Genomic DNA, 144,179 nt, shown 5'->3' with positions numbered 1-144,179 from the left:
CCCCTTTGTGTTCAAAGATCGCCGACGGCCCCGCGTTTGATAGTGTTTACATTGATCGCTAGTTTACAATATCATTTTGTCAATTAATAAGGTCAACCAGTACATTGTTTGAAAGATAAGAGACTGCAGATTCGTATCTGTATAAGCATTATACAATCAAGATAACTTTGCAACGTTTTTTTGTCATTCTGTATGAATCTAAACAATGTGATATGACAACAAAGAGAGGGAGGTCCCTTACCTTTTTGTGCTTTGGAAATTTAATGTTTGGCAGAATAATGGTGACTTCGACCTTTTTTCCATGGGAAGAGTCCAGTGTACGATGTCCATAGTAAATATTTGTCAAAAAACAAGCAAACTGGTAAAAAAAAGCTATAGAACTTCTGTTGTTTACTTCCTGAAGTTTACTAATCACGAGGACGCTGTCCTGTTTATTTGATGAACTGTACGCATGAAGCGCATTATTCAATGAAATATAACGTATCAATGTATTTAGTAGAGTGTCTGGAACTGAATGAGAACCGCCCAGAAGATATCTGATGAAAACTAGCCACGCAATTTTAGAAAAGATTGAAAGATGACAGTCACTTTTGGTGACGCATGATTATCCACATGCAAATGTGTTTGGTAAAAAAAAAAAAAAACAGCAATGGGAAAGTCTTGTGTTGTCATCTAACATGTAGTCTATGCAATAACGAATACGCCGATGTGTTGATTAGCATAAATCTCGCGAGTATCACATTGTATTTTTGTTTGCGTAACCATTTGCATCCTGGAAAATTACTCACGCACGCCCCTCGTGACGCACAGAGGTTCCATTGCTACACTTGCTCACTAGCGCTCGCTCTGTTAGCATTCGCCTGCAATGGATCCACGTCGAGGACAGAAGTTATTTTCTCCTGCTGCTGCATTGGAAGAACTTTTGCGAAGCAGTGATGAAGAAAATGTGGAATATTCAGAAGAGAGTGCTGTATCCAGCGTCGACTCTGAAGAAGAGGAAATGTTTTTGGAAGGTCTCGATCCTGTTTTAGATCGGTAAGTGTCTACATTTAGTACGTTTTTGTTGCTTTGTTTTGTAGTTTTGTGTTTCTACACTATTACGGCTTATTAGTACATTCAAGTACCGCAAAATTCCTTTTTTATTCAAGTTCTGAGTTAGAAGCTAGTGATGTAAGTTGTAACAATGTATCGTGGATAGTGAAAATCTGTATTGTGTATATTTCACCCAAAATAAAAATGACAGTGTGAGGAAAAAGTTAAATTTCACAGTGTTTTAGTGTCAGTACTACATTCAATTACTATAAAATGTTGAATATAATGTATAGTAATGCAATGGGGGAATATTTGTGGGACCTGATAATGACAAAAGTCTTATGTTGCCACTAAAAAGTGACCAGCAATATTTAAATATATCTAGTCAGTGAGTGGGTGAGAGTGTAAGCATATTTGTCCAAAATAATTCAGTCTTTTCGGCTATTATCACCAGAATAGTTTTTACTATGTTGTCACCATTGTCCTGTGCGTTTGGTTATCAGCACCAGGTCCAAGCCTATTCATATCCACCCCTAATGTAATACCAAATTTAGCATTTCGGTATATTTTTTGTTATCCTTTTTACAATATGCCTTGGAGTATCGCAATAATATTGTATTGTGAGTTCAGTATTGTGCTATTTATCGAAATGTGACATGGGAGTATTGGTAAACCTCTAGAAGAAACCCTGTACAACGTACTTGAGCATATAACTTTATGTATGTACAGTTGTGTATGTAGAAAGCAGGACAAAGTTCAGACCAAATGTGTCAGAGGAAAAAATGCAATAATATGTGCTATTTTCTGTGCAAGATAATCTGTTATGTTGGGTTTATTTCTAATCCTTTTTGTGTAATTCAACAGTGAGGAAACTTCAGATGATGAAAGGGTACCAGAGGCCTCTGGAAAACAGACAAAACGTTCCTGCCTGGCTGCAACATCTCTCGCTGCCTCCAGAAATTCCAGGGGAGGAGGAAAGAAAGGAAGACAGAGACAGCGCAGTACTTTGTGGTAAGCAAATAATGTGAAGCAAGTAATGTTTCTTGAGAGAAGAAACTGTTTTGGTGTATGATTATTGTCTGATTACAGTCTGAGTCATTAGCTGGTAGTGTAAATGTTTCAAGAAGGGAAACAACAGAGTGGGTATGGAGGTCGATCACTGTATGTGAAAGATCCTTTGAATTTGTATAGAAAATTTGTAAGCTTGTGTAAATGTGCCATCAGGGCAACAATAGAGTGTGTATGTAGGTAGATCACTGTATGTGAATGATTCTTTGAATTTGAATAGAAAATCAGTAAGCTGATGTAAATGTGCCATCAGGGCAACAATAGAGTGTGTATGGGAGTAAATTGCTGTAGTTTTTTCTATGTGTAAGATAAACAGTTGTGATGGGTTTATTTCTAATCCTTTTTGTGTAATTCAACAGTGAGGAAACTTCAGATGATGACTGGGTACCAGAGGCCTCTGGACAACCGACAAAACGTCCCTGCCTGGCTGCAACATCTCTCGCTGCCTCCAGAAGTTCCAGGGGAGGAGGAAAGAAAGGAAGACCGAGACAAACTCAGTACTTTGTAAATTGTCCTTTTTTGGGTTTTTTTTTTGGGGGGGGGGGGTTATCACTGTGTTGAATAACTAAGGAACAGATGTTTGTTGCTGTATACAATATATACATAAATAAAACTTTTTATTTGCTAAATAATGTATGTCATCATTCTAAACCTTTAAATTAATGGAAGTGAACAAAGACTTTGTTAAACGTCTTATACGTTACCAAGTGTCACTTTGGTGTCCTTTTGGAGCTCTTTCAAAAAAATATTATTTTACAAAAAAATATGCACATACATGCATTTTTATAAACATTTAGGGGTGAAAAATATACCAGAGAAAGTATATAAATTGAGCTTTGTCATGTTGTAATGAGAAAATAGATTGAAATGATCAAACAAACTGGTTATACCTCATGGTAAAAGGTGGTTACCAAGTGTCCCTTTGGAGTCTCCAAGTGGCCTTTTTGGAAAGGTGCCTAGACATACTCAGAACTAAATGCTTGTAAAAAAGTCATTTTGGCTTGTATCAACTTCAAATTTGAAACGTACATTTAAAAGACATGTGGCTTTAGTTTACTTGTGTTTCCAGATCCATATATATTTCTGCCTTATGTATTTTTCTTGTTCATAAACCGTTATAATTTTTTTTTTCAATTGTCCATTGTGTTTGAGCTTATTTATCTCTCTACTAGTAATTTCTAGAGTAATTTTGAGTCTTTCATGGTAAACTGTCAAGTGTCAGCTTTCAAATGATACCTTTGATTTGTGTGTAGTCAGAAGGACTCATTAGCAGCAACAATTTTATTTTGGGTATGTCATTTTGCACTCCTTTGCCAAAAGTGGGGGTGACTGGTAAGGGGTTTATAATGTCTAAATAGAAATTATAGAACATGATAAGTAAATAGTATGACAAAATGACCATTTAAGCCCAGCAGGTGGCAGCAGAGAACCACTCATTGGCTCATTTTCATTTTAAATGTCTGTTTTTCATTTAATGGTTACATTTTCCAAGTTAATGTCTTCAAACGTGCTTAACTCACATGCACATTTTGTTGGAGATATAGATATTTGAAATAAATGATGGGTAACAAATAGCTTATTCCAGGTTTTCCCCTTTAAAACATATTTTCAGGCATTATTTTAATTGTAATTTAATAATTATTGTAAAAACATTAATCAAATGAACAAATTAATTGATAAACATTGACAAAATGTCATTTGCAACATTTATTATAATGATTTTATAAAGTTTAAATATGCTTAGTAAGCAGAATGAACCAATGAGTGGTCTTCTGCTGCCATCTGGTGGCAATTTTAGGTAATACGTTTTTAACATAATTGTGAATAAATAAATAACAATTTGATTGACAGTATTGGTTCTTGAGGCAAAGTTGTTCAGTATGAGGAGATCTATCATAATTTCTGCACATTATGTGGATGTTTTTTACCCCACCTGATTACAGAGATGGAAAATACCATTTACAGCCAATACAGGCAATTCACCATTGGGAATACATGGTTTTCAAAGCTTTTTAACAGTTATAGCGCCACCTATGGTCCGATCTCCATGAAACTTTGCATCCTTCTTCAGCATGTTATGTCACATATACATAACAATTTTCGTGAAGTTTTGAGTTTTCCTTTAGATTTTATAGGCTTTTGAGTGTATTTTGCTACGCCCCTCTTCTAAATGACCCTGTTATGGCCATCTAAATGCAAAAGTTCAACTTTTTTTCGATAATTATTGATCTAGAGAGTCCAGAGAATTGTCCTAGATTGGTTTGATTCTGATCGGGCAAAAATCCAGGGACTAGTTTGAAAAAGTAGTTTTTAAACATAATTGCAAATATTTAATGAACGGTTTGATTGACAGATATGCTTCTAGAGGCAAAGTTGTTCAGCATGAGGAGACCTATCATATGATATGTATATTTGGTTGATGTGTGCAACACCACGTGATTACAGAGCCATAAAACTCGTTAGCGCCAACTAGTGGCCGATTTCTTTCAAAATTCTTACAGACCTCTAGGGCCGTGAGTCAAAGATGCCCACCAAGTTTCATTCCGATCGGCCTCCGTTAACCTTGTCTTAGAGGTGCTCAAATTTCATTAGCCGATAGCAGCCATGTTTTTTGAGATACGCCAATGTCCTCATAGACATATATGGTACCTTGGACCAAGACACTGCATACCAATTTTCAAGTCAATCGGACTAGCGGTCGGGTGGTTATAGCCATTTTCAGGTTTTTTTCGTGTTATAGCGCCACCAAGTGTTCAATCGTCGCGATTTTTTTATCGTGACCAAAAACTCAGCCCATACACATGTGTACCAAGTTTGGTAAAGATATCTAATTTTTTTCTTGAGTTATAGCCATTTTAGTAAAATAGGCTCCTCCCACAACATTCGTTTTCCGCCCCTTTGCGACCGTGAATCGAAATTTCTACTTTTTTTCAATAATTATTGATATTCAGATACCAGAGAACATTTCTGCACTGGTTTGGTTCCGATCGGGCAAAAATCCAGGGACTAGTTCGCAAAAGTAGTTTTTTGACAAAATTCAAAATGGCGGAAAATCTATTATGACGGAAATGAAATCGGAGATATACGTTTTGTTCGTCAGGGACTCACCTTTCCAATGATATAAGACAATTGAGTCTACGACATACGGTTTAGGAGTTATGAGCAGTTTCGCGCAATTGATTGCTATAGCGCCACCTATAGGCCAATCTGGCTCATAATTTGATAACCTCTCCTCGATTTTTGTACTACCATCTGACAAAGTTTCAAAGCTCCAGCACTTACGGTTTGGGCTGCACGATGCGTTTTATGGCAGAATAATAATAATAATAATAATAATAATAATAATAAAAATCAGCACAAATACAATAGGTGTTCAGCACTTCGTGCTTGAACCCCTAAAAATCAATACAATTACAATAGGGTTTCAGCACTTCGTGCTTGAACCCCTAATAAAAATCAATACAATTACAATAGGGTTTCAGCACTTCGTGCTTGAACCCCTAATCAGCACAAATACAATAGGGTTTCAGCACTTCGTGCTTGAACCCCTAATTATAAATGAGAGCATAATAATTATACATATTAACAACAATTCACGCTAAACAATAATAATTTAACGTTCCGTGTTAAACCACTGCCAATTTTTAGTCAGCGGTCAATAAAAGACATCAAAATAATAGTTGTTATAATAAAGAACCTATATAATTTCAGAGACAAACCATAGCAAGTGAGGAAAATCTGTCATGAAACATGTAAACTAAGCTAACGTTACTTGTGATCCACTTTCTCTTGTCTGTCGACGGCTGGGAGTAGATCACAGCAGGGAAGTTATTCGCGATAAAAATTTCTTTTAAAAACAATGTCACTTTTCAAGGAAAAATTTGTGATAATCAAGGAAATGAATACATACATTGTAACATCTAGTAGCTAGCTACAATAACATCCACAGTTCCGCAAAAAAAGCAGATGAGAAGCTCTCCGCCCTGAAATGGTAAATCACCATAGGCTACTATGGCAAGCCGTTTTAACATTTAATCCTTAAAGGGATACTCCACCGTTTTTTCATATTAAACTATGTTATTCCCTTAACTAAGACGAGTTGATATATACCTCTCTCGTCTCAGTGCGTGCAGTTAATCGCTCTGACGCGCTGTGACATTTTGATAGCACAGTTCATTCATTAGGTACCAAACAGAGATCAAGTTAGAAGCGACCAAACACCTCCACGTTTTCCCCATTTAAATACAGTTACTCGAATAGTTAAACGACCAAGTATGGTGACAGAAAATAAAATGTTGCGCTTTTCTAAGCGGGTTAAAAAGGATAACTATAATGTATGGCGGAATAGCACTTTTGAGAGAGTACTTCGTCTCTGCGCAGTAAAAAGTCACGCCGAGAAAAATCCTGTTTATCCTGAGAGGATTTTTCAGGCGTGACTTTTTACTGCGCCGAGTCGGAGTACTCTCTCAAAAGTGCTATTCCGCCATACATTAGTTATCCTTTTTAACCCGCTTAGAAAAGCGTCATGTTTTATTTTCTGTCACCATACTTGGTGTAGTATTGATACAAAAACTTTTGCTAAAATATGTACATTTTTAATAATAAAATAAGAGTTTAAAAAAAATTCTAAGTTAATACTTGTTCAAAACAATCACTTTAGCAAAGTTTGAACCATTTTCTGTTTATTTTGATGAATTAAAGAATTCATTTTTGATCAATAAATATATGCTGTCATTAAAATATGTTAATATAGAAATATATCTGAAAAATATAGAAACCAAATCATTAAAAAAAAAAAAGTAAAGATTCATTAATATCACATTTTTAAATATGACGGTTTCATTATAAATATGGTGATTATCTCTAAGGTGGACACCCGACTTAATATATGATACTTACAATCTGAATCTAACCATGTAAATATGGTGCCTTTCGCCCCAACAGCAGGGGTGCCTTTTACCCCAAATACCATTATTTGACATATTCTTCCGTTATTGAAAAACTGTTTCTTTAATTACCTTGAACAAAACTGACAAACATTAACAAGACCTTTGTTTCAAAATATATTCAATAATTTTAGCGATTCTTATTTGCTGCTTAAATCTACAATATTTTTTAAAAACATCAAATATTAGATCAAATGAGCGCAGAATCAACTTTGCGCTGCTGTCTGTAATCTCGTCAAAGATCAGACACGTTTCCACTTGTATCTTGAAAAGCGGATGTTTTGGAAAGTGCTGAGGCAAGTTTGTGCCGTCTAGTGGTTTAGAGGAAAATAAAATCAAAGGAGCCTTTTATCCCATGGAGCCTTTAGCCCCGTTGTACCCTACTAGTACTTATTCATTGGATACTAGTACTGATTAATTAGATAGTAGCCTACCTATTAAATATATATAAATATATATATATATATATATATATATATATATATAAATATATATATATATATATATTAAATAGATACTAGTACTTATTCAATAGATACTAGTCTTTATTCCAAATGTTACTAGTAAGATTTAATAATCAAAACCCTTCACAGCCTCAGCAGTTTCAGATGTACACTCTCTTATAAACAACGCTCACAGGACCGCGCTCAGAGTAACGGCCAAGCTCAGTGTTTTGACTGAATAATAGGGTTCCTTTCTCGCAAAACCTTATATTATGCCTCCTGAACACTTTCCATATATGGTGTATATATCCATATGTTCCATAAGCGTCTCTCTGTATAATTGCATGATCATTTTGTATCCTTTTTTAAAGTTTTAAAGTTTTAGCCTGGTCGCCAATCACTGCCATTATAGGAGGAGCACATGCAGGACGTTTTTTAAAATGTCTCCTTTTGAGGTCTGAAAACAATAGAAGGACATAGGGCATTGGAACAACAGCAGGGTGAGTAAAAGATGGCTTTATTTTCATTTCAGGGTGAAATATCCCTTTAATAATAGTTGACAAATGTTTATAATACATTATAAGTTGGTACATTTGAAATGTTAAATGTTTTTTTTTTCTAAATTTCTTACTTTTGAAAATATTAAAATGATAAATATTTTAAATATATTGCATTGTACATTATATATTTTGCATAAATATATTGCACATATAAATACATTAAAACTCCACTAAAAGTTTGCTTGTGTTTAGCATATTTCTTAAAAGTGTCATTAAACATATTTATTACCAAAGTACTTTGGTAATAAAGTACTATGCCTATATTAAAATGTAATTCAATATATGTTAATGCCCTTCAAATAAGCTTGTTGGGAATACAAATGTATTATAAACCTACTACTTGAATTTCAAGTATATTTTTTATATATTTAATAGTAGGCCTATGACTTTTTCACCTGGCATAGTACCTAAAGAATAAGCCCTAGCAGCTAATGAATAAGTACTAGTTCTTAATGGAATAGATATTAGCATCTAAAAAATAAGAACTAGGCCTACTAAAATAGATAGTTCGTTTTCAGGATTAAATGTTAAAACAGCGTGCCATTGCCATACGTGACGTCATCCTGTTTGATGATACGCACCTTAAAACCGAACAGGGAGTGTTGGATTATCAGCAGGCACAGCCACACACCGCTCTTTTGACACATAGCCTAGTAGTATTGCGCTTCAGTGATAATTAAATCACAGGTAGCTACTAAAGAAGTGACTAACCGAACTGAGATTATCAAACATGCGTCGCCTCTGCGCGCTCATAACCTGTCTTGCCATCTCCAGTAAGTAAAGCTTTGTAATGTTTGAGATACTTTTTCTCCACGTAATGTTATGTTGCTCTCCGTTAATCGCACATGTTTAAAAAGTCTGACAACAATTTACAGTGCAAATATAACCCTTATCAGGTGCTGCAGTGAGTGAGACAGTGGATGTTAAAAGGGGAGAACGCATCAGCTTACTCGTCGCAACTCCTGGATTGGGGAAAGTGAGGCGAGTGACTGTAGGACACTGCGAAAACGGGACAGGTGACATCTTCCGCTACTGTTCCCCCGAAGAGATGGTTGGTGGCTGCTCCGTGAACATCCCCGAGAGATTCTCGATCCAGTTCGACAATGCGAGTTTATCTGTAATCATTCTTGACGCGAGAGCCAACGATGAGGACTGTTACATTGTAACAGTTATTGGTGAACGGAACGTGACGAAACCCCGGTTTAACGTCAAAGTCAACGGTTAGTAGGTTTCTCTACTATCTACAGTGCTGTAAGCATGTAGGCTACCGATATAGAAACTTAATCTGGACAGTATTAATGGGTGAATCTGTAAATTAAACAAGTAACAATAAAGAATAGGCAGTGGCTATTTACACCAAGTGTTAATAGCAACTAGATTCTATTTACACTCAGTGAAAATAGTGATAGATGCTATTTACTAAGTGAAATAGCATACTTGATATATTCTATTTACACCATATATAAGTTCTTTGCAATATGTGTAAATAGTAATGACATGTAATTTATACTTTATTTATTTTGACAGATACATACTATTTGCACCTCAGTATTGTTGTACATTAACAGGATGCAATAATAACAGTGTAAAGATCATAGGTAAAGATGGGACAAATAAAAGCCCTCCCTACACTACCCCAATAAATGCTTTTATTATTATTATTAAACATTTCGTTAGGCACTTTATTTCCACATTTAGAACATTTTCTTAATTTTTATTTAAAGTAGGCTAAATGCATTTCTGGTGTGATTTGTGATGAGAAAAGAGATAAGAACAAACTCTGAAAAAGGCGAGTTCGAACCCGAGTAAATTGCGGCAAAGTCTAGATACATTTGCCACACACTTAAAGGTGAACTATGTAGGATTTTTGCAGTAAAATATCCAGAAACCACTAGGCCAGTGTTATATATTTTGTTCAGTTGAGTACTCAGAATATCCCAAATGTTTCCAACTATTTGTAAATCGTGAGAAATTGCTATTTTAAGCAAGGAACCGGGACGTGTGAGCTATGCGTGTGAGGGAGTCGCCTGTCGATTGCGTCATATCTGCGTTACCCTCGGTTTCCGGTTTTATTCAGTGAAACGCTTTACTCTCACTGCAGTGTGAACAAGTGTCATAGCAGCCACCGCGCGAACGTCATAACTTCCTTTTCAACACACTCAGATATATCTAATACGATAAACAGAGTTGCGTTACCTCATACTCATGACTGGAAAAGAGGAAGTGGCGTCGGCAACCGTGTCATAATTAAAGTCCCGCCGGCGACTATGCCATAACAGTCCCGCTCTTCAATCGCTCCTGTGGCCTTGCTCAGCTCCACAACACTCGTCCTGCTCTGCTTCAGACTAGTCATGTTAATAATCGCATCCATGAACATGATTTCTGCCCGAGTCCTATCCTGACTGTTTTCCACCGGCTGTGAGGTGAAGACCACATGTCCCAAGATTCTGCGCTCAAACGTGCCGTCATCAAACTACGCCTTTGTTTTGAACAGACGACCTCTAATGGACGGAAAAGTTACATAGTGTAGCTTTAACTGATCGCGCCACTGGACGATGAAGTTAGAGCGCTTTTTTAAATCTCGTTTGGCTCAACCAGGCATTGTTAGGCGAAGCTAGTGCGAATAGCACTTGCTAACAAGGCACGTTATTTGCACTTGGTGTGAATAGACACTCTGTAAAGAATAACTGATTCCCAAATAATAGGGGTGAGTGGGGTTAGTTGTACACTGTTTAAAAAAAAAAAAAAAAAAAAATCAAGGTCTCCAATTGAAAATTTTCTAGTGACCGATCACAAAAATTTTCAGTTGGCCAAATTGAATTTCTGTGAATTGATGCAATTTAATTAACATAAATTCAATTTGGCCAACTAAAAAATTTAGAAAATTTAGAAGAATTCCCGTATGCTATCTGTTCTGTAGAGTGACCATACGTGCCGCTTTTCCCCAAATCCTGGCTAGGATTTCTACGTCTAAAATATCCAGGTTTTGTTTTCCTGTTGCTTACTTTAATGTCATATGCTGATCGGTCTGTGCAGACCTGCTGTGCAGAGACCGATCGCTGTATGATAACGAGTCGAGCGAGAGCATATGACTCCTTATGCTTTTGATTCACTCATGCGTTTTTTTAATATCATTTTTTTTTTTAAAGTTTGGTCTGCGCAGCGCCAATGCATCTCGAACAAGCCTGGTGTGTTTGTGTTTCCCGCTGCCCAGGGTTGCTACAACAAAACCCGCCCAATTGCTACTCAAAACAAGCCCAAGTGCGTTTCAGGGGGGCTTCCTCTGTAAAAATCACATTTGGGGTTAAAATGTGTTTTTTTTTGGCATGGTTGCCCACTAAAATTTGCATTCCCAGGGCTAAATATCACATTATTGGGGGTCGCTTCAACCCGCGGACATGAAAAACAGTCCACGGCAACAGTGATGAAGTAGCCCAATTCCGCGGGAAAACCGTGGACTTGGCAACACTGCCGCTGCCTCGCTAGCGTTGCTGAGAAAGATGAGACGTATACAGTGACGCGACACATGGCTCTGTTGTGGCATGTGGAAAAGCAAACGGTTCTTAGAAGCCTCCTCAGTCGAACCAACTATGAACTGGATTAGCACTGGCTCTGAACTAGCACCCGGTTCATTCTGGTGGAAAAGGGGTATGAAATGTGAAAAGGGTCCATATTTCTTTCCTAAATACAAATTATAAGTTTCATAGTAAAAGTGTCTGAATGCATTGCATTTTATTGCATTTTAAAATTAAGATAACGTACCGAATATTACAATTAAAATATTAAACCACGTCAGTATTTGCTGAGAAAGTCATTTACATAACTGTCATTATGAAAAAGTGGCTCCAGGAGTCAGTACATGTTATATTTCCATGTCTTTGAACAAAACTCTACTTCTCTTAAAATCAGCAGGGAAACCAGACACTGATGAATCCTCAGAGATGGGGGACGAGACAAACCAGCTGAGGGACAACAAGAATCGGCGTTCAAAGAAGGACCTGAACCATGGAGCTTGAAGAAGATGATAGACGAAACTGAGATCAGACATCGTGTACACTCACAAGAGAACCAGAATGGCTGAAGTTGCCATTTGAAGACCATTGTGACGTCTCATGGAAGTACTATCTTAGGAAGAAGCAGCAGCTCTCACAAGCTCAACCAGAAAGAAAACAGCGGCGATTCCCACCAGACCAGACAGAACCAGTCGGATGAGTGACACCACAATGATCCGGACAACCTGAAAGAGAAGAGACTTATTCATAATGTCAAGTTGGCCCTAAATGGCCAACAAGTAGTTAAGAATTCTTCTGATGAATTCCTAAATGGTTTGAATATAACAAGGAAAGTGACAAATAAAACTGAAATGTTTATGGACGATCTTTTAGTGGAACGATACAAGAGAGAGCACAACAGACAAGTCCGGAAAGAAGAGAAGGAGAAGATTCAAAGCAGCGAGCAAAGAGTTATCCTCCCAGTGGATGAAAACAGATAATAAAAGGTTATCAGACAAATTGAAAGACTGAATAAGAATTAATGAATGACGTTAGGAGTTTTATGTCGGAAAATCAATTTGAATGCACCAATTGTGAAATGTTTAGGTTGCAAGAGAAGTTTGATTTACTCGACCCATAAGATAATCTAAACTTTTCTTGCAAAGAAGCTTGCCTTTTTACGTTTATACCTTTAGTTTTCTCTTTTCTAGAAGTGTTAGCTTTGACAAGCTTGATTATTATTAAAGGGTTAGTTCACCCAAAAATGAAAATTCTGTCATTAATTACTCACCCTCATGTCGTTCGACACCCGAAAGACCTCCGTTCATCTTCGGAACAGAAATGAAGATATTTTAGTGTAAATCTGATGGCTCTGAAAGGCCTCCATTGGCACAATGGCACGGTTCACTCTCAAGACCCTTAAAAGGCACTAAAGACGTCGTTACAAAGTCCATCTCACTACAGTGGTTCTAAAATAACTTTATGAATCGGCGACAATAGTTTTTGTGCGCAAAAAAATCCTAAATAACGACTTACATAGTGATGACGATTTCAAAACAAGGCATCATGAAGCTTCGAAGCGTCATGAATCAGTGAGCCGAATGATGATTCGGATCGCGTGTCAAACCGCCAAACTACTGAAATTTGGCGATTCAAACCGCTGAATCGACTCAGTGATTCATAACGCTTCGAAGCTTCATGATTCCGTGTTTTGAAATCGTCATCACTATATAAGTCGTTATTTTGGGTTTTTTTGCGCACAAAAACTATTATCGCCGATTCATAAAGTTATTTTAGACTGTCTTTTAAGGGTCTTGAGAGTGAACCGTGCCATTGTGCCAATGGAGGCCTTCTAGAGCCATCAGATTTCAACTAAAATATCTTCATTTGTGTTCTGAAGATGAACGGAGGTCTTACAGGTGTCGAACGACATGAGGGGGAAGTAATTAATGACAGAATTTTCATTTTCGGGTGAACTAACCCTTTAAATAATCAGTGTCAACTATATTCACAATCATGTGGTTTTGACAGGGGCCCCAAGCCCCAAAGTGTCTGCTGCAAAGAAAGACAAAGTAAATGTGTGTGTGCTTGATGCACAACTTGTAGTAGCCTTGGACAAATGTAAATCTTGCCAAGTCCAAGGCGAGTAGCTTGCCTTATAAGGAACTGCCATATGATAATGACTATCATAACCCCTTAGGGCCGCCCCAAAATATGTCCAAGTATAAACAGCTGTACATTGTTTTTCGGGGCTGCGCTTCGGGTGAAGACTTAAAGCTACACTGTGTGAGATTTTTTCCCCCATCTAGCGGTGAAAAGGTATATGACCATCCAGTGAATATTAGTTTCTGTTCCTCTCAATTCCGATTTCGTTTTAACTCCTACGGTGGCCGATTTAGTCCAAGATTAACATGGCTTCCAGTTCAACCTCGTCCACATTCGACACGGTGCCATCGAGTGTTTAAACGCGAAAGGCGAAGCTTGAATTTACGGATATGTCCCTCTTTGGCTATTGTACTTTCAAGATGGAGGGGCAACATGGCGACCGGCATTCGAACCCCTCACCCGTATGTATTTTCAATGGCATATTATAAACTTACGAGAATACTTTATTACTTGAAAGAAATATACATTAATGAGCACATATATTTTTGAAAGAACTAAGTGTTTTTAGCTAAGAATAAACAAAAAAAAGTTACACAGTGTAGCTTTAAGGCCTTTACACATTGTTATTTTTGCCTTTTTGAATGATTGTACTTTGTATTATTCTGAAACTTCTTTTTAAGTAAACACGGAAACCATTTTGTGTTCAATTAAGTCTCGGAGTGATTTGTTTTCCAAGAAATATCTTTATTGGTTATAGTTTAGATATTTACTTAATTAGCATCCAGACTCAGATTGAGCTGGTTTACGGACACCACCGGGGGCCTTCTAAAGCAACGCTTGACATCTTTAACCTGCAGGTGATACGATTGTACGATTGTTATCGGTTTTGGGGATGTTTAGGATGTTACAGCAGAATATAAAATACAACAATGAGCATCTTCTGTCTCATTAACTCTTTCCCCGCCATTGACAGAATTTTCCGGCTTTCTGTGCTTTCACTGTTGTAAGAGCCAATTCAATATGCTTTCAATTTGTATTATTATTCTTAACTTATTTCTGTTTTATGTACAGTGCTGTATTATTTAAAAATTTACTTGAAGTTGTCCTTGTATATTATACTTGAAATTTTCTTTGTATATTTTACTTGACGTTTGCTTTAAATCCACTCCTTCCGTCTCGCTGTCAAAAATGAGAAAATTCTAAATCAGAATCCAAGGAAAATATTGTATGGATTTAAGAGTGGAATGGAGATGGTGGTCTAGTGGGTTAAATCACTGAACTGATACGCAGAAGTGTTGCTCCAGATTGTCCCTGTAATAAATGCACTGTAAGTCGCTTTGGATAAACGGGTCTGCTAAATGCATAGATGTAAGACATTTAGGCCTGGTTTTACAGACAGGGCTTAGATTAGGCCTCAATTAAGGCATTCAAGTAGCTTTTATAAACGTGCCTTTAAAAAACAAAACAAAAAAAAACATTACTGATGTGCATCTTGAGACAAAACAATGCCACTGACATTTTAAGATCTGTAAGTGCAAGTTGCTTACAGTTTAAACGGCTCAAACATGCATTTTAGTCTGTTAAAGGGTTAGTTCACCCAAAAATGAAAATTCTGTCATTAATTACTCACCCTCATGTCGTTCGAGACCCGTAAGACCTCCGTTCATATTCGGAACACAAATGAAGATATTTTTGTTGAAAGCTGATGGCTGAGAAAGGCTTCAGATAGGCCTCCATTGGCATTCAGTACATTTATACTCCCAAGACCGATAAAAGGCACTTAAAATGTCGTTACGAAGTCCATCTCACCACAGTGACTCTACAATAATCTTACGATGCGACGACAATAGTTTGTGCGCAAAAAAAAATCAAAACACCTTTTTCCAACTTGTTACTGCCTTCCGTGTGTGCCTCCACGACGCATGCGCGAGAATATGACGCAGATCCGGCGTTCGGACAGATGACCCAGAAGCGATTTGTTTACGAGCAGAGGAAGACGTGTAGCGGGTATGGCTAATAGATCAAATGTTATCTGTCTGTTATAGTTGTTTCATAACTGACGTGTTTTGGGTTCCTGAAGTTGTTTGTTGTGGCGCAGTACCGTAAGATTCCAGCAGGGGGTGGTGGGGTGAACATATAGAATAATTACAGCCACACAGGTTCCCTTCCCCCCACTCATAATACAGAGATCGAGGGAAACGCAACAAGTGTTTTGTCTGTTCTTAAACATATCTATGTTACCCTTTCCAGGTAAGCCCCTCAATACCCAAATAGTGATGTTAATATAAGTTGGAGTGTATACAATGTTCGTATATGTGTCATATACCCATATTGTGAGAAAAGGGATGAGTTTGAATCAAATATGACGAACGTGAATTACTGAAAACTATGCTACCATTAGCACATCTCATGCGCTGTTTCGTTAATATATGAAGTTAGTATGACGAAAATACAGTGTTATGTTGTTAAAATGAGTTTGCTGTAATATTGTTATCTTTGTACTCTTACACTTATAGTTTTACTCTTCTTTGAGTTCGTATCGTGTATGAGTGAGTGTTAATGAGTCACGTGCTGTCTCGTCAATCTCCAAGTGAACTCCAGTGTGTTATCACCTCATTAAATTGATAACGTGTTAGTGTTATAATGTGATAACTGACGTTATGAGATTGATATTCACTTTGAGTGCAGAGTATAATGTATAGTATTACATTAATCCTGATGTATAGGTCATATGATTTATCTTGGATTCTTTACTGTATATTAATTATTTTGTCACACATACAGATGCAAGTTATCTTGTTTAATGTGTGTACCAAGATGGATATAGTGTTTTATGCTAATTGATGCTCATCTCTTTATTTGTGTTGTCAGCAGATACAATACGGGTCGCATTGGGTATGAAAGAAATGTAATGTTATACATGTTGATATGCATTTAATGGTTTTTTCCTACTCATAATACAGAGATCGAGGGAAACGCAACAAGTGTTTTGTCTGTTCTTAAACATATCTATGTTACCCTTTCCAGGGAGACTACATTTGGAGGCACCGCTGGGATGGTCGAAGTGAGGTTTGTGTCCTGTAACAGAGGAAGTGACCACACATCAACCATTCTACAAAACCGACCCAGGTGGTAGACAGTGCAGTGTGTTGGCTACGGAAGTGGTGGGAGCCCCGTCCGACCCGAGGTGCATTCTGAGGTGCTTTATTCACTAGGGAGGCAACATTAGGGAGGCAAGGCAAAACATAAACCCATAGTCCAACCCATTACTCATCTGCCAAAATGGAGTCAGAGATTGAGATCTTGCAATTTGAGATTAAAGGATTGTTATTTCAACTTACCATTGAACAGTTGATGAAAGTAAGTGACTTTTTGAAAATATCAGGAGTTGATAGGGAAAAGATTGCTCGTAAAAGCCGAAGTTCCCTTGTTTCGTACATCAGCCAGCATGTCGAACGTGACGAATTAACTGAACTAGAAGATGAGGGCTTGGGAGAACTGTTGAGCTTATTGGACATTATTAAATGCTTGCCTGTTTCTCGTGCAGACGCCAAAGAGAAAGAGGTTAAAGTAGATAATGAACAAGCCAAATTAATGAGAGAATTAGATAGTTTAAGACTGGCAGTCCACCAGAAGGAAATTGAAATGCAAGAATTGACAACAAGGGAAGTGAAAAGCAGAGTTGATGGGGAAATGTTATCAAGAAACTCACCAACAAACCAGGTAAATAACCTCACCTGGCGGAAAGACTATAAAATCTCAGGCCAGATTGGTGAACCAGGCCAAAAGGATCGACTCACATTCTCCAGTTTAGCGCGTCAAATTGAGAATGGCCTTAGCAGAGGGTATTCAGAGACAGAAATAGTGGATGCTGTTATCAGAGCCATTGTACCAGGTCTGCAACTGCGGAGCTACCTTGAAGGTAAAAGTGATCTATCTCTGCCTACGCTTAGGAGGATTCTCCGTTCACACTATCAGGAACGAAGCGCAACAGAGCTCTATAAACAGCTTACCACCGAGGTGCAGAACAATAAGGAAACCCCGCAGAACTTTTTAATTAGAGCGATGGACCTCAGACAAAAAATATTATTTGCATCACAAGAGGCAGAGTCAAATCTGAAGTATGATCCTGTACTCGTACAGAGCATGTTTATGCACACTATTCTCACAGGCCTGCAGAGTGATAACATCAAAAGTGACCTCCAACCCTACCTGTTGCAACCTACCACCTCAGATGAGCTGCTTTTAGAGAGACTTAATATAGCATGTGGGCATGAGAAAGAGAGACAAGATAAAAGGCGGCAGACACCACAGCGGTCAGCAGGTATGCACACTGTACAATTCAATGATAGCAGTGGAGATAGAAAACAGGCAGCTCAGCAGCACACTGTAACCCTGCCCCCAGACGTGTTGTCAGATTTAAAGGGACTAAAAGCAGATATGGTACTGTTAAAAGACCTCAAAACCGAGATGGCGCAGATCCGAGAGACCATCCAAAAGACAAAACATGCTGCCGGAAGGAACTCTCCTGTCAATAGGGAAATGGATAGTGAGGCAGCCCAACAGCCAATTAACTCTCAGTCTCAGTTTGCCCCTTGGAACAGAGAGAGTACTACTGCTCTTCAGCAAAATGGCAGGCTAGTACAGGACTATCGTGGCGATGCATGTCCCCGGCGATTTGTAGCGCCGGCCCAGTTTCAACAGAGATTTGCACCACAGAGATACCCTATGCACCGTCCTAGGCCTAGGTGTGTTGGGTGCCAGCAGCGAGGGGAAGAATACTGCCAGCATTGTTACAGGTGTGGAAGTGGTGAACATTTTCGTGCAGGTTGCAGGAGATACCAGGGACAACCCGACATGGTGAGAGAGGCTCCTTTAAACGGAGAGTGGCTGCCCCCGAGGGACAGGGAGTAGCTGAGTTGGCGAAAATGTCCCATAGAATTGTCGGCTGTGGAAAACATCGGTCAGAACAAAGAAAAACCCAGAGCTTACACACACAACCAAGAATTCAACAAACGTATTCATGCAAAACTATCAATGACAAAAGGAGAAATGTAGTGACAAAAAAGGATTCGACGGTGCCTGAATTGGTTGGGAAGAAGTGTCTTGTAAACTGCTATATACAGGGACAGAAAACTCAGGTGCTTTGGGATACCGGCTCACAGGTATCCGCTATTGATGAGACGTGGAAAGCTGACAACTTACCTGACCTCAGGTTGAGAGACATAGCGGAGATAGTCGACCCAGGTAACCCCTTGCAAATTGAAGCAGCTAATGGCACAGAAATGCCATATGTGGGTTGGATAGAAGTGACCATAAGATTGGTTGGCAGTGCTGTAGAATTGCATGTTCCTATGCTCGTCATGAAGGGAAATCGACAGCCTCGCCCTATCATTGGCTTTAATGTGATTGAGCATGTTGTGACCAACAGTCAAACAAGGGAAGGAAACGTTGAAGATGATAAACTAATTAAAACGGTGACCAAGGCTTTCCCTAACTTGCAGAAAAAAATGGCCAGGGCATTTATCAAGGCAGTGAGTGTTGAGCGGACCAGTGAATATCTAGTGAGAACAGCTTGTCATGGAGTGAATGTACCAAGCCATAGTATTATGCAAGTAGAGTGCAGAGTGCATACTAAGCCACTGAAAGAAGACACAATGCTAATTTTTGAGCCTGATGACAATGGCCAGTGGCCAGAGGGCCTTGAGTTTTGTGATACCTTGGTCCAGGTAAAAAAAGGAGCAACCCCACACATCAACCTCATCGTGCAAAATCCAACCGCCCATGATATCATGTTGACAGGCAAAATAGCTGTTGGCACTGTGCAGCCAGTTGTGTCTGTGTGTCCACTAAGTTCAACCTCGCACACAAACTCACCTGTCGAAGTAAGCAATATCAGGATTGATAATGCTAAAGACCAAGAAGCGAATGCAGACCCCTGGGATCCCCCGATTGATCTCAGCCACCTAGACGAGGATAAGAGACAGATAGTTTGTGAGATGCTGCGGGAAGAGTCAGACTGTTTTTCTCGGTTTGATAGTGATATAGGCTGTATTGAAAAGTTGCAGCTCAAGATCGCCTTAAAAGACCAAGAACCAGTCGCACGAACTTACATGTCAGTCCCCAAGCCCCTATATGAGGAAATGAAAGATTACTTGCTTGATTTAATAGCACAGGGGTGGATCGAGAAATCCCATTCTGCGTATATGCTTCCCCGGTAGTGTGTGTCAGGAAAAAATGTGGTTCTCTCCGCCTGTGCATTGATTATCGGGAGTTAAATCGCAAGACACACCCTGACAGGCAGCCAATCCCTAGAGTCCAAGATGTGATGGATGGTCTTGGAGGTAACACAATGTTCTCGCTATTAGACCAAGGAAAAGCCTATCACCAGGGTTTCATGGCGAAGGACAGCAAGCACTTGACAGCTTTCGTAACCCCCTGGGGATTGTATGAGTGGGCTAGGATACCCTTTGGGCTTATGAATGCACCAGCTGCTTTTCAGCGCTGTATGGAGGAGTGCCTAGAGGGCCTTCGTGACAAGATCTGTGTTCCATACCTAGACGACACTCTGGTATTTAGTGAAACATTTGAGAGCCATGTCGAAGCTGTCAGAAAAGTGCTACAGAGACTGAGGCAGTACGGGATCAAATTAAAACCCAGTAAATGTGAGCTCTTCAGAACTGAGATCCGTTACCTTGGAAGGATAGTTTCTGCCGAAGGAAACAAAATGGACCCCGCCGACACTGCTGCTATCAGGATTCTGAAAGAGAAGAGACCAAGCACAGTCGGTGAGTTGAGACAGGTGATGGGGCTATTAAGTTATTACCGTCACTACGTGAAAGACTTTTCCCGCATTGCTGGTCCCCTGTATGACCTAACTAAAGGACCTGCCGAGGAGAAAGCTTTTGGGAACCTTCACCCAAAAAGGACATCCAATAGGAAAAGAAATGTAAATGTAGTGCCATCACATACACACATTGAATGGACTGATACCCATCAACAGATTCTTGAAAAACTGGTAGATTGCCTGGTTCAACCCCCAGTTCTTGCATTCCCTGATTTTTCTAAGCCATTTGTGTTACACACAGACGCTTCTAACAAGGGACTTGGAGCTGTATTATATCAGCAACAAGATGGGAAGCTCCGTGTGATTGCATATGGATCACGGGCATTGTCAAAATCAGAAAAAAACTATTACCTTCACTCAGGTAAATTGGAATTCCTTGCTCTTAAATGGGCGATAACTGAGAGGTTCCGCGACTACCTTTATTATGCACCTTTCTTCACTGTCTACAGTGACAATAATCCACTAACATATGTCCTGTCCACCGCCAAGTTAAATGCTACAGGAAGCAGATGGGTTGCAGAATTAGCTGACTTTAATTTTACTATCAAGTATCGCCCAGGCAAGGAAAATACAGACGCTGATTTCTTATCTAGAGTGCCGCTACAGGCAGAGACACTGCTGGATGACTTCACAGAGGAAATATCATATGATGCAGTAGGAGCTGCGGTGCAGTCGGTAGGACTACAGTCAGAGATGACTGCAGCGTGGTCAATGGCCATCTCTGCTGAAGACACATTTGAGACTCAGAGTACTGTTGTGGCTTCACTAGCTCCATCCCAGATTCGACAAGATCAGGAAGATGACCCACACATTGGACCTGTTTTGCGGTGTAAGTTGTCAGGAGAAAAGCTGGCACATTGTGGGCTGAAGGACTTCAGTCCACAGAGTCGTTGTTTAGCTAGGGAACTGGACAAACTGGAAGTGGATGAAAATGGAGTCTTATGGAGAAAAACGACACACAGAAAACAGCTGGTAATACCTGACAAACATAAAAGCACAGTGTTGAGAGAGCTGCACGACCGAATGGGACATCAGGGAGCTGACAGAACAATATCCTTGATCCGAGACCGCTTCTTTTGGCCATACATGCAGCGTGAAACAGAACAATATGTGATGAGCTGTATGTGTTTAAAACAAAAGAAACCCAGCCGGGAAACTAGGACACCTCTTGTAAGCATCACTTCAACCCATCCATTTGAACTTGTGTCTGTTGACTTCCTCCACCTTGACAAATGTAAAGGTGGCCATGAATATATTTTAGTGATTGTGGATCACTTTACGCGCTTTGCGCAGGCGTTCCCGACCACATCGAAGTCAGGCAAGGTTGTAGCGGACAAAATATTCAACGATTACGCTCTCAAGTTTGGCTTTCCGATGCGCATTCACCATGATCAAGGAGGTGAGTTCGAAAATCAGCTCTTTTCACAACTCAGCAAATACTGCAGTGTGGCTGGCTCGAGAACAACCCCTTACCACCCACAGGGGAACGGCCAAGTAGAGCGTTTTAATCGAACCTTGTTACAGATGCTTAAGACCCTTACAGACAAAGATAAGACCAATTGGAAGAACTCTCTGAACAAGCTAATATTTGCCTACAACTGTACACGCACCGAAGTGACAGGGTTTTCCCCATTCTACCTTTTGTATGGTCGCTCCCCGAGATTACCTGTCGACATGTTGTTCAATCTTCTGGGTGATGCAGATGGAGGCAGTCACCAGATTTATGTGGAACAATGGAGAAGTGGAATGCAAGAAGCATACAGTATCGCAAGGGAAAATGCTCACAAGGCTGCCCAAAGAAATAAGAGAAACTATTAGGGTAAAGTAAGGAGCACAGTACTGAGTCCTGGTGACCGTGTGTTGGTTCGAAATTTGACTCCACGAGGAGGAACGGGGAAATTGAGAAATCATTGGGAGGACTCAATTCATGTTGTTGTCAAACAAGTGGGGAACAATGTTCCTATCTATGAACTGAGACCTGAACATGGAAAAGGGAGATCGAGAGTCATGCACAGAAACCTCTTATTACCATGTGATCACTTACCTTTGGAAACTGAAGGGCTCCCCCCTGTAAAACCAAATAGAAAAGATGGCAGACCAGCTAAAGTTAGCAGAGAGTTGGATGAAGAGGCAGAAGATGATGAGGATGACTATTATTTCATGGACATCCAGCTACCACAGGAAGTGGTTGAACGTGAAGAAACACCTCAGTTTGGAAGGCATGCAGCAGAAACAACTGAGCTTGAGAAGAATGATAATTGTCTCAGTCAGGATACACCAGCCAGTAACTCACCTGGGGTACGGGAGGATTTAGTTGAAACTGACGTGGTTGAGGAAGTACCACAGTTCTCTGGGAGCAGTGATGGAAGTGAGACAGAGCCTATGCCTAAGCGACCACAGAGGGAACGTAGACCACCAAAGATCTTTAGGTATGATAAAATTGGGTCCCCCTCTTGTTATGGCCTTACTACACCACCGTTCTATACCATGCCTCAAGCATGGGCTTATCAGTTGCAACCATACTATCATCAGCCTGTATGCACTTATGGAATATAAGTTCAATATTCCCTCGGTAGATGAATAGACCCTTGAATGAGTTGAAACAAGACTGAGTGTATTTACAGCTACATTAACTATATTCTAGGACTTGAAATCATACCGAGTTGAGTAATTTAACAGAACTCTTCCTCAGGGACTCAAATACAGTGTGAGTACATTAATATTTGACATTCACCTCTCAGTCTGGGACTAAAAACAGTATTGGTGTTGCTGACATACGAGGTACTGTTTCGTCAGAGACTAAATTAATCCGTTACTTGATGAGCCAGACAAACTGGAACTTATATACTGTACGGATTCTGGGATGAAGAAATAAAACAGAATGTACCAAAAGAGTTCCAGTCTGTAACCAGTATGCATTATATGTTGAATTGCACTGTGAAAACAAAACTGAATGTATCAAAAGAGTTCCAGTCTGTAACCACAAGTATGCTTGAGAAAATAATACTATTTACTGAGGTATTGATGTTGAGGACAACATCTAATTTTGGGGGGGGGAGTATGTAGCGGGTATGGCTAATAGATCAAATGTTATCTGTCTGTTATAGTTGTTTCATAACTGACGTGTTTTGGGTTCCTGAAGTTGTTTGTTGTGGCGCAGTACCGTAAGATTCCAGCAGGGGGTGGTGGGGTGAACATATAGAATAATTACAGCCACACAGGTTCCCTTCCCCCCACTCATAATACAGAGATCGAGGGAAACGCAACAAGTGTTTTGTCTGTTCTTAAACATATCTATGTCACCCTTTCCAGGTAAGCCCCTCAATACCCAAATAGTGATGTCAAATCACTTTATTGTCACACAGCCATGTACACAAGTGCAACAGCAGGTGAAATTCTTGGTGCAGTTCCGAGCAACATAGTAGTCACGACATGACATGTACAACATTTAGAGCAGCATCAGATTACACTGATGCGCCCACAATTACTCACAGCACAGTAAACTCTACAATAAACAATAAATAATTTACACAATGTGAGTGTGGTTCTCACAGCTTTAACCAATATAAAACATACTTACAATATACATATACTTTAAACAATATACTTTAAACAATATACACACTAAAACATACATTAAACAATATACATTACGCTATAATAATAATAATAATAATATACAATGTACAGTATACATTATTATTCACAGTAGAGATCCAATGTGCAATAGGTGCTATATGATAAATAATAAATTATAATAAATGTGTATATAATGTGTGCGTATCTACAGTGGGTTGTGCTGAGTGATATTCTGTCCAGTGTGTGTTATGATCCTGATGGATCAAGAGTTCAGGAGTCTAATTGCTTGTGGGAAGAAGCTGTTCTGGAGTCGGCTGGTGCGTGTTCTGATGCTGCGGTACCGCCTGCCTGATGGCAGCAGTGAGAGCAGCCCATGGCTCGGGTGGCTAGAGTCTCTGATGATCCTCTGAGCTCTCTTCACACACCGCCTGGCGTAAATGTCCTGGAGGGAGGGAAGCTCACCTCCGATGATGCAGCTGGCCGTGCGCACTACCCTTTGCAGGGCTTTGCGGCTGCGGGCGGTACTGTTGCCGTACCAGGTGGTGATGCAGCCAGTCAGCAGGCTCTCTGTAGTGCTGGTGTAAAAGCGTGTGAGGATGTGGCGGTTCATTCCAAACCTCCTCAGCCGTCGCAGGAAGATAAGGCGCTGATGAGCCTTCTTCACAACGGCCTCGGTGTGGACGGACCATGAGAGTTCCTCTGTGATGTGGACACCGAGGAACTTGAAGCTGCTGACTCTCTCCACCGGTGCTCCATCGATGGTGATGGGGCGGTGTTCTCTCTCATTCCTCCTGAAGTCGACCACCAGCTCCTTGGTCTTGCTGACGTTGAGGGAGAGGTTGTGCTCCTGACACCACCGTGTCAGAGTGTGCACCTCCTCTCTGTAGGCCGTTTCATCATTGTCAGTGATGAGACCTACCACCGTCGTATCGTCAGCAAACTTGATGATGGTGTTGGAGCTGTGGGTTGCCACACAGTCATGTGTGTACAAGGAGTACAGGAGTGGGCTGAGAACACAGCCCTGAGGGGCTCCAGTGTTGAGAGTCAGTGGTGAGGAGATGTTACTGCCCATTCTGACCACCTGGCGTCTGTTTGACAGGAAGTCCAGGATCCAGCTGCATAGCAAGCTGTTTAAGCCGAGAGCCCGGAGTTTAATGTCAAGTATGGAGGGCACAATGGTGTTGAATGCTGAGCTGTAGTCTACAAACAGCATTCTCACATATGTGTTCCTCTTTTCCAGGTGGGAGAGAGCAGTGTGAATAGTGGATGAAATGGCATCATCAGTGGAGCGGTTTTTGCGGTATGCAAACTGCAGTGGGTCCAGTGAGGGGGGGGAGAACAGAGCAGATGTGGTTTCTGACTAGTCTCTCAAAGCATTTGCTGATGATGGGGGTCAGAGCAACAGGACGCCAGTCGTTTAAGCAGGTGGTTTTTGCTTGCTTCGGTACAGGAACAATGGTGGACGTTTTGAAGCATGTGGGGACCACAGACAGGGAGAGGGACAGGTTAAAAATGATGATGAATAATGAATGAAGAATAAAAATGATGAATAAAATTATGATGTTAATATAAGTTGGAGTGTATACAATGTTCGTATATGTGTCATATACCCATATTGTGAGAAAAGGGATGAGTTTGAATCAAATATGACGAACGTGAATTACTGAAAACTATGCTACCATTAGCACATCTCATGCGCTGTTTCGTTAATATATGAAGTTAGTATGACGAAAATACAGTGTTATGTTGTTAAAACGAGTTTGCTGTAATATTGTTATCTTTGTACTCTTACACTTATAGTTTTACTCTTCTTTGAGTTCGTATCGTGTATGAGTGAGTGTTAATGAGTCACGTGCTGTCTCGTCAATCTCCAAGTGAACTCCAGTGTGTTATCACCTCATTAAATTGATAACGTGTTAGTGTTATAATGTGATAACTGACGTTATGAGATTGATATTCACTTTGAGTGCAGAGTATAATGTATAGTATTACATTAATCCTGATGTACAGGTCATATGATTTATCTTGGATTCTTTACTGTATATTAATTATTTTGTCACACATACAGATGCAAGTTATCTTGTTTAATGTGTGTACCAAGATGGATATAGTGTTTTATGCTAATTGATGCTCATCTCTTTATTTGTGTTGTCAGCAGATACAATACGGGTCGCATTGGGTATGAAAGAAATGTAATGTTATACATGTTGATATGCATTTAATGGTTTTTTCCTACTCATAATACAGAGATCGAGGGAAACGCAACAAGTGTTTTGTCTGTTCTTAAACATATCTATGTTACCCTTTCCAGGGAGACTACAGACGCGCGTTTCTAAGCTGTTGAATTCTACATTGATCGTGCTTTAGGTCTCGGCGTAGTGCTCAAAATGGGGCTTAAGTGTGCATTTCATGGATTCCCGAACCCCGGCGCTACGTCATATTCTCGCGCATGCGTCGTGGAGGCACACACGGAAGGCAATAACAAGCTGGATAAAGGTTGTTATTTAGATTTTTTTTTGCGCACAAAAACTATTGTCGTCGCATCGTAAGATTATTGTAGAGTCACTGTGGTGAGATGGACTTTGTAACGACACTTTAAGTGCCTTTTATCGGTCTTGGGAGTGTAAATGTACTGAATGCCAATGGGGGCCTATCTGAAGCCTTTCTCAGCCATCAGCTTTCAACAAAAATATCTTCATTTGTGTTCCGAATATGAACGGAGGTCTTACGGGTCTCGAACGACATGAGGGTGAGTAATTAATGACAGAATTTTCATTTTTGGGTGAACTAACCCTTTAAACCTGTTAGTCACTGTTAAACCTTACCAGGCTTTTTAATTTTTTTTATAATAAAATACTGGCAACAGCTAGTTACTGTAATAACCATCCTGCAGAGTTCAACAACCACCCCACACGTAGGGTTGCCACCCGTCCCGTAAAATACGGAATCGTCCCGTATTTACAAGCAAAATGACGCGTCCCGTATCAAACCAATACGGGATGCAAATTGTCCCATATTTTACATAGGTCCACACATAGTTCAATTAACATACAGATTTTGCAGTGTGGAGAATACGTATAGAAAATATAAAGAAATCAATTTCACAATAAGTAGTAGAGAAGCTAATGTGCGTGATTGCGTTTTAGCGGCTTTGTTGCCATAGCGGCGGAGTCTCGAGAACATGCGCTGTAAACTTGCAAGTTTTTTTTAAAACATGTCGAGCTCGCGTCGCGTCCACCGTTTGAACGCAAGATCTCCAGATATAGAACTGAATATCAAAAAGGTATCAATATGTCTGTCCAGTAACTCATGATGAACTTCAGGCCAACTGCACACTTTATGAGAAGCATTTCAGTGTCTCAGACTGACTGACTAAAAAGCAACAGCAGTGACAGACCGATCTATGTGACACACACCTCCGTGCTTCTAAAGGTATAGGCCTATAGTTTTTTTTAATGGATAATATATAATATAATATTCCATACATTATCAGAGCTTGGCAGGCAGAATTATTCATTTTTTAGACAGGGTAATTAATAGATTATAGCCTAATAAATGTTATTATTAATTTATAATTTAGCTAGGCTATATACATGGATTTCTCGGCGACGTCATCACTGCTTGCGCACGCACCCGAGAGGCAGAAAGAAGAAACCTCTCGTGTTGTAGGTTAGTAGCGGCGTGTCTGTAAGTCAAAATGCCAAGTTGCTGCGTGGTTAATTGTACCAACAGAGCCAGTGCTGGGTGCCTGATGTTTAACATACCTAGGGGGAAGCATGCGTTTGCCAAAAAAATATTTTTGTTATTGCAGGTACATTTTGATAGGTAGACGTACCCTGCCATGCATTTGCAGTTAGCTGTGAGGATGTAGGCTACCCAAGGGCCTTGTGGACATACACCCAAGCATCATAAGGCTTGGCTTTAATCCCTTGCCTTTGACTAGGGAGCACACCTGACCTCAACACGCAAAAATCCGGTGCAGCATCAAAGTATTTAACAAGCTGCACATGACCGCATCGAGGGATTTGTACGCTCTGTTTCTCTAGTATACACACTTGGTGTCTGAATTAGATAATTGTATATATCAGGCCATTCAATTGCTGGCCATTTTTTGTCATCCACAATCCACAGATCGTCATGTATAGCGTAAGGATCTGGCAAGATCTCACCATTGCTGAGAGTGGGTTTTTTTTATATAATCGGCACGGTCGGAGGTACTAAGGCTTCCCACGTAATCCATTGTCAAATATTTTATTTACAGTTTAGTATTTTGTGTATATATGTGCAGTCATGAAATGTGGCAGGTCGTAAAGTAACGTAAACAAGCTTAACGTAAATAAAAACAAATTCGCGCTGTATGCGGCTAGTACATTACTAGCCTAACATGATCATTCATACATGTATCACAGCAACACTGCAAAATTAAAGACCGACAAACAGATCCAACTAAAATCACGTTTTATTGAGTCAGCAGTTATATACAAACAATAAGGAAAGCTTCAATACTTAAGGTTGTTGCAGTAGCGGACCAGCTGAGCGATCTGTCTTTCTGCCTCCAGGATGCGCACGCACCCTGTAATGTTTGTAAACAGGAAACCCGTGTATTAATCACACATAATAAATAATCCTGTCATATAAAAGTTTATGACATTTAAAAAATATTTAGATAAAAATGGGACAAATAATTACATGATAATATAGTCATAATTTAAGTAAATTAATAAAAAAATTAAAATTTTTGAAATACAAAAAAGTGATAACTGGTTCAGAATGGCTGCTTAAAGTTCACCCAAAAATGAAAATTCTGTCATCATTTACTCACCCTCAAGTTGTTCCAAACATGTATACATTTCTTTGTTATGTTGAACACACAGGAAGATTACTATGGAAGTCAATGGTGCCCCCAAAGCAGCCCGGGTACAAACTTTCTTCAAAATATCTTCTTTTGTTTTCAGCAGAACAAAGAAACTCATACAGGTTTGGACATCATGAGGGCGAGTAAATGACAGAATTTTCATTTTGGGTGAACTATCCCTTTAAAGTGCACCAAATAGGCTCTAAAGAGTTCTTTAGAAATAAATGAATGGGTGTCCCTTATTTGGCCACACTAAAGTTGGCAACCCTACCCACACGTGAACCAGCTAATCAAGCTGTACTAGGCATACTACTAGACACTAACAACTTGCATGAAAATATCTACACTGACACACAATAAACATAATTTAACTTTTAACAATGTTACATCAGGTGGAGTGACTCAGAGTCACGAGACAAGAACTGTAAAAAAAAAGCGAGAGCACTAACCCACGTGACCTTCGCAAGGGTTGGGATGACAGCGACTTGCTTCAGTTCTTCAGTAAAGAGCAGCACTGAGCGAGGCTTCATGATGACACATTCTTCTTCGTGACACCCATATAACGCATCTTGGGCAACTAAGATGATACAACAAGGTAACGTTATATTTCAGAATTGCATGACAAAGACAAAAACGAAAAATGTTTTTTTTTTCATGACTGACTAGAAGAGATAACGAGGCGATCTAAAGTCATTTATCACGATAACTGTGACTTGGAATATATCGTTGACGAAAAAAGAAGAAAGTAAAATGTAGTGTTTTTGTCGAATAGAAGAGGAGACGAAACATTACGCACTGGTAGAGCTCGCTACGAGCTTTCATGCGTATCATGGCTGCAGACTCTCTCCAAAAGAGTCAGATCTGTATCTCCCCCATGTTAAAAATTCCCAACTTTGCAGCAGAACAAAACACCCTCACTCACACACACAGACCCTCTCCGGACCACGTTGAGTTGTTGACACTGACAGCGGCAACAGCAACGCATGCGCTTTTCACTTGTAAAACTCAAGGGTGTATGGGTAATGTAGTCTCTGCTCGCAAATGAGCGTACCAACGAAAAGCGTAGTTACTTTTTTCGTCTCCAGCTCATCCAGATTTACCATGGGCCTCTTAACTGCTTATCTGATTAATGCTTTCCTTACCCGGCCTGTCAGTTTAGGTGGACGGCCATGTCTTGATAGGTTTGCAGTTGTGCCATACTCTTTCCATTTTCGCATGATGGATTGTACAGTGCTCCGTGAGATGTTCAAAGCTTGGGATGTTGATTTAGAACCTAACCCTGCTTTAAACTTCTCCACAACTTTATCCCTGACCTGTCTGGTGTGTTCTTTTATCTTCATGATGCTGTTTGTTCACTATGCTCTCTAACAAACCTCTGATGGCTTCACAGAACAGCTGTATTTACTGTGATTAAATTACACACAGGTGGACTCTATTTACTAATTAGGTGACTTCTGAAGGCAATTAGCTCCACTGGATTTTAGTTAGGGGTATCAGAGTAAAGGAGGCTGAATATAAATGCACTCCATACTTTTAAGATATTTATTTGTAAAAAATGCTTGGACACCATTTATCATTTTCCTTCCACTTTTCAATTATGTGCCACTTTGTGTTGGTCTATCACATACAATCCCAATGAAATACATTTTTGTTTGTGGTTGTAACGTGTCAAATGTTTCTTGAGCAGCAAATCCTCACATTAGAATGATTTCTGAAGGATCATGTGACACTGAAGACTGGAGTAATGATGCTGAAAAATTAAAAATGTATTATATTGAATTGTAATAATAAGAATAATAATACTATTTTACAATATTTAATATTTTGTAAATATATTTAGTCACAATCTTGACTATATTTAGCCAAGCATATCCCATCATTCATCACCCTCATTGGACTGATTGCGCAACGTGTTAGAAAAAAAAAATCTGGTGTAAGTTAAAGGGTTAGTTCACCCAAAAATTGAAATTCTGTCGTTAATGACTTACCCTCATGTCGTTCGTCACCCGTAAGACCTCCGTAAGATTTTAGTTGAAATCCGATGGCTCAGAAAGGCCTCCATTGGCACAATGCACTTTACACTCTAAAGGTCCATTCACACTGGACACGATTTTGATGGTTTTATTTTTTGATCAGCTGTTTGTGTAATGAGAGGGGAAGTAATTAATGACAGAATTTTCATTTTTGGGTGAACTAACCCTTTTAAAAATAGTGGTGCAGGTGTGACATAAATTTGTAGGCAAAAACGTGTAACGAGTTGCATTTTAGCACCTTGGGTTCCATCGTCCCAGTCAGTGGGTTTTTGGCTAAAAAAAACACAAGCTCAAGACAGTTTCCCGTTTTATTCTACGACATTAAATACATCAGCATTACCCCAATCGTGATTTTTTTTTTTAGCTTTAACGTGTCTTGAAAAAGCCCCCCCCCCCCCCCCCCCAAATGTTCATTAATTTGCCAAAAAAAAAAATCACATTTAAGGGAATTACAGTACAGAAATAGACAATATAGAAAATAAAGGATGAAATCAGGTGAATTCAATAAAATGTATAAAATAATAAAAGGGTTAAGTATAAAGAAGCTCAAAAAGAACACAAGTAGTGAACAAGAATGAGATGTATGCACTTCCCTAGAGTTAAACAGTTGAGTTTTACCGTTTTTTAATTAATTCAGCCGATCTCCGGGTCTGGCGCTAGCACTTTTAGCATAGCTTAGCATAGATCATTGAATCTGATTAGACCGTTAGCATCTCACTCAAAAATGACCAAAGAGTTTCAATATTTTTCCTGTTTAAAACTTGACTCTTTTGTAGAACTACTTTTAACTTTATTTTGTAACTTTACATCGTGTACTAAGTCCGACGGAAAATGAAAAGTTGTGATTTTCTAGGCTGATATGGCTAGGAACTATACTCTCATACCTGCGTAATAATCAAGAGCTTTGAGCCGTACCATTTTTGAGCGAGATGCTAACGGTCTAATCAGATTCAATGATCAATGCCAAGCTATGCTAAAAGTGCTACCGCCAGACCCAGAGATCGGCTGAATTGATTAAAAAACGGTAAAACTCAACTGTTCAACTCTAGGGGAGTCGGAAAATGAGCCTATTTGCAAAAAAAGTGGAGTGTTCCTTTTAAAGTAATATATTTTCTATACCTTTTCAGCTGCACTGTTATTTCTGCTGGCTAGGCTGGCCAGCTGTACAAGCTCTAATGGTCCCACCACTGTAAAGACTGTTCCGCAGGGAGCGACGGTGACTGAACCGGTTTTAAACGTTTCCACACTGGATGTGCATGATCAGCTGATGACATACCATGAAGGAACATTATGTGCTGAATATTTCTGCGATAATGGGACATGCCACAACTACCCAGCGTTGGTGAGCCAGTTTCAAGTATTCTCGGGGGATTTGTGTCTCATCATTCCGAATGTGAACGTCAGTAACTCTGGCCAATACAGAGTTCTCCTCAATGGATATAAGAATGTCAAGACCTTGATTCTTCACGTTGAAGGTCAGTATGTTACAGATTTGATTTCAACCACTGATTTGAGTCATGCCAGCACTTGTAGCATTGTGTCAAGTCAAGTCAAGTCAACTTTATTTATATAGCGCTTTTAACAATGTAGATTGTTTCAAAGCAGCTTTACAGTGTTAAACAGGAAAATAATGCAGCATAATTTTATTCAGCTGTATAGCCATTCTGGAAAAATTTCAAGTATCATACAGTGACAGTGTGGGCTTTAGATCAATAATTTGATCAGTAATTTAGTTTAAATGGTTAATTTAGTTTATTATTTAGATGTATTTCGATGTTTAGTTGAAAAATTTTGTGTCCTTCATTTCTACATTGGGGTTTCAGTGTCAAGAAATGTCACTGTCCTCACTGCAAGCAAAAAAACGCTGCATGACTAAGATAATCAGAGCTAATGGTTTATTCTGATTTGAGCTGACTGAGGTATATCCGCAGTCTGAATATAAAGTTGTGTATTTCTTTCCCTAGAGGTTTCCCCAGAGGTTCCAGAACATTCCATCTTAATGTGGTTAATCCCTGTTATTGCAGTAGCTGTACTAGTCCTCTTCTTGGTCATTCTTTTCACCTACAAGGTACGTCTCATAATATTCATATTGAGACATGTACTTAGAAATTAAAAAAATATATATATATTTTAAAGTGCCCCTATTATGGATTTTTGAAAATAACCTTTCATGTAGTGTGTAACATAGCTCTAAGTGAAGTGTTTTACGTCGACTCAATTAAATAATTTTTTTCAAACAAGTCGCAAGCTGTGACGTCACGACGAAATATTAGCATATTGTCCGTCCACCTATTGCGCGTGCAGACACCAGGGAAAACTTGAACCCCCTCAAACACTTCAGCAGATACTGGATAGCATCATCATGACGGGTACACACTGTGCTCTACAATGTGTTTATTGTTTAATTTTTTGCAGGTCTCTAGCTAATGGGCTAACTCATGTTATTACTGTCTAACTGAAATACTACTGTAAATCAGCTGTGGGCCACTATTACCTAAAACTGTGTCTGTTAATGCAGATTGTCTGTCGTTCTTACTACTTTGAGTAAAGATAAAGGATGGAGCAATATTTGTTTTGCAAACTTTAATATTACATCAGTCGTTCATGTTTAGTGCTGGGCTATCGTATGTGCGGTTATTGATACAGTTCCCACATGGCATCACAATACATTAGAAACACACACACACACACACACACACACACACACACACACACACACACACACACACACACACACACACACACACACACACACACACACACACACACACACACACACACACACACACACACACACACACACACACACACACACACACACACACACACACACACACACTGCACTGCACTTACATTTATTTTTAGCAACAACAAGGTTACAGTTCACTAGGTTAACATTCTGTAATTGTGGTTTTGTTTTACAGAAGTTCGGTTCAGGTTTTCAGAGAGCAGAAACTGCACCGGATGAAGAACTTCACTCTGAGCTTTAAGTGAAATGTTCCACATCCTGTCTCATCAAGGTGCACAATTTCAAAATGGACATGAAATGGAGTAATGGGATATAAGGGATATAAGATGGACTTATATTCATCATCCAGTTTAAGTTCAATCGCACTTAAAGCCATGCAATTGATACAACCACATGGGCCTTATGACCAAAATCTTGTCTACATTAATTTGGATACATTTGAAAACAGCGTTTTCATTTCAAAACGCTCCCCGTCCACACTAGCGTTTTCAAGGGTTTTCCAAAAGTTTCTCATCCACACTGAAAAAGAAAAATTCACCTTACTGCGCATGTGTAAACCCTCACAAGACGATACAGAGAGAGCAGACATAAAGTTCTCATGCTATTCTTTTGGCACGTTGACTTTTAAACCTAAATTTAGCGTCCAACAGCAGATATTTCAGCTAAATTAATGTTTTTGCGCTGAAAATTGTCTCCCTCTCGACTCTGTGCTGCCTCATGCGCATGCTGAAGTTAAGTTGACGTCGAATTGGACGCTTGAACATTTTGAATCCATTCGCGCATCCACAGCGAATTGGACGCGCGTATAAATTGAGCGTTTGAAGCGAAATAGACGAAGTTGGTGGCAGACTCGACTGATCGACAATGAGAATCGTTGTCAATGATTTTCATTATCGATTAGTATCAATTTGATCAACTAGTTGTTGCAGCCCTAAACTTTATGATTTGAAATTATTTGTTTCAGTCTTTTTGAATGGAACTATCCCAAACCTTCATTTATATAGCGCTTTTTATAATATTGATTGTTTTAAAGCAGCTTTACAGTGATAATAGGCTTCAGCTTTAGAAAAAAGTTATTGTCCAGCTGAAGTACGCTTTCATTTCCGTTGTAAAAAATCATCAGTTGAGTCATTCAATATTTAGGGGTACATTTCATGTCAGCCAAAACGTCAGTAAATCAGTATTCTTTTTGATCAATAAACAAGGAGGTTGAATAATATATGCCGTTAATGTGCTAAATGAATTATTTGGCAAGCTTAAGCTCTAATGACTTTTTAAACATGTTAATGAAAATTAACATTTGATTCATTATTTTGTCAACTGTGTTACGGACAAATGCTGTGTCATAAATCCACAGTCTGCTGAATTTACTATTATTCACCATCCTTACCCAAGATTTCCATCTCCAGAGATATCCCTATCTATTTTTCTGACGGTTTAGTTCACATTTAAAAGATTTATGACATAAAATACACACATAACACAGTTGACAGACAAAGTAACATAGCTGACATGACACATTAGAAGTTTCTTTTTATTCAACAAATATAAGTACTGGCAATTAATTTCATTTAAATAGGAATTGCTAGCATTGTCAACCATGTGAATCCTTGTCATTTAGGGCCATTTTAGGGCCTTGTGCAAACTGCTGGCCTTGGACTAGTTAGTAGTTGACCTTTATTAACTTATGTTTTTATATTCTTTCTCTACACATTTATGTGACGCAAGTTCACCAGAACATGTTGATAACACAGTTGAGGTTAAATTCATCTACTCTTTGTGCAGACAATAATATGGGATCATATATTGAAGAGGAGAAGTTATGACTTACCATGCTGTCTTCAAATTTCCCTCAAAAAAAGGAAAGACATCACGTGATGTTGGACATGTGACTTTGGAACAAACCATTGCTGATTTATAGGGGTTTTATAGGGAGTAACACAGTTGACACTGATTTCTTGGACATACACAAAATGGAGGATTTAATGTAGATATGAGCAAAATATTTTAAAAAACACCTTTCTCATAATTTAATGATTATTTTGGACAAATATTTATAAGAAATATATACAGAAACATGCATTTTAGAGCCTATAAAGAGAGCAAAACCTCACATTTACCAAATCCGACAGCACAAAAACAGCAAATTACAGTATAGAATATGCAATTTTTGCAAGATAAAAGATAGGTATCTGTTGGATTTTTGTATTAAATGAATAAAAAATGTCCCCTGATATAAAAGCAATCATTGCTTGGAGTGAAAAGTTAAAGAAAAATTTGTAAAATTGATAATTGAATCGATGGACATGAAAGTTATCAATAATTATAGAAAAATAAAATAAAATAGAAATGTGTTTCGGCCGCTCATCCGCCCGGCGGCTAGAGAACGCAAACCCCAAAACAGGTTTTGAATTAGTTTTGAAACTCTACCGTTGTCATCTTCATGTAAACTTAAAAAAAAAAAGTTAATCTGTGTGAACGGTGACGGCATGCACGAAAGCATTACGCATTTAGTCTATAGGCAAGCGCGTTTTAATCCATACAGCTCTGGAAAAAATTGAGAGATCACTTAACATTGATTTCTCAGTGTTAAATGGTGTGTTAATTTCTTCCAGAGCTGTATGCGCGCAGACGTGTAGTTCTTCTTTACAAAATGACTGCCAAATTACTTGTCTACATTGCACAATACAGCGTTTTTAGTCGTTTCCGATAATTTCGATAACGTTTTTATGTGTACAGAGGGAAAGAGAAGGAAGCCTTCACAGGTGTCTGCTGCGTTGTGGTCGTGTCTAGGCGCAGGCATGGTCTGGATCCGGCAGACTACAAACCTCGGGATAAACAGAGAGACTAATATTAGCGTAGATGCTAAAAGGTGGATAACCATATATATTATGTGTCACATATTATGTGTATCATTGTTTTGAATACCTGTTTTCACAGTCCACACTACAATGTGAAAATGGCATTTTCAAAAAGCTCTGTCTTCATTGACAAAAACACAGGCTGCGTCCGAAACCTGGAAAATGCTGCCTTCGGAGGACACATTTCAAAGCAGGAAGGCATCAAGGCATGTCCGAATCAAATGTTAGCTTCACTTCCTGTCTCCAGAGATACCTTCATCTGATCGAGTTTCGAAGGCAGCATTTATGTATCCTTCGCTGCCTTTGATATCCCACAATCCTGCGCTTTCCATACTGTGACAGTTGAGCTGGAAAAAAAAGATGGCGTCCGAAAGTTGCGTTTGCTGGGCAGTTTGTGTGTAAATGTACGTTTTTTTACCAGCATTTTCTACTTCTGATGTCATTTCTAGCGAGAAATTACTAATGTAGCAATTAAGTATTTGTTTAGTTCTCCCCAAAGCTCTCTCTATTTTGCTGTAGATCATTTAACGGTTACACTGCCTTTAGAAGTCTGTCCGAAATCAGTTTCGTGAGGTGCCTTCATCCACAAACGCTGCCTTAGGTTTTAGTGGTCTAGTGGTCTTAGTGTGGACGGAAGGCCAAAATGTAGAGAAAGAGATTCGTTTTTTAAGATGTAGTACATCGTTGTTGTGTAGCTAAACATGCTCTTAGTGTTGACAAAGCCTTATAACTCTCTCTTTTGGTTGCTCCTGTATGTACACTAACAGTACATGTATAATATTTATTTTTGCTATGAATTCAATTTCAGAGCTTTTACCATTTCATAGCTTTGGGCTTCTGACTTTACAAAATGAAAGGTATTTCATCTCATTTGATTTTCTTTCTTTTTTTGTTGTTGGAACATCCCATTTAAACGATGACATTATTATGTCCATGTTACAGCTTACTATATACACATTATCATTTGAAATACAATCAAAATACTCTTAAAACATTGTTCAGACTCTAAATTCTGGTTGGACTACATTTGAAGTTCTTGTAAAATAGTGGATATGCCACTACATATCAGTTGATTTAATGTGCCAGGTTGCAATAATGCTGCTGAGCAACTATACGCAATCTTTAGTCTACAACAAAGCTGCCTATGAGTGCCTGAATGTAAGCCATTGCACAGTGGTTCTCTAATATTTTGTGGTGATATGACCCTTAGAAAGTCAAATCTACATTGTTCGGTACCTTTTTAGTATTTAAAAAAAAAAAAAAAGTATTTTTTTCACAATTTTTAAATATGACACTTACAATTCCCATTAAGCTGCTTTGTAAAATTTGAGCCATATTTTCCTACCAAACAAAGCATTAAAGTATTGAATGTATTTTATGATATTTTATAGCTTACATTATTATTTATTTTGGGTTTTTAAGCTTATTTCAGAGGAATGCACAATTGTAATAAATGTGAAAATATCAGGATGTATTTTTTTGTATTATATTTATCCAACAAACGTTGTATTAAATTAACTGGACATCATTTTAAACATTTGTATTTTTGTACATGTGTAACAATGGTGGGGAAAATGTTTTTTTTCTTCTTTTCTTCAATTTCTGAGTTAAAATTGTTCACTTTGTTCAGAGCAGTAAACATAATAAACTTTATTCATTCAACCTTTCTTTATTTGTATACTTTGCCTTGCAGTGCACTGTATTTTATAATTTTATATCATAATATTTCATACTTTACATTCAACTAAATGAGGTCAGACTGGAAGAAAAATTTCATTATGATATAGAAGACTGTCTGTGAAAATATGCATAGCTTAAAATAAGAAAACACTGATCACGTGATGCCACAGATTTGTATCATCATCACACGGACGATTGAGCTCCTCTTCGGGCTGAGCAGCATCTTATGTGCTCAACCAGAAACGCAACGGTGGCAATCGCCAGCAGACCAGACAGAACCAGCCGGACCAGAACCTCGACCTCACCGCATCTCTCCACGGATTCTGAAGATTCAAGAGAGATGGAGACAGCCAGGGGGTTATTCATAATCCTAGTCCTACAAACAAGAAGATTAGTCTTTGTGGAAACCCAAGCAAACGCCGATTGTACCTTGATTATTAGGGCAGAACTCTCTTGTTTGTGGATGGGTGGTGCTGTTTCTCGCTTGTGTTCCCTGTGGTGTTCCCTGTGGTGTTCCCTGTGGTGTTCCTGGTGCTGGACAGATATAGTTTGTAAGGTTAAGTTATTTGACTGTTTAAAAAGTAAACACAGTTTGCAGTCTGACTATGGCAAGCCGTTTTAACATTTAATCCTGAAAACGAAGTAGTATGTATTTTCATGCTACTAGTCCTTAATGGAATAGATAATAAGTAGAGACGCAGATGGGTTTTTTAGAAGTCTGATTCTGACGCATGCTTTTGGATAAATAAAGTTACTGTCCATACCTTTAGAATAAATTCGGGTATGCCAATCCATTTATTGTCCATTTGGCATTCAAACAACAAATAAAACGATAACATTTTAAAAATTCCAAACTTTACTTATTTGACTTGCTACTCACAAATCAGTTATTTATTTCAAAACAAACGGTTGGGCATAAGCACTAGGGTTGGGAATCGTGAGAAATTTTCCGGTTCCGGTTCTGGTTGCGGTTCCGCCTAACGATTCCGGTTCCGATTCCGGTTCCATTAAAATTATTAAACAAATAGTGATAAAGGAAAAAGGCACAATACGCGACTCAAACAATCCATTTTGTGTTTATTACTTGCTCAAATTAATTTACAGGTTGGCAATGTCAAAAAAGTCCTGTACTGTACATATATTACAGTATTAATTAAGCCATTCTTGTAACACATTTCTTTTTCAAATGAACACCTCTGAAATTGTCTTGTTACATTTTATCTCTCTGTCTCTGAATAAAACCAAGTTATAAATTATATTTATTAGTTATATTTATTAATTAGTTGTATATTAATTTAATCGTAATTCAGTTATTCAGTGAACTTGTAAATAATAAATTGCAATTCAGCATTACAAAGGTAATTGTGCCTAAACGCTTACCTAAACCATGGTGACTCAACGGTTGACACACATATATATATATATATATATATATATATATATATATATATATATATATATATATATATATATATATATATATATATATATATATATATATATATATATATATATGCCTTATTGCCTTTCACTATAAATCTGGTATAAGCCCTGTGGCTTCATTATCATTCATTCTTTGGAAATGAATCCATACTTGTGACTTTCTCTTCGCCATGCTGGTGGTCAGCGAGAAAATATCTGATGCAAAACCGTAAATGTGTAGCGCGAGGGCTTTCAATGCTGAACTGCGTTGCACTCCTGGAAGCGGCAGGCAACGTAATTAATATTCATGATGAGGTGAGCCAGGGTTGCCAGGTTTTCACAACAAAACCCGCGAAATTGCTACTCAAAACTAGCCCAAAACAAGCCTAATCGCGTGTCAGGGGGGCTTCTCCGGTAAAATTCGCATTTCCGGGGCTAAATATCACATAATTGGGGTCGCTTCAACCCGCGGACATGAAACACAGCCCGCGGCAACAGTGGAAAACGGGAAAGCGGGAAAACCACGGACTTGGCAGCACTCGCTATTAAAGGATACGCTTCCAGCGCTTCGCACACACATTGCACCAGAACCGTTTTCGGAACCGAAACTTAGGAATTTCGCGCGGTTCTGGTATTTTTCAAAAATCAGTTTCGGTTCTGCAAAAGAACCGGTTCTCGGTTCCCAACCCTAATAAGCACAGTCTTGCACAACTTGCACAGTTTGTTTGACCTTCCATATGCGCACATGTAACTCATCATCGCCCTATTTAAATATACTCAAAATCAGGGCTCTGAACCGGTTCAAGGAACGAAAACGAAAACCGGAAACGAACGAAATTTTAAGAGGAACAAAAACGAAAACGAAATCAAAATCAATTGAATCGTTCTGAACAGAAACGTTAATTTGAAATGGCCATTAACCGGTTAATAACGCTATTTTATCGTTCTCTTTAATATTTTAATTTGGCAGTGACCAATCATGAATAGAGTAGTCCAGCATGTGACGTTGACGGATCAAGCGTGAGTGAAATGCCCGCGTACCATCATCTATGAATCTACCGGTACGCAAGTCAGTGTAGAGCGCGCATTTTCATGCCTCAAGTACATTTCTTTCCCCACTGAGGTCATCAATGAATGTGCAGGTATTGGAGGACATTCTTTTCGTACGTTTAAATAAGCAGTACGGACTTTAAGCTCAAATAGACTGATTTAGGCTAGTTTATGGATTTCGTTTAAGCCTGTCCAATTAGGCTATAGCATCTATCAAACATTTTTCCTATAGTCTTTCAGATTGCCAATACAGGACAGCTCTATGTTTTCTATATAGACGGTTGATGCTTCGTATTAAATGGTATGTTATATTGCATTAAATGATCAAGCTTTATTAGCTGACTGAATTTGATTATGGGATGCAAGGACGTGTTGCGCAGTGTTTGCTTTGAAATTACCAGTTGACGGTGCATTAAAAGAGCAATGGTTATCCAGTTTATTTATTCTTTATTCATGCAATTTTTAAAACAAGTCGTGTTGAAAAAAAGTTATGTACAAAGAATGTTATCACTCTTCTGAAAATTATTCGGCATAAGAGGCCACTTTCGATTGTCTAACGCTCCATTAAAACAGGTCCGCTGTTTATGCTTTGTAATTAATGCATGTATTTCTGTTGTGGTTTTAAAAATTTTATGAAATAAATATTCAAGTTTAATTACCATGCGTATTATTATTATTGAGTGAAAAATAAGTATATTTATACATATTTGTATAGGCTAAATTAAAATAACGTTATTAACCGGTATTTTTTCAAATCAAACCGTTTTCGGAACAGTAATGTTTATTGAGGAACGCAAAAACGGAAACGCTATAATATCGATTCTGCTCGGAGTGAACCGATTGATATTTTTTTCCGTTTTTAAGCCCTGCTCAAAATACTTGCCTCTAGTGTCACAAACAAAAATTACAATTCAATTTAATGGCTCCAACAAATAGTATCTCTATACTAGTATATATTCCATTAAGTACTAGTACTTATTCATTAGCTGCTTATTCCTTAGATAGCCTACTAGCATCTTTTTTTAATTGTAACTAGTAACATTTCTTAGCTATATGGATGAAAAAAATGATTGTCATTTACTAAAATAGACACTTGAAAAATTATGCCTGAGGTATTTATTAACATTTGTATGCTTTTCTTTTTAAATGATAAAAGTTGTAATTTATTGAACCATGCTTGAGACAGTCACACCATAGGACAATTTTGAGATTTTGCTAAAAAACAAAACAAACAAATCTAAAGACAAAGCAGTTTTTATATCAACTATTTCTTATAGTTCAATTAAAAATCTTACCAGTAAAATAAAATAATAGAATGGAATAAATTGGAATAAATACTAGTATCTAATGAATAAGTACTAGTGCTTATTGGAATAGACACGAGTAGCTAAAAAAGCAAGTACAAGTAGCATGAAAATTGATACTAGTACGTTTTAAAGATTAAATGTTAAAACGGCTTGCCATAATCTCCTCGTCCTAACAGTGACGGGAGCTTTCGAAAAACACTGCTTCATGAAGCGTCGAAACTGAGCTTTTGTTTTGAATTAGTGGTTCGGAGCTTGTATCAAACTCAACAGTCAGGTGATTTCAACAAACCAGCCTTCGTTGCGTCACCTTTGTTTCGAAGCGTTTTAAAATTCTGAGGGTTTGCCACTAGATGGCGTTGATCTGGTGAACCCATGAATGAGTGTCGGGTTAGTTTTATAATGTAGGTAAAAAAACATTTTAAAAACTTAGAATTTTGATTAATTTTAATACTTAAAAAACAGAAACTGATACTTAATTCTTTCTAATTGACCTAGTTTACCAAGCCCTGTGTAATAACACACAAACCAAGCACTACAAATTAGGCTAATAAAATATACATTTGACAGAACCTTCATATTTAATGTTTATTTGACTCCACTGTCACAAAGAGTGGGTTGTTTTAACCCAGCGATTGGGTTGTTTTAAGCAAACATTTACCCAACGATTGGGTTGGTTTAACCCAGCAATTGGGTTGTTTTAACCCAGCGATTGGGTTGGTTTAACCCAGAGATTGGGTTGTTTTAACCCAGCGATTGGGTTGTTTTAAGCAAACATTTAACCCAATTGCTGGGTTAAACCTACCCAACTGCTGGGTTAAACAACCCAATAGCTGGGTTTGTCCATTTTCAACCCAACTTGGGTTGTTTTTAACCCAGCATTTTTTAGAGTGTAGTAGCCTAATGTGTGCCGATAGGCAGGAGCACAACGTGCATACACAGTTTTCAGTCTTTCCGCTTGCAAATTCCACCATGTAAATAGCGAATCCGCCATGGTGCAAGTACAACTGGCTTTTAAAGGGAAAGGGAGATGAGACTCTAATTGGTTTATTGCACGTTATGCCCAAAACACACCCATGACTCATTAAGAGACGAGCTGTTGGACCATGCGCCAGGCGTTTCCTGTCGTTAAACAAGCAAAAGTGGAACCATCGTTAAAATAGGGCCCTAAATGTTTAATGTTGAAATAATCATGAAAAATACCTTTATTGAAGTCATTTTTTAAACTGTACATATTTAAATGTCCCTGGTCTTATTGTGATTCATCAGTGCAGGATGTTTAAAAAAAATACACTTGGTGCCCTGTACCACACCTGACGACAATTTCAGATGATATTCATTATAAAAAGACAGATATAGACAAAGACGCACCTGTAGATCGGTGCACAGTCACTGCTGAGCTGCTCCTGATGGCCGGTACAGAGACAGGTGCTTTAGGACGAGAGGAAACCAATTTAACAATGAAACATATCATGAGACCATTTGAGATCCTGTCAATTATCCTGAATCTTATTGCTTTGATCCCATATTATAAGTTCCCTTTCAGTCAGTCACGTTCGACGTACGTCGGAACTGACCGACGAATTGGGATCTGTCTTCAGAGACCAGTCTACTTCGAGTGTATAAGAAACGAGCCAATTGTATTGGCATCCACGCACCGCCCCGCACCGCGGGTATAAACACGGAAGTGGAGTACCGCATATTGCTTAAACTTCGGAGCCGAACGGTTTGCTGTATCAAGCTGTTTCTGCGAAGAGTGTTTAAACGAGTCTCGAGGAGGATCGCTCTCTTACCTGGGTGCTGGTGTGACGGCGCGAGTCAGCGAGCGGCCGCTGCAACATACACTTGTTCCTGTGTTGGTTGGCTGGGCGTTTCCGTTCTTGAGTGCTCACATGCAGGCTTGCAATCGGACTGCTGTGAGCCGCGGTCATCTCCCTGAGCGCTTCAGCACTTCTAAAAGAGCATTTCCTTCTAAAAAGAGCAACACGGTTTGACCCTGCGTCTTTTTCAAGATGTCATTCAAACCGTGTGTTTCTGGATGCGGTTGTTTCCTGTCCTCATTTGACGGCCACGATCTCTCTCGCATATAAACATGTGAGATTGCGTTCGTGGGTGATCCGCGTTCTCCCAGGAGAACGTGGTCACGTCGGCGCGTTGTTCGGGCTCGAGCGTTCAGCGCGCCGTGTGCCGTCTGGCACCGGCTGACAGCGGGGGTTGCCACGGCAACCCAGCGCGTCACTCGGTCCTCTGGTGCGCGGTCGAGACTGTGATACCTCAAACGGGGTTGAGTCCCATTGCTTATTCCCCGATCTAGTTCCTTTTCTGGTGCACCGGAAAAGGTCTACTTTGGCTAATAAGTCTTGGTGGCCTGAGGATTATAGTGGGGCTTCCCCGCCGGGTTCATTCCCCGTGGGCCCCCACTCCTCTATCGCATCACAAGCATGCTGAGACTTTGTTCGTGGGTGGTTCATGTTCCCTTATGAGAACATGACCACGTCGGCGCTTTGTTCACCGTGCCTCTTCTTGGAGGCTTGAGTGTTCAGCGCGCCGTGTGCCGTCAAGTCGGACGGCCACGCTCATTGTCTCACATGCCTGCTGGTAGCTTACGGATGGGATTGCTGGTCCTTTTTTGAAAGAAGGGGGGACCTAGCGTTTCATTTGGGGCTCTGGCGGAGGACAGATGTCAATTGCTGCATCGGAGAGAGGGCTGTTATGCGCTGGAAATGATGATGCTGAGTTTCCCACTATAATAGTGTGCTCATGCTGAATCAGATTCAGAGTTGACAGCCATGCTTTCTGGGGTGGCTGCCCGGATGTGCATTGGAAAAACTTAGCAGTGTGGAACTATTTGGTGCCAAAATATGGAACGCCAAAAGGGCCATAATGTTTAAGTTTTTTCCCTCTCTCACTGCCCTCTGTCCTGCATGCACGAGGGTAGTCCCGACCCAGGGGTTATGCAGGAACTGCGTGTTGTGATGGACCTCGCCCTCCGGGTGACGGAAGTCACTGCACGCTCCCTGGGTCAGGCGATGTCCACACTAGTGGTCCAGAAAGCTGGGGCTAACCTGGCAGATGTGCGTGAGCCCGACAAAGTTCGGTTCCTCAACGCCCCTGTCTGTCAGGCTGGCCTCTTCGGCGACGTCATCGAGAACTGTGCCCAGCAGTTCTTGGTGGCCCAGAAGCAGGTGGAGGTAAAAAATAATAATTAAAAAAAAAAAAAAAAACTTCCTGCCACGACGACCAGCTGCTGCCTCCACCCAGTCGTTGTCCGCAGCACCTCCATCTGCTTGTCGCCGAGGGTGTCTCCCTGCGTCCGCCTCCGCCCCTGCTAAGCCAAGCAGCAGCCTCCACCCAGGCAGCAGGTGGCCGGGCGCAAGGGAGGCGCCCAACCCGTCAAGGGTCCCGCAAAGTCCGCTGGCAAGCACAAGGGCAAGCGGCCCTGAAACGGGCAGCCCAGCAAGAGGGGAACTGCTCAGGGAGTCGGTGTCCGCACCCCTCCCTACCCCGGAGGAGGACCGGGGGGAGAATATATTTTTCGGTTTCGGTCCTGCCGCTGGCTCTCCGGAGTCCAGCGGTACCCATGTTCTCAGAGCAGTTTCCTTTGTCCCTGGGCCCAGAGAGGCTCAAGCCGGCTGTGTGCGACGCCCCCGGGCCTTGCCACTCCTGGCTTCCCCTCTCTTCTTTGCCAGGGGGTGGAGTGAGGCTGGAGGACGCCCCCGGGCCTTCTCTCCCACACACTGCCCCACCCTGGAACGATCAGACCCACTCCGGGTCGCCTCCGGGCCGTCCGGGTTGGGTCTGAGCGTTCCACCTCGCTGCCCCACCCCGGGTACGTCTGTGGTGCCATTGGTCCCGCTTGCACGGTTTCTGGGGGCCTGGCTAAGAGAGCCCCCAGACCGTCTCGCTGGCTCATCCGTACTATCAGACTCGGCTACGCGACTCAGTTCGCGTACCGGCCTCCCAAGCACAAGGGCATCCTCTTCACCTCCGTGCGGAGCAGTGATGCCCATGTCTTGCGGTCAGAGATCGATGTCCTACTGGCGAAGGACGCGGTCGAGCCGGTTCCTCCAGCCGATATGAAGTCGGGGTTCTACAGCCCCTACTTCATTGTACCCAAGAAAGGCGGTGGGTTACGGCCAATCTTGGACCTGCGTGTTCTGAAACGGGCCCTGCACAAGCTTCCATTCAGAATGCTAACGCAGAAATTCATTTTCGAATGCATCCGTCCCCAAGATTGGTTTGCAGCGATCGACCTGAAGGACGCGTACTTTCATGTCTCTATTCTCCCTCGACACAGACCGTTCTTATGCTTTGCGTTCGAGGGGAAGGCATATCAGTACAAAGTCTTGCCCTTCGGGCTGTCCCTGTCGCCCCGCGTCTTTACGAAAGTCGTGGAGGCAGCCATTGTTCCACTCCGAGAACGCGGCGTTCGCATTCTCAACTATCTCGACGACTGGCTTATACTCGCCCAGTCTCGGGAGCAGTTGTGCGAACACAGGGACCTGGTGCTCCGTCACCTCAGCCTGTTGGGCCTTCGGGTCAACCGAGAGAAGAGCAAACTCTGTCCCACGCAGAGGATCTCTTATCTCGGCGTGGAGCTGGATTCGGTCAATCGGACTGCGCGCCTCACAGAGGAACGAGTCCAGTCAGTGTTGAACTGCTTGAATACATTCAAGAGCAGGACGGCGGTCCCACTGAAATTCTTTCAGAGGCTCCTGGGGCATATGGCATCTGCAGCCGCGGTAACGCCGCTCGGATTGCTTCATATGAGACCGCTTCAGCGCTGGCTAAACGACCGAGTCCCGAGGTGGGCGTGGCAGAGCGGCCAGTATCGGGTCCCAGTTACCCCGTACTGTCGCCAAACCTTCAAACCCTTGGTCCGACCCCTCGTTCTTACGGGCCGGAGTGCCCTTAAGACAGGTGTCCAGGCATGTTGTGGTATTCACAGATGCCTCAGCCACGGGTTGGGGGGCCACGTACAACGGGCATGCAGTCTCGGGTCTGTGGACAGGGCCCCAGCTGCATTGGCATATTAATTGCCTGGAGTTAATGGCAGTACGTCTTGCGCTAAGTCGCTTCAAGAAGCTGCTTCAGCACAAACACGTACTGGTCCGCACGGACAGCACTCCGGCCGTTGCGTACATCAACCGTCAGGGTGGTCTGCGCTCCCGTCGCATGCTCCAACTCGCCCGCCACCTCCTCCTGTGGAGTCAGAAGCATCTGAGGTCGCTTCGTGCCATTCACATCCCAGGTGTGCTGAACCAGACAGCCGACAAGCTCTCTTGTCAGTGTCCACTTCCGGGAGAGTGGTGACCTTTTCGGAGCCGCACAGGTATACCTGTTTGCCACTTCGGACTCGTCCCATTGCCAGTGGTACTATTCCCTGAACGGGGGTACCCTCGGCACAGATGCACTGGCGCACAGCTGGCCCCGGGACCTACGCAAATATGCGTTTCCCCCAGTGAGCCTTCTAGCACAGACTCTGTGCAAGGTCAGGGAGGACGAGGAACAGGTCTTGCTAGTTGCGCCCTACTGGCCCAACCGGACCTGGTTCCCCGAACTTACACTCCTCGCGACAGCCCCACCCTGGCCGATTCCCCTGAGGAAGGACCTTCTTTCTCAGGGAGGGGGCACTCTATGGCACCTGCGTCCAGACCTCTGGAAACTCCATGTCTGGTCCCTGGACGGGACGCGGAGGTTCTATGTGGCCTGCCACAGGCAGTGGTAGACACCATCGCTTCAGCTAGAGCCCCCTCTACGAGGCGCCTCTATGCCCTGAAGTGGAACCTGTTCGTTGAGTGGTGTTCTTCTCGCCAGAAGACCCCCGGAAGTGTTCGATTAATGTTGTGCTTTCTTTCCTAAAAGATGGGTTGGAGCGAAGGCTGTCTCCCTCCACCCTGAAAGTGTACGTCGTAGCAATAGCGGCGTATCACGATGTAGTTGAAGGTAAAACCTTAGGGAAGCACGACTTAATCGTCAGGTTCCTCAGAGGTGCGAGGAGACTAAATCCTCCTCGTTCTATCTCGCTACCCTCTTGGGACTTAGCCCTGGTGCTCAGAGCACTTCAGGGCCCTCCTTTTGAGCCTTTGCCGTCCGTTGAGTTAAAAATCCTGTCTATGAAGACGGTACTCCTGACTGCATTGGCCTCAATCAAGAGGGTGGGGGACCTGCATGCGCTTCGGTCTACGAATCGTGCCTAGAATTCGGGCCCGGTAACTCTCACGTCATCCTGAGACCCCGGCCCGGATACGCGCCCAAGGTTCCTACCACTCTCTTTCAGGACCAGGTGGTGAACCTGCAAGCGCTGCCCTCGGAGGAGGCAGACCCAGCCCTGGCTTTGTTATGTCCCGTCCGTGCTCTTCGCGCTTACGTTGACCGGACACAAAGCTTTAGGACCTCAGAGCAGCTCTTCGTCTGTTATGGAGGCAGCAGAAGGGAAAGGCTGTCTCCAAGCAGAGGTTAGCCCACTGGATAGTGAATGCTATCGTCTTTAGCGTACCAATCGCAAGACGTGCCTTGCCCGTTCGGGTTGCGAGCGCACTCCACAAGGAGTGTTGCCTCCTCCTGGGCGCTGGCTCAAGGCGCCTCGCTGACAGACATCTGTAGAGCTGCGGGCTGGGCGACACCTAACACGTTCGCTAGATTCTATAGCCTCCGTGTGGAGCCGGTTTCTTCCCGTGTACTCGCCTCCAACGGCCGGTAGACATGAAGTGCCCGTTCCTGTGTCGGCTTGCTACGCCACTCCCGCCTATGGCCGGATTCGTGCGTTTATCTTCTCCAGTTGTGTTCCCCAGAAATGGTGAACCCTGTCGAGCTCCTCCGTCACCCCTTCGGTGTCAGACGTTGCGGCCGTCTGACGCCAGGCCTGCACCCGTATGCTTGTGGAACGTGTGTGTAGGCTGGGTTTCATATGTGTTGGTCCCCTCACGGCGACCCCATATGTGTATTTCCACGGTACCTGCTACCCTACTCGGCTAGCCCGTGTCTTTCCCTTGACAGAGCCCCGCTCTGTCGTCTCTGGGTGTGTTCTTTCCCCCCTGGGACCAGGTTGGATCCACCCCAGAGACTGCCATATGTTGCACTACCCTGATAGGTTAGTCCTTATGAGTATTCCACCTCTCCTCCCTTGGAGGACGTGGCTCCGCAGCGTTCCATCTCCCTGAGACTGGCACGCTTCCCAGCGTTATCCAGTAGTCACGCAGAGTGGGTCTTGCAGGAACAGCAGTGACTGACCTTCCCTGCCGGGAGCCCTGACTCCCACTCCAACATAGGAGTGGTCCAGTGAGCTCAGGCAGGGCGCTGGAAGGGCCAGCATCTCTGGCGTGTTGGTAGGGATCCCAATTCGTCGGTCAGTTCCGACGTACGTCGAACGTGACCGACTGAAAGGGAACGTCTCGGTTACGTATGTAACCCTCGTTCCCTGAAGGAGGGAACGGAGACGTACGTCCCGTCGCCAGGTGCTGTGCTTCCGCTGAAGGGCAGAGTCACTTATTCGGCTCCTCAGTTGGAAAAGCAATATGCGGTACTCCACTTCCGTGTTTATACCCGCGGTGCGGGGCGGTGCGTGGACCGCATGCCAATACAATTGGCTCGTTTCTAATACACTCGAAGTAGACTGGTCTCTGAAGACAGATCCCAATTCGTCGGTCAGTTCCGACGTACGTCTCCGTTCCCTCCTTCAGGGAACGAGGGTTACATACGTAACCGAGACGTTACTTTTCCATATTGACTGCAGCTGTAACTTACCATAAACATCCACTTTGTATTTCTGCGCTGTGACCTTTTTATTGACAATGATTACTGCTTTATACAGTCCAGATTCATTCATCCTGATGGCTGTGATAGTTAAAGTGCCCGTTTCTCTGTCCAGCTGTACTCTGCCTGTGAGTCTCTTGTCATAATGAGTGTAAATTTTCCCTTGATACATCTGTGCCACACGCGTGCTTTGACTGGCACTTTCAAACGTCCACAGTATCTGAACGTCTCCATTTAGATCCCGAAGTCCCAGATCCAGATTGAGGAAACCTCCCTCCTTCACTCTAATGGTTTCAACGTCATCAACCTCTCCACCCACTGAAACAATATGACAACAGGTTAAATATACAGGCCGAGGTCAATGAGACCTGTTACTTCCAACAAATGTCAGTTAACTATATAAGAAAAGTCTTGATCATTTGAATGCCATAACAATATAAAAACAATAACCATTCTGTTTAACTTTAATTTACATGTGTTTAGCAGATGCGTTTAATCAAAGAAAGAAGAATAAAAGTAACTCATAATATACAATGCCAGATTTATTTGACAACTAGAAAGCGACCTAGAGAAGATGAGAAATGCAGAGAAAGATGTTGTTTTGGTGACGGCGTCAGTGCATCGGTTTAAAGGGATAGTTCATCCAAAAATGAAAATTAGCCCATAATTTACTCACCCTCAAGTTATCCGAGGTGTATATGACATTCTTCTTTCAGACGGATAAAATCTGAGTTATATTAAAAAAGTCCAGGCTAACCCAAGCATTAGAATTTGATTCATAGTTGCTGTTTTTGAAGTCCATAAAAAGTGCATCTGTCCGTCATATTACTGCTCCACGCGGCTCTGGGGTGTTAATAAAAGGCCTTCTGAAGCGAATCGACGCGTTTGTGTAAGAAAAATATCCATATTTTTTAAGATGCGTACGTGACGTCATGACAAGCGGACCTGGTCGCGTTAGTCTTTCGATTTTTTAATTTTTCCATAAATTGAACAGGGGGCGGTCGGTCGAAAGTTTACTTTATAACGTTTTAAATATGGATATTTTTCTTACACAACCGCGTCGATTTGCTTCAGAAGGCCTTTATTAACCCCAGAGCCGCGTGGATTTGATGGACAGATGCACTTTTTATGGACTTCAAAAATAGAGCAACTATGAATCCAATTCTAACGCTTGGATTAGCCTGGACTTTTGTAATATAACTCAGATTTTATTCGTCAGAAAGAAGAATGTCATATACACCTAGGAGGATGACTTGAGGGTCAGTAAATTATGGGCTAATTTTCATTTTTGGGTGAACTATCCCTTTAAGGGTGTAAAATACAATAATATATTTATCAGAGAGGCTCAAGAAGATCTAATGCTAAGGATTTAAAACTAAATTTAAAGAAAACATACAATGTGTAATGCTGTGAGTGAGAAATATATTTTCTTTTCTGTAACTTTGCATCCATAATATACGTATCTCGGATAACCTCGGCACTAAACAGCAAGTTTAAGGAACTGTGAATGATCGCTTTACTCGTCTGATGGCTAGTGGGCGGTTCTTGAATTATGGACCAGAACTTCTGCTGTCTATAGTCGTAGACTAGCTGCTGATTTCCCGGAAAGTAAGATCACAATACATATTTCTTGCAGCACTAGCAGCACTAGCAGGCACAGACTGTGGTTTGAATGAAAGCGGTAAGAAGTGTGGAAAAGGAAGTTGGTCATTTTGAGGGTTTAGACAATGATGGTTGGAAATTACCTGCACCAGATGTTTCTTTGAAACAGAATTATCACATGACACATGAAATATTTATATAAATCTGGCATTAAGCTCTATCTGTTAATATCAGCTAAGCTCAATGTCAGATGTTTGCTCGCTTGTGCCCATATGAGATGAACCGCAACCATTAAATGTGAGAATTGTTTGGAGACTGCGCAAGTTGATATATTGAAAACCCTTCACAACATACACCAATATGTTCCAATAACTTACTAGATGAGAGAATACTAAAACAATTTAGAAGATCTTTATGAAATAAAAATACCTTACCCTGCACACTGATGAAAACCAAGACGAGAGCCCGAATGCTGATGGACATTTTTAAGGAGAATCAAATATTCAAAGCTGAGCAGCATAAACTTCAGTCATGAGATGGTATGGGTGTTCATCTGAAACCTTACTTCCAAAATTCTGCACAAATGGACATCAGGCGACCCTTGCCAAGACAGATGGATGTTAAGAGTAAAGATTCATTAGTCCTGATGTCTGTGGGGGTTAAAATGTCCATTTCTTGGTCCAAGTGAATCTCTCGTCATAATGAGTGTAAATATTCCCTCAATGCATCAGTGCGACACGAGTAATCTGTCTGACGCTTTCATCTGAACGTCTCAAGATCAGCGACTGCAGAATACACATGAAGGAAACCTTTCACTTTCACTTTAACTCTTTCAATGCCATCATCCTCTCTGAAACAGGTTACATATGCAGGTAAACAAACACTGGTTATAGCCAGTTACCTCCAGTGTTGGGGAAAGCTACTTTGAAAAGTAATGCATTGGTTAAACCCGCCTCGCCCCAACTTGGTCCCTTTCTGGGACCTTTCCCATGTGCTGAGGACACTCAGGAGCAGCTCACGACAGCCAACCCTCAGCTCTCCGGCTGGCTCTGGCATCGGTAAAGTGAATTGTTTCCCCCATATGCGTCAAAACATTGACGGGGAACTGAGGTTACGTTAGTAACTGGAGCGTTTTCTCTTGTTCAATAAAGTTTTATTTAATTGCAGTCTTTGGTTACACTTTATGTTAAGGTGTCGTTGTAACAGTGTAATTATATATTTAAGTACTGAGTAATTAATAAACAACATGTACTTACTATAGGGTTAGGGTAGGATTATAGGGCTCGGTTGAAGGTTAGTTGCATGTAATTATGTATACGTTACTGTTATTACTATGGTAAGTAACACAGGCCCGTAGCCTATTTAAAAAAAGTGGAGCTTTTTCCATCCCATTTCCATTTTGTATTGAATTATGAGGTTCAAATACTTCATTCTTTTTGCTTATTTATTACAAACAATGTTGTCAAATTGCTAACCAAGAACACCTTTTTCAGTCCAAACACACACTGTGTCGAGTATATATTATTTGGCATGGATAATCAAAACTTGCCCACAATGTTCAAATCACAAATTCACGTGACAGAACTATTAAGCTAACATGTTTTTGTTTCATGTTGTGAAACTTGTTTTCAAGAAGTCACTAAAATAACATTTGTATGATCACTAATTGGTCAGCAAACAAAGGTGCTTTAGGGGTATTTATTAATAAAGCATGCGCGGGCACACACAACACACACACACACACACACTAAATCAGGGGGGTTGTGGGGAATTCTCCCCTGAGAAAATTTAGATTTCTCTGATCTACATATGTGCATTTTAAGACGTTTGAAGGTCAAAAAACAGGATGAGAGTTAGCTTTAAAACCAAGTCAGTGGGCAGTAGATTATTTGTCAATTCCTGCTCTCTCCTCATCTCCATCACTCTTTCTTTTTCTCTCATTCTCCTTATCTTGCCCTGTCTCCCCCTCCTAAAGCAGTCAAGAAAGTAAACATAAGGTCAATTATATTTAGAATATGTTTTTATTAATCACTTTTCTAAGATTATTTTACTAAAGGCTACGAACACTAGTTAAATAAAAAAATAAAAATTCACAATATGTACACATTCATTAATCTTATGCCTTATACGAAGAAAGCTTCATTAATGTTTCTTGTCCTCTCACATTGACAGTTGCTATTTATTACATTACATTAATCACGTAAATTATATAGGCCTATTCTCAATTCAAAATGGCGAAATTAGACAAAAGTTTATTAGTTTGCCTGATAATTTTTGTTGGTAGTTTAACATTTCAATCCTAAAACAGCTGCCAAATATGAAATGTTTAGTTTAGCTACTTACATCTTATCTCGCACTTTATGACGTTTACTGAAGCGTCGCGCTGGAATTCGCACTCAACACCTTATACATCTGTGCTATACGGGTGGTTTGGCTGGATTTTTTTTCTCATTCTGTCTCTCATAGTTGAAGTGTACCTATGATGAAAATTACAGGCCTTTCTCATCTTTTTAAGTGGGAGAACTTGCACAATTGGTGGCTGACTAAATACTTTTTTCCCCCACTGTATATAACACAGAGAAACTATATAACACTAAAATAATTGAATCAGCTAAATTAATTAAGCAGCTCATTCACATTTTTCTTAATGTGACAAATCCGTCACATCAAAATTCCACCTACGGTTTTAAGGTTAACAGCCTGATGTGACACATATGTCACCACAATATTTTTGTAACTTCTTTTATATCAGTTTGTTCTAGAAATATATTAAAATCCAGTTAAAGGGATAGTTCACCCAAAAATGAAAATTCTGTCATCATTTACTCACCCTCAAGTTGTTCCAAACCAGTTTCTTTGTTCTGAAGATTTTTTGAAGAATGTTTGTAACCAAGCAGAGAGAGCAAAAATTAACTACCATAGTAGGGGAAAAAATACTATGATAGTCAATGGTTGCTCTATCTGCTTTGTTACAAACATTCTTCAAAATATCTTCTTATGTGTTCAGCAGAAAAAAGAAACTCATACAGGTTTGGAACAACTTGAGTAAATGATGACAGAATTAAAATTTTTGGGTGAACTATCCCTTTAAGTGTAATCTATGATATGCTATTAAAACATTAGAATTGTTGCATGGGTTGAAACATACCTTTAGTAACAAAAACAAGCGTTTTTAAAAATCGCTGACACTGCAACATGTGCTAACTGCACACATGGTCACATGACTTACTTAACCTGGGTGTTATATGTCACTTCTTAGGGACTTCCTGAGTTGAAATGTAGGGATAAAGACCTTTCCAGATAATCCCCAGTGTTTGTGACACCCGTGTCAGTGCGTGTTCTTTTTTTACGAAAATGTTGTACACATAATATGTAATACATAATATGCATATTTATTTTCATATCTCGCAACTTTTTGTGAAAAATTGAGACTTTTGAGGTCCTAGAGATTTTCAGAAGGAGGGGTTTGTTAACACACCAGCTTCATGATCTTAAACTATCAGCGATAACACACCAAATGAAATGTCGCCACACATAGGACGGATATATTAATCCAGACGTCTCAATCTAAAAAAAGGAAGATGATGCCCGTTCTTGTAGCGTGTTTTATTGGTAAGTCATGTGAGTAATTTGTGAGTTGATCCCCTTTACTTGTAAACAGTTTATATTTACGGTGCGAATATTTTATAGGCATTGCTGCTGTGACTGCTGCTGCATTTGATGACAAGGTCGAGTCGCTAACGGTGTCTGAAGGAGGAAACCTCAACATCTCTATTCATTTTAAGAAGTGGGATGAAGACCCTCAGGTTTTGATTACCCGTGTCTCCTCACGGGAACTGATAGCACAGCTAATCTGCCATAATCAAGTCTGTGAGCACAAGTGCTGGATTTCTGGAGTCTCACTGATCTCTGATGGAGGGAATGTGACACTGATCCTGATGAACGTCAAATTTAGTCAAACAGGACTTTACTCATCCGAGGCAGCTGACACGTACCGGCAGGCTAAGCGGACTGCAGCCCGGTTGGTTGTGGAGGCAAAAACTCGGGCCTGGGAGGAGTTCGGTGAGGCCATGGAAAAGGACTATCGGCTGGCCTCGAAGAGATTCTGGCAAACCGTCCGGCGCCTCAGGAGGGGGAAGCAGTGCCCTACCAACGCTGTTTACAGTGGCGATGGGCGACTGTTGACCTCAACTGGGGATGTCATCGGACGGTGGAAGGAATACTTCGAGGATCTCCTCAATCCCGCCATCACGTCTTCCATTGAGGAAGCAGAGGCTGGATGCTCAGAGGAGGACTCGTCCATCACCCAAGCTGAAGTCACCGAGGTGGTCAAGAAACTCCTCGGTGGCAAGGCACCGGGGGTGGATGAGATCCGCCCTGAGTACCTCAAGTCTCTGGATGTTGTGGGGCTGTCTTGGCTGACACGCCTCTGCAGCATCGCGTGGCGGTCGGGGACAGTGCCTCTGGGATGGCAGACCGGGGTGGTGGTCCCTCTTTTTAAGAAGGGGGACCGGAGAGTGTGTTCCAACTACAGGGGGATCACACTTCTCAGCCTCCCCGGGAAAGTCTATGCCAGGGTACTGGAGAGGAGAATACGGCCGATAGTAGAACCTCGGATTCAGGAGGAACAGTCTGGTTTTCGTCCGGGCCGTGGTACACTGGACCAGCTCTATACCCTCTACAGCAGGGATGGGTAACTCCAGTCCTCGAGGGCCACTGTCCTGCAAAGTTTAGCTCCAACCCTGATAAAACTCACCTGCCTGTAGCCTTCTAGTAATCCTGAAGACATTGATTAGCTGGTTCAGGTGTGTTCGATTAGGGTTGGAGCTAAACTCTGCAGGACAGTGGCCCTCGAGGACTGGAGTTGCCCATCCCTGCTCTACAGGGTGCTGGAGGGTTCATGGGAGTTTGCCCAACCAGTCCACATGTGTTTTGTGGATTTGGAGAAGGCATTCGACTGTGTCCCTCGCGGCATCCTGTGGAGGGTGCTGGGGGAGTATGGGGTCCGGGGTCCTTTGCTAAGGGCTGTCCGGTCCCTGTACGACAGAAGCAGGAGTTTGGCCCGCATTGCCGGCAGTAAGTCAGACTTGTTCCCGGTGCATGTTGGACTCCGGCAGGGCTGCCCTTTGTCGCTGGTTCTGTTCATAATTTTTATGGACAGAATTTCTAGGCGCAGCCAGGGGCCGGAGGGTGTCAGGTTTGGGGACAACGCGGTTTCGTCTCTGCTCTTTGCGGATGACGTTGTCGTGTTGGCCCCTTCTAACCAGGACCTTCAGCATGCACTGGGACGGTTTGCAGCCGAGTGTGAAGCGGCTGGGATGAGGATCAGCACCTCCAAATCCGAGGCCATGGTCCTCAGTCGGAAAAGGGGGGTTTGCCCACTTCAGGTTGGTGGAGAGTTCCTGCCTCAAGTGGAGGAGTTCAAGTATCTAGGGGTCTTGTTCACGAGTGAGGGGAGGATGGAACGGGAGATTGACAGACGGATCGGTGCAGCTTCTGCAGTAATGCGGTCGATGTACCGGTCTGTCGTGGTAAAGAAAGAGCTGAGCTGCAAGGCAAAGCTCTCGATTTACCGGTCAATCTACGTTCCTACCCTCACCTATGGTCATGAGCTTTGGGTCATGACCGAAAGGACAAGATCCCGGATACAGGCGGCTGAAATGAGCTTTCTCCGCAGGGTGGCTGGGCGCTCCCTTAGGGATAGGGTGAGAAGCTCAGCCACTCGGGAGGAACTCGGAGTAGAGCCGCTGCTCCTCCACATCGAGAGGGGTCAGCTGAGGTGGCTCGGGCATCTGTTCCGGATGCCTCCTGTTTCGGGCATGTCCAACCGGGAGGAGGCCCCGGGGAAGACCAAGGACACGCTGGAGGGACTATGTCTTCCGGCTGGCCTGGGAACGCCTCGGTGTACCCCCGGAAGAGCTAGAGGAAGTGTCTAGGGAGAGGGAAGTCTGGGCATCTCTGATTAGACTGCTGCCCCCGCGACCCGGCCCTGGATAAAGCGGAAGAAGATGGATGGATGGATGGATGGAGGACTTTACGAAGTCTGCAAACTGGGCGATACACAGCCGGAAAACAAGATGTACAACATTATCGTCTATCGTAAGTATTACTAGCACATTAGTGTTTTTAATTTTCTGATGAAATGCATTGTGGTATTGCATCACCATAATGTCGAAGTCCTCCGTATATAAAAGGACAGCAGCATAGATTATATGACAGCTATGACAAATACATATTAATTCTGAGGCATTTTAAAACTTTGGGAAAATATGAAATTGTAATTTCATGGCATTTTATACAATCGCAAGAACCTTTTGTGTCCCCTCCGGTGAGCTGAAACGACATGCTATTAAAATGAAGGTTGATATTTGGGTTTATTTACTCGTAGAATAACAAAGAAAGTTATGAATTGACAGAATGTATGACTGAACTCAAGTGACTTATGGGATAAGTTGATGTTGCGTCATGAGATGTGCAGACGTGCCTGAGAGCAAATAATTGTTGTGTTGTTCAGGAATGCTGTACAATATTCCTAAGGTTTATGAGACAATATTAAAGCTATATCTAATTGCAACTATGTCCTGTAAATATAATGTATTCCTGTGATCAAAACTGAATATCATCATTAGGCTACTCCAGTCTTCAGTGTCACATGACCCTTCAGAAATCATTCTAATATGATGGTTTGCTGCTCAAGAAACATTTATGATTATTATCCATGTTGCAAAGAGTTGTGTAATTTTTTTTTTTTTTTTAGGATTCTTTGATAAATAGAAAATTCAAAAGAACAGTATTTATCTGAAATAGAAAGCTTTTGCAACATTGTATTACCATTCAAAAATTTTGGGTCAGTAAGATTTTTTGTTTTTCGGTAAATAACTTAAATAAATTAATACATTTATTCAGCAAGGATGTATTAAATGAATCAAAAGTGACAGTAAGACATTTATAATGTTGCAAAAAAAAAATGCTATTTAAAATAAATGCTGTGAAAAAATGTTTTACACAACTGTTTTCAACATTGATGATAATCATAAAAAAAATCTTACAGATCAAAAACTTTTGAACGGCAGTGTAAATCATGAAAATCCATGGACATTTATTAAAGTTGTTAACGATTGAAAACGTGTTGTCCTTTACAGAGCCTTTACCACCTGCCATCTACAGTAAATCAGTCACTGCGGGCATGACCACAGCTATGGGCATCCCTTTGCTCATCCCTGTGCTCATCACTGTGCTCATCCCTGTGCTCATCCCTGTGCTCATCCCTGTGCTCATCACTGTGCTCATCCCTGTTCTCATCCCTGTGCTCATCCCTGTGCTCATCTCTGTGCTCATCCCTGTGCTCATCACTGTTTTCATCCCTGTGCTCATCCCTGTGCTCATCTCTGTGCTCATCACTGTTCTCATCCCTGTGCTCATCCCTGTGCTCATCACTGTTCTCATCCCTGTGCTCATCCCTGTGCTCATCTCTGTGCTCATCCCTGTGCTCATCACTGTGCTCATCCCTGTGCTCATCACTGTGCTCATCCCTGTGCTCATCCCTGTGCTCATCACTGTTCTCATCCCTGTGCTCATCCCTGTGCTCATCCCTGTGCTCATCACTGTTCTCATCCCTGTGCTCATATCTGTGCTCATCCCTGTGCTCATCACTGTTCTCATCCCTGTGCTCATCCCTGTGCTCATCTCTGTGCTCATCACTGTTCTCATCCCTGTGCTCATCCCTGTGCTCATCACTGTTCTCATCCCTGTGCTCATCTCTGTGCTCATCACTGTTCTCATCCCTGTGCTCATCACTGTTCTCATCCCTGTGCTCATCCCTGTGCTCATCCCTGTGCTCATCACTGTTCTCATCCCTGTTCTCATCCCTGTGCTCATCCCTGTGCTCATCCCTGTGCTCATCACTGTTCTCATCCCTGTGCTCATCCCTGTGCTCATCCCTGTGCTCATCACTGTTCTCATCCCTGTGCTCATCCCTGTGCTCATCCCTGTTCTCATCCCTGTGCTCATCCCTGTGCTCATCACTGTGCTCATCCCTGTGCTCATCCCTGTGCTCCTCACTGTTCTAATCCCTGTGCTCATCCCTGTGCTCATCCCTGTGTTCATCCCTGTTCTCATCCCTGTGCTCATCCCTGTGCTCATCTCTGTTCTCATCCCTGTGCTCATCACTGTTCTCATCCCTGTGCTCATCCCTGTGCTCATCCCTGTGCTCATCACTGTTCTCATCCCTGTGCTCATCACTGTTCTCATCCCTGTGCTCATCACTGTTCTCATCCCTGTGCTCATCCCTGTTCTCATCCCTGTGCTCATCACTGTTCTCATCCCTGTGCTCATCACTGTTCTCATCCCTGTGCTCATCCCGGTGCTCATCACTGCTGTCATCTACTGATAACACAAGAAGGCAAGTATCACCACAGAGCGATTTATCTTTAGTGATGAAGACAATGAAAATGACACACAATTTTGTTTCTCAGATATTATACAATTATACATTATACAGTTATAGTTTATGCTTTTGCAACTACACCAGGGGTCTCAAACTCAATTTACCTGGGGGCCGGTGGAGGTAGACTCTGGGTCAGGCTGGGCCGCATCAAGTATTCCACAAAAATCTTCTCAATCTTTATTATTAACAGTTCTTCAACATGAATGTTTCTTCTGAACATGAACTGTTCCTCTGAATTTGAACTTTCCTTCTGAACATGAATGCTTCATGAAGGCTTCTCTTGCCTACTCTATTTTTTTTTTAAATATAGCCTATAGAAATTAAATCATTATGTAATAATGAATGATTTTAATTTTATTTAAAATAATATACTAATTCAAAGCAAGGCCGTACCCAGGTCAAACAGAACAGTGAATGAAATTCTAGGTCTAATTCTGGCTGGGAAATAATCTATTTGGGACTATTTGCAAACAATATTTGGATTAATTTGCGTCAAATATATTATTAGTCCTGAGATTCTTCACATGAGTGATTAAATACATAGATTTGCTACAAATATTTGAGTTCCCAGGTGGTTTAGTGGTAGAATTTTAGTAAACCGTCTCAAAGGTTCCGAGTTCTAATCCGCTCTCATATAGTTTTTTTTCTTCTTCATTAAAATCTTGTTCTTGTTCAAAAAGATGTTCATCAATGATTGTATATTAAGAGCATGGACATGTTGCATTTTGTGTGCATTTGTGTGTGTGCATTTTGTATTTCGATTTCACTGGAAAGAATATAGTCTCTCCGCAACGGCATGAAGCGATAGATTGACGCGCTCGTCTGTGTGTGTGTGTGTGAAGATTGTGCACGAACCCCGCCTACTTTGATTTGATTGGCCATCTGAGCGCTGTTAGACCACATTGGTTTCGACTGTCTGATCAGCCCGGATCAGCCTCAAATTCTGTTCCTGTCAATCACGCGGTGTCAACCAATTATACTGCACGAGGGAGGGCCGAGCTAACTCTCTCTCTCACACACACACACACACACAAACACACGAAGTGAGGCAAGCACGGGACACGCAACGACTCAGCAAAAAGGTGCTTTTCAGAACAACTAAACACTAAACTTTGATGTCAAGTAGGGGGCCACAAAATATGCGGCCCGCGAGTTTGAGACCCCTGATCTACACCATTATTTTCACCTGATATTCATGGCCTCCTGTAATTGTGTTTTTGTATTGACTTACAGGCGTCACATGAGAGACTCTACGTCCAGTAGAAGTGACCATGGAAGTTTCTGAATGTTTCACACTGAGCCTTACATACAGGTGCTGCGGTTTACAGGGTGTAAGGTTACATTCCTCTAATTAACACTGGAAACCTCAGGACTAAGATAAATGTCCTTTTTTCAATGACTACATTTACATGTGCACCAATAATGTGATTATTTCAAATAACATAATCAGAGTAAGAACTTAATCACAGTAAGATGTTTACATGACACAGGCAAACCTCTTCAATCACGTTTACATGCACTTTTCATGATTCTGCTAAGAGCTGTATTCACACTCCAATGCACAGCCAACGGGTGAACTTAGAGTATAGAGTAGAGTATAAGCCTATCTAGAGTAGAGCCTATAAAATATTATAGAGCAGCAATATTCAAATGGTGGGCCGCACTCTGGTTCTGGACCCTGGCTTGGTTCCATCCCGACCACGGGACATAATTGCACCATTTTACAGTTTGAGCAGTGGGTCAAAACAACGGAGAGTTCACACCACAATCGCAAAGGGTAATTTATTGTAATGATTTTTCGGCTCTACATCCTCTTAATATTTTTATCTAGAGCCAAATGTGCTTCATTCAAGCCCTTTCTGCTCCATGCGCGTTGCTTCTCTCTCTCGCTAAAGATGTAACGCGTCACATTAAGAGCTGCAGATGACGCGGTTATTTTAAAGGGTTAGTTCAGTGATTTAGCATTAAGCTTTGTATCAGGAGAAACCCGGTAGTATATTCAAATTATGGTACTTTCCCCCCTCATATCCCCCTGAGACGAGATAATTATGCATTTTATTTCTGGAAAAAATCCTCCGATGACGCAAAATGACGATATTTGTGTCATCAGAGGATTCTTTGGCCAGAGGCTAGAGACTACAGCCAGTAGAAGGAGCTGTTCCGCATGTTATCAACCCGCCCATAGGGGAGAGATCTCACTCACAGAATGTAAATGTGCACAGCCGCTCGGATCGGGCATTAATAACGGAGCGAGCGGAGTTTTTCAACTTTTCAATGAATTCCTATGAAAGTTTAGCTTCCATAGGCATGATCTCATAACGCGCCCTCATTGTCTTTCATCCACATAAGTCTTTTCTCAGTCTAGAAGGCACCAAATTCTACATAATACTACATAAATGACCCAGTTTAAATACATATTCATCTTCCCAGCGCTGAAGTGCCCCTTAAACAACACTAGCAGAAACACGGTGAGCAGCAAAATAGACACATTTGCTAAAACGCTGCAGAAAACAAGAAAGCAAAAGTGTATATAATCATATAAAGCATAATTATTCAGCATATTAAGAGCATTTCATAACAATGTTATAATTTGGAAACTTATTTAAAGATGGCCAGGGAAGACATAAAACTTTGAAAGTTAACTTTGTTTTGTCCTCATGAGAGTTTTGATTATTAGATTATATACTGTCACGGGGTGAGGAATCACACGACAAGGCAGGTTGAGTGAAAAGGCCCCGGAGGGTGGATTTTAATTACAGTGCTCGTGATAAAGTGAAAACAGTTCGTAAGCCGGTGTGTGATGGCTGGTGAATCCTCGTCCCGTGTGGTGCTCGATCCTGGTGAATGTGGGTGTCCCAAACGTGCTCCAGTGAATTGGGCTGTCGGTCACTCGCTGCTTTCTAGGAGAACAAAGAGAGAGGTTAGTCCAGCAGTACATTCAGCTCGAGACCAGAGTCTGTCTGTCTGCTCATCCGTAGCTGCTTTTATGTCTCCGGGCTGATGAGGTGCAGCTGTGACCGATCAGCCCATGGTGATTGCGTGCAGGTGCGTTGTTGCCAGGGCGACGCTGATTCCTCTGGGTGGACTCGTCACATTCCCCCCCCCCCCTAAGCGTTGTTCTGGTCCTGTGAACATATGGAGACAGTAGGGGTGAAACAAAGGGAGGGTGGGGAATGACCCCTGACAGACCTGCATAAGCTGTCCATATCCTTGAGAGGCCATCGGCGTTCGCGTTGGCGGCCCCGGCCCGATGACGTACCTCAAAGTGGAAGTCCTGGAGCGCTAGGAACCAGCGAGTCACCCTGGCGTTGGTGTCCTTGGCGCGGGCCATCCATTGAAGGGGCGCATGGTCGGTGACCAGGGTGAACTTGCGGCCTAACAGGTAGTAACTTAGCTCCAGGACTGCCCACTTGATGGCCAGGGCCTCCCTCTCGACGGCGGCGTACCTCGTCTCAGCCGGGGACAGCTTCCTCGCCTTCCTGGATTTGCGACAGGACGGCCCCCAGTCCTGTGTCGGAAGCATCCGTCTGCAGCAGGAAGGGGCAACCGAAGTCTGGAGCGCGGAGTACCGGCGACGACGTCAGGGCTGTCTTGACCCGGGCGAAAGCCTCCTCGAGGGCTGGGGTCCAGCAGACTTTCTCCGGCTGCCCCTTCCTGGTCAGGTCTGTCAGGGGGGCGGCTAGAAAGGAGAAGTTGGGGATAAAACATCGGTAGTACCCTGCCAACCCCAAAAAGGCCCGTACCTGGGTCTTCGTCTGCGGTCTTGGGGCGGAGTGGATGGCCTCGACTTTCTTCTCCTGGGGCTGGATGAGGCCCCTTCCGACTCGGAAACCCAGGTACTTGGCCTCGGAGAGGGCGAGGTGACACTTGCGGGGGTTGGCAGTGAGTCCAGCCCGCCGGAGCTCCGAAAGCACCCTCCGCAGACGTTCCAGGTGGTCTCCCCATGCCTCGGAATGGATGACGACATCATCAATGTAGGCCGCCGCGTAGGCCTGGTGGGGCCTTAGGATGATGTCCATCATCCGCTGGAAGGTCGCTGGGGCCCCGTGGAGGCCGAAGGGAAGGGTCCGGTACTGCCAGTGGCCACTGGGGGTTGAGAAAGCAGTCTTGGGTTTAGCGGATTCAGAGAGCGGTACCTGCCAATAGCCTTTGGTGAGGTCCAAGGTGCTGATGTACCGGGCCCTTCCCAGCCGATCCAGGAGCTCATCGACCCGAGGCATGGGGTACCCGTCGAATTCGGAGACTTCGTTCAGGCGTCGGAAGTCGTTGCAAAAGCGGAGGGTGCCATCCGGCTTTGGGACCATCACGATGGGGCTGGACCACGGGCTCCGGGATGGTTCGATTACCCCCAACTTCAGCATTTGTTGGATCTCTTCCTCAAGAGGCTGCCGACGAGCCTCCGGGACACGGTAGGGCCGTTGCCGGACGATGACTCCTGGCGGTGTTCGGACGTCGTGCTGTACCACGTTGGTCTGCCCGGGCTGGGTCGAGAACACATCCTGGAACTGACTGACCAGGTGCTGCAGCTCCGCCTTCTGGGCAGCCGAAAGATGGGGGTTGACGTCTACAACCACGGGGTCGGTGATACTCAAGGCCGCTACTTGGTCCCGGGTCCTCACCCACTTCTTCAGGAGGTTAATGTGGTAGAGTTGCTCTGCCTGCCGTCATCCCGGCTGCCGCAGACGATATGTGACTGGCCCAATCCTCTCGATCACGGTGTAGGGTCCTTTCCAGGTGGCCAGGAACTTACAGGCAGAGCTGGGGACCAGGACCATGACGCGGTCTCCCGGCTGGAACTCCCGTGGTTGGGCTGCCCGGTCGTACCGGCGTTGCTGCGCCTGTTGAGCCTTGCTGAGGTGTTCCCGGACTAATGGCATCACCCGGTCGATCCGTTCCCTCATCTGGCGGACGTGCTCGATGAGGGTGCGATGAGGGGCAGGCTGCTGCTCCCAAGCTTCTCGGGCGATGTCCAGGAGCCCTCGTGGTTGGCGGCCGAAGAGAAGCTCAAAGGGGGTGAAGCCAGTTGAGGCCTGGGGTACTTCGCGGATCCCGAAGAGCACATAAGGAATCATGAGGTTCCAATCCCGCTTATCCTCCGCCGCCACACGTCTCAGCATCTGCTTGAGGGTCTGGTTGAACCTTTCGACCAGCCCGTCCGTCTGTGGGTGGTAGACCGTGGTCCTCAACTGCTTCACCCGCAGCAGCCTGCAGAGATCCGCCATTAGCCGGGACATGAACGGGGTACCCTGGTCAGTCAGTATCTCCGCTGGTATGCCAACCCGGCTGGCCAGCAGGAACAGCTCCTGGGCGATGTTCTTCGCGGTGGCCTTGCGGAGGGGAATCGCTTCGGGGTACCGGGTGGCATAGTCGACGATGACCAGGATGTGTTCGTGGCCACGGGCAGACTTTGGCAACGGCCCCACTATGTCCATCCCAATCCGCTCGAAGGGCACCTCGATGATGGGCAGCGGAATGAGTGGGCTGGGGGGAGGAGTCCTGGGCGACGTCACTTGGCAGGTCGGACAGGCCTGGCAGAACCTCTTCACCTCGGCCTCCAGTCCCGGCCAGTGGAACCGGTCGCGGATACGCTGCGTGGTGTTAGCTGCCCCGAGGTGACCTGCCATCGGATGGGAGTGCGCCAACTCCAGGATGGTTTCGGTCTTGGTCCGAGGAACAACTAGCAATTTTTTCTCCTCCCCCCTATAACAAGCATTTTAGGGGGCCCTTGGCTTTCGGGGGCCCCAGGCGGTCGCCTACCTTTGCCAAATAGTAAGTCCGCCCCTGCCATACAGAGTGCAAAACTTCTCAAGTCAGCCTCTTTGAAAGGGTACAGAGGCTGCACGTCAAGCACAACTTCAGAACCATACCAATCTCAACATCTGTTGCTGCAACAACTAATTATGCTTCCTTAAGGCCCTTTCACACCAGACGCTTAACAAAAAAGCGAAGCAGAAAAACGAATATTTTGTGTGTGAATAGTTTGCGTCAAAACCATTCACATCAACCGCGACGCGAGTTTGCGACGTCTGTGACGTTTCAGAACTCCAACAGCTGAGAAAACACGGACACTTGTGTGCACCTGTAACTACAACTACAGCTGTAATCTTGTGAGAAATGCCATACCTGGCAAAGGTTAATGTTGATTGAATAGCTCATGACATCAACTGGACATTTCATGACGTTTGTTTCCGTGTATGTGATTGGTTTAAGCCTTTTCTGTCGCTGCTAGTGTTTAGTCGAAACGAAAAAAATAAACGTTTTTTTCGCCGCAGCACATTCGCTTTCAGTGTGGAAGAACTCATTACATAAACAGCTGATCAAAAAATAAAACCATAGCGCAAATTATTTGTGCGTCAAAATCGCGTTCAGTGTGAAAGGACCATATGACTAGCCACCCGCACCTGAAACTCATTGCTGGCCAGTCTCCACCCACATTAGGAACATGCGATGGCGTGCAGTGTTTATTTTTATTTTTTATGGTGTTTCAGTGTTTCTCACTGCTTTGTCCTCTTTCTTGTGTAATAATGACAAACAGGCTGTGCCAATGAACACTGGAAAATAGCAATGGGGAGGTTGCTGAATTTTTAAATATGCATTTCATATTTCCTACATGATTAAGTAATGTTTCTCATCTAAACAATTTAATCTTGTACAATTTATTTATTGTTTAAGGATGTTCAACCATATAAATAGGCATGACTCATTTTGAAGTTAAGTTAAGTTATGTTTTCACTGGAAACTCCGCCCCCGGGGAATACATGCTTTGCAAGGGAAAGCCCAACCGTCATTTTGTCTCTTGCTGTGGATGAGATCTGGAGTTTCACACTGTGAAGGTAATTAAAATGTATTGAATATTTTCATGTATATGAATTTTTTTTTAAATATGTGCAATTTTTTCCTGTGTGTGTCGACTAACTAGATTCCCGTACGAAAAAGAAGTTTATTCAAGTGTTCTATTAGTATATTTCTTTTAAACTAAAAAATAAGTATACTTTCAATTTACTTTTTCTCAACTTAAAATTGGTGTCCAAAATGAGAAAAAGTAAACCGATTACTTGTAACAAGTTGAAGTAATTTTTTTACTTTGATCCAACGACTCATTTTTTTCAGTGGGCTTAAATAAAACCTAATTCACGCATGCATACATACATGAAACATTTGCATTCACATATACGAAGTAGTCACACATATGTATACTACTGAATGCTCAAACTAATACATATGAAATGCACAAAGACCTACAGTCACTCACTCACGCGCACACACACACACACACACACACACACACACACACACACACACACACACACACACACACACACACACACACACACACACACACACACACACACACACACACAGACACACACACACACACACACACTTTTTGCACATCACACGAGACGTTCAGTCTCTTCTCCATAATCTGTCTGCCCAACAAACTTTCGATTTTGTTAGGAACATGCAATAGCGTGCAGTTCAGGTAAGAATCAGATCAGTCCAAAAAAATTATTTTAAAGCTAAAACACCATATATATTGAAATCCTAACAGCAAGTAGCCTATTCTTTTGCTTTACTGCAGTAAAGATCGGTCGTGGACATGCAAATAATATCACATGTCATTCTTAATGATTTGTGAATTTGGGTGGCGCGGTTCCCCAGGCCGAAATCAGTGTTTTTTCATAGTGACTCTTAATTTTACAATGCGTATAAAGTTGCACACTTAGAAGACTGAAACCAGTGTCATCTCGACCTGCTGGATTTGTGAATCATTTGGCATCAAAGCACTTGTCCATGAACACCTTTCAGGTCAGGAATGTGAAAAATAGGTGTTCTGTCAGTTTCCAATAAACATGCAGTGTTTAATTTTATTTTTTATTTATTTCAGTGTTTCTCACTGCTTTGTCATCTTTCTTGTGTAATAATGACAAAGGCTGTGCCAATGAACACTGGAAAATAGCAATGAGAAATTATGTTTCTCATCTTAACAGTTTAATCTTGTACAATTTATTTATTGTTTAAGGATGTTCAACCATATAAATGGGCATGACTCATGTGAAAGTTAAGTTAAGTTATGTTTTCTCTGGAAACTCCGCCCCCTGGGAATACATGCTTTGCGAGGAAAAGCCCAACCCCTGCAATTGCCATTTTGTCTCTTGCTGTGGATGGGATCTAGAGTTTTACACTGTGAATATTTACATGTATATGAACAATTAAAAAAGTTTCACTGATATTGTTCTGTTCTGTAGTCTGTCAATTTTACTATTGAAAAAGCCAGTACATATGTGTGTGTTTTTGTAAAAGTAACACATAATATGGTTGCTGTTTAGATATCTGGTGTTTCTCCTTTCAAGACGACACACATTATTCATTCTTTTTTGAATGCTGTTTGGTAGTAGTGGTGAGTATTGTTCAATTCTTTTAACTTATATTTTAAGTGGTTGCATTCACATTCAAATTGCATTGCATGTCTCTAATGATTGCTTTGATAGATATGCATCATCATTTGGTGAGCATAGCCCAAGTCATAATTATAAGTCATAAGTCATAATTATACTAATTGTTAATTGTTTTAAAACTAATGCATAATTTTGATATTTTACAGATATCTGATATTTCTCCAGACAAGTGCACATATTGACATCCACTTTACTGTCAATCCAAAAGCTCTATAGTGGTAAGTATTTATGAAAATGTTGTAATATGTTTAGTTGGTCTGTTTAAATCACATTCTTGCTACTTTTAAAATCCCTGTGTGATGATGATGCAAATGCTAAAAAAAAAGTAAGCGTTCTCAAACCCTTTGACAGACCAGGGGACATTAGGATTGTCATTAAAGGCCAGATAATCTTAGTTATTTGGATAACTTTAGTTCCCTTTCAGTCGGTCACATTCGACGTACGGGGTCACTTCTGAGAGCCCCTATCAGCTTCGAGATATAGAGAACGGGCCAATGGTCATTGGTGTGCAAGATTTGCATCTCTTGCTCCGCCCCGCACCGCGGGTATAAACCGGAAGTGGATGCAGCGCACTATTGTCATTCACTTCGGAGCCGAACACGGTGTCGATGAAGGAGACTGTTCTTGCACGTTGTTCATCTTGTCTTTTTCATAAGGGCTTGAGTGTTCAGCGCGCCGTGTGTGGTCTCACGGCCACACTGACTATCTCGCATGCTTGCTGGTAGCTTACAGATGGGATTGCTGGTCCTTGAAAAAAAAAAAATGTGCTCAGACCTAGCGTATCATTTGGGGCTCTAGCAGAGGACAGATGTCAATTGCTGCATTGGAGAGAGGGCGGTTATTTGTTGAAAATGAAGATGATGCTGAGATTCCCACTATAATAGCGCTCATGCTGAATTAGATTCATACTTGACAGCCATGCTTTCCCCGGTGGCTGGGGCGTAGTGCAACGCGTAAATCGCCTTGCCCGCCCCTTGCCTTTTCCCAGATGTGCATTGGAAGGCTTTGGCATTGTGGAAATATTTGGTGCTAAAATATGGAACACCAAAAGAGCCTTAAGCTGTATAAGGTTTTCCTCTCTCTCACTACCCTCATTGGTGGGGTGGCAGTGCCACTGGCAGGCCACCTCCGCCCTTCGCTCTTAGTGCACGAGGGTAGTTCTGAGCCGGGGTTGAGCTGCGCACAGTGACTGATTATATTTAAAGTCACAGCGCTGGCCCTTGGCCAGACGATGTCCACCCTGGTCCAGAAACACCATTGGCAACCCCTCAGCCTACTTGTCGCCATGGGCATACAGTGGGGCAAAAAGTATTTAGTCAGCCACCAATTGTGCTCCCAAAAAGTTCTCCCACTTAAAACGATGAGAGAGGCCTGGAATTTTCATCATAGGTACACTTCAACTATTAGACAGAATGAGAAAAAAAATCCAGAAAATCACATTGTCTGATTTTTAAATAATTTATTTGCAAATTATGGTGGAAAATAAGTATTTGGTCACCTACAAAAAAGCTAGATTTCTGGCTCTCACAGACCTGTAACTTCTTTAAGAGGCTCCTCTGTCCTCCACTCGTTACCTGTATTAATGGAACCTGTTTGAACTCGTTATCAGTATAAAAGACACCTGTCCACAACCTCAAACAGTCAGACTCCAAACTCCACTATGGCCAAGACCAAAGAGCTGTCAAAGGACACCAGAAACAAAATTGTAGACTGAATCTGCAATAGGTGAGCAGCTTGGTGTAAAGAAATCAACTGTGGGAGCAATTATTAGAAAATGGAAGACATACAAGACATAATCTCCCTCGATCTGGGGCTCCACGCAAGATCTCACCCCGTGGTGTCAAAATGATCACAAGAACGGTGAGCAAAAATCCCAGAACCACACGGGGGGACCTAGTGAATGTCCTGCAGAGAGCTGGGACCAAAGTAACAAAGGACTCAAATCCTGCAGTGCCAGACGTGTACCCCTGCTTAAGCCAGTACATGTCCGGGCCCGTCTGAAGTTTGCTAGAGAGCATTTGGATGATCCAGAAGAGGATTGGGAGAATGTCATATGGTCAGATGAAACCAAAATATAATTTTTTGGTAAAAACTCAACTTGTCGTGTTTGGAGGAGAAAGAATGCTGAGTTGCATCCAAAGAGCACCATACCTACTGTGAAGCACGGGGGTGGAAACATCATGCTTTGGGGCTGTTTTTTTTTTTTTTTTGCAAAGGGACCATGACGACTGATTCCTGTAAAGGAAAGAATGAATGGGGCCATGTATCCTGAGATTTTGAGTAAAAACCTCCTTCCATCAGCAAAGGCATTGAAGATAAAATGTGGCTGGGTCTTTCAGCATTTCAATGATCCCAAACACACTGCCCGGGCAACGAAGGAGTGGCTTCGTAAGAAGCATTTCAAGGTCCTGGAGTGGCCTAGCCAGTCTCCAGATCTCAACCCCATAGAACATCTTTGGAGGGAGTTGAAAATCCGTGTTGCCCAGCGACAGCCCCAAAACATCACTGCTCTAGAGGAGATCTGCATGGAGGAATGGGCCAAACTACCAGCAACAGTGTGTAAAAACCTTGTGGAGACTTACAGAAAACGTTTGACCTCTGTCATTGCCAACAAAGGGTATATAACAAAGTGTTGAGATTAACTTTTGTTATTGACCAAATACTTATTTTCCACCATCATTTGCCAATAAATTCTTTAAAAATCAGACATTGTCATTCTGTCTCTCATAGTTGAAGTGTACCTATTATGAAAATTACAGGCCTCTCTCATCTTTTTAAGTGGGAGAACTTGCACAATTGGTGGCTGACTAAATACTTTTTTGCCCCACTGTATATCTTTGAGGACTAAAATGGTCATGGGCCTTAAAGGATTAGTTCACTTCAAAATTAAAATGTTCTGATAATTTACTCACCCCAATGCTTACCAAGATGTTCATGTCTTTCTTTCTTCAGTGGAAAAGAATTTAAGTTTTTTGAGGAAAACATTTCAGGATTTTTCTCCATATAATGGACTTCAATGGCAACCAAAATGTTAAAGGTCCAATGCACCTGTACTAATACACTTTTCCCATTAATGGTACTTTAATGGCACGTTACATTGTTTATTACAATTATCCTGACCAGTCCTCAAAAATTACACAAAAAGCTAAAAAAAGTTAAAATGTCAAATAAATTCAGAAACGTTAACTGCATGAAAAGTTAATAATTTCAATTAATGCGTAATGCGAGACCGCCAAATCATTTCATTGCATTTTCCATCAGGAGCAGTTGTGCAGTACATTAAGAGTTGAAGCAGCAGAGAAATGTTACAGATGGTTTTATTCCATCCGAATGCACTGAAACACAAGCAGTTCTGCACATTCACATTCTTCCACCAACAAACGGAACTGTCTGTGTTTTAGTGCATGCACAACAATAAAACTAATGTGATGCCAGTTTATGCATAATTTCTGGTAAAAAGCCAAACATTCTGCAGATGATATTTAATGATATTAGGGCTGTAATCTCCCAGTCGATTAGTCGATTGTTAGTCGATACGTTCTGGCTCGACCAAAATTATGATTGGTCGATTTTTTGCAGCGTTCATTTAATCAGTTTTGCCGTGGTCATTTCATCAGTTTGGCCGCGTTCATTTCATCAGTTTGGCCGCGTTCATTTAATCAGGTGGAAAGCACTAATTGCTAATGGGGGTGTTTTCAGAGCACCCCTGTTTCACAGGTAACAGTCTGTCTTCAGAACACCCCCCTTGTTTTCACTTCTTTTGGATTAGCCCAACCCACTGGAGAAGAGAGACAGATTGAAGTACGCTACTTTGCTGTATAGGCCTATTATTTATTTAATTGTGAGAGTGTTTTCCTAGTCAGTCCTCTTCTACCATGTCAACAAAGACATCGGTAGTGTGGCAGCATTTTTTTTTATAGAAAATGGCAAAAAAGTCGAATGCAAATTTTGCAAGTAATAGTTTGCATATCACAGCTCGACGACATACGTCATATCACCTAAAAACGGTAAGTTAACTTGTCTGCGTTAGGTTGCCCCGTCTGTTTTGAGTTGCCCCCTCCCTTTTATTAATGTGCAAACTGCTCATTTATTTCTAGTATTATTTATTGGATTTGGGCACTTTATTATTGTATTTTTTATTTGGAGCCTAATGCGCGATGAGCTGTGCCCACTGCTTGTATTTGTTTTGAGCCCATGCTTTATTTTTCAGTTATGCACTTTATTTCGTTTTTGCTCTTGATCTGGCTTGTTTAATAAATATTCCTTTTTTATTAAAGTGGACGTGCCTTTTGTGTTTAAGAGTAAAAGCTTTAAGTTAATAGTCTATTCGTGTCTCAGCCGCGACGCTGAGCTGATCCTGTGTTCGAGCTGCACAGAGCGGCTGAAATGAATGATCGTGTCTGTCAGTTATTATAATACATATGACAAAAACAATTGTCTAAATTATGTTGCATATTCCTCAAAAATTCTTGTGATGATATCACTAGTTGACAAGACAACATAGTAACAATTACTATATTTTCGGAAATCACAGGCTATGATATTGCGCAGGTGCACGTGATGCAACGCTGTCAGAGCCGACAGATTCAGACTCATTTCAGTCCAAAATAAAAATGTCTAAAACGATTTAATATACTGCAAATAGCCTACTAGTTTTTAATGTTTATTTATAATTCATTTAGGCAGACAACAAGGCCACCAAGTACTGTGCACAGTGCACAGCTAATTCATTTAACTTTTTTTTTTCCTAACGTCATTTTTAGTCGAAAATTTCAGGACCTCAGTCGACCAAGATTTTCTTTGTTTGATTACAGCCCTAAATGATATATCTGCTGGCTTTATTTCTTCAACACACTTTTATGTTCGATACAGTCCATTTGTGTTAATTCTTAAGCTGTAACTGTTATTTATAAAGATAACTTTATTGTAACCCATTTGAAGCACACTATAATGTCATTAGCACACTTCAAGGTTACTTAGAATTCAATTGCAATGTGTTTCAAAATCACTAAAAGTTTTTATTAGTATAATATTAAAATGTATGTTCAACACTCTTACCGTGTAATTGAATTGCAGTTGTAATGTCACCAAAATACATTTGAAATTTATGCTGAGTGAATTTTGCATTTCAAAACTTAAATATATTGAATATATACAAGAGTATATATATATACTGTAAATTGTACTTACGTATACTTGGAATAGTTCCACTTTAGAACAAACAAGTTCATATTTAATACAACTTTAGTTGAACTTTAGCACTGCTTTTTTACAACTAAAATGCATTTAGTACAACATTAGTTGTTCAAATTTTATTTTGACTTTAAGTATACCAATTTATAGTGTGTCACAAATACTTTTTGTTATACTAAAGTACATAGAAATAAAATGTGCTCCAAAGGCCCAATCCCATTTTGTGATGTTTGTACGTATTGTAATAAAATAAAGAAACAAACACAGGCACGAGTGTATAGTCTCTTCCTTTAACCTCTTTCTTCTCCTCTTCCTTCTCCTCTACTGCCATCTAGTGACTACACAATACTTCTGCAGACACAACATTTCCCCTTTCTTTGACGCATTTATATTGGGGTATTGTACTAGAACATTACAACATAATACTGTAAAGTACTATTAGTAAAACCATTGGTGTATTACTCCCGAGGACTTCAAATAACATTTTCTTTAATGAGTGCCTTAATAACATTTAAACTTGACCAAGTAAACAACTCAAAACAACAACTGTTGAATTATGGCTATTTCAGCACCTTTACCTCTATTTATTTCCCTAACACAAAGTCCTTCAACCAAGCTGGTTGTTTAGGAACTCTCACACTTCTTATGTTACTCAATTGCTGTTCTTTTACATGAACCTGAGGCTGTAAGCTTGGTTTCACTTCTGGCGTTTTTCTCAAACTTATCAACACCTCTCTGGAACTCCAGAGATGAGACACGTTCCATTTCTTTCCATCCTCCAGCAAGAACATGTTTGGACCAACTCTCTTTCTCACCAAACATGGAGCAGTGTACCTTGTTGAGCCTTTGTGAACCTGCTCTGGTTTCTTAATACGCACCCAGTCCTTTTCCTTGAATTTGGGCACCTTAGCTCCTCTCTTTTTGTCAGTATATTCTTTACATTTCTGCTCTTTACGTGTCACAGTGTCTTTGATCTCTGAATAGGTCTTCGCTTCTGTGCGTGCAGGCAGTACATTCAATTTTGTGCGCATCTTGCGACCACAAAGGAGTTCGAAAGGTGTAGCCCCCGTGGTAGCATGTGGTGTTGCTCGGAAATTATTCAAAAACTGCGTCACAGCCAACTTCCATGGCTTCTTTTCCTGGATTGCAGATTGGATGCATTGTTTCAACACCCTATTAAATCGTTCAACTGCCCCGTTGGCCTGTGGATAATATACACTGGAGTACACATGATGAATGTTACGCTCCTTCAGGAAATCAGCAAAAGCAGCAGATGTTAGTTGTGGACCATTGTCAGACACTAAGCAGTGTGGGTTTCCTTCTCTACTAAAGATGGTGTCCAGAAAGTTTGTTATGACATCTGTTGTCACTTGCGATGCAAAAGCTACATCTGGCCACTTACTATAGTAGTCCACCAGTGTTATGGCATAGCGGCAATCCCACGTAGCAGACTCAAATGGTCCCACAATATCGATGGCTACCTTTTCCCATGGACCATTAGGTAGTTCCACAGGTATGAGAGGTGCAGGCTTGGCTTGGCTGTTTTGTCATTCAGCTGACATGTCAAACATGAGGCAATCAGAGTCTCTACACTTCTGCCCATTTTCGGCCACCAGTAGAGCTCGCGCAGTCTTTGTTTTGTCCGTACAATGCCTTGGTGTCCTTCATGAGCTAAATTCACCAGTCTTGTACGCAGTGATAATGGGACTACTAGGCAGTGATCACCCCGCATAATCAACGGACCTTCCACGGAAAGCTCATGTCTGATGTGAAAGTAAAGCTCTAGTTCTTGTGTCACTGACTTCTTTTTAGGCCAGCCATTCACAATCTGTGCGCGAAGTTGTGCTAGCTGAAGGCAGTTCTCTGATGCAGAAAAGAATTCAGAGACTGACATGGTAAGTAAGTGTGAAACAGTGGCAACCATTTCTGGTTCATCTGTTGAGTCACTGGTCTCAGGTAAGGGGAGCCGAGATAGGCAGTCTGCTGTTGTGTTGTACCTCCCAGGGCGGAATGCCACATCATAGGAATAGCGTAACAGACGGGCTTGACCACCTGGCAATTCGCATGCCAGCTCTCCCTGTTCCTTTGGATGTAAGAAGCGTTGTAAGGGCTTGGTGATCTGTGCGCAGAACGAAATGTCTACCCCAAAGATACGTTCTCCATTTTTCAATGCTCCACACACAAGCCAGTGCTTCCCTTTCCACAGTCGAGTACTTTCTTTCGGCTTGCGAAAGAGTTCGAGAGGCAAATGCCACTATGTGCTCGGTACCATCAGTGCTCAGTTGAGAAAGAACACCCCCCACACCGTAATCAGAAGCATCAGTACTCACGTAAGTTGGCAGTCCGGGATCAAACAGAGCTAGAATGGGGCTCTTTGATAAGAGTGTCTTCAGTGTGACAAAACTTTGTTCAGCTTTATCAGTCCAGAGAAAGTTTGTGTCAGTGGAGGTTCTCAAAACTTCTGGCAGGGGTTCAACCACTGTTGCATAATCTGGTATAAATTTACTATACCAAGATGTGAGGCCCAAGAATGAGCGCAGTGAGGCAGAATCATGGGGCGCAGGCGCGTGCACAACAGCAGCTACGTTATCGGGGTCTGGATGCAATCCCTGTTTAGAAATTGTGTGCCCCAAAAATGTAAGTGTTTGCAGCTTAAATTTACATTTCTGCATATTTAGTTTCAGACCTGCCTTGTTCAGACAGTGAAGTACAGCATTTAAGCGAGTGTCATGGATGTCCTCTGTTGCTCCATAAATGATAAGGTCATCCAGGTAGGCTTGAACACCTGACAATCCATGCAGTATAATCATCATCATTTTCTGGGAAGCAGGCGCGGCTGAAGCCAGTCCGTATGGGACAGGTTTATAACGAAACAGGCCGTCCAGGGTAATAAATACTGTTAAGTCTCGACTTTCCGGGTGCAATGGAACCTGGTGGTATGCTGAGGCTAGGTCTATGGTTGAGAATACTGTCGCCCCACGCAATTCAGCCAACATTTCCTCTATATGGGGCAAGGGGTGACTATCTATCACTATAGCCTTATTAGGCTCCCTTAAATCAATGCACATGCAAATTCCACCTCCTTTTTTCTGTGTCACTACAATTGGGGAGACCCATGGAGATGCATCAACCCGTTCGATTATGTCATGCTCCAACAGATTTTTCAGTTCATCTGAAACTGCTTGCCTCACTGACAATGGCAGTCTTCTCAATTTTTGCTGAACAGGAATGAAACCCTCTTTAACTTTCACTTTGTGTATGAATCCACTTGCGCAGCCTACCGTATGCATCGGAAGTATTTCAGGATTCTCATTCATGATCACAGTATCGCCTTCAATACGGCAGTGAAGAGCTTTCAGCAGATCCATTCCCAGCAAAGGTGAGCCTGACTTTACTATGTAGAATGTGCCCACCGCTGTATTACCATCATGGAAGACATTCGTAGAGAAACAACCCAGCACTGGAATAGTCTCTTTGGAATAGGAAACTAATTTTACTTTCGCTGGATTGAGGGTGCATGAAGTGAAATGTTTACGGTACATGCTTTCGGGTATTATGTGTCACATATTCCCTGTGTGTTTGTTGACACTGAGTTATTTCCTGTCCTGTGCCATGTGTTGTAGTCCTTTGTAGTTTTTCATGTTGTATTAGTTCTCCCAGGTGTTTCCCATTTAGCCACTCCCTTTTGTTACCTCGTTAACCTTGTTTCCCTGTGTATTTATACCCCACTGCTTCAGTTGTTGTTTGTCAGTCGTTGCTCCCGCATGTGCACCTACAAGTGTTCCTGTTGTTTTGCTCCTGTATGTGTTCCTGTCGTTGTGCTCCTGCCTGTTTGCCTTCTTGGACTTTCTTTGTTTATATCTTTAATAAATGCTCAAATCTGCACTTGGATTCTCATCCCTGCCTTCGCGTTACATTATGGATACTGATAAGCCTGTGTCCACAATTAACTCCACTGGCTGACAATGTCCGTCATTGGTTTTAATTTGCACTGAGCAGAGGATTTTGTCTGTCACAGTCTTAGGGTCATTCATGTACAATACAGTGAGCTCTTGTATCTCAATCTCACGTAGCTGTTTCTGTGATGAGCGGCAAACTTTTGCAAAGTGCCCAATTTTTCCACATGAATTGCATACTGCTTTGATCGCTGGACATTAAGGTTTGTTAGCCAGATGGTTGTTGGATCCGCAACGGTAACATGAACGTCGTTGTCTCGCGTTAGCGACTGGTCGCTCTGACGAAGAGGAAGGTGTTACATTTCTGTCCCATTGTTTTACATTCGATTGACTTTGTATGGCTCGTACTTGTGAAGTGTCTGAAAGAATCTCCGAGTTCTTTAATGGAGTCTCCATTTGCGCTGCTATCAAAACAGCTTTGTTCAGAGTGAGGTCCGCTTCTAGCAAAAGTCTATCGCTCTCGCTCCACGAGCTGATCACGTAGCATTTGTTCTTCCATGTCTCCGAAATCACATGCAGCCGAAAGTTCCCGCAAGGCAGCAAGGAACTGGTTAACAGTTTCATCAGTCCGCTGTGTTCTTTGTCTGAATTTGTGTCTCTCTGCGACAACATTAACTGCAGGAACGAAATATTGTTTCAGTGCAGATACGGCTGTAGTATAAGTATTGCCCGTGTCTGGTAAGTTATAAAACAGTCTTTGTCCTTCTGTGCCTAAAGCATGTAGCAGAACAGCTCGCTTTCGTTCCTCCGGCCATGCGTCGCCAGCAGCATCGATCACGAGTAGGTAATTTTCAATTTTTTTTTAGTCAGACTGTAAAAGTAAGTGAAGGCTCACCAGGGCATGGCAGGAATGGAGCCGGTAAAGGAACTGTAATCGACATCCTCGTCGCCAAATGTGATGTTTGTACGTATTGTAATAAAATAAAGAAACAAACACAGGCACGAGTGTATAGTCTCTTCCTTTACCCTCTTTCTTCTCCTCTTCCTTCCCCTCTACTGCCATCTAGTGGCTACACAATACTTCTGCAGACACAACACATTTCTACCCCTTAGTCCTTCTCTTTCCCCTACCCCTTCGTTTTGTGCGTTCATATGAAGGGGTAGGGGTGTCTTGATTCTTTTTTGGCTGGAGTGGTAGGGGTAAGGGGAAAGGCCAGATAGCCCTTCAAACGAAGATTTTTCAGGACCACACTTCGAACGAAGGGGTATGAGGAGTTTCCCTCCACCGACTACTGTGCTGCTAGAATGTGTGTATGTTGCCACTCGGGATCGATCACGTGTGTGTCGCCTGGCTGCCATTTTCTCCGTAGCTTTCTAAACGCACTATTTGAGTGATGTGAACACAAATTAATAATAGTTAAAAATCTATATCTGGTCATCCTTCATAACGCAGTCAATATTTACATAACCAGGGCCGGTTCTGTAAATCTGGGGGCCCTAAGCAGGATAATTTTGGGGCCCTGCCTTGCAGTGAATAATGGAGTATTGCCACCGCAAACCAGCAACTGTATACAATCTAACCCCTACACATTTCATCTGTACCTCTTTTAACATGATTGCCTACAATTATTTTACTGCTTATTAAAGTACACTCACTGAAACAGTAAAATTAAAGATTACAGATTTGCCAAATTTCTACATCTTTATTACAGTCTGAATGCCTTGTAAATTTTAAAACAGCACTAACTGTTTTTGTCCACTAGGTGGCTTAAAACCTTTAGTATTAGTATTAGTATAAGTTATTGTATATATACTACATGTGTTGCTGGAGTCTCGATCTTTGAACTTCTTTTCCCTTTTCCGCACTTTAAAAAAAGGGAGAAGTTGGACCAGTAATTTCACTGCTTCCTTCTAAAGTGATTTAAACATATTCTTCCATTGATGTATCAAAGAGACAAAAAATTCTACAAAAGATTCTAGTTTGAGTTGGTATTTATTTTTTATATATTCCAAAAAAAATACTACTTCAGCGAACAATCATTAGCCAAATGTGTCCATAAAATATATACGTAAATCTAATAAAAACTCTAGGTAACACTTTTTACATTTGACAGTGACATTGTTACACGTTACATGTAGTTACTATAGCAATTACAGTATATTATGCATAATTACATGTAAGTTAACTAACCCTAAACCACACACTAATCCTACCTTAACCCTAACTACATGTAAGTACATGTAGTTACTTAGTATTGCCCGGTATTTAAATGTATAATTACACTGTTACACGGACACCTAAAAATAAAGTGTAACCAAACTCTAATACCCTTTTCACACATTTAGTATACATTCAAACCCCAAAACAGTAAACAACAAAACAATTAACAGGGTTTAAAATGCGATGAATGATAAATAAATTAATCAAATAAATAAGCAAATAATATAAATAAGAAAAAAAGGGAAGAAAATAAGTCTAAGACCCTAAAAAACCCCCACAAACTTTCACTTCACCCCTTCTCCTTTTTATTCCCTGTTCCTTCTTCTGACTTTTTCTCAGAATTTGTGTCTTCTTGCTTTTTGAGATGCAAAGTCCTCTATAATGTCATCATAGAACATCTTGCTTCCAACCTGGTGGTTGACACTGATGATTGACAGACCACTGAGGCGTTCTTGTGCCATGGAGGACCTTAAGTAAGTTTTTATAAGCTTCAGCTGTGAGAAACTCCTTTCTGCAGAGGCTACTGTCACTGGTAGCGTGCAGGCTATTCTCAATGCAACCCAAAGGTTTGGATAAAGCCCAGTCAGCCCTTTTTGGTGGAGAAAATTGAGAAGTTCAAATGCTGTCATTGCCTTTGGTAAGTTTGGAACTGGAAGACTCTGGATTTCTGCGGTCAGTTCTTGCCAGTCAAGGTCAGTCTCCTCCCCGTCAGTCAGTGTGTTGCCAAGTAGCTCACAGTGCTCTCTGAGTGCCTCGTCATCCATGTCAGTGAAACTGACCAAAACACTGAATTTATCTCTTACATTCTTTAGTGACTTGAAGCGATCTTCCAGTGACTGGATGGCAGTGTCAACAACAACATTAAAGAATGTTACATCCATTCTCTTTACTGCATCATTCACAGTCTCATCTGCTGCCTCATAGCTAAACTGCCTTTTTGAGCTTCGAATCCTCTTCTGTGCCAGCACTGCCTCAACATTCATGTTCTCACATGATTCTCTTGCCTTTGACAGGGCATCAGAGAAACCGGTGTCTCTGTAGTTCAACAGAGATTCTTTTGTTTTGTCAATAAGATTGACAGCAACATCAAGCTGCATGTTGGAAGATTGCAGGAGTTTACTGGTAATGTTGATTTTGGATAGGATATCAAACCAGGTCACTGTACAGATTTGAAATCTGAATGATCCTATTTCTTCTGCCAATGACTGGGCCTCAATTCTTGCAACAGCATCATTTGTTTGGTCTCTAACTTCAGTCAAGGCCTCTCTGACTTTGTCAGTTTGGTACCGTAAAGGCTCAATGCTGTTGACTCTACTCTCCCATCTTGTCTCACTCCATGACTTCAGCGTGATTTGGACATGCTTCTTAAGAATGGCCCACCTCTGAGGAGCAGCAGAGAACAAGTTGTAAAGCTTCTGGACTATGCCAAAGAAGCTGATGGCATCTACTGACTGCTTTGCTGAATCTGCAACCATTAGATTGAGGGTGTGTGTTCCATATGGAACATATAGAGCACGAGCATTTCTTTTAAGCAGCCTGGCCTGCACTCCTTTATTTTTCCCCTTCATGTTGGAGCCATTATCATAAGACTGACCCCTGCAATGTTGAAAACAGATGCCCAGCTCCTCCAGCTTGTTCAAAATCAATACAGATAGGCCAAGGCCAGTGGACTCTGGAGCAGGTTGGAAACCCAGAAAGTGCTCTTTAATCTCTGGGGGTGTTGAAGTGGTGACAATTCTGACAACAATCGACATTTGTTCCTGGTGACTGATGTCTGGGGTGCAGTCTAAAATTATAGCAAAATACTTTGACTGCTTTATTTCTGCCACCATAGTGCTAAGTATTTTCCCACTAATACAAGCAATGAGTTCATTTTGGATAATTTTCCCCAAGTAGGTAGTGTGATTTTCACCAGAGCTGATGCATCTGCCGTGGTCATTTAAAACTGGATCATACTTTGCAAGAAGTTCTACCTCTTTCAGAAAATTGCCATTGTTCGGACTGTTGATGGTGTCTGCTGATCCTCTGAGAGCAAGGTTTCTTTCAGCCAATCATTGAATGATGCTGATCAGACGTTTGAGTACCTCTCTCCAGCGATTCTGCTCTGTTTGCAAGAGAGCTATTGCAGTGTGGTCAATTGTTTTTCCTGCTTCAAGTCGACGCTCTAAATCCTTCCATGCTAACAAATTTTTAACATGATCTGGGCTGGTTTCATGGGACTTTAATATTGCACTGATATTGACCCAGTCATTCTGACCCTCTGTGGAAAGCTTTGATGACTTTCTTGAAAACAACTTGCAGCAAAAGCAGTAGACTGCATCACTCTGCTTTGAGTATGTTAACCAGTCACGTTTAACTTTCTCACCATTTGCAAGGTTTTGAAACTTATGATGGTAGTGAAAGCTTCTGTGCAAATGGGACTTGAGGAATTCAAAGTCTCTGTCTACATTCGCAGGACCTCTGTAAACTAAGTCATCCCTTACTTGGTCAGACAGTTTTGATGGCCACTGAGCAGGATCAGTTGGTGGTGGAGCAGGGATCCGAGCACCCGAAGAGGTTGGTTGGCTTAGATCAGCAGTTGCAGTTGGAGCTGTGGGAAGATTAGATGGGAAATGTTTAGCTACTTGTGTACAAAACATTTGAGCTAATAACAGAGGTAGAAACATATTGTGGGAACGAACAAAACTTACCAACTGTATCACTGGAACCAGCAGTAGGGATAAACACCGGTCGGGATGAAGATGTTGTATCACCTTTAGTGTGGCATGATAATGATGGGCCTGACATGAAATAAAAAAAATCAACATCATTGTGATTAGGCCTAGTTGTTTTCTTTGTTTTTAAGTGTGTTAGTATTAATCATTATATCAACATCATACATTAGGTACATTTGTTGCAAACAAATAAATATTAATAATTTAGCATTAACAATATATAGCTAACTTACCAGCAACATTAGCCATAGTGGTATGCGGCTCGCTATGCTCTACTGAAGCAGCAGTAGAGTCACCTCCTCCAGCTGTTGAGATTATAATATCATCATAAATACAGTATGGAGAGTAGATAAAACACATTAATTTTAAATTAATATTAAAGAGCACCTATCATGGCATTTAAAATGTTCCAAATATTGTTTTAGAAGTCCCCAACAACAGTTTTGCATGCATGCAATGACAAAAAAGACTTTAGTTTTCTTATAATATGCATTTATTTTTACCTGTTTTGACAGCGATTCTCAAATGATTCCTTTAGTGATTCACTTTTCAAAACCCCGCCTTTACGTGACGCTAATCTGCGGTGATTGGTCAGATGACCCAGTCAGTTGTGATTGGTATAGTCTGTGCAGATATTTTCGGAAACGGAACGCCCATCAAAGTCTTATAATGACAGTAATTTGTTAATATGTGTCAGGAGTTATGAATATGAAAACCGCGTCGGTACTGTTTGATTGTAATATGAGCCTCAGCTGATCTCATTCATAAAAAAACTCCTCACGAAGACTCGCGACAAATCAACATCCCTCAGGGCTTTTAGTCCAAAAGTGTGCAGATGAGGAGACATATTGATAGATTCTCATATGTCTGTGTCAAATTTCTAAACAGAGGAGTATTTTTTATTCAATACTTCCTCAAAATGGGCAGAAATAGCCTAATCATGAGCGATTGAGTCTCTTATGTGTTGTTTTCAATTCATACTGGCAGCCGGAGGGCGCTCTGTGCACATGTAATCCATATATGGTACAGACAGACGAAGAAGATACCATGTGCCATAATAAAAGTCCATAATAAAAGCTTCCTGAGATCGCGAAACATACATTTGACGACTAATAATAAACACTCAATCGCGACGATGTATGGTTTGTCTTCAAGCCACTTAGTCTTCAAATGCTCATCCTTGGGCAGATGAAAAAAGTTTGCTTTTGAGTCGCACTTCAGAACACAGCGTCTCGTCGCCATGATGTTTTCTAGTTTTCACTGGCGTCTTGGAGCGCAATAAGTGGGCGTATCGTATTCAAATAACTTGACAAGTTGACGTCATCTAGTCAGAGAAAAAGCTTCGGTCTTCTAACGATTCTTAAAAATGACTCCGAGTCGACTCTTACTTTTGAAAGAAAATAACTATATATACGGTGCACTGTCATATTTCAAGCTATCACAGGATGTTTTTGTTCACTTAGATCTATGTTACACACTACATGAAAGGTAAATTTCAAAATTCCATGATAGGTGCTCTTTAAAGTACAATAAGACAGCATAGTGAATTATGATTATAAAACACATTTTTTTTTATTGGCAAGAAGAAAATAAGCTATGTTGAAGTTGCGCACAAAACTATTCAAAAGAAAGGCAGTGGGAAATATTTACTTGTGTCATCTCTGGTGTCAGCCTCCTGAAATGTTTCTCCACGACCACCAAAATATTTAAGAATGGCTCCTCCTGAGAAAGTGACATTTTGTTTTTTACAATTAGTGTGAGCAGAAAACAATGTTAAGGGTCAATTAAAAGAAATCCAATGTTAAATTATATTATTTAATTAATGGTTGATTAACTCTTGCATACTGTTCATATTTTAAACCTTCACTGCACGGAGAGACATTTTTTTTCACCTTTTTTGAATACATACAGTAATACATTCTTTACTAAAATTCACCACAAATCCATTTTGCTTTTAGGTGTCTTGTATCGATCATCATTCAATAATGTTTCAGAGATGACACAGTGTTTTCTTTAGGTTTAAATGGTCTAGGCGATTTAGCTTAACAATACATACAATATTTCATAATAGTATATAGATTAATATTTATTAATAATCTTTAATTGCCTATTCAATTAAGACCATAAGAAAAAGCTTGTATTTTAACAGCTTTATTTTAAACTTCATTTTGATTTTGACTATCAAATGATTGCTCTTTCTCTTCCTTTTTACTTTCTCTCTCTCTCTCTCTCTCTCTCTCTAATGTTCAATAATTAAACTATTTTTATTGTAATAAGTGTCTATTGAGACAAAGATTTTTCATTTTTTTCTTTCCCAGAACTAGTGTAGGTCATGTAACGTTAACTGTTAAAAAGAAAATACATTCATAGGAGGTTGGTCTGTCTCTACGTGGTCTGTAGCCCAGAGCTGGACGACGGCTGGACCATAGCGCAAGCAATGTTGATTCAGCATGACGGACAGCTAACGTCAGCTGCACCAAGTTCCAACTACCAACTTTTTTCATCAGTTACTCTATTAATGACTAAACATCAACTTGCAAATTAAATAAGTAAAGATAAAGTAATAATAACTAACAGTTATAACGTTATTAAGGACGTGGCCATTAATATTAGGCCTGATTCACCTGGCGTAACATTACCACGCCCTAACTTAAATTACGTTATTAAAAATTAACTTACCTTGCACTTGTCTCTTTGCACTTGTCTCTTCTCATCGTCAGCCTTCTTCTTTTTCCGTTTCTCTGCACCCGATGGATAGATTCTTTTCATTTTTAATTCAAATTTCCAAGTTCAGGGAAGACAGACAACGATTTTACATGGTGAGTCGGTGATGGTTGGTTGACTGTTCAACTACAGCGACGCCGGCGAGTACAATCTGTAGTTAGGGGGTGGAGGTACTCTAGTGGCGGCGGGGCTCTAAGCAGCCGCTTAGTTCGCTTATAGGGAGAGCCGGCTCTGTACATAACGTATTATAATAATAATAATCAATTTTATTTATATTGCACTTTACATTTAAAACAATCTCAAAGTGCTACAGGGTCAAGAGTTAAAATTAAGTTTAAGAAAATTAAAAGTAAAATTATACATGTCAGTTGTATGCTTTTTTAAAGAGATGTGTTTTTTAAAGATCGTCTGTAAACTCTTGCGTTACCAAGGCAACGACTGACTTGCATAAAACATATGAACATTATCGCAGCCCGGAATGGAACGGTTAATAAACTAAGAGAACAGTTTGGCCCGATGGAAAAGCGACTTCACTAGTCTTGTATGTTCTGTATCGTCTTAGGAAACTCGAAGGCTCACACGTTTTTTAAATGAAAACGAGCACCGTTTTATTAAGTCCAAATACAGCGCAAAACAACCTTGGAAGTGAGTAATCTGTTAAACGTGCTCACGCCTGATTTCTGTTAGATATGTGCACTTCATTGCTGTTTATACTGGTTAAATATTACAGGACACTAATAAAAGAAACGGGGTATGATGACGTGTGATGGTGTAGTAGTGGTGTCCAATTTCTTAGGGGAATATTTTCACCCCTAAGCCTTGCCACTCTCTTTCAAGGGACAAGGGGAACGGGTAGGGGTAGGGGAAGGCGAAGGGGTATAAAATAGAATTGAGATTGGGCCTAAGTATACTATTTTTTCACTAGAGTTATCCCCTATGAACTTTGGTGTTTTATGAAAGAAAGAATATAATTTGCTGAAAGGGAGGTGGGGGAGGTGTTGACAAATTGTTCTTTTTGTGTGAATTATTTCTTTAATAAATAAAGTTGATTGAATTTGGTAAAATAATTTGTGATTTTTTATTTTATTTTATTTGCAGTTAAAAGAGGCCTGCGAAGTCCATCTCTTGACCGACCTGATAGTAAGCAAACAATTATGTGATCATTCATAATATTCAATGTTGCATATCATCAAAATCCTTGAGAAATATTGTGTGTATCAGGGAGGTCTATATAATACCTAGAGAAATGAACGTGTTAACATTTCCATTAATTTAAATGGTATTTAATCAGCTGGTCCAGGAATGAAATATGACATTTGAACTGTGCTATCTCTGCTCATGGACTCATGTGAGTACTGTTTGTTATGCATTTATTTGTGTTTTGTGTTTCAGTGAGTGATTTGAGGATTGTTCTTCTGGGGAAGAATGTAACAGAAAACAGCAGAGTGGGAAACTTCATTCGAGGAAGAGCAGCGTTTGAGAATGAAGCGCCACCTGCTGATGTAGAGCTGCACTTTGAGAAACACAGAGGAAAACTGAAGGACAGAGGCGTCAGAGTCGTCAACGCTGCTCACCTGCTGCTCCCAAATCTGTCAAGCTCTCAGATCACACAGGGAGTGAAAGAGTGTGTGAATCTGTCTGCTCCTGGACCTCATGTGATCATACTTGTACTGCAGCAGAACGACTTCAGTGAGAAGGACAGAAATAGTGTGAAATATGTGCTGAATGAATTCAGTGATGAAGCTCTTAAACACACTATAGTGTTGACAAATGAGAGAGAGATACACAATAACCATATTCATCAATTCATAAAAGAGTGCAGAGGTGGACATCTTCAGTTTGATGTAAGAAATTCAGGATTGCTCTCTGAGATTCTTGAAAGAGTGGAGAAGATGCTCAAAGAAAACCTGTATGAGGAAGCAGGAGAATCCTCATCAGTGGATAAAGAGCAGAGCAGATCTGGAGGTTCAGCCACAGCAGAAGAAGAGGAGGATTGTGATCACGAAGATGATGGAAAAATCAAACAGAGCAACAAAGAGAAAAAGGAAGTTGCTGTACAAAGAAATACCTTGTGTAAGTTTTGTTGGCAAGAAAGTTATCTTTTCTTTATTTGTCTGCATATCCATTTGGGGAGATTTTGGGGGGGAAAAAACCCTGAAAACAAAAATAACAAAAAGTTAACATTATTACATCATTATATTATTTAACAGATTAGTGTGGAAACAAACTTAATTCCTATTTTCATTTGCATTAGCTAATTGCTGTCACACATATAATGAGTCATAATATTTAGTAATAATTGTGACAAAAACAGTAACAACAGCCAGGTGATCATTCACTTGTAATGAATAAAAATTGTGTAAACCACATTAAAAGTTTTTTATGTAACTCATGTAATCGACCCACTAAACTAATGTCATGTTTGTTTCTCAGTGGGAGAGGATGTCTGTGCTTTGCCAAAGCTGAATGTGGTTGTGTGTGGGAGTGACAGAACATTAAAAGCCTCCATATCAAACCTCATCCTGGACCAGAGAGACAGAAGATCAGAGCTCCGCTCAGAGTGTGTGAAGCTGGAAGGGGAAGTTCTTGGACGTCTGATCACTGTGGTGGAGCTTCCAGCTCTGATTCGACTCTCACGGGAGGAAGTGATGCGTCAGGCTCGCCGCTGTGTGTCCCTCTGTGATCCTGGAGTTCATGTTTTCCTCCTCATTATTTCTGATGGTCCACTTACTGATGAAGACAAAACAGAAACAGAGGAGATCCAGAAAATATTCAGCTCCAAGATCAATAAACACACCATGGTCCTCATCATCCAGAAATCAGAGCACAAGACAGCAGAACTGAATGAAGCAGTGAAGTCTGTCATAGAGAGTTTTGGGGGAAGACATCATTTCCTTGAGCCAAAACCCCAAATGTCCATGTTGGTGAATAAACTGGAGCAGATGATGACAGAAAATAGTAGAATCTGTTTCTCCACAGAAACATTTTTGGATGCACAAATAGAGAAATGTGAAGAAATGAGGAAGAAAGTAATCTCATTTGAGATGCAGGTTCAGCAACAAGGTAATGATCAGAAAATCTCTCACACCCACTTTACCACCCAATCCCAATTCTATTTTATACCCCTTCACCTTCCCCATGAAAATATTCCCCTAAGGAATGGGACACCACTACTATACCATTACACGTCGTCGTGTCCTGTAACATTTAACCAGTATGAACAGCAATGAAGTGCATATCTAACAGAAATCAGGCACGAGCACGTTTAACAAATTACTCACTCCCAACAGAGTTTTGCGCTGTATTTGGATACACATAACATTTTTTTGGTGTTTTAAAACATCGCTCATTTTCATTTCAAAAACGTGTGAGCCTTCGAGTTTCCTAAGACAATACACAATGATTCAAGGCTGGTGGAGCCGCTTTTCTATCAGGCTAAACGATTCTCTTCGTTTATTGACCGTTCCATTCAGTGCTGATCCGAGCAGGCCGGTACGGGTAATGATAAGTCATTAATTTCCTTGGTAACACAAGAGTTTACAGACGATACGTGATGTAAATATCAACTGCGTTATGAAGGATGACCAGATAGATATTTTTTTAACTATTATTAATTTGTGTTCACATCACTCAAATACGGAGAAACTGGCAGCCAGGCGACACACAAGTGATCGATTCCGAGTGGCAACATACACACATTCTAGCAGCACAGTAGTCGGTGGAGGGAAACTCCTCATATCCCTTCGTTCGAAGTGTGGTCCTGAAAAATCTTCGTTTGAAGGGCTATCTGGCCCTTCCCCTTACCCCTACCACTCCAGCCAAAAGAGAATCGAAACACCCCTACCCCTTCATATGAACGCGCAAAACGAAGGGGTAGGGGAAAGGGAAGGGCTAAGGCAGTGGTCACCAACCTTTTCAAGCCAAAGATCCCTGACCTCAGCCTTGATGAAAGGCAAGATCTACCTATAGATTTTTCATGGTCGATTCAGAGGTTTTTTTTATTTCCGAGACCATCTATCGTTTTTTTTTCTTTATTTAAGCAAATTTATTTGTTGTTTATTTGCTCTATAACAGGCCAAACTGACCTTAAAAAAATTGCCATTTGAAATGTGAGGCAACCACAACATTTTAATTATGATCCAAACAAAGATACACATATGTAGCATGAGCAGTTGTTTTTTATTTAAATTAGATTGCATAATTTCAAGACTTAGAGAAAATACAGAATGCTCTGACTTTAGCTTTGTGAAATTGTTACATAAGACACCTGCACAAAACAAAAACAGATGGACTGAATAAAAATGCTTATTCACTCTCTGACAGTAGATGGTGCTTATGGAAAACAAGCGTTTATTTGTGTACCGCTGTAAAATGCCATAGAAACTATTCTGAAGACAGCCAGTTTTGTTCAGGGATACATTCATGTAACCCCCCTCCCCAATTCAATATCTATATTTTCTTCCTATATTTCAAGCTTCCAAAAGAGTGATCTTCCTGGGCCTGTTAGGCTGGTCCACTTCATGTTTTTTTACAGATCAGATATTTATCTGATTTATCAGAACCATTCCATTTACACTTGGTCACATATATGTGTCTCCACAAAACGGATATAAATCTGATCTTCAATTCCCACGCTATATGCCTGTTCACATCACATAGGCTATATGAGTTCACAACACCAAGATTTTATTGATCAACTGTTAATTTCAAAATCAAGGACCGCGAAAGGAGAGAGAGAGTGGCATAAGAACTGATCATTTAGTTTCTTTACCTTTAATGATGATGATGATTGTGTATTGAGCGTCTGCAACTTTTACTTTAATTTGAGGTAGTTTGCTGAAGAGATATTCTGCTGCTGTCTGTGGCGATGCGTGCTGCAGTAGCGCTGTCATATCTTACTATAACATCGGTCGATTTGTGCGGTGCGAATTTTGAGGTTGCAGAGAATAAATTTTGGGAGCATATGTAGCGATTTCGAGCCTTGATAATGTGTTTGTAACGCTTTACACAGAGAGGCCGGATAGCTGGCCTGAATGGTTGTAGCCAAGTGTAAGCAAAACTCACGAATCTGATATATCACAGGGGGTTATTATCAGCGTCGTCGATCCCACGCACACATGGGGCAGTTTGCAAAACACTCCATTAACAACTGCGTTACTGAACAGAAAATAAACAGTGCAAAGAGCAACAGAAATATTACATGCATACATGCGATGTTCACAGCACGTGCCCACTCATCAGCGGGTGAGTGAGTGCATTCTGTCTTAAAGGAGCAGTACCTAATTCTACTTGTTACATGTTGTTAATTATTTTTCGGTTATTTATCAGGAGCTACCGGGACAGTGATAAAGATCGACCAGTCCATCGCGATTGACGGGTTGGCGACCACTGGGCTAAGGGGTAGAAATGGGATTGGGCCTAAATGATAAAACATGTGGACAGAGGAGTAGTTACTCATTCACTACTGGAAAGTGCACAATCTCAGTCAGACCATTGCACACACAATCTCTAAAAGATCAAGAGAGGCTTTGGCTCAGACCTAAACATAACCTGCTTTTTCATATTTTCTGCAGTGTTTTTATGGCTTTTCAGCAAAATCTTTAAGCAGAATTTGGTTATGGTCCACCTAAAGCATGGTTTTCAAAGATTTACAACCCTACACAGTAGCTGAAAAAAAAAAATCAGATCTCAACACCCACTAAACAGAGTTTAAGATCAGTTTCAATGGGCCATACAGAAATTATAAAGTAATTTCAGGAAATTGTCAGAGATTATGTGTTAAATACATTTTCTTCATGCCACACAAACACGTCAAAATTATATCAATGAAAAAAAATGTTTTATTTTAGTTTGTTCTTTTGTATTTGGGATCATTCAAACAGATTGCTCCTAAATGCTTGTATGATGAGACTTTAAAAGACTAGCAGCATGACTCAAGCAGTTTTCTATTTTTCAGATTCAAGAGAGGTTTCAGATGATGTGAGGATTGTCCTGTTGGGAAAAACTGGAGTTGGGAAGAGTGCATCAGGAAACACAATCTTAGGGAGAGAAGCATTCAAAGAAGAGATGTCTCAAGAGTCAGTTACTAGAGAGTGTCAGAGAGAGACGGCTGAGATTGATGGCAGACACATTACTGTGATCGACACTCCAGGATTATTTGATATTAAACACAGTCATGAAAAGATCCAGACAGAAATAACCGACTGCATCTCAATGATTCTGCCAGGACCACATGTGTTTCTGTTACTGATACCAGTGGGACGATTCACTCAGGAGGAGGAAAATGCTGTCAAGATCATTCAAGAGACTTTTGGTGAAAACTCCCTAATGTACACCATGGTGCTCTTCACCAGAGGAGATGATATAAAGAGGAAGACCATTGAAGAGTTCCTGGGAAAACCAGGATCTGCTTTGATGAACCTCATTGGACGTTGTGGAAACAGATACCATGTGTTCAATAACAATGAGACTGGAGACCGTGTGCAGGTGTCTACATTACTGCAGAAAATCAATGACATGGTGACAACAAACGGAGGGGGTTACTACTCATGTAAGAAGTTTAAGCAGATGGAAAGAGAAAAGCAAGAAGCACAAATGAAGATGCTAAGAGACAAAGTGGAACAACTGATCATAGAGAGAGAAGAACTCCTGGCCAAACATGAAGAAGAGAAAGAGAAATTGAAGATGAAATTGAAGGCAGAAAGAAAGAATCATGATGCAGAGAAGAATATAAGAGGAGAAGAAGAATTTAGAAAGATTGAAGAACAATACAAAACAAAACAAGAGAAACTGGAGACAAAGCTACAAGAGGAAAGACAGAAGAGAGAAGAGGAGGATGGCAAACATAAAGTAGAAATAGAACAGATCAAGATGATGGAGGAAGAAAGACAGAATCACAACAAAGAGAAGAGTAGAACATTGGAACAACAATGTAAAATGTATGAAGACACAATTAAGTTAATAGAACAACAGAAGCAAGATGAACTAATGAGACTAAAACCAGTGGACTATGAAGAAGACAGAAGAAAAGAAATAGAGAACATGAAAATGTGCTGCACCCAAACAGCCTCTTCTCTAAAGGTAAGTGATCAATGAAAATCATGGGTCAGGAGCATTTACAGGACTTAGGGCCTTATCATACACCCGGCGCAATGCGGCGCTACGCAAGTGTTTTTTTTTTTTGATAGTTTCAGCCCGACGCAGTTATCATTTGCATGTCCTGCTCCACATTGTTTAAATGGCAAATGCACTCGCGCCCATTTTGAGGAACTGAAAACGACTGTGCTATTGACCAGCTGAAAGTAGTAATATGTTAGTAATTGCGCCAATAGGCGGGTGCACAATGCGTGTACACTCTTCTGATTACACACACATGGATAAACAGCAGCACACACACATTTTTAAATATTAAAAATAAAAGGAATCCTCCATGGCGCGAGCGCAAATGGCTTTTAAAGGGAATGGGAGATGATTGGTTTATTGCACACTACTCCCAAAACACACCAATGACTCATTAAGAGACTAGGTGTAACCCTTTTGGACCATGCACTGGGTGCACCGGCTGTTTTTCCCATCGTTAGACTGGCAAAAGTGGATTTGAACACTCCCTAAGTGCACCTGCGCCATGCCCTTTAGACCATGCGCTTAGATAGTTTAAATAGGGCCCTTGGTTTTAGTTCATTTTATCCTGCACATGTACAATACTACAGATTTATAACCTTCAAACATAATGTATACTAAATTTATTTAATTTTGTATATGGGCCTTTTTACACCTGGTTAGTTCATGCGTTTTCTCTGATTGGATTGCTATCTGATTTGTTAACCCTCTCGAGACGGCGTCGTTTTTTTTCTTATCAATGCCAAAGAGACTCAAATAATCGTTTTTTATTATTCAGGCAAGTGTTATGCATCATTATAATCTGTTACGTTTCATTTTTTTGTGTACAGTCACAATAAAAACGAATTGTTGTGCTTTTTGCAAAATAACGAAATCAAACATGATGCAGCCTCTTTGTCAAAGACGTTCATTCAGATAGTCTTCAGAAAATGACCTGTAGCTTAGTGAATACTTGTCTCACAAACATGAGACATATGTCTAAAGAAACGCTGAAATGTCAGGTTTTAAACACTGTAAACCAAATCAAAAACAAATATTCTGTGTTTATGTAAAATTACTCAAAATTACTGTCAGATGTAAGTAATTACCTTGACAAACTATACATCATTTAAAAGATCTAAGATTCAAGCTTCCATTTTTGACCTCTGTTTTATTCTCAAAGTCATATAGTGACCGTAATTTGTTAATATGTGTCAGGAGTTATGAATATGAAAACCGTGTCGGTTCCTTTGATTGTAATATGAGCCTCAGCTGATCTCATTCAAAACAAACTCCTCTATTCTCGTCATGAAGACTCACGACACAACAACATCCCTCAGGGCTTTTAGTTCAAAAGTGTGCAGATGAGGAGAAATATTGATAGATTCTCATATTTCTGTGTCAAATTTCTATACAGAGAAGTGTTATTATTTCAATCTGTTGTGTTTTCAGTTCAAACTGGCAGCCGGAGGGCGCTCCGTGCACATATAGTCCATATACGGTAGACGAAGAAGATACCATGTGACTTCCTCCCTGACATAAACAGCGTCCAGAAATCGCTATAACATGCAGATAGACACGTTTGAAGATAATAAACACAATTGCGACAATATGTGGCTTATCTGTATTATTTATACCATGTTGCGTGTTTTCATAATAGATTATATTTATAATGCAATGCTATTCAAGCTTTTATAATTATGCAGATTATTGTAAAATGATATATTTTCTGTCTGATTTTTTTTTTATCCAAAGCCAAATGAGATCACATAAGGTTATTTAAAACATTTGACTTGTGATATAAAGTAAGTTTGGAGTAAAACATGGTTTTAATCTCATTAATTGTTGTGTTTTAATCAATTGGTGTAATAAATCATAAATTATGGTTTAATAAATCATAAATTGTTGTGGCAGATAATATAGATTGTTTTAAGCAAAAACTCACTTAATTTTGATTTTCCCCCCAGCAATTTTTACTTATCTAGTAAATTAATCTTGATTTAAGAATTTTTTGACTGGAAACAAGAAAAAAATACCAAATAAGGAGAGCATTTTTTGCAGTGTAGTCAAATCTTTTGATCATTTAAAATATAATAGGCCTTTGTTGACTACATTCTAAATAAAATAAACTACAAAAAAGTATATTTCCTTTGCTCTGCTGCTCTCTGTCACATAGGCCTACCTGAAGCTTGTGCATTATGCAGCTCATTGTGCGGGCTATTATGTTCTTTTGTTATCTCAGGTGTTATCTCATTAATATTTATTAGATATCACGCCTCCTCGCATATATGCTATATGATTTGTTAAAACTGTTCCATTTACACTTGGCCACATAATTGTCTCAGCTAAATAGATATAAATCCACAAAATACAAATACAATTGAGTTCACGTCATCGAAAGCAAGATATGAGGTATATTTTATACAGTATATCATCAGCTAATTTCAAGATCAAAGACAGCAATAGGAGAGAGAGCGTAATCAGCGTTGGTAAGATAATTTAGTCTCACTTAGGACTTGACAATTAATCGAAAAGTAATCGGAACCTATTTTAAACCCATGTCGGTTACTTCGGTTTTAGTCACGTGACTCATCAGTCACATCAAGTGTAGTTTGCAGGCACACGGAAAGATTCAGGAGCAGTTGTCTTTGCTTATACAATCTGGATGCTCAGAATTACTATGGTAATTGTATGTTTTACACAGTTTATACAAGTTAATCGCCGTTCTTATATGCGCTGCTACACGCACACACAGACGGCGTGCGCAAGCCCCGAAGCCAGATCACTTGCATCCTCGTGAAGTTTGTCAATTAAATGCGTTTAAAGGCTTTCCAGTTTGAACATTCAAGTGATTTTACACTATTCAAAAACAACAATATGGCAAACATCTCCGTTCAGTGCTCGTGAGCTTTTTTCTGTGACACAGAGTGCCGAGTTGTGTCGCATCTCTGACAACGGTGTGCCCTGAAGCCTAATCACTTTCACTCGCGTCCGCAAAAAAAGTCTATTGTATGTGTTTTAAGGCCTGCCCGTTTGAACATTGAAACGATTTTAGATGGATGTGTATTATGTTTAACTAATGCCTGATATATTGTGACAAATGAACACTCGTATAGACAATAGCTTGCACATCACGTGAAGATTGCAGAGAGGTGTCAATTCATTGTCAACGCTGCCGTGATTTATCACTAAAGTAGCTTAGAAGCTCAACCATTATAGCATAGGTTTGTCTAACTTTGAAGTAACTACAAACCACAGCTTCTTAATTAATAGAGACGGCATGACTAATTCACACACAATCACTCTCATTAATGCATTCAAATAAATGTAATTTATCTGTGCTAATTTATCTGTATCTGATGTACAACAAACAAATCAGTAAGAACAATAAAGAAATGCACTTTTTCATTAGAAAAAAATCCCACCTTTAATAGTTGAACATATTTACAGTACAAAACTTATCAATGAAATATGAGGGCAAAAAAAAAAGAGAAAAATATTCATTCATTATTTGTAATCGAGGTAAAATGTTCAATTAATTACATTTTTTTTTATTTTAGGTCAAATCGTTCCAGCCCTAGTCTCACTGATTTTAATGAAGATGATTGTGTGTTGAGCGTCTGGACTTTCAGTTTCATTTGCAGCAGTTTGCACGTTGTCTTGTTGGAGAAATACTCAGCTACTCAACTGTGATGGGCATATTCAGGGTCCAGCACTTGCTTAGGAAGTAGCTTAGGTAGTGTTAAGTTTGTTGTGTATGGGGTGGCATAGCCGCAGACCAGTCAGGGTGCCCATGCTTACCCCTGTCCACCGCCGAAAGTGCCAACAGTGGCACGTGAGAATCAGAACTGGCCCACGGAGCAATGGAAAAAGGTGACCTGGTCTGATGAATCACGTTTTCTTTTACATCACGTGGATGTCCGGGTGCGAGTGCATCGCTTACCTGGGGAACACATGGCACCAGATTGCTCTATGGAAAGAAGGCAAGCCGGTGGAGGCAGTGATGCTTTGGGCAATGTTCTGCTGGGAAACCTTGGGTCCAAGTGAATTGAGCACTTGAAAACAAAAGTCCACTAGTTTGTGCATGCAAGCATCTTTCCGCACTCACAGATTAGATTAGATTAGATTCAACGTTTTTGTCATTACACAAGTACAAGTACAAGGCAACGAAATGCAGTTTAGGTCTAACCAGAAGTGCAATAGCAGCAAGTGCAGGATATACAACGGTTGCATAAGTGCAGGACATGGATATGTACTGACTGAATATATATAAATATGTATAAATAGAGAGATGGTTATTACTATAAACTATAAACAGAACTGAATTTGAGGAGCTCTTTTCCAAAACGCTATAAATCCATTTCAATAGTTTTCAGGAAAATAGTTTTTTTTTACCTAGACCCACACATTTTGTGAATATTCAATTTATCCTGTTAAAATGTTTTTTTGGCTCAGTCTGGACATGTTGAACAATGATTATTAAATCAAACAACAATATTGTTGATGATAAATTCAAAGTTAATTAATTTTTTTTTTCAAAACGCTGTAAATCCATCAATTTTTTTATTTATTTATGGTTTGTCTTTTTTTTATAAAAAAACAACAACAAGAGAACATGCAACATATAATCAGGGACTCATAAATTAATATAAATTATTGATAATAATGATAACAATATTCAATAAGTTATTTAGTAATACATATTCAATATAAATATAAAACATATAATATACATCTAAATATAAAACATATAATACACATAAAAATACAGTCATTTTTAGTAAAGTGTAAAACCTGTAACAAATAGGACCAACTTGTCCACTACATATGCATGAAAAAAAAAAAATTATTATATTCAATATTCAACAATGCATTTAAAAGTGCATACAGTAAAGTGTCTAACCTGTAAAACAGTAGGACCATTGTCTGCTATACATTTTTTTAAATCACATAGTGTGTGTGTGAGAGTGAGCGTGAGTGAATGCGAGTGTGTGTGTGTGTGTGTGTGTGTGTGTGAGTGAGTGAGTGTATGCGTGTGTGTGTGAGTGAATGCGAGTGTGTGTGTGTGTGTGTGTATGCGTGTGTGTGTGTGTGTGTGTGTATGCGTGTGTGTGTGTGTGAGTGAATGCGAGTGTGTGTGTGTGTGTGTGTGCGAGCTTGTGTGAGTGAATGCGAGTGTGTGTATGCGTGCGAATGCTAGCGTGCTTATGGTCCTGGACTTTCGGACGCTTCCTTGTCACTTGCGTGATGTCCATGAGATGAAGTATGGCGTGATCCTGGTCAACCTTGTTTGGTTTTTCATAAAAAGAATTGAAATTTATCCTCAGATCGTCCGGCGACAGCCTCTCGGCCTGACAGGAACCATTGGCAGCAGCTTTGTGTTGATATCCCACTGTTGTTATCAACGCGCTACCTGAGTGACGAAACTTCTTTTTTTGTTGTTTTTTGTGATTTTCTTTGTCCAGTCTGCATTTTCTACCCCCAGGTGTAGGTCTCACTTGCTCATCAAGGCCATCAAAAGTGTTATCAGAGTTTAAAGCACTAATTTTTATGAATGAATGAACGTAAACAAACAGCTGTTCAGAGTGCCGCCCTGTTGGATTACGTAGTACGCTCATCGAATTCTGATTCGTCGAGAGGATATATCGTGTTTAGGCTAAAAATAGGTTCGGCGTTTATCGCACTTTGGAAAGAAACTGCATCTTGCAGTACATTTTAAACAAGGAAATATAGCGATTTGGCATGGAATGTTGATGGAGCAGTGAATAGGTTCAGTACACAGCAAAATGACATGATCAACTCTTTTTTTTTTTTTTAAATGGCGGTTATCGCGTTTTGGAAAAGAGCTCTTCATTTACAGGTGAATATGTACAGTGAATAAATATACAGATGCTATTACTATAAACAGAATTTACAGGTGAATATGTACTATGAATTTAATATAATATACAGATGGCTATTACTATAAACAGAATTTTACAGATAGAGGTATACAATTATATGTTAGGCTAAGATGAGGAATATAGCATTGGATTAAGGTAGTGGAATAAATTATGGACAGAAGCTATCCGAAAAAGTGTAAAAGTGCAGTGGAAAGTGGTTGCATTTTATAGTTAAAAGTACGGTGCAAAATGCAAATGTAAACAGTAGGTACTGTAAATAACAGTCGGCAGTGCAAATGAGCATAATCCAGTTAAGGTATGGTAGTGCAAAATGCATAAGGAAACAGTTGTTACTGTAATAAACAGTCGGTAGTGCAAATAACAAAGTGAGGCAGATGTGAGGTAGGAGAGTTATTAGTATATGAGGGAAGTGGATCAACGGGGGTTTGAGTTCAGTAAACTGAGTTCAGTAAACTCAGTAAGACTTTAAGTTTGAATGATTAAAGTCACCTGCAACAATAAAAGCAGCTTCCAGGTGATCAGTCTGTTGTTTAATGATGGCTGCGTGAAGATCTTTCATAGCAAGCTTGGCATCAGCATCCGGGGGAATATAGGCTGCAGTTATAATGGTGGAAGTGAACTCCCGCGGTAGATAAAACGGTCTACATTTAACTCAAGGTTAGCTGAACAATGACTCCCAACAATAGCAGAGTTTGTGCACCAAGCTTGTTTAATGTAAATGCACAATCCACCAACTCTGGTCTTATCGGAGCCATCTAATGCTCTATCTGCCCGGAGCATGTGGCATCCCGCTAGCTCAATAGCGGTGTCCGGTATTCCGCTGTTTAACCAGGTTTCCGTGAAGATTAGGATGTTACAGTTCAAAAGTTTCTTGCTGTGTGTGATGCTGAGTCGAATCTCCTCCATTTTGTTTCCTAGCGACCGTACATTGGCAAGGAAAATGCTGGGTAAAGAGAGCCGATGTGGTGTTAGCCTTAGCTTAGCTCTCAGTCCTCCGCGCTTCCCCCGCCTTTGTTTACGGTCTCGACGCCGCCTGCGAGCACTTCCGCCCGGCCGGGTAGAGTGCATAGCCTCGGGTGTCCTAGCGATCTCAGGAAGGAGTCGAAGATTGTCCATAAAACTGTCGGAAATTCGCAAACCAATATCCAAAATCTCACCACGGGTGTACGATGTTAAGGCACAACTGTTCTGCACGAACAGACCCGAGATGAGCAAGAAAAATACAGTAAAATTGCAGAATCTGGAGAGACCCAGAGCCTCGCGAACTACTCGCGCCGCCATCTTGGGTGTTTTAACACAGCCAAAGGAGTACAGCTTCAGTACACTCATTACAGAGTATCTGTGTGTGAAACAGAGTGGAACGTGGAAAGTGAAGTATACACAGGCCTCAGGACACGCCTCGGTTTCCGTAGTGTTGTGATACGTCATATTCACGTAGCAGCAGTGGTGATGAGAGAACACGCTTGAGAAACAGTTAAGAGAGAAGTCAATCTACATATAAAATATTGGTCACAAATTATTAGTCACTTTCTAAATAATAAAAGCATAGTGTATCTACTTATACAGTGAGGAGAACAAGTATTTGATACACTACCGATTTTGCAGGTGTAATAATTTCCCTTTCGCCCACCCAGGGACGCCAATTGTGTAGTGATTTTACTTTTGTCCATCCAAGGATGCCAAGTAAGGTAGTGATTGATACCGCTGATGTTGTGATTTTTGGATCACACATCACTTAAGGTGTGGTTATGAGTATGTAACAGAGTTTGTTCGTATGGGAAGAAGGAGGCGGGAACCGGCGAACATTCAACAACTTTAATAAAATAAATGAACACAAAATGAAAGTAAAAGCGGCAGCCCTCACGGACGACTGCCGTGCACATACATAAACAAACATAAAAAAAACACAACTTAAAATCCAGGCCTGGTCCTCTCTCTTCCTTCACCGGTGTTGCTCGTCCTTATTTGCCTCCGTGCTCCCTTAATGAGAGGACTTGAGACCGGTATGCCCCGCAGGTGATGCTCATTCTCAATCACGCCCACCGATCTCGCTCGCTCCTCCCATGTCTCTCGCTCGTCCACCTCGCCACATACCCCCAACACCCTTCGTAGGCCGGGGAGTACCCCACGACTACGCCCATGACAGGGAGCTCTCCATCCCATCGGATCTTCACTCGCTCCTGCACCACCGCCTCGGGCAACCACTCGCGGTCTTCATTCATCCGTGATGCCAGACCTCCTCAGCACCACGATCCCCCTCAGCACCGCGATCCTCCTCAGCAGCGAGGGCTCTACGACAGCATGTCCCTCCTTCCTCACAGGTTTCGGCACCAATGTAACGGAGTTTGTTCGTATGGGAAGAAGGAGGCGGGAACCAGCGAACATTCAACAACTTTAATAAAATAAATGAACACAAAATGAAAGTAAAAGCGGCAGCCCCTCACGGATGACTGCCGCGCACATACATAAACAAAACACAACTTAAAATCCAGGCCTTGTCCTCTCTCGTCCTTCGTGTCGTTATATGCCTCCGTGCTCCCTCATGAGAGGACTCGAGACCGGTGTGCCTCGCAGGTGATGCTCATTCTCAATCATGCACACCGATCTCGCTCGCTCCTCCCATGTCTCTCGCTCGTCCACCTTGCCACAGAGTACATCAGATGACCACCTTCCCCCTCTCTTAGTTTGTCCTAAAAGCTGGAACATGCAGATAAGGCCCTGAAGTAGGTGCAGAAGGTCCTTAATCTGGGACACGCAGACGAAGGAACCTCGAAGTGAAGGTTTTGCTCTCCTGAGCTTAACCTTGTTGCAAATGACTCTGTGGGTCAGACACTCAGGACTTGGTCAATCCGCTTTGGTCTCTCTGGCATGGAGACCCGGGACATGCTGTAGTCGTCTCGCTGGACTAAAACTCTGAACATAGTGGTTGTCAATGTCTCTTTCCTTACAGGCTGGAGGCTCAGAACGTGGTCGTATCTGTTGCTGCCTCAGATCCTCAGATCTTTTGTTGTCTCTCTGGATAAACCAGAGACTCAGAACTTGCTGATCTGTTTCAGTCTCCTCCTTGCAGGACTCAGACTTAGAACTTGGTGAACTGTTTGTCTCTCTCAAGAAGAAACCCAGAACTTGGTTGCTCTGTCACTGTCTCATTCTTGCGGGGAGACTCAGAACAAGATGTGTCTGTTGAAAGGGTACCTTTATCCTTTTCCGAATAGGAGGAGATTGCAATTTGGCGCTTCTCCATTCCAGTGTTGCGATTGGCTGCCGGCATCAGAGGGGGCACAAAGTGTGGCCCACCCTTCTTTCACCTGTGGAAATCCTTTGTATACTGTACACAGTTAGAAGTCTTTAAAGTGTCATTAAAGGGATAGTTCACCCAAAAATGAAAATTCTGTCATTTACTCACCCTCAAGTTGTTCCAAACCTGTATGAGTTTCTTTGTTCCCTTTCGTTCAGTCACTACGACGTAACGTTAGTGACTAACGAATGGGGGTTTCGCTTAGAAGCCTATCATCTTCGAGCTTAGAGAAAATGCCCAATGGCGTGCCAATGCCATGGGGCATGCGGAATTTGCATACGTAACTCCGCCTCACCGCGTGAGTATATAAGGAAGTACGTGGCAATATCGCATTATGTTTCTGCTTTCGGAGCCAAGAGAACCTACCTCTTCACTCCTACAGCCTTCTGAGACTCTGTCAGCTTCTTCGAGACGAGCAGCTTTCCAGTCGGTGTTGGTGTTACGATGCGTTCCAGTGATCGCATACTTCCTGCCTGCTGATCTGCGCAGTGGTTCGTTTGACAGCTGGTGTGTGTTTCCCTGGGCGCTTCGGCATCGACTGCGAGGCTTTCCTCTAACAAAAAGAGCTTGCGCGTGGCACGTCCTTTTCAGGATGTCTCGCCCGTGCACTTGCGGCACTAGGTGCGGTAGATCCCTTCAGCCTTTCGACGGGCACGAGCGCTGTTTGACGTGTTTGGGCTTTCAGCACGCTCAAGCGGCGCTCGTGGATGACTCATGTTCTCTCTGCGGGAACATGGCCATCTCGGTGTTACGATCGAGACTCCGTGAACTCCGTGCGGATGCCGGAGCGAGAGTCCCCTCTGCCACACCCCAATCTGCGGTCTCCACTGGAGGCTGCACTTTGGCTGGTGGCCAGGGTGATCTGAGGGTGACGGTGTGAAACAAAGCTCAGACGCTCATGCCTCGGCCCACACCCCCCTCTCATGCACCTGACCCGGTCCGTGTCCAGGCATCTACATCGGGGCCGGCTCCTGCCGTCCCGACTGTGGCGTTTGGTGCGGCGGAAGATGAGGAGACGTCTATCGCCGCATCACAAGGTGGGCTGGAGTCATCTGAGGATGATGATTCGGCTGTGCTGCCACCTTCGGGTGCGCCAGCATTGCCCGAGTCGGACCCAGAATTGACAGCCATGTCAATTCGCAGCGCTTGGGTTGGAGTGGAACCCTCCGCCCTGACCTGGATGATTGGTTTTTGGGGGCGGCGCGCTCGGACACCCGTCCGACCACCCCCCCCAATTCCTTTCTTCCCCGAGGTGCATGAAGAGATTGCGCGGTCCTGGAAGTCCCCGTTGTCTTCCCGTGACCGTTTGGCGAACTCTTCCGCCTTCACCTCCCTCGATGGAGCCGCGGCTCGTGCGTACACTGGGGTCACCCCAGTCGAACGCTCTGTTGCGATGCAACTGTGTCCGCAGAGTGCTTCGACCTGGCGCGGTGACCCAAAGCACCCCTCCAAAGCCTGTAGGTTTTCGTCATCCCTGGTGGCGAAGTCCTATAGAGCTGCGGGGCAGGCCGCCGCTTCTTTCCACGCCATGGCAACTCTCCAGGCTTACCAAGCCAAGTTGCTGTGTGACCTGCACGAGGGGGGGGCTGACCCAGGACTCAGCAATGAGTTGCGTTCCGCCACCGACCTCGCTCTCCGGGCGACGAAGGTGACCGCACGCTCCCTGGGTCAGGTGATGTCCACATATGTGGTCCAGGAGCGACACCTATGGCTCACCCTGGCCGATATGCGTGACGCCGAGCGACGGCGAGCGAACCCGGTCGAGAGCTTCACCCAACGGTTCTCGACCGCTCAGAAGCAGACTGAGGCCATAAAACACATACTGCCCCGGCGGTCAGCTGCTGCCTCCACCCCACCGCCCGCGCAGTTGCCTCAGCCTGCTCGCCGCTGAGGGCGCCCTCCTGCGGTTCCCTCAACCTCTGCGCCATCCAAGCAGCAGCCTCCACCCGGGCCGCGCAGAGGTGACCGCAGGAAGGCATCCCAGTCCGCTCCAGCCCCGCAGCCCACGAAAAAACGCCAGGCTAAGCGGCGCTCCTGATGCGAACAGCTCAGGGATGGGCAGTTCTTTCCAGGAGACGGCAGCAGGGCCGCTCCTTCCCCCGGTGGAGGGCCGGGGGAGAATCTTTTGTTCAGCTGCTGGCCCCCGGGTCAGCAGCACCCTAATGTGGTTAAAGAAAGAACTGACACCCCCATCCCTGAGCACCCAGAGACCGGTGATGACGGTGCGCGCCACCCTCGGGTCCCGCCACTCGCATCCCTCTCTGTCGCCAGCCTCCTCTCAGAGCAGACCCCAGTGGAATGTGCGTCCTTCCCTGGTCTCCTCTGTCAGGACGCAGCCGTTAACCGTGCTCCCACACCGGGACGCCCAACAGCCTCCCTTGTCCGGGCCGGTAACGCTGCCTCGCTGCCCCACCCTGGGTACGTCTGCCGTCCGTATGACCCCGCTGGTGCAGTTTCTGGGAGCCTGGCTTCAGCTTCCGGGACTGTCCCGCTGGGTCGCGCGGACCGTCAGGCTCGGCTACACAATTCAGTTCATGCAGGCTCCTCCCCGCTACAGGGGAATCCGCCAGACCGTGGTCGGGGCCAACGTCCCCGTCATGCGTGCGGAGATTGCCACCCTGCTGGCGAAGGGTGCAATCGAGCCTGTCCCTCCAGCCGAAATGAAGTCGGGGTTCTACATCTTGTACCCAAGAAAACCGGTGGGTTACGACCAATCCTGGACTTTTGCATCTTGAACCGATCCCTTCACCGGCTTCCGTTCAAGATGTTGACTGCGAAACGCCTTTTTGAATGCATTCGTCCTTACGATTGGTTTGCAGCGATCGACCTGAAGGACGCCTACTTCCATGTCTCCATCCTTCCTCGACACAGACCGTTCCTACGGTTTGCTTTCGAGGGGCGGGCATATCAGTACGCGGTCCTCCCATTCGGGCTATCTCTGTCCCCTCGCGTCTTTACGAAGATTGCCGAGGCAGCCCTTGCGCCCCTTCGGCAGCACAGGGTTCGCATCCTGAACTACCTCGACGACTGGCTCATACTGGGCCACTCTCGAGAGCAGGTTTGCGGACACAGAGATCGGGTGCTCCATCACCTAGCCCGTCTGGGCCTTCGGGTCAACTGGGAGAAGAGCAAACTCTGCCCAGCGCAGAGGATCTCTTTTTTGTCGGTATGGACATCGACTCGGTCGCCATGTGCGCGCAGCTTTTGAGCAAGCGCGCGCAGTCTCTGATGACTTGCCTCGGTCAAATCGAGAGCAAGTGTGCGGTTCCACTGAAACTATTCCAGAGGCTCCTGGGGCAAATGGCATCTGCAGCCGCGGCGACGCCGCTCGGATTGCTTCATATGAGACCGCTTCAGCACTGGCTTCACGATCGAGTCCCGAGATGGGCATGGCAGTCTGGCACGCTCCGGGTCCAAGTGACTTGGGCCTGCTTACAGACGCTCACCCCGTGGTCGAACCTCAGTTTTCTACGGGCCAGTGTGCCCTTAGAACGAGTTTCCAGGCATGTTGTCGTATCGACGGATGCCTCTGCCACGGGCTGGGGTGCCATGTGCAATGGACAAGCAGCCGCGGGCTCCTGGACAGGACCCCAGTGCCTTCTGCATGTCAATTGCCTCGAGTTGCTGGCAGTACGGTTCGCCCTGCACCGCTTCCGAGCGTTGCTGAAGGGTCAACATGTGCTTGTCCGGACAGACAACATGGCCGTAGTAGGGTACATCAACCACCAGGGCGGTCTACGCTCCCGCCGTATGTCTCAACTTGCCCGCCATCTCGTTTTATGGAGTCAGAAGCGACTGAGGTCCCTTCGTGCTGTCCATATTCCGGGAGTCCTGAACCTCGCAGCCGATGAGCTCTTGCGAATTTCAGCCTCTCCCGGGAGAATGGAGACTCCATCCCTAGATGGTCCAGCTGATTTGGGAATAGTTCGGGACGCGCAGGTAGATCTGTTTGCCTCCCACGACTCTTCCCACTGCAGCCTGTTCTATTCCCTGACCGAGGGCACGCTCGGCACGGATGCACTGGCGCACAGCTGGCCGCGGGGCCTACGCAAATATGCGTTCCCCCAGTGAGCCTACTCGCACAACTCTTGTGCAAGATCAGGCAGGACAAGGAGCAGGTCCTTTTGGTCGCCCCGTACTGGCACGGCCGGACCTGGTTCCCCGAACTCATATTCCTTGCGACAGCCCCTCCCTGGCCTATTCTTCTGAGACCGGACCTCCTCACTCAGAGACGGGGCACCCAATGGCACCCGTGTCCCGACCTGTGGAACCTCCACGTGTGGCTCATGGACGGGACGCAGCAGGTTTGAGTGGCCTGCCACCTACGGTGGTCGCCACCATCACTTCTGCTAGGGCAGAGTCCACTCGGCATGCCTATGCGTTGAAGTGGAACCTCTTCGTCACCTGGTGCTCTTCCCGCCAAGAAGACCCCTAGAAATGCCTGATCGGGTCCGTGCTCTCGTTTCTCCAAGAGGGGTTGGAGGGAAGGCTGTCTCCCTCCACCCTCAAAGTTTATGTGGCCGCAATATCTGCCCACCACGATCTCTTGGAGAACAAAAAGGTAAGTCAGCACGACCTGATCATCAGGTTCCTGAGGGGGGCGAGGAGACTGAATCCTCCTCGCTCTCCTCTCGTACCCTCTGGGGACCTCTCAGTAGTTCTAAGTGCTCTGCAGAGGCCTCCCTTTGAGCCTTTGCGGTCGGTCTATATTAAGTTCCTGTCGATGAAGACGGCTCTGCTGACCGCATTGGCCTCCGTTAAGAGGGTCGGGGACCTGCAGGCATTTTCGGTTGAAGAAGCGTGCCTGGAGTTCGGGCCGGCTAACTCTCACGTGATCCTGAGACCCCGGCCTGGATATGTGCCCAAGGTTCCCACCACTCCGTTCAAAGACCAGGTGGTGAACCTGCAAGCGCTGCCCGTGAAGGGGGCAGACCCAGCCTTGGCACTGCTCTGTCCAGTACATCCGTAACCAAGACGTTCTGCTGAACACAAAATAAGATATTGAGAAGAATGTTTGTAACAAAGCAGATAGAGCAACCATTACTAGTAGCCGCTAATAAAGTGACCGCTCTCGAAAGGGAAGGTGTAAACCAGGGCTCTGAACCGGTTTAAGGAAACAAACTCAATTTTATAGGAACATAATGGAAAACGAAACCACGTTTAATCGTTCTGAACTGAAACGCTTATTTAAAATGACCATTAACCGGTTAACAACATTATTTTATCATTTTGTGTAATTTATTTATTTGGCAGTCAACCAATCATGAATTCAAATAGTACGGCCAATGCAAATGTCATGTTGATTAATCCAACGTGAGTGAAATGCCCTTGCTTAGCAGTCAAGTCATCATAGTTAAGTTGCTGGCATTAGCTTTTGGATCTTGGGAGTTGTTCCGAGGATATGTCACCAACCCTTAAAGTATTATAAAAATGAATGGCCAGAGTAGTGAGTTCTGAAACCAGCGAAAATTGCAGGTTAGTGTAGGACCGCTATTTAGTAAAAAAAAATTTATGTTGTCAAAGTTAGTATTGTAGCACATGCGTGTGACTTTAACATTTTCCCAAAAATTAAGCTAAAATGTATTTACATTTTTTTTCGCCAGCAAGTGTCAGAGATTTGTTTTTTGTCAGACATTAATGCCCGCATCTGAGATAGTAAGTTCAGCATTACTTCATCAATTTACAGGTTACAAAATGTATTGTAGGGTGCCTGTTGTTTAATACATCTGGCCAAATGTGCTATGGTCAGGCTGTATTGGCTTTGATTAGAGGTCAAATACCAGACTGACACTCTTCTCGGCTCCTCGAATACATAAAACTTTAAGATTTACACACATTGGCCCTCATTTATCAAAAGTGCCCACACCAAATTTCCAGCGTACACCTGGCGTACACCCAAAACCACGGTGACTTTGAGATTTATCAATATGGACGTTGGCGTACGGCGCGCTCAAATCCTACGCCAGCTCACGAGGTGGTGTACGCACGTTTTGAGTTAGTGCGAAAATGCGCAGAAAAACAATTCCTAACACCACAAAACGCACTGACAAAGATATGCTATATTATGACCCACAGTGAAAAAAACAACAACAACAACTAAAGCCCTATTCGCACGGGATAAGTAGGCTATTATCTGGGGACCTCGTGTGATTTAGAAATTACTCCCCCACATCTGAGTTTTGCGTAGCGCATTCGCACGGGATAAGCTGTGATTTTACTCAAATTTACTGATTTATCTCCCGGATATGATGTAAAGTTATATGTTTTTTCGTTATAGATATAGCTGTATGAAATTATAAACAGTCGTATCGATATCATTTTGATTGTTTTATAGTAATAAAAATAATTTTGTTCAGTTAGAGAACAGACGCAATTAAAAACGTAACTGAGCAATATAACAATATACGACGGATTCAGTTTCAAAGCTAAATGTAAAAGTGCCCATTTAAGCGAGTTTGTCATTGTACTGTTCTGTGTTTGTATTTTTCATTAAGAATATTATTAAACACAGCATTCAAGCAATTTACTCCCAAATTGGTGCTGATTCTAAAGTGAAAGTAATCCACGCGGCCGCACGGGAATTCATAACGGTGCACATATGCAGCCTAGCTCCATTCTTCGTGAAAGATAAAGATAGAAATGCGCACAGGACACAAAAACCTTAGAAAAAATTATATACGATCCGCCAAATCCCGGCCAAATCACAGAGATGCCGATTCGCACAGGACTAATGTTATCACAGGACCTCGTCCGTATGACCCCGCTGGTGCAGTTTCTGGGAGCCTGGCTTCAGCTTCCGGGACTGTCCCGCTGGGTCGCGCGGACCGTCAGGCTCGGCTACACAATTCAGTTCATGCAGGCTCCTCCCCGCTACAGGGGAATCCGCCAGACCGTGGTCGGGGCCAACGTCCCCGTCATGCGTGCGGAGATTGCCACCCTGCTGGCGAAGGGTGCAATCGAGCCTGTCCCTCCAGCCGAAATGAAGTCGGGGTTCTACATCTTGTACCCAAGAAAACCGGTGGGTTACGACCAATCCTGGACTTTTGCATCTTGAACCGATCCCTTCACCGGCTTCCGTTCAAGATGTTGACTGCGAAACGCCTTTTTGAATGCATTCGTCCTTACGATTGGTTTGCAGCGATCGACCTGAAGGACGCCTACTTCCATGTCTCCATCCTTCCTCGACACAGACCGTTCCTACGGTTTGCTTTCGAGGGGCGGGCATATCAGTACGCGGTCCTCCCATTCGGGCTATCTCTGTCCCCTCGCGTCTTTACGAAGATTGCCGAGGCAGCCCTTGCGCCCCTTCGGCAGCACAGGGTTCGCATCCTGAACTACCTCGACGACTGGCTCATACTGGGCCACTCTCGAGAGCAGGTTTGCGGACACAGAGATCGGGTGCTCCATCACCTAGCCCGTCTGGGCCTTCGGGTCAACTGGGAGAAGAGCAAACTCTGCCCAGCGCAGAGGATCTCTTTTTTGTCGGTATGGACATCGACTCGGTCGCCATGTGCGCGCAGCTTTTGAGCAAGCGCGCGCAGTCTCTGATGACTTGCCTCGGTCAAATCGAGAGCAAGTGTGCGGTTCCACTGAAACTATTCCAGAGGCTCCTGGGGCAAATGGCATCTGCAGCCGCGGCGACGCCGCTCGGATTGCTTCATATGAGACCGCTTCAGCACTGGCTTCACGATCGAGTCCCGAGATGGGCATGGCAGTCTGGCACGCTCCGGGTCCAAGTGACTTGGGCCTGCTTACAGACGCTCACCCCGTGGTCGAACCTCAGTTTTCTACGGGCCAGTGTGCCCTTAGAACGAGTTTCCAGGCATGTTGTCGTATCGACGGATGCCTCTGCCACGGGCTGGGGTGCCATGTGCAATGGACAAGCAGCCGCGGGCTCCTGGACAGGACCCCAGTGCCTTCTGCATGTCAATTGCCTCGAGTTGCTGGCAGTACGGTTCGCCCTGCACCGCTTCCGAGCGTTGCTGAAGGGTCAACATGTGCTTGTCCGGACAGACAACATGGCCGTAGTAGGGTACATCAACCACCAGGGCGGTCTACGCTCCCGCCGTATGTCTCAACTTGCCCGCCATCTCGTTTTATGGAGTCAGAAGCGACTGAGGTCCCTTCGTGCTGTCCATATTCCGGGAGTCCTGAACCTCGCAGCCGATGAGCTCTTGCGAATTTCAGCCTCTCCCGGGAGAATGGAGACTCCATCCCTAGATGGTCCAGCTGATTTGGGAATAGTTCGGGACGCGCAGGTAGATCTGTTTGCCTCCCACGACTCTTCCCACTGCAGCCTGTTCTATTCCCTGACCGAGGGCACGCTCGGCACGGATGCACTGGCGCACAGCTGGCCGCGGGGCCTACGCAAATATGCGTTCCCCCAGTGAGCCTACTCGCACAACTCTTGTGCAAGATCAGGCAGGACAAGGAGCAGGTCCTTTTGGTCGCCCCGTACTGGCACGGCCGGACCTGGTTCCCCGAACTCATATTCCTTGCGACAGCCCCTCCCTGGCCTATTCTTCTGAGACCGGACCTCCTCACTCAGAGACGGGGCACCCAATGGCACCCGTGTCCCGACCTGTGGAACCTCCACGTGTGGCTCATGGACGGGACGCAGCAGGTTTGAGTGGCCTGCCACCTACGGTGGTCGCCACCATCACTTCTGCTAGGGCAGAGTCCACTCGGCATGCCTATGCGTTGAAGTGGAACCTCTTCGTCACCTGGTGCTCTTCCCGCCAAGAAGACCCCTAGAAATGCCTGATCGGGTCCGTGCTCTCGTTTCTCCAAGAGGGGTTGGAGGGAAGGCTGTCTCCCTCCACCCTCAAAGTTTATGTGGCCGCAATATCTGCCCACCACGATCTCTTGGAGAACAAAAAGGTAAGTCAGCACGACCTGATCATCAGGTTCCTGAGGGGGGCGAGGAGACTGAATCCTCCTCGCTCTCCTCTCGTACCCTCTGGGGACCTCTCAGTAGTTCTAAGTGCTCTGCAGAGGCCTCCCTTTGAGCCTTTGCGGTCGGTCTATATTAAGTTCCTGTCGATGAAGACGGCTCTGCTGACCGCATTGGCCTCCGTTAAGAGGGTCGGGGACCTGCAGGCATTTTCGGTTGAAGAAGCGTGCCTGGAGTTCGGGCCGGCTAACTCTCACGTGATCCTGAGACCCCGGCCTGGATATGTGCCCAAGGTTCCCACCACTCCGTTCAAAGACCAGGTGGTGAACCTGCAAGCGCTGCCCGTGAAGGGGGCAGACCCAGCCTTGGCACTGCTCTGTCCAGTACATCCGTAACCAAGACGTTCTGCTGAACACAAAATAAGATATTGAGAAGAATGTTTGTAACAAAGCAGATAGAGCAACCATTACTAGTAGCCGCTAATAAAGTGACCGCTCTCGAAAGGGAAGGTGTAAACCAGGGCTCTGAACCGGTTTAAGGAAACAAACTCAATTTTATAGGAACATAATGGAAAACGAAACCACGTTTAATCGTTCTGAACTGAAACGCTTATTTAAAATGACCATTAACCGGTTAACAACATTATTTTATCATTTTGTGTAATTTATTTATTTGGCAGTCAACCAATCATGAATTCAAATAGTACGGCCAATGCAAATGTCATGTTGATTAATCCAACGTGAGTGAAATGCCCTTGCTTAGCAGTCAAGTCATCATAGTTAAGTTGCTGGCATTAGCTTTTGGATCTTGGGAGTTGTTCCGAGGATATGTCACCAACCCTTAAAGTATTATAAAAATGAATGGCCAGAGTAGTGAGTTCTGAAACCAGCGAAAATTGCAGGTTAGTGTAGGACCGCTATTTAGTAAAAAAAAATTTATGTTGTCAAAGTTAGTATTGTAGCACATGCGTGTGACTTTAACATTTTCCCAAAAATTAAGCTAAAATGTATTTACATTTTTTTTCGCCAGCAAGTGTCAGAGATTTGTTTTTTGTCAGACATTAATGCCCGCATCTGAGATAGTAAGTTCAGCATTACTTCATCAATTTACAGGTTACAAAATGTATTGTAGGGTGCCTGTTGTTTAATACATCTGGCCAAATGTGCTATGGTCAGGCTGTATTGGCTTTGATTAGAGGTCAAATACCAGACTGACACTCTTCTCGGCTCCTCGAATACATAAAACTTTAAGATTTACACACATTGGCCCTCATTTATCAAAAGTGCCCACACCAAATTTCCAGCGTACACCTGGCGTACACCCAAAACCACGGTGACTTTGAGATTTATCAATATGGACGTTGGCGTACGGCGCGCTCAAATCCTACGCCAGCTCACGAGGTGGTGTACGCACGTTTTGAGTTAGTGCGAAAATGCGCAGAAAAACAATTCCTAACACCACAAAACGCACTGACAAAGATATGCTATATTATGACCCACAGTGAAAAAAACAACAACAACAACTAAAGCCCTATTCGCACGGGATAAGTAGGCTATTATCTGGGGACCTCGTGTGATTTAGAAATTACTCCCCCACATCTGAGTTTTGCGTAGCGCATTCGCACGGGATAAGCTGTGATTTTACTCAAATTTACTGATTTATCTCCCGGATATGATGTAAAGTTATATGTTTTTTCGTTATAGATATAGCTGTATGAAATTATAAACAGTCGTATCGATATCATTTTGATTGTTTTATAGTAATACAAATAATTTTGTTCAGTTAGAGAACAGACGCAATTAAAAACGTAACTGAGCAATATAACAATATACGACGGATTCAGTTTCAAAGCTAAATGTAAAAGTGCCCATTTAAGCGAGTTTGTCATTGTACTGTTCTGTGTTTGTATTTTTCATTAAGAATATTATTAAACACAGCATTCAAGCAATTTACTCCCAAATTGGTGCTGATTCTAAAGTGAAAGTAATCCACGCGGCCGCACGGGAATTCATAACGGTGCACATATGCAGCCTAGCTCCATTCTTCGTGAAAGATAAAGATAGAAATGCGCACAGGACACAAAAACCTTAGAAAATTATATACGATCCGCCAAATCCCGGCCAAATCACAGAGATGCCGATTCGCACAGGACTAATGTTATCACAGGACCTCGGTGTTCGGCGAAATATGGTAGGTCATTTGCGAGGGAATTTGTACTTTACATATTACAGACTTGGCCGATTCACACGGGATTAAGATCACAGACATTCTCTGCGATTATTACAAATCACCAGAGGTCCCCACATAATAGGCTATAATCCCGTACGAATAGGGATATAGTAATTATAAACTTCAGTGTTTATTTTTGTGCAACATGGACTTCAATGTTTAATTTGTGTGACTTTACCAAAGCATTTGATTTGTAGGCATATTTATTCCTCCAGTTGCGAGCCTGTGCGCTTTACCTGACGGTTCAAGGTTAGGCCCGGCAGCTGCGCACGGACTGGGACTGAAAATAAATCAGACTGACAAAATAATAAAAATGACATTCTTCTTCTTTTAAATAGTAATAAAATGTATAATAATAATAACGACATTCTTCTTCTAAATAACAATAAGCGTCATTAATAATACAAATCATAATAATAATAAGAATCTTACAAATTGTCATGCAATTATTAATGTGAATGAATGGTACTCCACATCACATCATCATCACTATTGTACACCCCAATACATGTGACGTGATACGAAATTAAATGCTACTTATTTCAAAACACGTGCTGTAAAATAATGAATTGTGATAGGTAATTTCTCATCCAAACAGCTATTTAAACTGGATTTCCACCGTACACCTTTTTGTGGGCGCCTTTAATCCCACTCTTTAATCCCAAATAAAACAATTTAGTTTTTTTTCCACTTCCCTGGTGATGGTCTCGATCTCCACGTCAGAGAAGTTTCACTTCTTTGCCGTCTTCCGAGTGTCCAAGGTGTAAAATGAGGGCGTGGGGGAGGCAGAGACTTGAATATATAGGGGCGTGTTATTCTAATGACGATCGTTTTCAGCCGCGGCATTTATCAAGGGCAGGTTTTGCGTACGCCTGGATTTCAGAGGTGCGCACAGCTTCATAAATCAGGTGGTGAGAGGAGTGTAAGCATAATCTTACGCCAACATATACGCCCGTTTCTACGCAAGATTGATAAATGAGGGCCATTGTGTGTTTGAATAATGAAAATGCTGTATGCCTACTTATTGAAAGAAGCAGTTCTTTATTTACCCTTGCACTCATACAAGCAGAGACAGTCTCCAAAATGCGTGCAGGACTTCACTCACGATTGAGGCAGGTGGAGCTGCTGTATGAGTTTTTTTTAGGATCTTTAGTGTAGCCACAAGCTAAAGCTATTTAGTGTAAAGTTCTATTCAAGTTCTGGTATAAAGTATAGTAAAAAAAAAAAAAAATAACCTGTATTTTTTCAGAATCAAACAATTTTCAGAACTGTAATGTTACAGAAGGAACACAGAACAGAAACTTTAAAATACTGATTTTGCTCGGAATGAACCAATTTATTTTTAAAATTTATTTTTAAGCCCTTGTGTAAACAGGCCCTACAATCTCAAAATGCTTCTTATCTTAAAAAATTAATTACTGTAGTACTTCATTATACTATATATTTTTTCTAATCTGTTTTTCAGGGTATTATCTCTGCTATTGTGGCACAATAACACATTCATTTTATATATTATTGTGTTCATGTATTTACAGAAAGATGAGACTGGTCAAAACCCAAAGGTTGGACAAAAAAACTTCAAACAGCTTGAAGAGCTCTATGATAGACTAGATCTGACAAAAAGATGTCAAGATAAAATTAAAAGAGCAGACATTCTTGAAATCACCAAGTCATCATTTCGGTCTCAGAAACCACAGGAAGAGAATGAACTGGTAAACTCATTCCTACAAAAGCTGATTAACATGGACTACAGAGCAAGATACACAGCCATAAAACACAGAAAGAAAGAAGATAAAGACAGTGCAACCCCTGATATTCACCCAATGGATGTTCAGATGGCCGTGTTTCATTGTGCTGATAGTTTCCTGAAGCAGCTGATGGTGACTAAACTCTCACAGTGTCAGTATTCAATGCCTCTGCTTGTTCCTGATCCATTCACTCAAGAGATTGAGTTTCCTCTCTGGACATTTAGACAAATCAACAAGAGCTGGAAGAAGACAGACTCCAACAATGAGATTATCAGTCAAACTCAGGCGGTCTACAAGGCTGAGACTCCAATGGTGGCTTTCTTCAGGTTTGGCTCAGTGTCTTCATCCAAGTCTCAGCTGATGAACAGCCTCATCAATGAGAAACACAACACATTCTTCCACAGGAACTGCTCAGGGAGCAGCAGAACCAGAATCCTGATGGATGGAGTGGTGGAGATCGCCTGGTATTGCCCTTCTGGAAAAAAGACTGATGCATATGATGACTCCGTTGCTTTCTGTAATCTTCATGGTGATGCAGCAGCCAATGAAAAACAATATGAGATTCTGACCAGTATGTCTTCTGTGAACGTCCTCTTCTTACCTGATTTTGGACAGAAGAACCACTACAAGGGTTTGGTGAGATCACTTTTCAAATCTCCTCAACCTCTCATTTGTCTGCTCACTGACAATCACTGCAATAAAACTGAACTGGGGAATGGAAAATTCATAGTTGGTCTTTTGGACAAAAACCAATCTGATGTAAATAATCAGATAATGGAGATGATCAGAGTGAGTTTGAGCAAACCGAAAATGACCTTCAAACTTGAAGATGTGGCCAAACACACAGGAATCAGAGTAGATGAGGAGGATCCAGAGTGCCGGAAAGGGAAAGAGGCAGCGGTTCAGATCATGGGATTACTGAGAGGAAAGGATCCATCAACAGTGAAAGAAACAAACCTGCCCTGTCAGGGGAAACTGTGGCATGACTGGTGTAAAATCAACAAAGAGCTGCATCATCTAGAAGGAGAAAATCTAGAGGAAGATAAAAGTACCAAACTGAAGAACATGAGAGAAATAAGAGAAAAGCAGGTGGAACAAAGATTAAAAGATTTTATGATGACATTTATTAAAAAAATGAAATCACAGAGTGGCAATGAAAACAAATATTTCCTCAGATGGATGATGAACCTGTTGGATGACTTCACTTCAGAGAAGCTCTGTGGACTTCATAAGGAATATGACAAGAAATGGCATGAAGTCTCAGCACTGAAAAAAAATCCTAACAGACTAGATCAACTGAAGCCTGAACAAACAAACCTGGAAAACATATCAGAGCAAATCAATAGAACAAGTTTTGGCTTGGAACACATCATGAGAGAGTTTGGTCAGATCTTTGAATCGAGGTCATCTGTGAAGAAGAACAAGAAAGGCCTGCAGTTTGACTTCAGTTCTCTCTCAAGTCTTGCAGCAGAGATGATGATCTCTGGATTTCCAATGGAGCTGATGGATGGAGATGCTGCTCATGTTCCTCTCACCTGGGTCACTGCTGTTCTAGATGAACTTGTTAAGAAACTGGGAGACCAGAAAGTCTTTGTGTTGTCAATTTTAGGGATTCAGAGCTCTGGGAAATCCACCATGTTGAATGCCATGTTTGGACTGCAGTTTGCCGTCAGTGCTGGCAGATGCACCAGAGGAGCTTTCATGCAGCTGGTCAAAGTGTCAGAGGAGATGAAAACAGAGCTGAAGTTTGATTATATTCTGGCTGTTGATACTGAAGGCCTTCGTGCACCAGAACTGGCTGGAAGATCAACAACACATCGTGACAATGAAATGGCCACATTTGTTGTTGGTCTTGGAAATATGACCCTGATCAACATCTTTGGAGAAAACCCATCTGAGATGCAGGACATTCTTCAGATTGTTGTTCAGGCCTTCATGAGGATGAAGAACGTCAGACTGAGTCCCAGTTGCATGTTTGTACATCAGAATGTCTCAGATATCACAGCTGGAGAGAAAAACATGGAGGGAAGGAGACGACTGCAGGAGAAACTGGATGAAATGACCAAAATCGCTGCTAAAGAGGAAGTCTGTGACGCAGGTGTTTTCAGTGATGTGATAGCGTTTGATGTACAGAATGATGTGAAGTATTTTGCTCAGCTCTGGGAGGGCAGCCCACCCATGGCACCACCAAACCCAAACTACTGCGAGAACATTCAAGAACTGAAGCAAAGTATTCTAGCACACGCTTCAAAATCAGATGGCATAATGCTGACGCACCTAAGAGACCGCATTCAAGATCTCTGGGAGGCTTTGCTTAATGAACAATTTGTGTTCAGCTTCAAAAATTCTCTGGAAATTGCAACGTACAAAAAACTAGAGACCGAATACAGCAAGTGGACCTGGAGCCTTCGCAGTGCCATGCTGGAGATTGAAAACAGATTACACAATAAAATAGAAAATGAAGCAATTCATGATGTTGAGGAAACCGATCTTAAAACAGAACTCTATGCCAAAAGTGAAGAAGTGAAAAAGGCAATGTCTGAATTCTTTAAGAAAGACAGAGATGCGTCTGTACTGAATCAGTGGAAAGGTTCCTTTGAGATAAAAATCAAACAGCTTCAAGAAAACATTGTGAGAGAAACTAAGAGGAAACTAAATGGGGTTCTTCAGCAGCGTCACCTGAAGAAAAAGATGGATGCTGAGAGGACACATCATGAAAACACACTCTTTGAAAAGAGCAAAGAACTTGCTTTAAAATTCAAAGATCAAGCAAATGATGAAAATGTCATGAAAACACAGTTTGATTCCTTTTGGAAACAACAGACAGCTGAGATCATCAGAGACACTCCTTTAGTCAAAGATATTGACATTTTAAAGGATGTGACAAAGCTCTTCAATGAGACATATGCAAGTCTCCCTTTAGACCGAATGAAAGAGAGCAGTAAGCAAAAAGATATGATCTCTTTGCCAAGCTATTCAGGATATGTACAGTTAAAGAAATCCAGTGGAATTACAGGACCTGTAAAAAATGTGCTCAAAGGAGTTAAAGAGATGTTGGGTTTTGTTTTATCTAAGGAGGAGGAAGCCCAGATAAGAGCCTTAATCACAGACATCACTGAACACACAGAAGAAATGATTCAGTCATTTAACATTGCAAAGATGGGCTACAACAACAGTTGCATTCAACAACTCGTAGATTACATTAAGGCAAGATTAATGCAGCATGAGGAAGGGAAAAATGTAAAATATGTGTTCAAGAGTGAATTCTTTGTGGATCTGGTGTTTTTCTTACGTCACAGAGCAAACAAGACATTCACTGATCAATACAAAATGTTCAGGGAAGCCAATGATCCTGTTCTCTATTTTGAGAGGAAGAGTGAAGAGTACTACAGGATTTTCCAGAAATACTGTCAAGGAACAACATCAGCTGCTATTTTTGGTGAATTTGTTTGTAATAAACTGAAAGAGCCCATTCAGCAGAATGTCTACAAAAAAACTGCCAGAGCTTTAGCAGATGAAATGAGGACAAACTGTGAATCACTAAATGGAAACCGATCAAACCTGGAGAAACACATCCTGAGGACACTGGCAGAAGAGGAGGATTTTGATGCATACATGACCTACATTTACAATCCCAAAGAACACTTCAAGAATTTCATCAGAGATGAAGTTAGTCAGTACATCACTGAAAGATTTGAAGATGGCGTTCGACCCAAGATGGAAAACAGCATTAAACAGCTGGAGCAGAAGATCACAAACGCAGCACATGAATCTACCAAACATGTTAAAGAGATCAATGGGGATGCTGATTTATGGTTGCATCATTTCACACAACAGCTCTCTGATGTGCTGGTATTCTCTCTAAATGACCTCACTGGAGTGAATCTTTATAATGTTGAAGTCAGCTTCCTAGAAGATGTGATAATGAAAGAACTTCCTTCTATAATGTCTGACATACACAGTACATTCAGCAAAGAAACTTTTCCAGTAAAGCTGGAACACACAGACAGGCCAGATGAGCTTCTGATCAATCACCTCTGTGACTGCTGTTGGGTTCAGTGTCCTTTCTGTGCAGCCATCTGCACCAACACAATAGAAGGCCACGCTAAAGATCACAGTGTTCCTTTCCATCGTGTTACTGGAGTAAAAGGGGTTAGTTACAGAGGAACAACAAACATATCAATCAGTATCTGCACTTCAGCAGTAGCCAGTGATCGATCTTTCTATCCATATAGCTCAGATGATACAGTCCTCTGGAAGGAATACAGAAAAGGAGGTCCTAAATTTGCTGAATGGAGTATCACCCCGGATCTCTCTGAGCTGCCGTACTGGAAGTGGTTTGTGTGCAGATTCCAGAAAGCTCTGGAAAAGCTCTATGAATATACCTTTCAGGGGAGAGGCAAGATTCCAGCTGAATGGAGAAGATACACTCAAGAGGAAGCTATTGAGAGTCTGGATGAATACATTTAATGGAACAATTAACAAGGACTCTGATACAAAATACACAGCTGAAATGAGATTATGTCCATACTTCAGTGAATGTGGCATATACTGAACTAAATATAGCAAACCGAATCTGCCCAAAGAAGTAGTTCACATATAGATTCAACATGTAAAATAATTTTATAATCAAAGCATTCTGTTCTACACAGCAGTAACTGATCTATACTTAAAGACAGTAGATGTTTGAAGAATATAACAAACATGTACATTTTTATTTCATTAATTTACTTTCACACAAGTTTGTCTCCTGTAGATGTATAAAGTCTGGGAAACTATGTCATTGCGCATTGCATTCTGGGTAGTTGCCGCCATGTTTTAGGACACACTCAGGAGCGTACAATGATAACAACGAATCACCAGAGAAAAAAAAGACTGCCCTAATATATAATATCACATTGCCCTAATATCTTAACGTTAAAGTATTAAGGGATAACATAACAGTATGGCCCGTAATGCAAATTATTTGTTTTGTGAAAGCATTATAGCCTACAGTACTAAAAAGTTTTACTGGACTTAAATGGAACAAGTACAAGATTCATTATAATGAAAGAAGCTGAACAATGAAGTAAAGGAGCACAACTGCACAAACACGGAGAGTGATCGCAACAAGTAACACCACAAGTAACATTTCCAGACGTGTCTTCATACATTATTTATGGTGTGAGAACAAACGAGCGGTTCAGAAATTATGTTTCTGTAATATATCTGTTATAAATAATAAATATATACATAAAAATTATAAAGACACATTTTGGTTAAGTTGTTTATTTTCATTGCGTTTTACAACTTTACTTTTACTGTTGTTTCCAAGCTGGTAAACTGAAAAAATTGTGCTTCATTTGAGATACGTTTTCCACGTATGTTGTGAGAATGGCTGTGGAAGTTCACAACACAACAAGCGTTCACAATTCTAATGTGTTTTTAACTGTATAATATACGTTTTAATGTCTACCTCCACTAAAACTCATTCTGTCTGTGTCCTTAAGTCCAAGTCCAAATGCATTGCTTTGCTGACGTCATGTTCCCATTCTCTAATAGATGTATTGTACTGTTCTACAAATGCCATTCATTCAGAGACTCACAGCTATAAGAAAATACATTCCACTATATTAACATTAAAAAATATATACATCATTGTGAGAATAATACTTACTTTCCATTCTCATATTAAGTAGAAAAGTTCTGGCTGTGCATTCCACTTACATACTGTAGCATTTCTCCCCTTCCGTGCTTCTTATCTATGGAGAAATCCTTGCCTGGTGATCCTTAAACATTCTTTACTTGCTAGCTCATGATATTATTACTAATGTATCCTTGGTGTTGAATATATATACCCTATGCTGAACAATAAACCTCTGAAGAAGAAGCTTGAACACTGTCTTCTGTGTCTGTTTCTTCTCCCGCCTGTGCATTCCTAATTAAAGGGGCTGAGAATATTTGAGAAATAACCCAACAATCATCAAGAGCAGTTCACTTCTGTGGTTCATGGCAGATTACAAAAACCAACCAGACTGAACATGAACTGAATCCCAGCCTACTTTTGGTGGTGAGCACTGGGTTTGGAAGAATGCATTTACACCAAATAAACCAAAACAGACTCATTTCTGCTCCAAATGCTCTAGTGTGAAAGCACATGTTGTAAGAAATGCTGTTTGTTTAGTTTAAACTATATAAGTATTGATTTAGCCTAGATTTAAGCAGGAAAAATATTGCTCTGTGTTTGATGTAAGAAAAGGCCATATAAACAAATGCTCCGGGGGGTTAATAAAGGCCTTCTGAAGTGAATTGATGGGTTTTTGTAAGAAAATATTTAACACATTATAAAGTAAAAATATCTAGCTTCCGCCAGACTGCCTTCCGTATTCAACGATTCACTTCAGAAGGCCTTTATTAACCCCCGGAGTCGTGTGGAGCACTTTTATAATGGATGGATGCACTTTTTGGTCTTAAAATTTTGGGCTCCCGTTCACTGCCATTCTAATGCTTGGATTAGCCAGGACATTTTTAATATAACTCCGATTGTATTCATATGAAAGAAGAATGTCATTTACAGCTAGGATGACATGAGGTTGAGTAAATCATGGGCTAATTTTTATCTTTGGGTGAACTATCCCTTTAAAGGTATAAAATAAAAGGACACACTCCAAACCTACACTCTAACACCTTTTAGCACGTTTTAACTCTATCATGAATGATAGTCAATGGAGAAGCATGCTTTTCTTGGTCTCCTTCTACAGATGGTAGACGGGTGGTCCTCTTCTAAGTGCATAAAAACAATCCTTTAAGTCAACTTATTAATGGAAATTCAACAAACAAATAAGAAATAAGTGCATGCTTGTCAGCTTTGAATTAATTCATGCTGCTTCCTCTTGATATTGCATATCTTTTCAGCATAAAGAATAAACTCATTCTGTTATATATGTGTACTATAGTTGCACATTTTCCTGATAAAATCATTCTTGTCATCAACATTAGGCCTACCATTCAATATTTTATTAATGTTATCCATTTTAACAATCATTTGTAATAGTTTCTTTATATGTTTAAATTGCTCCCATATTGAGGACTATTGAGAAATATTTCAAGAATCAGCAACTGAAAAAAAATCTTTCCTCCAGGACTTTGAAGATTGGTGGGACCCTATGGACACATGCATGTTTTATGTGTAGTCTTGTGTGGGTGAAGTTGGTCTTCTGTGCTGCTCGTGCTATGCTGATAAACTATTAGGTGTATATCAGGTCATAGGACTTGATAAAGACGATTGAAGACGAGATACTGAAGATAATATTATTCTCTGTAGTCTGTTTGATTTCTGCCGGTTTGACCATTAGTCACTCTCACGGGTTAGTTTAAACCGTTGTGATTTTAGTACATTTGTCATAGGATAACAGAAACCAAACCAATTTACCAAAGATGATCCTCGTTGTAGCATGTTTCATTGGCAAGTCTTGTCCTGGTTTATTAAAGATTAGCCTACCGCTTATATTATGTGTAATTTGAGTTGATCTGCTTTACTTGCAAACAGTTTATATTTACAGATTCCATTGCTGCTGTGACTGCCGTTCGATGGTAATGATTCGGTCGAGTCTCTAGCGGAGTCTGAAGGAAACCTCACCATCTCTATGTGGGTCATGAAGTGGATGAAGACCCTCAGGTTTTATTTACCCGTCTCAAAGGGTGGGTCGCCTACATTGGTTCAGGCTGCAGGGTTGCCGAATGACTAAAGAAACATTATCAGCAAGATGATAGAAAACTGTACATTTCTCATCTATTACCACCCACTGTTACTTATACCAATGACGGAAATAAGCGCAGTTACAATAGCAAAATATATGGGAGAGCGTTGCTATAGTGTGACAATATTGTATTGCACTAGGTATTTCCACAAATCTCTCTGCCAGGACAGATCATACCGAGGACCCAATGAATGGAGCATGAAGCACATCATAGGGGCAATCCGATTTCTGACCATCACTGTATTGCAGCTTTCTTGACTATTATTAAAATTACACTTGTTATGATTAAGCGTGTGCGGCCTGACAAGGTAAAATAGTCGCTCCTCCTCTGTAATATCAGAACTGGCTTGTGTCTGTGAGCTAATGTAATCGTGACCGTTAGGTGTACCGGGTCCCATGGTGGAACGAATATTTGAAAATAAGAAATACTAAGAAAAATCAACAATCTAAATTAAAATCACAGCTAATCTTATGATCAGCTGTTAAGTTACAAACGTAACAAATGTAACTAAGTCACATTAAATTGGAGTCAAATTAAATCACTGTTAAGCTAAGACTCCTACGTTGAAGTTTTTAAGCTAAATTAGGAGCTTTCTGAGAGGATTTTTAAAAGCAGTAATAAAAACGTAGCAGGATATTCTGTGATAATGGCTGCGCAATGTCGACTTTTGTGATTGGCCAATATCGGCAGACTGCAGCCAATCGAAATGCTTCTCCATCGGTGCACGTCTTATTCCTCACAGAACTTCATTCCAGATCATTTACTTCAAGTGGTCTGCTTTGATGAACTGTGATTTTGACCGAAAATCTGAATAGAACCCGTTACTTTAACAGATGCCATAACAGAAACTTTGAAATGGATAAAGCTGTGTTAACGTACCTGAAATTATCCTGTCTATAAATATTATAATAATACATGATCATCTAAAAAGTATCCAGCCGTCTTGCCCAAAAAGAGCTCGAATTTCCGTTGATATCGAGTGAAAACAGTAACAGATCCAGAAACGCACACTAATCCAGAAATACATGCGAGATTTGCATAAAAACACACACAAATGGCGACCCATGCTGGTCAAAACTGGAAATGCAATGAAAACACAGGCCAATAGGGCTGTGAATATTTGGGTAGGAAGCGAATCGATTCGATTCACGATTCATAGGTTTTCGATTCGATTCAAGAACGATTTTTGGCAATTCAGAACGATTCAATTCGAGACGATTCACATTAAAATTCGATGCAATTCGATTATGCATTTTTTTTTTTTAATATGCATTCATAGGATTATTAAAATGCTTCCCCTAATGTGTCTTAGTCAGGGTGTGAATTACACAGCGGCCTTCAGAGGTCAGAGAGTGGGCAAAAAAAACGGTAACACTTTACAATAAGGTTCATTAGTTTAACATTAGTTAACTACATTAGTTAACATGAACTAATAATGAACTGCACTTATAAAGCATTAATTTTACCTTTGTTAATGTTCATTTCAACATTTACTAATGCATTATTAAAATCTTGTTTACATTAGTTAATACACTGTGAACAAACATGAATAAACCATGAAGAGCTGGATTTATATGAACTAACATAAACAAATATAAACTAATGCTGAACAGAGATGTTGCAAAATAAAACATAATTTCAGGTTAGTTGGTTAGGTCATGTTAACTAATGCATTAACTAATGTTAACTAATACATCCTTACTGTACAGTGTTACCAAAAAACAAACAAAAAAACTTTAGTCTATTGTTAATGTTAGTTCATAATACTTTATTGTTTTATTAATATTACACACTTTACTTCCCAAATACAATGGCATTTGTAGAAATTTACATAAGCCAGATTTTAAAAAGGCTTTAAAAGTATTGTTAGTTAATGCTAACTATTGTGTAGGATAATGTTTATGGCTACACCACCTTATTAAAGTGTTCCTGGCATTAAACAAACAATGCTGCATGGAGAGACTCTTATATCAGGCACTTTTCCAACTAATCCTAAACTAACTTTTCTTCACAGAATAGAAAGAAAAACCCTTTTTGTTCTCTTTAGACGGGTAATTTTCCTTATGATGATTCTGAAAGAAAACGCACTGGTGTCTACTGCTGCTATTGAGAATGAGGAGATGTCGTCACGACACAGCACCCCGCCCCCAAATATCACGGCATCCTCCCCCTTCCGCCATTTTGGGAGGATGCCCGCCAGGTAATGGATTCGGACAGAGACTGGAGAAGAGATATTCTGATGATTATTATGTACATAGTTTTCCAAACTCAACTGAACATGAAGTTTTAATCCACCCAAGCCGATCTGAGAAAGCAGCGGCTGGTAAACGTACGCCATTATTTCACCACAGGGTGTCAGTCATGGTCTTAACTAGTGAGCGCGATGCTGAAGTGTGAGACACTTGATCAATACGAACCTTTATTTATTTGTATTAAACATGTTGATCACTATTCTGTCATTTTTCATTGTCAGTCATTTTACTGTATGTTATAAACATGTTTATGCCCAAAACGCTTAATTAATATTCAAGGTAGGCCTAGTTGACTGTCATTTTCCTCTACTGTGTGCATCACTGTTTAAGATGAATTCAATATTTAACATTGTTAACGTTACATTCATTTAAGGCACTCATTCATGAGCATTCATTCTACTTAAGAAGGCTGGAATAAAAGCACCAGCGCACACAAACGATCATTTAAATTTTTAGTCAAATTCATTTAAAAATGTAAACTGAACAGGTATAAAATATGATCATTAAGAGAAAAACACTGCTAATGAGGACGAGCACTGGACTGCTGCAGGATAGTGGGGAGATATATTTATTTATTATTCAGAATGCACAGGAAATATATTTATAGAAACATTTCAGTGCAAGGTAAAGAGTTCTGAGTTCTGCCGCGGCAGCTCGTATGGGTCAACGTTTTTGATATCAGCCAGCTTCTCTATATACCTCTGCTTGACGTTGGTAGTAAGTTTCTCCCTGTAAGAGACCTCTTCTTCTCCATTTCTTCTAAGTTTTCTCGTAATTTCTCCGCTTAAACGCCACTGATAATTCCTCGAGCCTACTTTCCTGCTCTGATCTCTGTATCGCTCTTACAATGTTGCCCCTGGCAACCGATAGTGTGGGATCCCAAAAGGGTGAATAAGCAGGGTTTTACTTCAACTGCTCAGGTAGGCCTACTGTATTTCCGTAAAACTTAAATATTTTATTTTATATAAAATAGTGACGTTCCCACGCAATGAAAAAGTTTTATTTCAACAGTAGTGACCGCGGTGACTTGGCAGTTGACAATGGCTTGCGGTTTGACTCGGGCATTTTAAATCGATTATTTGGCGAAATAAACGATTCACGATTCAAAATGCACGTTTCAAGATCGATGCATATGCATCGTTAGGATTTGTATTCGATGCATCGAGAAAACGGGTGAATCGTTACACCCCTACAGGCCAAGCATGTAGTAGATACCTGAAAAATAAAATAAGGATTTAAGGGAACAAATAAAAAAAATAAAAAATAAGAACGGTAAAATAAGTTCTAGTCTAATTGTAGCCTAGCTGCAGGGGCGCTGCTAGCAATTTTGGGCCCTATGAAAGAATATGATGTTGGGCCCTCTACCACACCAACCTAGCTATCCAAAATCTTTGTCTGCAATTTAATAATACTGACCAATGGCTGATGAAACATTGATTCAAATTAAGATACAATTTATACAAAACAAAACTTAATGAAGTGGTCACAATCATGTCTGATCAACTCCATTCATCTTATGATGTGTCCTATCTCATGCTGTTCACTTTTCATAATCGACATAGATTGACAACATAGACATAAAAAACAACATTATAATATTTAAACATAAATATAAAAATAAATACCTTAATGGCTGCAACAATTATAGCACAGAGAATTTTAATGTCGGAGTGGGATATGAGTGAACGTAGTTTTACCGGTGAGTGTGAGCGGTTCATGAGTGGAGCGTTTTGCTGGATTTTGCCGTATTTTTTTTATGATTATGATTTTGCCATAATTTTTTTATATTTGTAACTCTTTGGTAGATTATACATTTATAATACATTACTACTAGTACTGTTACTACTAATAAAACCAATCTCTGGGGGCCCCAAAAGTGTGTGGGCCCTTAGAATCGTCCTAACTTCCCCCCCCCTTAGCGGCACCCCTGCCTAGCTGTGAGGTAATCCATTTAGGCTAAACACATTGCAAAAAGTATTTTATTTTAAATATGCACACATTCAGTATTCACTAATATGTCAAAAGTGCAAAACGTGTCTTATAACATATTTTAATAAAATATGGCGAAATTCCATTAAAAATATGAACAGTTTATATCATTGTATTATTACTGTGGTTGTTGAATACATCCATCATAAACAGTTGTCAAATATTAAATGTTTAGCTACTTATATCTCACGTTTCTATCATATCTCGTAGTCGTTTTTATTGTTATAATAATGATTTTAGAAATGTCTAAACATAAATAAAAAAAAATTAAGTCATATAGTGGCTGTAGGTAAATTTTTTTATTATTTTAATTTTAAGTGTTTGTTTTCCAGTAAATGGCAGCAATTCTCCACTTAACCAAAGCACATGTTCACGTTATCATCATGAACGAAAATTAGAAATGTAGATCTTTTTTAAAAGTGGATTTTACATAAAATGTTGCCATTTTATGTCATAAAATCCTCCATGGACAAATTGCAAGTGGTACAGAATGCAGCTGCAAGACTTTTGAATAAGACCAACAGGAGAACACATAATACACCTTTACTTAAGGCTCTACATTGGCTTCCAATTAGTTTTAGAGTACAGTTTAAAATTTTAACCATTACAGAGCCTTGCATGATCAAGCTCTTATATCCAGGATATACTGCATGTATACATTTCTGGTCGCTCTTTGAGGTCTTCAGGCCAAGACCTTTTAACTGTTCTTAGAACACATTTTAAAACAAGAGGTGACCGAGCCTTCTGTGTAGTGGCTCCAAGGCTCTGGAACTCTCTTCCATTAGCCTTGAGAGCTTTGGACTCTGTGGAAGCTTTTAAAAAACACCTTAAGACGCATCTTTTTAGACAAGCATTTAATTAGCAATTATGGTTTTGTAGGTTTATGTGTATATATGTATATTTGTATGTTATGTGTTTGTGCATATCTTTTTTATGTGTATATTTTAATTTTGTGAAGCACTTTGTGACCTTTTTGTCTGTGAAAAGTGCTATAGAAATAAAGCTTACTTACTTACTTTATATAAATATATTTATTTAAATTATTACAAATTGAGGCAAATAAATAATACCAAAATACCATAAATACCCCTTAAACTGCACAACTTTACAGTAAAAACATGAATAAAGCTTGTGATATTACGTTTGTTTAAAAAAAAAGTTACATCACATATTGGGGCGGTACTTGTCCCCTTCAAATTGTGTGGTGGTTACGGCCATGCTTGTGATGGTACGGCGGGCTTAGCTAATCAGGCCAGAGAGAATTACTAATAATTTCCCCTTTTTTTATTTATAACAGTTATCAATGATGCATATAGGCTATATTATTAAACTAACCCAAGACAAACGGTAGAATTCAGAAAATAATGTAGAAAAAAATCAAATTTTTTCAAAATAATATTACTGTAAGAGCCTCATTGGTGTAATCTTTTCCCACACAAGTTTGAAATGTTCCAAATGACCCCCAGACATTTATTTTAATGGTGTGAATATTGTAAATTATAAGTTCACTTGGAATTGATATAGCTTTTATTTATACTGTAATGTTGAATGTCTATCATTAATGTTTAAAAAGAAAAACAATTCAGAGACATCAGTAGCAGTTTTAGTATCAGTTATACTAGCCTTCATAAAAATATGCCATTACAACAAATATTTCAAATATACTGTCTTTAAGTTGTTTCTACATTAGGCTAATTTGTAGAGTAACTGTGAACTTATTACAATATAAAAATATTCAAAATGCAGATGTTGAATGTGCGATTAATTAGTTACTTTTTTAATCGAGAGGTTTTCTTTAACCTGAGGACAATTTATATAGAAGGTTTTTGTGACCTCTTAAACTGTGCAACTCCAAAAAAAAAACACCTTTCCAAACTAGAGTCCATCTAGTGAATTTCGGCCATTTCCACCACTGTTTACATGACATTCTACTTTCAGAAGGATACAATCAAAGTATATTAAAAAAGGTCTGGCTAATCCAAGCTTTATAATGGCAGTAGTTTGTTGCTGTTTTTGAAGTCCATAAAAAATGCTCTGGGGTGTTAAAAAAGGCCTTCTGAAGCGAATCGATCCATTTGTGTAAGAAAAATATTTATATTTAAAACTTTATAAAGTAAAGTTTCGGCCATGTGGATCACGATTTTGACAGACAGATGCATTTTTTATGGACTTCAAAAACAGCAACAGTCCCTGCCATTATAAAGCTTGGATTAACCAGAACTTTTAAAATATAACTCAGATTTTATTTTTCTGAAAGAAGAAGGTCATATACACCTAGGATGACTTGAGGGTGAGTAAATCATGGGCTAATTTTCATTTTTGGGTGACCTATCCCTTTAAGAATATGGGCCCAGATCTTTTGTGTCTTAAGCAACACCTAGATAAGCTTATTCATGCATTCATTACCTGCAGGGTAGATTAATGCAATGACTTCTCACTGGCCTTCCTAAAAAAGACTACAGTTGTAGCTCATACAAAACGCTGCTGTCAGGCTCCAAAACCAGCAAAAACTGAACATTTCACACCAGTTCTTAGGTCATTACAATGGCTTCCAATTTTATTCAGAATCAATTTTGACATACTTTTAATTAATATAGGGTAAATCTCCTGTCCAGATTAAAAACACATCTGTTTAACTGTGCATTTCCTGATTGAGGTGTTTCTGCGCACTGTTCTTTTAAAAAAATCCTCTTCCTTATGTACCTCATATCTCATTTGAACTAATTTATTCCTTTTTGTCTTTTGTTGTATTTTTTATGTGCTATATACATTTGCGTTGCCATGCCAGGCATTACTATTACTTTTGTCAAATTTGTTCACTTTTATGTTACATAAATGTTGCGTTGTTGGTACTCAACTCAAGTCTTGTAAGCAGCATGAATTGAAACTATTGAAAATGCTCCAGTAAGTCACTTAACCAGTGAACACAACCACTGGAACAATATTCTGCTTGTGAAAAGAACATATTTCTTACCTTCCATACTGATGAAGAACACAATGAAAACACACGTGCTGATGGTCAGCCTCTGTTACTTTCATCAGGAAGTGACACACTGGCAATGATACCAGTTGCATCCACTAGGTGGCATCAAAACCTTTCAACAGTGAACAATTAATCACAACTTCTCTCTCTTTGTGATCTCTCTGTGATTGATACTATACAATGCTAAAGTTACTCTTTCACAACTTTCAAAAAGATGAAGAAAAAACTAACAGAGAGACTGATAACGGCAGAGGGAGGGAGAGACGTCAACTTTACCATAGCCGCTGTATTAGAAACACACCCACTCACAGTAGCGTTTACTGTTGTTTTTTTTTTTATTTTATTTTTTTTTATTTGAAGCAAAGGTAATCTAATACAAGGCATAGTGTTGTATAGTGTAGTATACTTTTTCTCTCTAAGACCACATTTACACAACTAATAGGTCCTTTTGTTCAGTCTTACAATGCTATTATTACAATGCTTACAATGCTTACAATGTTATCATATAGAGACTGTGTCTGTTCCCCGAATTAGTAAATACAAAAAAACATCAAAACCATTCAACAGTAAAAATTTAATTGACGTCCAACAAATAAACAAAATATATAATACAGATGAACAATTGATAAAGCTTGGGTTGCTGAATATTAGATCCCTTTCCCCAAAAGCGCTTATTGTTAATGATATTATTACAGATAATAATCTAGATGTGCTCTGTTTGACAGAAACCTGGCTAAAACCTGACGACTACATTACCTTAAATGAGTCCACCCCCCAAGATTATTGTTATAAACATGAGCCGCGTCTGAAAGGTAAAGGGGGAGGGGTTGCTGTAATTTATAATAATATCTTCAGTATTACTCAGAAGTCTAGTTTCAAATATAATTCCTTCGAAGTTTTGGTGCTTTATGTAACGCTATGTAGTGTACATGATAAAACCCGTTCAACATTTGTGTTAGCTACTGTATACAGGCCACCAGGGCATAATACAGACTTTATCAAAGAATTTGCTGATTTTCTATCAGAGTTAGTACTGGCCGTAGATAAAGTACTAATTGTTGGTGATTTTAATATCCATGTAGACAACGGAAAAGACGTATTGGGATTAGCATTTAAAGACACACTAAACTCTATTGGAGTTAGGCAACACGTGTCAGGAGCCACTCATCGCCATAATCATACTTTAGACCTAATATTGTCACATGGAATAAATGTTGATATCGTTGAAATTCTGCAGCAGAGCGATGACATCTCAGATCATTACTTAGTATCATGTATACTTAATTTAGCTAAGGTTGCAAAGCCGCCCCCCCTCGCTTTAAAAATGGCAGGACAATCACTGCCGCTACTAAAGATTGCTTCTTAAATAATCTCCCTCATCAGTATCATCTGCTCAGCATCCCAGATAGTATAGAAGAACTCGATGTTGCAACAGAAACTATTGACTCTCTCTTTTCCAGTACTTTAGACACAGTTGCTCCTCTGCGCTTAAAGAAGATTAAAGAAAATAGTCCAACGCCGTGGTACAACGAGCACACCCGGGCCCTTAAAACAGCAGCCAGAAAAATGGAGCGCAGCTGGAAGAAAACAAAATTAGAGGTATTTCGTAATTCGTGGAAAGAGCACATGATCACATACAGAAAGGCCGTAAAAACTGCTAGATCTGCTTATTTCTCAACTCTCTTGGAAGAAAACAAACACAACCCAAGGTATTTATTCGATACAGTGGCTAAATTAACCAAAAATAAAGCTTCAACTTCTGATGATTGTAAACAGCACAGCAGTAATGACTTTATGAACTTCTTCACATGTAAGATTGATAATATTAGGAAAAAATGTTTAACCATGCAGCCGTCTAATACAGCATCACATCAGACAGAGCATTGTAGTGTCACTGAGGAAAAAATACATTCATTCACTGCTATAGGACAGGAGAATTGGCTAAACTTGTTAAATCATCAAAATCGACAACATGTATGCTCGACCCTATACCAACTAGGCTATTAAAAGAGATGCTACCAGAGGTCATAGATCCTCTTCTTAATATCATTAATTCATCTTTGTCATTAGGATATGTACCGAAAACTTTTAAGTTGGCTATTATTAAACCACTTATTAAAAAAACGTAACTTGATCCTACAGATTTAGTCAATTATAGACCAATCTCAAATCTACCCTTTCTGTCAAAAATACTTGAAAAGGCAGTGTCTTCACAATTATGTTCCTTTTTAGAAAGAAATGGTATCTGTGAGGATTTCCAGTCAGGATTTAGACCGTATCAGAGACTGCTCTCGTCAGAGTTACAAATTATTTGCTCTTATCATCTGATCGTGGCTGTATCTCTCTATTAGTGTTACTCGATCTTAGCGCTGCATTTGATACTATCGACCACAACATTCTTTTGAATAGACTCGAAAATTATGTAGGTATTAGTGGAATTGCATTATATTGGTTTAAATCATACCTATGCAACCGTTATCAGTTTGTAGTAGTAAATGAAGATATGTCACACCGATCGCAAGTTCAGTATGGAGTACCACAAGGCTCAGTGCTAGGACCGCTACTCTTCACCCTGTACATGCTACCACTGGGAGATATCATAAGGAAGCATGGCGTTAGTTTTCATTGTTATGCTGACGATACTCAGCTCTATATTTCTTCACGCCCTGAAGAAACTTACCAATTCACAAGATTAAAGGAATGCATAGCTGATATAAAACATTGGATGACCAGTAATTTCCTGCAACTCAATTCAGAAAAAACTGAATTTTTAATTATTGGACAAAAAAGCTCCACAAGTAGTAACCTACAATACTGTCTAACACTTGATGGCTGCTCTGTCAAGTCCTCGTCGTCAGTGAGGAACCTGGGTGTGCTCTTTGATACCAATCTTTCGTTTGAAAGCCACGTTTCTAGCATCTGTAAAACTGCTTTCTACCATCTTAAAAATATATCTAAATTACGGCACATGCTCTCAATGCAAAATGCTGAACAGTTAGTTCATGCGTTCATGACCTCAAGGTTAGATTATTGTAATGCTCTACTGCAGGGGTGGCGAACTCCGGTCCTGGAGGGCCACTGTCCTGCATAGTTTTGCTTCAACCCTAATCAAACACACCTGAACAAGCTAATCATGGTCTGAAGGGTTACTAGAAAGCTACAGGCAGGTGAGTTTTATCAGGGTTGGAGCTGAACTCTGCAGGACAGTGGCCCTCCAGGACCGGAGTTCGCCACCCCTGCTCTACTGGGTGGTTGCCCTGCTCACTTAATAAATAAACTCCAGCTGGTCCAAAACGCAGCAGCTCGAGTTCTTACTAGAACCAGGAAGTATGACCATATTAGCTCAGTTCTGTCAACACTGCACTGGCTGCCTATTAAACATCGCATAAATTTTAAAATCTTACTTATTACTTACAAAGCACTAAATGGTTTAGCTCCCCAATACTTGAGCGAGCTCTTAACATATTATACTCCATCACGTCTACTGCGCTCTCAAAATTCTGGCCAGTTGATAATACTGAGAATATCCAAATCAACTGCAGGCGGTCGATCCTTTTCCTATTTAGCTCCAAAACTCTGGAACAGTCTTCCTAACATTGTTCGGGAAGCAGACACACTCTGTCAGTTTAAATCTAGACTAAAAACACAGCTGGAACCGGGAACACTTCCCAAAACACCTGATGTACTCGTTACATCATCAGAAGAATGGCATCTACGCTAATGATAGTCTCTCTGTTTTCTCCCGAGGTTTACTGCAGTCAGCCGGATCTGGGCCGTATCCAGTTTAGATGGTGGACCTGCGCCCAGAGAAGACCAACACAGGACCCCGAAGTGTCTGAGAGACCGTGATTAGACTCCCCCTGCAAATGCCTCATCGACACGGCATCTCAATAAACCCGTCTCCGGCGTGTTGACTCAGATTGTTCGAATATTACAATTAAATAATACTTATATCGATATGTCATCCTCAATAAACCCGTCTCCAGCGTGTTGACTCAGATTGTTCGAATATTACAATTAAATAATACTTAAAGGGGCTATATGCGTTTTTCTGAAATTTAAACTCGCGACTGACACCTGTGGCCAAAAAACAGAACTGCTCTCATTTTCTGCTCGCTCTCGCAGCGGTGGTGACGTCACATCCGCAGACAGCGCGGGAAAAGACGACCCGCCAGAAAATAGGAAAAATAGGATACAGGCTTATAGGTGCACCCACTGTGAGCGGACAAGGTGTCAGTATGCTCATCAGGAGATGTTTGAGTCATAAATGGTAAAATAAAAAGGCTATTGTTACGTTTATTTTGGGGAAAAAGTTGCATATAGCCCCTTTAAATCGATATGTCATCCTCAATAAACCCGTCTCCAGCGTGTTGTCTCCGATCATTCGAATATTGCACTTTAATAATTATTTAATCAACATCATCCTCAATAAACCCGTCTCCAGCATGTTGCCCCCGGTCCCTCGAATATTCTGATCTATTATGACCTCCGAGCTGTAAAACTGCCAGAATAATAATAATAATAATACGCTGTTTGTTAATTGGCCAGAGGAGAACTGGCACCCCGACTGAGCCTGGTTTCTCCCAAGGTTTATTTTTCTCCATTAGGTCACCTAATGGGGTTTTGGTTTCCTTGCCACTGTTGCCTCTGGCTTGGCGTGCTCAGTTGGGGACATTAAATTTTTCAACTAAACATCGAAATACATCTAAATAATAAACTAAAATAACCATGTAAACTAAATTACTGATCAAATTATTGATCTAAAGCCCACACTGTCACTGTATGAATTTTTCCAGAATGGCTATACAGCTGAATAAAATTATGCTGCATTATTTTCCTGTTTGACACTGTAAAGCTGCTTTGAAACAATCTACATTGTTAAAAGCGCTATATAAATAAAGTTGACTTGACTTGACTTGACTATTGGATGGAAGATTTTGTGAATAGGCCTGGCCATGAACTCACACAACCTGTGAACTTGACTTGAAGCACATCATGAAGTTTTACAGGACTGGATAAATCAACATTCAAGTAAGTAAAATGCCCCACAATATTTTTTATGTGATTAGTAATATGTCTAAATCATGCAGATTTTAAGTTACTGTTGAATACTTTAATCATATTATATTTGAGCTTGTAATGTAAATGTTGTAATTTTACAACACTGGGTGAAAGGGGTAGCAACATTTGCCAGTGTTAGCCATATTAATCTTGGACTAAATCGGCCACCGTAGGAGTTAAAACGAAATCGGAATTGAGAGGAACAGAAACTAAAATTCACTGGATGGTCATATACCTTTTCACCGCTAGATGGGGGAAAATATCACACAGTGTAGCTTTAAGTAAATACTAAAAGAAACAATGTTTTTGATCATTTACAAGTTTTAAAATGTCATCTTTGTTACAATTTTGAGTTTTAATCAACATTTAATTATTAAATAAGTAAAAATTGAATTAAAGGTCCCGTTCTTCGTGTTTTTTTGAAGCTTTGATTGTGTTTACAGTGTGCAATATAACATGTGTTCATGTTTCGCGTGTAAAAAAACACAAATTTTTCACACAATTTACTTATCTGTATACCGCTGTTCTCACCATCCTAAAAACGGCTGGTGATTTCCTTGTGCTATGAAGTCCCTCCTTCAGAAATACGTAACGAGTTCTGATTGTGCAAGCGGTTCCTGTGCTGTGATTCGACCACAGCTTAGCGCACGTGAAAGCGGTTCCTGTGTTGTAATTTGACAGCAGCTTAGCGCACGTTGGAAAGGTCACGCCTCTTAACGGGGAGATGTATGCGTTCAATAATCTCTACAGCGTGCCTCGGAAAGCCAAACAAAGGTGATTTGACTCCTGGATGAAAATAACAGCGTCTCGATGACTTGGCGATAAACACACTCAACGCAACAGTTCCTTTTCTCCACGCGACCGTCCGCTTCTCCACGTGGGACAGCAACAAGACCGCGCCCCCTTTTTCGCGTTTCTTTGTGGGCGGAGGTTAGTCTGTTCTACTGCTCTACTGACGTAATTAAAGAAGGAAGTACCAGGATGTAGTCCAAGCCAGCCGTTCGCTGTAGGCTTTGAAAGGGAACTTCTGTTAAATAAAATATCTCGCTTGGCATTGAACTTTGAGCTTTATAATTTTACAGGTATTATTTATGCTCTAACAGCAACATTACACACTAACTAAAGTTTGAACAATGGAATCGCGAAGAAGGGGACCTTTAAGGAATAAATTATTTATTTGAGAATTTGAAAGTATTTGTGTAGCAACTATCCATCTGATCATTTATAAAACATTCTTAACTGGTCCTGTTTTCTTTTATGGGCTTTGTTTACCTAAATATCTGCTTCCTGCACGAGGGACAGGTGATAATGTTCAGGAATGTGGGGGGTAATAGTGCTATTAGCATGATAGTAGAGGGCACAATAAGCTAGCCAGACTGTATTGTGTGAATTCTGTGGAACGTGTGAATTCTTTAAATCTGTAAGTATCATTGAGATATGGAAAATAACCAGTGTTTATTTTTTCCCCCATTTCAGAATGCCACCAGCCAGTAAAGACTGTATTATCAACAAAGTGTATAATGTCATTGATGCCATCTAAAATGGGAACAGTGATTTTGAAATGGATTCTGATACAAGTTAAGTAGATTAATGTGGAGATGCCCGTGAACTGGAAAAGTAAAATAAACAACCCATTGACCACTCGTCTGATGATTATGTGGACATCATGCCAACAAAATCAAGTCACTCAAGAACACAGACCATGCCCCGTGACAGGTATCGCTGGCTGATAAAAGATTTTATCAGTCCCACCACTGATTTTTCAGGTCAGGATATCACTAATGATGCCGAGCTTAATACACCACTGGAGTATTTCTGTTTGTGTCAGAAGATATGAAGACGCTGCAGACACTGTGGTAAAGGCTACACCAACACACTTAGCAGCAAGTGCAATGTCCACCTGCCTTTTGGACTATCATAACTGAATATGGCTATGAACAGAGCTAAATCACATAAATGCCAAAGTTTTCATTCAGTTAATCATGTTTTGTAAATACAATCTGAACATATTTTTTTATAATAAATTATTTTTCATAAAAATATGACATGTCCAATTATTAATATTGTGTGATTATTGGTGTATACATATGCTACTAATATAATTGTTACACCCTGCAAATTAACCCTTAGATGTTCTCTACATTTATTCAGAGAGTGAGGAAACAGGCCCAACGTTGCAATATTACAATATTCCCCTAAAAACGTACTAAAATGTGAAAACCCATTTATTTCTGCATTAGAGGCCTCCTACACCAACATGTAAAATATGGATGTTTTTTTTTTGGTACACTTTTTTTTTCTATATTTGGGTCTTACAGGGTTAAGGATGATCAACCATATACATAGGCATGACTCATGTGGAAGCTGAGTTAAGTTATGTTTTCTCTTGAAACTCCGCCTGTGGGTGTTTTCAAACAGATGGGTGCTTATAAATCATGCAATGAAAATGATCTCCTTCACCCGACCCCACCCCTAAACCCTACCCACACTGTGACGTGGGCAAATCAAGTAACGCAGTGAAAAAGCCCTTCTGTTTATGGCCTCGCCCACTGATCTAGTAACTCCTATTACTATCCTGCAGAGGGAAAGCCCAACCTCTGCAATTCCCATTTTGTCTCTTGCTGTGGATGGGATCTGGAGTTTTACACTGTGAAGGTAATAAAAACGTTTGGAATATTTTCATGTATATAAACAACTAAAAAAGTTTCACTGATATTGATATGTACTGTAGTCTGTCAATTTTACTATTGGAAAAAAAAAACAGTACATATGTGTGTGTGTGTGTGTGTGTGTGTGTGTGTGTGTGTGTGTTTGTAAAAGTAACATATAATATGGTTGCTGTTTAGATATCTGGTGTTTCTCCTGTCAAGACGATACACATTATTCAATCTTTTTGGAATGCTGTTTGGTAGTAGTGGTTAAATTCTTTTAAGTGGTTCACTTTTATTTTAAGTGGTTGCATGCACATTCAAATTGCATTTAAAACGTATGCATAATTTTGATATTTTCCAGATATCTGATATTTCTCCAGACAAGTGCACATATTGACATCCACTTTACTGTCAATCCAAAGGCTCTATAGTGGTAAGTATTTCTGAAAATGTTGTAATGTGTTTAGTTGGTCTGTTTAAATCACATTCTTGCTACTTTTAAAATCCCTTTGTGTAATGATGTTGCAAATGCAAAAAAATGTAAGCGTTCTCAAAGACCAGGATGCCCTATTACCAGGGAACAATAGGATTGACATTAAAGGCCAGATAATCTTACAGTTATTTGGATACCTTGCATTAGTTACTGTAAAATTCATCAACCCACCTGAACTGAAGTATATATTTAAGGAAAAAAAGAAACATTTATTTACTTTTCAAAACCACAATTGTTCGTCTTGTGCTGGTCTGCGATGCGGTAGGCATTAAATAATCACGTTGGAAAGGTCACGCTAGACGTAGGCGGAAGTACCGCTCCATTGTTTACAAAGTGAATGTGCGAAGCATAGATATGTATACTTATCTATGGTGCGAAGACTATGGGGCGGTACTTCTGCCTACATCAAGCGTGACCTTTTCAACATGATTACGTAATGCCTGGCATGTCGCAGACCAGCATAAGACGAACAATTTAGGTTAAAAAGTATATGCATTTATATATATGTATATATATTAGAAAATTACAGATGGTTTCACTAGATAAGACTAGATCTAGATCTGCAAACGGCAAATTCTTAAGCCGTAACTTCTCGGTTACGTATGTCAGTGACTGACGAATGGGGGTTTCTCTTAGAAGCCTATCATCTTCAAGATCTTAGAAAATGCCCAATGGCGATGAAGTGCCATGGGCCTGCGGAATTTGCATAGCGTAACTCTGCCCCACCTTGTGGGTATATAAGGAAGTACGCTGGCAATGCCACATAATGTTACCTGCTGAGGAGCCGAGACTGAACTCCTGGCCGTTCCAGCGGTACAGCAGAAGTGGCAGAGGAACGTAACGTCCCTGAGGAGGGAACGATGGTTACATATGTAACCGATACGTTCCCTTTTGTTCAGTCACTCCAAATTACATCAGTGACTGACAAATGGGGGTCCAATCTAATCACGCCACTCGGCTGTCGTTCAGTGCCCTGTGTAAGTGTGAGCTCCCTGTTGTAAGACTAGTATGGACGAAAGACTCAACTTAACACAGGAATACCAAGGTACACTGGGAAACATGCACCAAGTGCCTGCCTGCAAGGAGGACTTAGGAAAATACATATGACCTGCGAGGGGGCTGCATACGGAGGAACTCTGGGGTATCCAGCTGAAGGTAGAAAATCTTTAAACCCCAGGGGTGGAAAGGGGCTTGACAAGGGAAAGACACATGCTCAGAGAGGCTTACAGTGGAATACACATGTGGGGGTCGTCCAGCGGGGGAACTCAGCACATGGCGGCACCTAGCCAAACACGAGGGTTGACCGAAGGGGCATTAGGGGTGCTGGAGGACCTCAGGGCTTCAGGGGAAGCTCACCTGAGGAAATATTGCACATATCCACTCCGTGGAGTGGAATGGCGAGCAAGCAAAGACATCTGAGCCTGTCCAGCTACCGGCCACTGCTTGAGGCGAGTACATGAGAGGACACTGGCTCCACTCTGTGGTTATAAAACCTGGCGAATGTGTTGGTTGTCCCCAGCCAGCAGCTCTGTAGATGTCTGTTAGCGAAGCCTCATGCGCTAGATCCCAAGAGGAGACCACATTCCTGGTGGAGTGTGCCCTACCCCTAGGGAGCATGGATGGCCCTGCATCTGGTAAGTCAAGACAATGGCGTCCACTATCCAGTGCCACAACCTTTGCTTGAAGGGAGCCCTTCCCTTCAGCTTCCCATCATAACAGACAAAGAGCTGGTCTGAGGTCCTAAAACAATGCATCCTGTCTACGTAAGCACGGAGGGCGCGTACTGGACAGAGCAGTGCCATGGCTGGCTCTGCCTCCTCCAAAGGCAGCACTTGCCGGTTCACCACCTGGTCCCTGAACGGAGTGGTGGGAACCTTGGGCACATATACAAGCCGGGGTCTCAGGATCACATGAGACTAGGCCGGCGCGAATTCCAGGCACGCTTCGTCAACCGAAAATGCCTGCATGTCCCCTACCCTCTTGATAGAGGCCAAAGCGATCAGAAGCGCTGTCTTCATAGACAGGAACTCAAGCTCGACTGATCGCAAAGGCTCAAAGGGAGCTCTCTGCAGGGCAGATAAGACCACTGCGAGGTCCAAAGAGGGTACGAGGGGAGAGCGAGGAGGATTTAGTCTCCTTGCCCCCTCAGGAACTTGATGATCAGGTCGTGCTGACTTACCTTTTTTGTCTCCACAAGGTCGTGGTAGGCTGAGATAGCGGCCACATAGACTTTCAGGGTGGAAGGAGACAGCCATCATTCCAACCCTTCTTGGAGAAACCTCAGAGGAATCGAACAGGGAGGGGCTGACGCAAGGAGTATGTGCTTGGAGAACCAGGTCCGGCCGGGCCAATATGGGCCGACCGAAAGGACCTGCTCCTTGTCCTCCCTGATGAAGGCTCACTGGGGGGAATGATATTTGCGGAGGCCCCGCGGCCTGCTGTGCGCCAGTGCATCCGTGCCGAGGGTTCCTTCGGTCAGGGAGTAAAACAGGCGGCAGTGGGAAGCAGAGTCCTGCACGGGTGCGGGTACCCGACGGGTGACCCGCGAATATTGCTGAAACGGGTGAAAAACATCCTACTGTGTCGGATACGGGTCGGGTCGGACAAGGGAGAACACGGGTCTAATCACGGGTTTTAAACAGTCACGTGCAAACGAATATAGGCCTATATATATAAAAATATATGCATGTATATTGTAGATGTGTTACTAAAAATATGCATATACAAAAATATGCCTTGCCTGTATTTCAAGTTGATAAAATAATTTCAAATCCATATCAGTTTATTTGTGGCCGCGCGGCGCGCGCCCTCCCAGGAGAATCACAACCACCGCGCGCGCTCTGCCTGCACTCGTCGAGATGGATCATGAGGAGTTGAAGAAAAGATAGCCGCAAACGTGGAAGTTCATCGCTGAGGAAGCACGCAGCTATTGTGGTAACAAAACCAAGCACACGCAGTTCAATCGAACAGTATTTTTGTTATGGTTCCTGAGTTTAGTCTCTTAATAACACTGTCTTAGTAGCCTACATTAAGCCACGTTAAGCGTTTTCTTATAATGGTTTTCTATGGGAGGAAAACGCTTAACGTGTAATTAAACGCGTTGCGTAAAAATTTTGGGCTCATCAGATTTTTTGTACATAGTATAATTTAGTATTATGTTTACTGAGTTTGGTCTCTTAATAACAGTGTCTTACCTACATTAAGCCACGTTAAGCGTTTTAGAATGTCCCGAAGTTGTCCTTAAGTTAATGGTCGTGTAATAATTTATGTATGCTGGCAATAAACATTTGTGTAAGTGTGTCTATAATGTAATATGCTAAACTGATTTTATTGCGGGTCGGGTGTCGGTTCTATTTTAAGCGGGTCGGGTCGGGTGCGGATTTTATTTAGTGCTGTTGTCGGAAAACGGGTCGGATGCGGTTTTAAGCACTGCGGGTACGGGCGGGTGCGGGTTTACAAAATCGGACCCGTGCAGGACTCTGGTGGGAAGAGTTGTGGGAGGCAAACAGATATACCTGTGCGTTGCCGAACTGTTCCCAAATCAGCTGAACCATCTGGAGATGGAGTCTCCAATCTCCAGGAAGTGGCTGAAGCCGTGAGAGCTCGTCCGTTGCACGGTTCAGGTCTCCTGGAACGTGAACTGCACGAAGCGACCTGAGATGCTTCTGACTCCATAGGAGGAAATGGCGGGCGAGTTGCGACATACAACGGGAGCGTAGACCACCCTGTCAGTTGATGTATGCTACTGTGGCCGTGTTGTCCGACCGGACATGGGGAGGCGTGGAAGCGTCCCAAAATGTGGGCAGGGTCGAATTTCGCGCCCTGACAGAAGAGACCAGGGAAGGACAAGCATTCCACTGGGGTCTGCTCTGACAGGAGGCTGGTGCCAGAGTGGGACGATAGTGGGAAGGCCCTTGGGCGGCGCACACTGCCATCCGTGGTCTCTGGGGGCTTTGAGATAGGGACATGAGTTCTTGCCGGGTGCTGCTGGCCCGGGGGGCAGCAACGGAATAAGGATTCTCCCCCGGCCCTCACCTGGAAGGACTTCAAGGACCGTGTGAACCTTGGAATGAAAGGCATTGGGGGCGGGGCCCGACAGCTGTCAGGTGCCGCCCCCAAAAACCAATCGCCTAACCGTGAGCGCTCATGACAGGGCAGAGAGTTCCATACCAGCCCGAGGCCCGCGTGTAGCATTCCCGGCTGAACAGATGCAATTACTCTCAGGAACTGATGTTTGTAAAGGGTTTAATTTCCCAAACAAAAACACTGTAAAAGCTGAATAAAACAAACAAACAAACATTAGACATCTGCGCAAATTGTATACAAATGTCCATAAACCTATAAACTAATAAATACACATTTGCAATCTAGATGGCCTATACCATAAATAGTGTGACAATAAGCATCCTGGAGTGCAAACCAAGAGAAACCATCCACTAAACGTTACAGATAGAAACTATAAACACTTCAAAGTCTCTCAAAGTTTACTACACAGAATCAAATTAAAACAGTACCTTGTGCCCTTCATCAGCCAGGAGCTAAGCGGTAGAAAGAAACCTTTTAAACATATAAACGGGGAGTGCCCAAAATTAACCTTTCTTCTCTGGTAGCGCTAATCAGAATGACTATTCATGTAGAAAGTGCGGCAACATATATACAACACGCCGCTGCACTTCCTTAACAACACTTCAAAATAAAGGTATGAGAGGTAAGAAATAAACACTCTTGAAATACTTTTGGTGACAGCCCACTTCAGTGATTGGGGGGTTTAATGGTCATTTACACCGCGGCTGCCCGAGATAACATGGCTGTCAACTCTGGGTCAGACCCGGGCAGTGTGTAGTCATCCCCAAAGGACTCTAGCCCACCTAGAGATGGGGCAATCGACATCTCGTCGCTATCTGGAGCGTGAATAAAATTAACGGGGCGTCAACAGACGGTCCTGCCGCTTCAGTCCAAGCACTCGCGGATAGCGGTGTGCAAGAGAGGGGGGTGTGGCCCGAGGAATGATCGTCTAGGTTCTTTATACCATAGCACAGCCCTCAGGTCACCCTGGCCACCAGCCAAAGTACCATCTCTCTCGGAGACGGTAGATGGGGGGGGGGTGGCAGAGGGGCCTCTCTTTCCTTTACGGAGGTCATTAAGTCTCGACCGCAACATCGCGATGGTCATGTTCCTGCAGTGGATTTTTTTGTGCCCATCAGACGGCAACAGAGATCGATCGAACCCAGAAGTGCGTGGGTCTTTAAAAAGATGTGCCACAAGCTCTTTTGTGAGTGTAAAGCTCTGCAGAGTGTCGAAGCATCGAGGGAAAACACACACAGCTGTTGCAGATCACTGCACAGATCAGTAGGCAGGCAATGTGAGATCGCTGGAACGCGCCTTCACACCAACACACTAGAGAACCGCTCGTGTCGAGGAACTGAAGAGAGAACTTCAGAATTCAGGCTTGCAGGAGTGAAGAGATGCTCTTGGCTCCGAAGCAGAAACATAATGCGAAATTGCCAGCTTACTTCCTAATATACCGACAAGGTGGGGCGGAGTTACACTATACAAATTCCGCATGCCCATGGCACTTCATCGCCATTGGGCATTTTCTAAGATCTCGAAGATGATAGGCTTCTAATGCCTAGTTCAGACTGCGACAGGAGAGTTCACACTGCATGACTGTACAAGAGGAAGAATCGCCAACAGCTCTGTCCCGTCCGCTAATTACATTTCACAACAAAACACATGCGAGAAGTGAGAAGGAAACAACACGAGATCACTCGAGCGTCAGACTGGCGTTCTCGCGTGAGACTGGAATTGTTATTAAAAATAAAGACTGCAGTGCAGAAACTTGCGGTCCAAATTGTCTGTGCAGCAAAAGGGAGAAAAAGAAAAAAGATTATGGAGGAGGATATGGTTAAGAGGTCACAGGGAGCAATGATTGTGTTCTGCAAAGAGAGTTGGAGGTACATAAATTATTTTGCAATGTGCTACTGTTGCGGCTGGCCAAGCAAATGTTTGTGCTTTGTTTCTGTTTGATATAATTGTAAATATATCTATCAAAATACTGATATTATTGTCTATAACCCGCTGCCCTGTATCTTGCTCTCTCATTGGCTGTAGTTCATCGCAGATGTAATTTTCAGTCAGAACACATTTCACACAGCAGGAGTTTGAATCGCCGACAGGTCCAGATATTTAGCATGCCAAATATCTCACTGGTGTCAGCAACTCATCTGCGGTTCTCTCTGACCGCGTCTTTGATTTCACAGTGTGTGATTGTCACTCATGTGCACGATCACCGATTTGCCTATGATTTTGGGCATTTGTCGGCGATTTCGCAAAACCTGTCGGTGAGTCAAAATCGGGGCTAAAATCAGGCAGTCTGAACTAGGCATAAGCGAAACCCCCATTCGTCAGTCACTGACGTAACTCGGAGTCACAAAAGTGAACCGTTATTTATAAAGGTTACTTTAGAATAACCCATTTGAAGCACACTATAATGCATTAGTATAATAGTATATTAGTATAATATAAATATATATGGTCAACACTCTTACAGTGTCACTGAATTGCAATTGTAATGTCACCAAAATACATTTGAAGTTTATGCTGAGTGAATTTTGCATTTCAAAACTTAAATATAAGAATATATTTAAATTGTACTTAAGTATACTTTAAATAGTTCCACTTTAGAACAAACAAGTTAATATTTAATACAACTTTAGTTGAACTTTAGCACTGCTTTTGTACAACTAAAATGCATTTAGTACAAAATTAGTTGTTAAAATTTTATTTTGACTTTAAGTATACCAAT

At 41.7% G+C, this 144,179-nt stretch overlaps 3 protein-coding genes across 3 annotated transcripts; 2 read left to right on the top strand and 1 right to left on the bottom strand.

The window, feature by feature from the left end:
• Positions 1-29,392: 29,392 nt before the first annotated feature.
• Positions 29,393-36,038, top strand: LOC307117855 (uncharacterized protein). Its single transcript, XM_079803029.1, has 4 exons — positions 29,393-29,522; positions 32,088-32,435; positions 32,925-33,028; positions 33,885-36,038. Exons 1-4 carry the CDS (start codon positions 29,510-29,512, stop codon positions 33,948-33,950), a joined length of 531 nt encoding a protein of 176 aa, XP_079659155.1. The 5' UTR covers positions 29,393-29,509; the 3' UTR covers positions 33,951-36,038.
• Positions 36,039-38,225: 2,187 nt separating this feature from the next.
• Positions 38,226-52,163, bottom strand: LOC307117854 (uncharacterized protein). The gene is made up of 5 exons (XM_079803028.1): positions 51,818-52,163; positions 49,773-50,099; positions 43,398-43,457; positions 38,680-38,784; positions 38,226-38,573 (listed from the first exon to the last, which is right to left on the bottom strand). Exons 1-5 carry the CDS (start codon positions 51,864-51,866, stop codon positions 38,434-38,436), a joined length of 681 nt encoding a protein of 226 aa, XP_079659154.1. The 5' UTR covers positions 51,867-52,163; the 3' UTR covers positions 38,226-38,433.
• Positions 52,164-66,627: 14,464 nt separating this feature from the next.
• On the top strand, positions 66,628-120,073 carry LOC307117844 (interferon-induced very large GTPase 1). The gene is made up of 7 exons (XM_079803013.1): positions 66,628-66,662; positions 68,160-68,506; positions 86,135-86,176; positions 86,429-87,109; positions 87,470-88,099; positions 90,993-92,116; positions 113,993-120,073. Coding segments are annotated over exons 3-7 (7,119 nt in total). The 5' UTR covers positions 66,628-66,662; positions 68,160-68,506; positions 86,135-86,175; the 3' UTR covers positions 118,676-120,073.
• Positions 120,074-144,179: the final 24,106 nt, after the last annotated feature.

This window comes from Gobio gobio (genome assembly GCF_949357685.1).
Source record: "Gobio gobio genome assembly, chromosome: 21".
NCBI classification, from domain to species: domain Eukaryota; kingdom Metazoa; phylum Chordata; class Actinopteri; order Cypriniformes; family Gobionidae; genus Gobio; species Gobio gobio.
This window is presented reverse-complemented; position numbering and strand designations above follow the sequence as displayed.

What these genes read in the sequence shown, in the direction of transcription:
- LOC307117855 (XM_079803029.1), top strand. An exon ending in CTTGATTCTTCACGTTGAAG is followed by an intron (nt 32,436 to 32,924) that starts GTCAGTATGTTA and finishes TTCTTTCCCTAG; the next exon opens with AGGTTTCCCCAGAGGTTCCA. An exon ending in TCATTCTTTTCACCTACAAG is followed by an intron (nt 33,029 to 33,884) that starts GTACGTCTCATA and finishes TTTGTTTTACAG; the next exon opens with AAGTTCGGTTCAGGTTTTCA.
- LOC307117854 (XM_079803028.1), bottom strand. Translation starts at nt 51,866, where the DNA reads ATGTCCATCAGCATTCGGGCTCTCGTCTTGGTTTTCATCAGTGTGCAG. An exon ending in GGTTTTCATCAGTGTGCAGG is followed by an intron (nt 50,100 to 51,817) that starts GTAAGGTATTTT and finishes ATATTGTTTCAG; the next exon opens with TGGGTGGAGAGGTTGATGAC. An exon ending in GTTCTGCCCTAATAATCAAG is followed by an intron (nt 38,574 to 38,679) that starts GTACAATCGGCG and finishes TTGAATCTTCAG; the next exon opens with AATCCGTGGAGAGATGCGGT.
- LOC307117844 (XM_079803013.1), top strand. An exon ending in TGTACAAAGAAATACCTTGT is followed by an intron (nt 87,110 to 87,469) that starts GTAAGTTTTGTT and finishes TTTGTTTCTCAG; the next exon opens with TGGGAGAGGATGTCTGTGCT. An exon ending in GATGCAGGTTCAGCAACAAG is followed by an intron (nt 88,100 to 90,992) that starts GTAATGATCAGA and finishes TCTATTTTTCAG; the next exon opens with ATTCAAGAGAGGTTTCAGAT.